Raw genomic sequence first — 101,459 nt, 5'->3', positions numbered from 1 at the left:
TGTGGAGTAAGACTGTCACTTGTAAAATGTTATCTATGCAACAAAAGATGGGGCTTTAAAGGGTAAACAGGCCTGTTGAAAAGCTTTACAATGCATTGTTGGGGAAATAAAAGAGTGTCACCCATTTGAAAATACACTGAGGAATAAAGGCTCAGTTCTGACCTGATGATATTTCCCAGAGCTTGCTTTACCAAATCATGCAGACTATTTCTATCAGGAAATTTACAACCAAGAACTCTGAAAAAGGAGGGTGTGGTGTTTTAATGTTCAGCTGTTGTGCCACTTGTCGGAAAGAAAATCCCCATATACAGTACTAGGTTCCACAAAGACAGTGCTTTGAGAAAAGAGAATAAACTTGCATATATTACATTTATCACATTCTAAGCATAAACAAATAAAACAGTGATGCCAATTATCTGAGCCCCCAAAGAACTGATATGGAGGGATGCAAGTATAGTAACTGCACATTCTTCAAGAACACACAAGCTATGTCCTTGCAAACCTGCCCATTTACACAACCCTTAAGCAGTACGAAGTTTCCTTTTACAAAGAAACAAAGGTGGACTTTTAAATTCAAAGATAACAAAGTTAACACAAATGCGAATGAGCTACATCTGATTTAACCTAAGCACGCCAGAGGTTTCTTTCTTTCTTTCTTTCACACACACACACACACACACACACACACACACACACACAGAGTATTTGGTGTTTCATGTTGGGTTTCCTGTCATTCTTTAAGGCAGTGGTTTCCACAGGTCGGTTCAGAAAATATTAAGCAGCAACATGGTCCATGGCAGTTCCTCTTGCACTTCCATCCCCTGAATTCTTAGTATGTTTTTTTGTTCAGTACTTCAGAGATTTGAAACTCTGTTTACCATCTTTGTTCTGGCACAGAAGTATAACTGGGCATGTTTCCGCCAGAACCTCCATCCTCAAACTAGGAGATAGGCAGACAGCATTCAAAAGTGTCATCTTCGTTCATGTTTTGAAGAAGTTTGTCACTCAAAAGTCATCAAGTTGGCAGGAACCTAAAAACATATGCAATGGTTTTGTTAGATTTCTAGGTTATAGCTCAGCTCTGGTGCAAAAAGGAAGCAATGGCTTCCTGCGAGGAATGGAGAAATCTGTCAATCTTGGTTTCGCTCAGTTTCTCATCTTTTAAAATCTTAATTCAGTTTGTCACATTTTCACATCAGTTTGTGGTGTTTAGTTTTAAAAGCTCTCATGAAAATTCACCAGCATTTTTAGTGTGCATTTCTCCTATTTTTTGCTAATATAATTTTTGTAAATTATTTTCACTAATAGATGCCTTTCAATCTATATTTTCCCCAATATATATATTTTAAAACACATTTTTCTTAGATAACGGCATCACAAAATTCAGAGAAGTACAAATTTCAAACTCCATGTATTGTTTTGGGGAAAGCAAATTAGGTAGGTTTGCATTAAAATGTGAATCAGTCTCGCCTCCATGCCTGCTTCCTGATGTAAAAAATAAACCTTAAAGTATCTTATATTTTGGGTATCATCTCCAAAGGCCTGTGAACTGGAGATTGCCCACTACTGTACAAGTTGGCTTGCATGTGAGGAAAAATATAAACAAATGTCTATTTTGTTTTCTTGCTTGCTAGTAGGATTTGTGGCCTGAATTAGGCAGAATATAAGGGGCTAGTCTTTCCCCCTGCTCAGTCAGGAGTTGGAGTCAATCCATGACTATTCCTGAAGAGCACCTATGACTCTTGAGAAGATAGCAACAATAAATGTTATTGGACTGGGTGTTGTTGTTTTGCAGTTAAATAGTGATCTTATTCAGAAGCCAATTTATTAGCCTTGATGAGACTATCACTCAGCCATTCATCGCACCATGAAAAATGAAAGGATGCTCCTCTTCATATTCCGAACTATAATTTACTATAAGAGCATAAATTCAATGATAGACAGTCCTGGACAAAGGAAGGAATAACAGATATTCTCTGGGCAATCAAAAAGTTGTTTTCTTTACCACTGGAGAGCTACACATTTCCATAAGGTCAAAAAAGAAGTGACTGTAAGAATCCATTATTAGATTGCTCTTCCTAGTGAGATCCAAAGCTGAGGCACAACCAGTTTCAACCTTCCTAATTTCTTTGAATTCGAATATTTTTCCACTCTGCAGAGAGTTTGAAGGCTGGTCTGAAGTTATAACAAGCCTCTCTGAAGGGGCGCACCCAGAGCCAATCAGCTGACTGGTACTGAATGCATGACTTCAAGGAGACTGCAGTAAATCAGTTGATTGGCAGTTATAGCAACCTCCTTTAAACTTTGACAGATGTCAATCGTTTAGCATCACTATGATAGCAGATGACTCATGTGGGTGGCCCCACCTACCAGTCAAAGCTGGCCTGAGGGGGATGGGGGTTTAGGAATCTGACTGGATCTAGTTCCCCACTCACAATGTAATCTAATGCCTAATATTTGTGTAGGTCTGATTATTTTTTGAAAGATTGTTTCTAAATTGAGCAGAGCCACTTCTTAGGTATTTTATACAGACACTGGGAAAAGATATGCATTTAACATGGCATAGTAACTTTCAAATTTCACAAAAGGGGCAGAAGGGTAAAGGTTATCCGCTCTGGATGTCTTGGCCTTGGTTTACAACTCATTCCTTTGAGTGCTGGATATGCATGTAGTAAGGAGTGATGTCTGCTAGCAAAAAATATTGATATTGTGCTCATGGAAAAGAACTATACTACTACATTTTTCAGCCGTACTAAGTCTAGAGATATGTTTGTCTGCAAGTGGAATAGACTTGTGCAAATGCAATGGGACCCCTTCCTCATTTCCTCCTCCCTGCAGCCTCAAAATCTGAAACAAGTGGGTTGGGGGTCCCAGGGTATAGTATGAAAGCACATGAGGCCAGTACCTTGCTGAAACTGAACAGGTCTGGGAATGGTTAGGGCTTGGATGGGGGACTGCCTTGAGTCAAAAGTTTGCTGCTTTGGTTACATGGTGGCAGAAAAGCACAATATAAATGTAAGAAAACTAAAATTAAATAACCATGTAAGTGGAGCACATTTTGAGGGAATAAAACAACATAAACATATATAAAGCAAAGCATGATTTCTAGAATTGTATGCTACAGAACGGAATCAGGATTCAATAGCACAATAGTTATATAATGGTTAGCTTTTAAATATAAATTGTGGAGGGCATTAAGAGTGGGTAGTAAGGCAGAGTTTCACATGGCATAAAATCTGAAAAAAGTTGAATATAGTAATCTGACAATTATGCACGATATATATTTATATACCTATCCATTCCTATGAATTACTTCTTAATTTTCCTTGGAAAATGGTGATTCATGTAAATCTTTAACTGTTTTCATAATCTTGCTCAAGGCCCTCAAAGCAGACTTTATTTTTTATTTTATTTTTTAAAAAACTCCTCTAATGCAATCAATGGGAGCCATTTATTTCTTGGACTGTATGAGGAAATGTGACACATTGCCCTAATGCTGCATTTTTGATTGCTTGTGTATTTAAATGTGTCCCAGGGGAAATAAATGCAGACCAGGAACTCATTTTTACATGCACTTAACATGCACTCATTGTTTTAAGCTGCTAATTAGAGATATATGAAGCTACCTATCTTCAGTAACGCCAGGAGCTATCAGAAGAGACCTTTATGAGAACTGAACAATGGTTATTCAGAGCAAGACTGAAGACTGACTTTTGTACAGAATTGTTTAATATTTAGCACTCATTGCTAGTTGCCAAAGCAGGCCAAAATTCCCTCACCTGTTGTCTGTTGCTTTGGCAGGCAGCACTCAGATGCTTAAACCACAGCATTGCATTCATTCTGTTACCAGCTTGAAACTTGTATGAGTTCCCTAAATTACAAAAAGAGGGAGAACTTTCTATCACGAATAACAGACTTCAAGTTAAGCCCTTAAAAATGAATAAAAGAATGCAAGAAATGGGAAATAGAAAAATGCATATTAATGTATAGTCGTAATATGAAAGATACCACATATTTAAACAGAATCCCACCAAATATGGCCCTGAGTGGTGTATGGTACTTGAAAGGCCGACAGACATTTTTATTTAAATTGATATGAACACAAAAATGAAAATATCTACCTGCCAAGTAAGGGGTGCTGTAATCACAGGTCTAATATCTCACTTCATGCAATAGAACCCTTGAAAATGTGAGATCTCTACTCAAAAGAGGAGGGAGAAGCTATCCACTGAGCAGTCAAGACTCTCCTGAGGATCAGATTCCTGGCATACAAACCAGGAGCTCTTGAGCTGATTAGGTAATTCCCGTCCAGTCTAGCTTTTCACATTCTGGATTCTGACAATATAGGGTTGAGAGCTTGATGGGCAAAGCAGTAACTGTTACATCTGCCCTGACTTGTCCTGCACGATGAAGAACTCAAACTCACAACCCCAGTTCTGTCCAAGGCTTTAATGCGTAAATCACATTGGTATATAAGGCAAGTTAAAGGTTGCAGGATTCAGCATTGAAACCACTAGTATGGAAGGCTCAAGAACTCTAGCTTTCAGATCACTTGCAGTCAGAATTTCGTCTGCTGCTTCTCAAAAGCAAGGGGAACAGATTTTTTTTTAAAAAAAAATAAGGTAATTCCTTGAGACATTCCTTGAGATAAAAAAGCCATGAATCGTTTTAGTAATTAGAATTTGAATTCTTTTCAGCTACAATGCTATCCTGAAGAAATACTTCATATAAAGTTTAATTTTAAAAATAGGAGTGCCAACAGGCTCTGGAAAGCAGAATGGAAAAGTCACACAAATATTTGGGAACAGTTCTGAGCTAATTTATTTAATGTGGTTGTTTCTGCTTCTATAGTATTTTTCCTGAATGGTTTAACTATCTGCAAGCCACCCTAAAATCCAATCTTGGACTGTAACGTTAGATATTACATTTTAAAATATGAAAAAAGTCCCTCAAAACATTTCAAAGTGTCCAAAAAGACAATAAAATATTTCTATAGTACACATTTTCTTTTGCTGTCCAGTGTTTGTATGCATTTTATTCTCCTGAGGTTCATTTGCTTCCATAAAGGTAAAGGTACCCCTGCCCGTACGGGCCAGTCTTGCCAGACTCTGGGGTTGTGCGCCCATCTCACTCAAGAGGCCGGGGGCCAGTGCTGTCCGAAGACACTTCCGGGTCACGTGGCCAGCATGACATCGCTGCTCTGGCAAGCCAGAGCCGCACACGGAAACACCGTTTACCTTCCCGCTAGAAAGTGGTCCCTATTTATCTACTTGCACCCGGGGGTGCTTTCGAACTGCTAGGTTGGCAGGCGCTGGGACCGAGCAACGGGAGCGCACCCCGCCACGGGGATTCAAACCGCCGACCTTTCGATCGGCAAGCGGGAATCTACCAAGGATATTCAGTCACTGACCTTTCTCAGAATCTGTGAGCAGGAAGAGATCTGGATGTTCTGGGTCATCAGCCATCATGACCATCCATCCCACAACAGATACAGTCTTACTTGGGGTAGATTTGAACTGGAGGAAAGCAGGAAGCAACGAACAAAACCACGTTAATGGAAAGAGGAAAAAACAAACAAACCACAAGATATGCATTAAATGCTGCAACACAGAACAAACAGCACTGGCTTTTTACATCATTAATGCAAAATAGATGTTAAAAGCTGAACAGAGATGTTACATGTTACATTTTAAAAGTCTGCCTCTCCAATCCAAACATAATGTAGAATTCTGATTTTGCATGAGTGAAAAACAGATGACAGAAAGGATGTATACAGCTAATACCAGAATTGGCAATAGGAATTGGCTTTTCAATTTGTCTGAAATCAATTGAAGACTTCTTTCTTACAATGCTCTGCTTCAAATAAAAGTTATTGGCCATTTGAAATCAGAGACGAACAGGACTCAATTTGAGGAAATCAGTTTGTGTACACATTTTGGGATGAGTGTGACTTTAGTACCCATGCTTTAGGGACCTGAAGAATTTAAATACCAAGAAAATGTACCGCTGCAGATTCATCAGACTGGAGATTATCACAATGGCTGCTTTACATTGTTTAGTAGCTACAGTATACATTGTGCATGGTATGCAAGCTTTGTATACTAAGACAGATCCAGCTGAACTCAGAAGGCTGCTTCCAGAGCATTTCAAGCAGGAAGATTTACAGAGTTTGGAATTGTTTTTCAAGACTGCTGTTGAGCTGAGTTGGCAGCAGAAAATCAAGATGGAGAGGCTAAGAGAGGGAACTAAGGGAGAAAAGCAGGCAGAGCAACAAGTATCCAGACAGCAGTAATGGTTAACCAGAAAGCAGCAGTGAAAACGTTTGCAGTTGCAGTGTTCCCAATGAAAGGAGAGAAGAAAAAATGTTAATCTGCTGTCGGGGGGGGGGGGGAAGGCAAAATACTGTCCTGGAAAAAGCAAGGTAGCTGAACTATCATCTCTAGCAGTGAATAAAGAGCAGGAAAAGGTAATTAAGAGAATGCATGTTGCATATTAGAATATCTATAATATCTGTTTGGTTCTATCTATCCCTCTGGATGAAGATCATAAATATCATTGGGAGATGTAGTACAATGCATTGCATACATGTTTTCTTTCTGTCGCCTTCAAGGACTTTGCGGCATAGTAGAAAAGCTGAGTTCCAGACAGCGCTGCCCAGTATTTTGTCCAAGATGCTACCTGCAAAAGCAAAGAGTCATCAGATTAATACCTTTAAGAGACTAAGGCAGTTTCATTTTCATTTTATTTCTTCAGATTTTTTCACCCCAGCCCATTTCAAAGGGGTCTTGAGCAGGCAATACTTTCAAAACAAAGACATTCCAAGAAATAAAACAAAATACAACAGTATCTTATAGATTCAACCAACGTTCTAGTTTTCAGCCTAGATCACTGAAGAAATGGGTCCGGCAAGTGTTGCAAAAACAAATGCTTCGTATAAATCGATCGCTTCCAAACTGTGCTGCAGTGAGCCTCCTCAAGGGCAAATCAGCATAGCAAGACAGACCCCTTGGCTTCGGCTGGGGAGGGCGGGATATAAATAAAATTTTATTATTATTATTATTATTGGTAGTAACCCGCATTTTGTGGTAATCCACATTTCTTCTCAGTCTAGGAACGAGAAAACTATGAGAAAATAGGGAGAGCAATGTGATGTGGGGCAAACACACAAAGAAGAGAACTTCCTTTCCAAAAGCTGGGTTTCCACACTAATGCCCGGCAGAAGCACCAAGATTTATGGAGGGAAACACAAGTCACCATGCTCTTTTTCAGCAAGTCCCCTCATGCTTCCTTTTTATCTTTATTGTCACGTTACAATCCATACAATGTTCTAATCAAGTATCACTGGCCTGGAGGCAAAATGTACTTATGCATTTCCTTAAAAAATTGTTACTTAATTTGAGAAGCACGGATGCAACCAAATACTGACCGCCCAAATTAAACAAGATAGCACCAACATGTTAGTAAAAAAAAAGGTAAAGGTATGCAAGAATCATTAAGCAAAAAAGAAACCTATTCTTTATCTAAATTTAGAGCAAGTATAGATATAAATGTTTTGGTGATTTCAAAGGTTGTCACAGTAGCCTCCATGGTAACAAGTTTGAAATTCTAAGAATTTTGCTTTTGCATCCCTATTTAAAATGACTAAACAGTTATATTTATTATTGCCAGCTTTGGTTTTCAGTAATGAGAGCTGATTCAACAAATGCGGAGATGTTTTTCTCCATAGTAGCGGCTTCTCCTAAGACCTGCAACAACTGGACCTGATGGAATGGAGGGTCTCTAGGGTGGTGGTAACTACTAGAAATGTAGCCTTATTGGAGTTCACCGATTGGGTCTGCGTTGCTCCTGGACGGGAGGAAGGAAGTCAAATGACACCGAGGCTGGTTCAAAGAAAGAGTTTATTCTGCTCTCCGGATAGCAGAAGGCACTTGCGTGATTAGTCCACAGCAAGTCCAAAGAAATGAGAAATTTCATACAGTATATATATCCTCCAGGCACCCTCTCCCTCCTTCCCTAGGAATCCAACCACATCAGCCTATGTACGCAGGTTGACATCACATATGTTCCTGCTCTGGTATTCTTAACCATAAAAGGGTATTCCTTCCTATACTTCTGACCATAAAAGGATCTTCCTTCCTGTACTTCTGACCATAAAAGGATCTTCCTGTTCCTACTCTTATCTTGGAGCAAGAGGTCACCATCTCCAAGAACACACTCTGGCGCTGTTCCCAGACTGGGTCTGTGGTCTTTGTGGTCAGGACATAAGAAAAGGCACAGACGTGTCTTCTCTGTTCTACTGGTACTGTCAGGGTCATCCCTTGCCATGACTGATAAAGGAGAGAGTTTGTTTATGCAGCTGTGTCCTTGTTATGCATTTGCTCAACAGCTCAAGTTTTAGCCATTTTAGAGTGCTCTCTTGGAGAAAGAAGAAAAAGGGGGGGGGGGGTTGAGTCAGTTTTAAACTGACTGCACAGAAACCCATTCCTTCACTACAACAGGGGTGGGCACCTCTCAGCTTAATATCAAAAGCTCTCCCCTCTGCAAGTGAACAGCTCAGGAGTCTTGCAAGAGGGATCCTCCCTATTAAGGCAGGGAGAAAGAGCAAGAGAATAAGAGAGGAAAAAAGAAAGAAGAGATAACATAACCTCACCCAGTTTTGACTCTGGCCATGTCCACATGTGATCCCTGACAGATTACCTCTAAATGAATGCAGCCCAAAACAAGAAAACGGGGTAAAGAGACCCTGTTCTGTGCTCAGTAACTCCTTGCCTAGACAAAGGATGTGTGCAAATGAGTTCATAACTGCTCATTATGGGTTGTCTACCCCTGCGCTACTTCAAGAATGCAGCAGTGGCAAGGGCAAGGCAGCATCCACAGGGGGGATCCAGGAATCATTTGACTTGGCTGGGAGTTGCGATGCCGCAAATTTATTTGATTTATTTCTATCCTGTCTTTCAACCAACTGACTGCTAAAAGGACCTGAGAAACATTTTAAACAATTCATTCAATGTCTTACTGTAGGTTTTTTGCCTTCTTTCAATACAGTCTTCCTTCTGAGAACGCCTTGAATAGTAACAGCTCCTGGATACAAATGAACAGCTAAATCCTCAGACTCTGCAGAACTATAAAGAAGAATGAGTAAAAGACGGGAATACACAAAATATCCCAATAGCAGTTCTCCAAGCATGATTTAACTTGAAATTATCATCTGTGTTAATGTTGCCATGTCATTTATTGGATTTCACTGTGGAAAAAGTCATTGGCTATGACTTTTGGCTGCTTCAATGGATGTTTCCCCCAGAAGCACAAGTAACATGCCCTCCAGTTCAGCAAATTAATCTTAAATAAAAATAACTTTCAACATTACGGATAGACATATTACAACTACAATAAATCCTAAACAGCAAAATGTTCAGATTCAATTTCATTAAAAAACACCAAACCCCACTCATCTTAAACGTGTGATTTTTAATTATTCAGACCTGGTAGAAAGGCGATTTGTTAAGATTTCGAGTTGCAGAAACTGAAAAAAGCAAGAGCTAAATACATGCACAATACCACATCAATGTGTTTGAAAACAGTGACAGAAGAAGCATGGAAGCAGCTTGACCCAGAGCAGTTAATTTAATCTGTTTCTACATGGCTTGTAGTGAACAGCTGACCAGCTTTCAAGAGGACAAATGTGAATGATGCAACTGTGTGTGTCTCAGTGCATGCCAAGCAGCTTATGTGGGCACAGCCATCGGCTCTCTAGAGACAGTCTGAGAATTTCTGAAGCATCTTGGAAAAATTCTTCCATTCACTCTTCATCTGTTTGTCAAGTGTAAACTTGACAGATCTAACAACCTGAACCTGTCAAGAGTCCACCAGTTTTGGCAAGGCATCCAATGCGTATCTTAACTCCAGGTGATGCTTGATTTTTATAGTTGTTTGAGCTAGGTTTCAGTGTTATAGAGAAAGAAGTTTAATTAGGAATGTAAAACAGCTGGACGTGTATGGAAGCTTCCAAGCAGTTTTGCATAAAATGCCATTCAGAATGGGTTGAAGCCAATAACTGATGTTCATGCAATTTATTAAAATATATGACTCAGACGGGGAAAGGGCACCAATGCAAAAAATTTAAGAAAGTATTTTGGATATTAAGGCGCTTAGGTACCAACATCATTCTTGCCACCCCAATTACTTTCATCATAATACTTTTAAAACACATCTAGGCTTTTCCAGGTAATAGTGCAATACTTTAAGAAATGAAATTTGCAGATCAGAACAAGCCAGCCACATTCTATAAAGATATGATTAAGACACAAAAGAGGGAAGACCTATTTTTAAAGGGAAAGTTCACTGACATGATTTGCCCAAGGAAGCCAGAAAGATCAGGTGTGTCAGATTGCACCCACTTCAATATCAACCAAGTCACCAACACCAGAGGAAAAAGTCTGACCCCTGAACACAAGGGGCTGGTACCTGCTGCCCTTCATGTGGCCTCGATAGCCATTTCGTGCCATTCTTGTCACCGGACCAAGAGAATGGTATAATCTGTTCCTGTTGAATTCCATTATAAATTGTATGTATTACACATTTTTAAATTCACAGTCATTATCATTTGTCAGAACACTGCAAACAGGCTTCCTTTCTGCCACATTGCTACTACATCTCGTTCTGTGACCAACAGCATACTTCATTGAGAAAAAATAACTGTCTTATTTGGACATGTGTTCTTAATATGAGCACCCACTGTATTCTGGCATTTTTCCTGGCATCTCCATGAACGGTTTGAGAATCAGAAAAGCTGCTTTAAAACTTATCTTTTAAAAAAGGCAGAACAGAACTCTACATTGCTAAACACTTAAAACATATTATGAGAAGCCATTACTACAATTTTGCAGGAAAATAACAGGAGAATAATACCTCAAGTTTTGCCTAGTTCTTGCAAGGAAAGTATGTGCTAACAGAGGGTTTTTGCGGGGAAACCTCGGGGGCAAAAACACACATACACACACCCTCAGACACAGAGCTTTTAAGCATGGACTTGTGCCTGGAAAGAGCAGGCAAAAGGCAAGTGTGGATAAGCCCTCCGGATAAATTAGCATTATTTTTATGTGTAATTGTTAGTTTATTTCCTAAATGTTTATACTTATTTACATAATTGCTTGTATCACAAGATGCAGTATTTTCAATGAATATCAAACGCAAGGCTGCGCTTACATCGTTTCAAGTAATGGCACCTTTTACTTTTAAACACTTCAGAGCTTAAAAGATAATAGTGCTTATCTTAAAAAGATAAGCACTATTTCCTATGAGCAATACAGCTGATTAAAATGGTAAAAATACAACCAGATCCATAAATTTCATTTGGATACAACTTCAATACTTACTATCTTAAATATTCACTAATTATTTTACAACCTTTGGTTAAGAAGCAGTATTTATCAACAACTGAAATGTTTGATGATTTAACACCAGCCAAGAGGGGCAGGTTCAACCACATCCATTTCTGTAATGTATAAATGGCTTAATATCCAAGTTTCCAAGTGGTGTACAATTGGGATACGGCATAAAATCATTTAAAAATCAGAAAAACTCACTTGAAATGCCTGCTTAAATGAATAAATAAAAAGTGTGAAGAGTTCAACAGGGAGGGGGCCTGAGTAACCTGAGTGGGAGAGAGTTCCACAGAATTGGACCCACAGTACTGAATGCCTGGTTCTTGATTGATATGAGCTATGCATCTATCTGAGCCATTGGGGAACTACTAATAGTGACTCCTCCAAATATTTTCAATGACTGGGCAAGTGTATTAGGAGTCAAGTGGACTCAAGTTGCTAAGGTTCTTGTAAATTAATACAAGAGTCTAGAGATGGTAGCATAAGGCAGCATATTTTATTAATAATATTTATATATCACTAGATCATAAAAACATCAAAGAAGTTTACAATAAAAACTATGTATAATAAAAACACATAAAAATAAAATAAAATTGGAGACCATCTACTAACAATTATGGAAAGATGTGTTCTTAATTGCCTGTATGCTAGAAGAGAAAGGTTTGCAGCAGTCATTTAAAGGTCGAAACAGAAGGCACCTTCTGAGTCTCTGCCAGTGGAGTATTCCATAGGACTGGGCCAATGACACTGAAAGCTCTATTTTTGTAAACCGCTTTGAGGTTTGTTTTTTTTACAATCAAGTGGTGTATACATTTTATGAAATAAAAAAAAATTTCTAAATTACACCAGCAGTTTTTGTAATAGCACTTTGCAAAGAAATATGAGCAGAATTGAATATACAAATTAGGGAGAAATTTTATCTAATAAGAGAGGAGAGGAGAGTATTCTGAGAGAAATTTTGTAACCCACATCGAGAGGATGCTAAATCCTCAGAAGTTAAAATGAAGTGATTACATTTGGAAAACTGGTGAGTAAAGTTCTTAACACTGAAACAATTTCTTTATTGTTTTGGCTAAAAATATATAGACTGTTTCACACAATTCAGAAGCCAGAGTCAATTGTTTATCCTCACAGGACCCCCTGACAAAAATAAATCTACCTTCAAGGACTCTTTCAATCTTGGAACACTGAAAATAAATGGGTCTATTCGGAGTAATATTTAATACCACCCTTAGCTAGCACAACTGCAACACCTCTTCATTTAGACATTCCCACAGCAGAATAATATGATCCAAATATGCAACAAGCATATTCAAAAGGACCCGCTTTTAACTCAGAATGATGGTCTGATCTACTTTGCTTAGAATTTGCTTAATAAATAATTTTATTAAGTTCTTGTAATAGTTTCTTTACCAAAACATCTGGGTTATTATTGTCCATTGTAGTGGAAAAGGAAGAAACATAAAAATTACTAATTAGCAAAACAAAATTTAGTCAAATTAAATAAAAATGCACATACACTTTCACGACCACACCATGATATGCCCTGCTCATTGGTTACTCTCAAAGCATTCAAAAAATTATTTATTAATTTTAATTAAAACGGGGGGGGGGGGAGAGGATGGGATGGGAGAGGACGACAATAATAGTTTTGTCACAGATATACTGTACTTCCAATGTCCTCCTCAAAGCAAAGAACCACACATAGTCTCACTCTTTAAGCAAAGAGCTACTATTGTGTGGTTCTTTAGTTCTTGCTAGATCTGTATACCAATACCAATACTCCAAGACTTTGGCCACCTCATGAGAAGAGAAGACTCCCTGGAAAAGACCCTGATGTTGGGAAAGATGGAGGGCACAAGGAGAAGGGGACGACAGAGGACGAGATGGTGGGACAGTGTTCTTGAAGCTACCAGCATGTGTTTGACCAAACTGCGAGAGGCAGTGGAAGACAGGAGTGCCTGGCGTGCTCTGGTCCATGGGGTCACAAAGAATCGGACACGACTAAACAACAAAGATCTGTAGTATTTTACAGGCTCTGCCCTTGGGTACCTGAAAGTCAAGGTACCTGATTTATATATACCTGGGTGTGGCAGAGCACAAGGCAAACTTCACACTTTTGCACATTTTAAAATATATGTTGAGTGCAAGGGAATGTCACTAAAATAAAGCAATGTGCCTTAGTCACACTGCAATTTCACAAATAATAACTGTTATGTGCTGTGTTTCAAATATTTTTAATTTCAATTATTCAATTCTAAATATTTTTTAAATATTTCAAATATTTTGTACTGCCTTTCAACAAAAATTTTGTGTTTCACTAGTTTCATGTGCACTTTCCAATGGGTCTCATAGGTCTCATAAAGCAGGTGTTCTCAATGGCTCCTAGCTCTCAGAAGAGATGTTGATGACCAGTGATATAAGAAGTCTGTTCCTCAAACCTTTTTTTGTTTTGCCAGGCTCTCAGTGGCTTCAGGGGGAAAGCCATCCTGGCCTAAGTGGGTTACACTAAGCATCAATCACAGGTTAGTGTCAAAAAAGAGGAAATGGCCTCTTTTCACCTTGGTAGATGCTATCAATTGCTCCTGTCTAAGATGTCACTTGGTGGGACTACAACACCATGATATACTTATAAATACTGTATCATTTTCATAGGCAAGGTAGAATTGTGCAAATAGAACATAACATTTTGGATAAATCACATTGACAAGACTTGCAGATACTTTTGAAGCACTTCCAACTTGGAAGCTGCTTTTGATAATAAAGGACTTAGTACAGGCCAATTCTTCAGTGCAACTTTCAGAACTGGTCAGAAAGTCCCTTAGCTGCAAGAATGGCCAGGCAACTGATAGATACATAGGGTATTACTTGGGCAAAAATGTTTCTCATGCAATAGAGAGTTTATTCCAATATGAGAAATGTGAAGGGCACAAAGCATCGTGATCTTATAGAATCATAGAGTTGGGTCATCTAGTCCACATCTCAACTAGACCATACATAACAGATGGCCATCCAACCTCTGCTTAAAAACCTCCAAGGAAAGAGACATCACACCTCTTGTGGGAGTCTGTTCCACTGTCAAATAGCTCTTACTGACAGAATGTTTTTCCTGATGTTTAGCTGGGATCTCATAAATCAACTGTTGCCTGTAAGTCACCATGCAGAAATATTAACTATCAAGGTTGGTGGCCTGAATGAAGTCACATGGTTCAGAGGAGAAAAGCAGTGTATGAACAGGCCACAGTTTTTGGGGGCCAGAAGTTATTGATTGGCTCCTTATGAATAGCACTACCACCTTCCGGACATCCACAATAGCAGTACTGCAGTACAGCTAAGACTAGTAAGAGCAGTTCCCTTAGGAGCTGCCACAGTGGCACATAGAATGAAAGTCTCCAGTTCAAGATCCTGGTGCCTGTTGGACCTTGTATTTTCCAACTTACTAGCTTCCTGACCATGATTGCACCACCCTCTCTGAACTCCCAAGTCTAAGTTATGTTGAAGCTATGCAATAAAATGTGAAGAGTTACAGAAGGTTCTTGTAGAAGAGGACAATGTACATCCAAGGGGCAGACAACACTCAATATGTGATATTGGGCTTGAAAGCCTATTTGCCATTCCAGGAAGCACTGCAGGGCTGCTAGCACTCTAGGGGACGACTCTAGGCTTCAGGCTATGAAGGAATTGAGAGCTGTCTCTCCTCAGTTCTGGATGTTGCTTTTGGCATGATCCAGCAATGATCTAGACACAGAATTGGAGGCTGCAGGGGCACCAGATGGGGAGCTGGGTCTGGGTGAGTGTTTAGAGCTGACTGCAGAAGTTAGGAAGAGCACTGCATCTGAGTTATTGGCCAAGAACTCATAGAGGAACCTCCCAGACTACCAGAGCCATTAGGACCAGAGTCAAGATCTCAACTGACACCCTTCCCTGAGCCAGAAGAACCAGATACCTGGCAGCATAAAAAGAAGGCTATGGAACAAAGGAGGAATGCCCACTTTCATGCCAGAGGGCTGGCCTTTTAAGGTTTTCTCAAAGGGGAGGGACCTGGAGGTGGCAGTCTGTAGATAGAGACATAAAAGGTCTTGGATAGGTTGCTCACTTGGAGCTGTCTGTGGTCTAGTAGCCTTCAACTAGCTTGCCTTGCCTCCAGCCTTGGGTTCCAGCACTGAACCATAACGCAATAGATGTTAACAGTTTTCCAACTGGGAGTGGCAGCTAGCCTGACCAGGCACAGATGTTAGACAGAATTCTCTTGAAGCAAAAGTCCAGTGACACCATACCACTGAAATATATTGCCATGTGATATAGTTAGGATTGCGTCACATGCTAGTCTGTTCTATTTCACGTAGGAAAAGCATGGAACCTCAAAAGAGCTCCCTGACTAAAAAACAACTACTTAGGGATGAGCACACATTCCATGCATATTTTGCACATATTCTTCTACATGGAAACACAGAAGAACTGTGATCTGTGAAGCATTTGAACAAAACAGAGATATAGTGGCTTCTCTTACCTTTCAAATGCTGGCCATGAAGTCTCTTCACTCAGCTCAGAACCATCACTGCTACCTAAAATCAGAATAAGAGTTTAAACTAAATAATCCTCTCATTCTATGATTTATTTGCCAATCATAACGGAATCGTCCATAATGCTATTAAATATATATATATGATTTGAGTCAATTTGTGTGTTAGAAGATAAAGATAAATAGTATAAATAGCTTTTATAAGAGGAAATGGAAGATGCAGGTTCCTAACACTTGGGAAAAGAAGTGCAGTTGTGTATTCTTGCTGCTGCAATTCTAATATAGTTCATTTTACAAAATGCTGCTGTCAATCTTGTTAGAAATTGAAGCACTAAAGGCAAAATAAAGTGAGTGTCCCTTGCTGGATTAATTCTGATTATGCTTTATTAAAATAAAACCTACCAAGCATTTTATTTGAAAATCAGCAATGGGGGAGGGGGGGCAAATATGACATATGGCTAAAGCTTCTTGCCCTTTCCCAGAGGAAAAAATTGGATGCTCGGCAGAACAAATGATATAATGGTTGTTATGTTATGGTATTATACAATTGTTAAAATTTGAAAATCAATAAAAATATATTTGAAAAAAGAGGAAAAATTTGGATTCTTTTAATTCTTGTACAAAGGAGGGAGGAGATAGTAGTAAAAAGAATAAAACGGCTTACTTGCAGGTACATGCATGTTGAAAATACATGCCCTATGGTTCCAATGCCAGGTGAATACCACAAAAGTTCAATTACAGAATTTTAATATGATTTTTAAACCAAGCCAAATTTCTATTGCACAGAAAGGAAAACATGTGTGTGTGTTTTAATAAATGTGTATCTTGCACTTTCACCACTCAGAACCCCACTAAGGGCTTTGAAGTCTTTTTGGATCCCAGTGAATTATGGCGCCAAAAATGTATGCAACAACTCATGTTTGTCCTGCACAGTGGCAAAAAAAAAAAAAGAAGTTTTAGATAGCAAAGCAACATTACTATGTGACCATCAAAGCCAAAGAGAAATAGGTTCTTCTTTTCAAACAAAAGGCCACAATTCCAAACACACTCACTGAAGAGATAGGTGTCTCTGAATTCAGAGGGTGTTAAATTTTATTCTTAAGCTGTGTAAGCCCACCCAGAAAAAAATATATTTTAAGGGTAGAAAATAAATGTATGAACATGTAACTGAAGGCCAAAACAGATATGCACTTTATTATTAGTGTGCATTGAACATCATGGAGTAACAAAAGGGCAAGTCCCTATGCTGAGATGTGGCTGACGCATTTGCAATCTTGTCGTTAAATGAACGGGTGAGACAACACAAGAAAACAGCATGAAGTGGCGGCAAGAGTGCTAAAAGCTAAGTTTAAGCAATGGGTAGGGATGAGGGGTTAAGGCTTTCCTAAAAAGATGGTATTGGTAAGCTTGGAGGAATTTGAAGGAAAAGGTGGTGATACACACAGGGCTAGAGTCAACTCACTGGTTGCACTAGTGGAAGTCCATGCAAAAGGGCTTCCCTCTCCCCTCCTCCTTCCAAATTGGCTGGGGGGGGGGTTGGGTGAACCCCAAGAACAGTCCATGGAGAAAGGAAAAGGAAGATTGTTCCATTGGGACAAGCAGATAAGCCTGCACTGATGGAATGTTTGCAACCACACAAGGTTGAATTGCTCCCATAAACCCTAAACTTAAAAGCAGGAAGGGAGAAAGTATAGACTTATTGAAAGGAGCAAGAGGCCCCTGTTTAGCTAAGGTGGAGGAGTGAAGCTCATTGGCATATGGGGATATGAAGGCAGAGAAATAAATGGTCACTGAAGGCTTTAAAGATTAAGACAATGGAGCCATGCTGAATATGGGAATGGAAATGAAGCCAGTTTAGGAACTGAATATAATTCTGAGCAATGAGAGAGGCAAATCATTATGGCACTGCAATTGTGGATTGAAGTGTTTCCCCTAAATCTGCCTGAATCATTCAACTTGCACTCAAAACAAGTTGTAAGTATCTTGCAGCCCAGACAGAACCTGCATTTTTCATGCAATTTCTAATACATCTCAGGGATTTGTGCATTCAAAAACTATAAATGAAGTCTTTGTTACAAAGGGGTAAAAATGGTGATTACATGCAGATTCTTACTCATGACGCTTCTAAAAAGCTTCAAGTTAGAGAGAACAAAAAAAATCAGATTATTTTTCTAAAAACATTGTGACCAGTAGAGTACATATGAGCGCAGATTGTGGTTTGGCCGTCAACTGGTCTGGGCAAGGTTACAACAGAAATAGAAATGCGATGCGATGACAGGCAGGATGTGAACAAAGGGTGAAATGGTTATGATAAATGATGGTTAACCCCCAATTAATTTAAGGCAACATAAATATTGTTTATGAATGTTTACAAGTACTGCATTTATTTAGTGCCAAACAACGTATGATTTCTGATAATAGAAAAAATGATGAAATAATTATATCCAAAGCAATTAAGCATAACATATTTCTGTGATATGTTCATGACGCCAAAATGAGCTACACTGTAGTGGAGCCTGAATTGCAAAGTTAAAATAAAAAGAAGGCCTCCTTAGGTTACAGCTGTGCTTTCCTCAAAGAGATATTACACAGAGGACTTCTTCTGAAACAGATAAGCAAGGGCTTGCCCACACTTCTGTTTGTTCCGTGCCTAGAAAGCATGAGTCCGAGTGGTCTTCTGCTTGACCTGTGTTTTCTAGGCACAGTTCCAAGTGGTTTTACCCTTGCCCTGCTCCTTTCTCAGGGAAAACCCAAATTACCATTTGCTCCAATTGAGCGCTAAAGAGCAGCTTTTCCTGGGGGGAAGCAGCAGGATGAGAGGACGTGTGAATAAGCCCCCAGTTGTATATAAAAAATAGTAACTAGCAGAGTGTCATTAGCAACCTGGAGCAGAATTCTGAAACAGCTGCCACATATTCTCTAAAACCAGAAGAGGTAAAATAAAAGATGGGGATAAAATGATTGAGGACCCGAAAGAAATTAGAAAAGTATTTCAGAGATTCTATAGAGATCTTTATAGGAAAGATAAAGAAGACAACAAGAGAATAGAAAAGTATATCCATGACCATAAATTGCATCAAATCTCAGAAGAAGAAAAAAGAATGCTTAACCAGGAGATAACAGAGCAAGAGGTCACAAAGGCAATAAAAAGAATGAAAATAGGGAAGGCCCCAGGACCGGACGGTATCTCGGCAAAGTATTATAAAACACTATCGCAATACCTGAGACCTGTTCTAAGTGAAGTAATGAATAAAGTCTTAAGAGAAGGAAGGATGCCAAACACCTGGAAAGAAGCCTATATTACACTGATCCTGAAGAAAGATGTGGATATATCAGATGTAAAAAAATGAAAATGATATACAGGTGGTACATGACTCCAGTCAAGCTTGCAAAAATCTATCATTTGCCTGATAATAAATGTTGGAAATGTAAAGAAAATGAAGGTACATTCTTTCATCTTTGGTGGACGTGCCCAAAGATTAAGGCTTTCTGTGAGATGATCTATAATGAAATGAAAAAGGTATTTAAATATACCTTCCTGAAGAAACCAGAGGCCTTTCTCCTGGGCATAGTCGGCCAATTGGTGCCAAAGAAGGATAGAACTTTCTTTATGTATGCTACAACAGCAGCAAGAATACTCATTGCAAAGTATTGGAAGACACAAGATTTACCCACCCTGGAAGAGTGGCAGATGAAGGTGATAGACTATATGGAACTGGCGGAAATGACTGGCAGAATCCGAGACCAGGGAGAAGAGTTGGTGGAAGAAGATTGGAAGAAATTTAAAGACTATTTGCGGAAACATTGTAAAATCAATGAATGTTAAAATGATGTTGGATTGAAACTAAGTGGTATTAGCAACAAGGTTAATAAGAATATGTAAAAATGGATTGATAACGGATGAAAATATATAGTTATAATATGTTGAGATATAGAGTTAAGATAAATGAAAGAGGGTAAGGATTTGCTGAACCAATCATGTGAAGGGGAATACAAAAAAGGGAGGTGTGAGGAGGTCAGGGAAACAAGCAAATGAAAATTAAGATAGAAAAACTAATTTTTTAAAATTTTTTTCTATTTATCTTTGTACGTTTTTTATATCTTTTTATATATGTTTTTATGTATTTTTTCTCTTTTTTTCTTTGTGTTTTCTTTTTATACTGTAACTTTGTTTTTTGTGAAAATTCAATAAATATCTTTAAAAAAAAAACAGATGTAAAAAAATTCAGACCAATTTCGTTATTGAATAACGACTATAAGCTATTTGCGGATATACTAGTGAATAGACTAAAAATGGTGTTAAATAAGGTGATACACAAAGACCAAACAGGCTTTCTGCCGGGGAGGCAACTAAGGTACAACGTAAGAAACCTGATCAATATAATTGAATACCTTGAAGTCAGAAATGAGAAACAGGCAGTACTAATGTTTATAGACGCGGAAAAAGCGTTCGACAATGTTTCTTGGCGTTTCATGAAAGAAAACTTAAAAGTATTAGGAATTGGTGAAAATTTTTTGAGAGGTATTGACACGATCTATTCGGACCAAAAAGCAAAGTTAATAATTAATAACAACATATCAGATAACCTTGAGATAACTAAAGTTACTAGGTAGGGATGTCCTTTGTCTCCCTTGCTATTTATTACAGTCCTAGAGGTATTGAATAAGAAGCTAAGAGAATCACCAGAAGTCAGAGGCATTAAGGTGGGACGAAAAGAATTTAAATTAAGAGCCTTCGCAGATGATCTAGTCTTAACGTTGGAAGAACCAAGACAAAGTGTGAAAGAGGCAATAAAAAGAATGGAAGAGTTTGGGAAGGTAGCAGGGTTTAAACTTAACAAAAACAAGATGAAAATGTTAGCAAAAAATCTGAAGAAAGAAGAGATGGAAGAATTACAAGTAGACTCAGGAATCGTGATAGCTAAAAAAATAAAATATTTAGGAATTTGGATGACAACAAAAAATATAAACCTGTACAAGGACAACTATGAGGTGGTATGGAAAGAAATTAAGAAAGATATGGATATATGGAGCAGACTAAAATTGTCATTGTTAGGCAGAATCTCTGATAAAAATGAATATACTACCTAGATTGTTATTTCTATTTCAAGCAATACCAGTGGTAAAAGGGATAAGACAATTTAAGGATTGGAAAAAAAAATTAGCGAAATTTGTCTGGCAGGGGAAAAGGCCAAGGATAAAAATGAAGCTACTAGTAGATAAGAAAGAGAGAGGAGGTTTTGATTTACCAGACCTGACTTTATATTATGAAGCTTCGTGCTTGGTATGGTTAAAAGATTGGCTGACTTTAGAAAACACTGACCTATTAGATCTAGAGGGCCACGACAATAGATACGGTTGGCATTCATACCTATAGTACAACAAAGTAAAGGTACATAAAGGTTTTCTAAACCATGTGATTAGGAAATCTTTATATGAAGTATCGGATCGGAATAAAAACCTCCTGGAAAGAAAGACACCGTGGTGGATATCACCAATTGAGGTGTTGACAACAAAAAAAGTAAACATGGAAGGGGAAAGAGTAACATATGAGGATATTACTAGGAAAACAGACCAAGGGATAAAGCTCAAACCATATGATCAAATTGAAAAAATGTTAACAGGGTGGCTGCAATACCACCAGATCAGTGACTTATTAAAGGAAGATAAAAAGAGAAATGGGTTCGAAGATAAAAAAATCGAAATTCCAAATCGAGTTAATAGACTGTAAAGATAAAATTTTATCAAGAATGTATAGTTTATTGCTAGAATGGTATACAAAAGACGAAGAAGGAATCAATGATAAAATGGGCAATTGATATTGGGCATAACATTGAATTGGATGCGTGGAAAAGATTATGGAAGGAGGGCTCGAGATTTACAGGATGCATGGCTCTAAAGGAAAACTTGCTAAAAATGATGGATAAATGGCATTTGACACCAGTAAAATTAGCTAAAATGTATAGGAAAAAAGAAAGAAAATGATGTAAAAAGGCAGATGGGGACTATTTCCATATGTGGTGGACCTGCAATAAGGTAAAAAAATTTTGGGAATCAATTTATAATGAACTCAAAAAAATATTTAGATATACTTTCCCCAAAAGACCGGAAGCGTGTCTATTAGACTTAATAGGAACAGAAATTAAAATGGAAGGTCAAAATTTGTTCATGTATGCTACAGCTGCTGCGAGAACCCTTCTGGCCCGAAGATGGAAAGTACAAGATATAGCAACTATTCAGGAGTGGCAGGCGAAGTTGACAGAATATGCAGAACTTGCCAAACTGTCAGGGAGGATCCGTGACCAGGAAGATCAAAGATACCAAAATAACTGGAGTAAATTTATTGAATATTTAAAGAAGAATTGTAAAGAGGTCAAGACACTAGCAGGATTGACATAATACCTCCAATGTAGAATAGTACTAATATGAGAATGATGTGCGTGATGGAAAGAGGATAAATATACCAGTTGTGGGGAGGGAGGGGGGTCGCAACTCGGCAGAGTCAAAGGGAATGTATGGTGTTATTACAATTTATTGGAAAAGAATATGTAAGGAAAACAATAAAAATTCACTTGGGGGGGGGGACCAGAAGAGGGAAGGTCCTTGGCAGAACAGCAGGTACTGGCTGGGTAGGGAGGCATTCAGGAGACGAGAAAGTTTTAAGTCTCTTATTCTATACTCTTCTTCAGTTCAGCAAGGAAGGATGAAGGCAACCATTTAGATCCTATTTTCTTTGGTTGGAGCCTAACATCCAGGGTCTTTCCTGATACTAATGGAACCCTGAGAACAGCATGCAACACCACAGGCACTGTCAAAGGTTCCTTTCGACCTGCTCTTTGGGGCTGGCGGGGGGAAGCCCACCACCAGCCCCAAAGAGCAGATCAGGGAGCAGTGGAAAGGCGCAGCGGAGAGGCTGCTGCCATAGTCACGCGTCACTTCTCCAGCTGGGAGAGGGTCGCGGGGCTATGGCTTCTTTAGCCCCGCGCGCGCTCTCCCGGCTGGAGAGGTGGCGCACGGCTATAGAGGCTCCTGCCATAGCCGCACGTCACCTCTCCAGCCGGGAGAGGGTCGTGGGGGGCTGCTTTAGCCCCGAGCGCGCTCTCCCGGCTGGAGAGGTGACACGCGGCTATAGAGGCTCCTGCCATAGCCGCACGTTACCTCTCCAGCCGGGAGAGGGTCGCGGGGCTATGGCGTCTTTGTTCCATAGGACGCACACACATTTCCCCTTCATTTTTGAAGGGGAAAAAGTGCGTCCTATAGAGCGAAAAATACGGTAATTACATTGACAGAACTGAAGAGACGCAAATTTGCAAAGCCTGTGACAGCAAGCATGGGGACCTCTGACTCATATGCAAAATCAAGCCCAACAGGGGTGTGAATTGGACCCACAATGCAGTTTTTCCCAAACCATGACCATTGGCTCCACAACTGACATCATATGTAACACCACATATGGGACAGGTAACAACTGGCTGCAAAGTAAAATTGGGAGTGCACTCATCAAGGGTCATCAAGCATGCCATCCACCCATAAGAGGAGCAGTCCAGAGAAGACCAAGACCAAACAGGATGCATGCGTGGCCAGAGCTGCTGCCTTGTGAGCAAAGCAAAATTCAGAAATCTCTCAGAAGCACTTTCACTTGGGTATTTCCATCTTTGGGCAGGAGGGAGTTGGTCACTAAGACCAGATACTGGCGAGTCAGTTGATGGCGGTTTCCGGAGAGCCATGAACTCAGGCTCCGGATTATAAAATTTATTAGTAAGAAATACATTATTAACATTTTATACTGAAGTTTTTTCAGAGTTTATCCTTTTCTTAGGGTAAAAAAGCCTTATGTGGAACTGTTCCAGTACCATAAAAAATGATCCCTCTAATACTTTTGGATACAAGCCTAGAAATACCTTTCACTGCTCAGTAGGCTTAACATCTTACCTATTGAAATTCCACTAGAAAGAGTGGAGCTCTCTGCCTGTCCCCTGGACGGGGCATGTGGTTCCATGACACTGTCATCTAACAGATGCCTTGGTCCTGCATTGGGGAATGTTGCACTTTTGAACTCTGCTGTGTTCGTTTTATGAATAAAACTACAAAAAGAACAAAGGAGATAAAAACAAAACGCACAACTACTTTAGGACATAACACGTTTTACGTATCAAGGTAATACATTTTCTAGTACTCATGTTCTAGTTCTCCACGATAACAATCCAACACAGCATGGCAGGTATATAAACAAAAGAGTACACCAAGTGTGTACAACAGGGATCTATTGCAGAGGGGATTCACGCATGGCACAAAAAGTATGAATGTTTAAGTGGCAAAATAACCACACAGTGATTATCACACTTTCTTTTTAAAATGACTGCTTTTCCCCTGCAATAACGCTAGCAATAAAGGATTGGCTCCCTGATACATGCACCATTCACAATTCATGGTGCTATGTGTAGATTTTGCCATTAACACTAGAAAATTTGGGAGCAGTTTCAAAAGTAAATGTAAAGCAACCCTTCCTGTGTTTTGAACTTTCTAATGGTGTCTTCATGAGTTTTTGAGGTGATTAATAGATAAGTGCTAATTTGCGTTAGATCAGCTCAGGAGGCACAAAGGGATATTTCAAATGGCAGCAGGATTCCTATAGAGAAGACTGCACAAACTGTGGTCCAACTGGCCAAGCACAGCCACCAGTTATGTACTGTGGCTGCCAGGAATCTGATACGACACCAGGCTTCTGCAGGCCCACACAGGTTGCAAAAGTGGGAGACTTTATGAATCCCTGGTAGCCTTCCATATGTGGCTGGTGGCGAGTTAGCTCCACCTTAATGAACCTAAAACAGGCCTGTGAGAAAAATTCAACTGCACACTGCTCATTCATGGTGTCCTGGCTTATTTTACACCATGGCTTTAATGATACATGCAAAACAGGCCCCTAGATGCTAAAACAAAACAACAAAAATGTACCAAGACAAATTATTCTTTAAGTAATAAGATTGGGGATCATGGGATAAAAGGGCTAACATATGGGGATTATGTCAACAACACACAGCATCTAAGCTGAATTTCAAATCAAATGCTAACTTGTATCCTAAACTGTGACATTTTCTATGCCCGTGTGGCATCAGATTCCTTGGGGATGGAGGAGTCGGTGGTAGCAATGCTCCTTCAGCTGTAGCATTTTTTCGAACACTTTGCGGCGAAACTCCCACTTCAGGACCTGGAAAAAAAGAGAGAGCAAATTTTAGGTGAACACGACAAATACTTATCACACTTATGACTCCCCAATTTCTATGCCCAAACTAGAGTTGATAATTTAAAAAAATACATGAATGGATTCTTATATAACAAGTATTTATTTAAGTATATATAAAAAATGTCCAGCAGCACCTTAGAGACCAACTAAGTTTGTTCTTGGTATGACCTTTCGTGTGCATGCACACTTCTTCAGATACACTGAAACAGAAGTCACCAGACCCTTATATATAGTGGGAGGGTGGGGTGGGGTTTTTCTCAGGAGGGTGGGAGGAGATGGGTAATTGATTTAATGGGTATAGTAAACCTGTGGGCGACTGTTAACGACTGCAATTAGTCCTACAGGAAACTACAGTCCTACAGATGACCAAAATAGCTTTAGCATATGTAATAAGACAAGAATCCAATATCTCTATTAAGATCAGGTCTCTCCATGTTTAGTGATAAGTTGTAATTCAGCAACTTCTCTTTCAAGTCTGTTTCTGAGATTCTTTTGTAATAAGACAGCTGCTTTGAGATCCTGTACTCAATGTCCTGGGAGACTGAAGTGTTCTCCTACTGGCTCCTACTGCTTTTCATTTATTTATTTTAAAAACACACTAAATGTTGTTGAAATATCAAAATAGACTTTTGGCCCTGGCATGAACATAGTAAGCCTTTGGTAACTAGTATCCTCAAACTGAAGTCAGACAAGGAAATAGGTTTGTGAAAACTAGAGAACTAGCGCATGTGAAAATTGGCATGCTTAACACATTCTTTTAGCTGATACTATGGAGATGTAAGAGATATTTCAGTAATTGGCCTATGTCATTTGTCTGTATGGTATGTGGACATCCTTAATAGTAATATTCGGAGATATTCCTGCAATCTGAAGATTCTCCAAATATGGAAAATGTCTCCTGAAATGTACTAAATGCCTTATTCTCCAGACACAGAAAATGCACACACTATTAGGTATGGATATTTTATGTTATTACTGACTCACTTCTAGAGAAAGAATATTCAGATGGAGGGATTTGTAAAATATGGAAATGAATTCCTAGAAAAATTCTCTCCTAAGCTCTAAACACAGCAGCTCTCTATCCCTAAATCTGTCTCCTGACTACCTCAACTCCATTTTTTAAAAAGAACACAGCAAGAGCTCCTCAGAATGCTCATTGCTTTTTACCAAATAATGGAAGTCCACAAGAACATCCTTCTCAAAATACACACAAATGTAAAGCAGCCACTGATGCCACCTTTAAAATAGATGTGTTCAAGTAATTTGTTGGCATTTGTTAAATGTTGAAAACCTGTTTTTAGTGTTTGGTTAGTATGTAGTTTTTAATCACAGTTCATAGTATACGCGGGTGGCGCTGTGGGTTAAACCACAGAGCCTAGGGCTTGCTGATCGGAAGGTCAGCGGTTCGAATCCCTGTGACAGGGTGAGCTCGTTGTTGCTCGGTCCCAGCTCCTGCCAACCTAGCAGTTCGAAAGCACATCAAGTGCAAGTAGGTAAATAGGTACCACTCTGGCGGGAAGGTAAACGGCATTTCTGTGTGCTGCTCTGGTTCGCCAGAAGCAGCTTAGTCATGCTGACCACATGACATGTATGCCAGCTCTCTCGGCCAGTAAAGCGAGATGAGCGCCGCAACCCCAGAGTCGTCCACGACTGGACCTAACGGTCAGGGGTCCCTTTACCTTTTACCATAGTATTATAGAGCTGGAAGGGACCATGATGGTCATCTAGTCCAACTCCCCGCACTGCAGGAATGTTTTACCCAACATGGGGCTCAAACCCACAACCTTGAGATTAAGAGTCTCATGCTCTACCAACTGAGCTATCCCAGGTAAGTTTCAATTTTAAGTTTTATTCTTATTAAGAAACAAGAAGTACCTCCAGTGTTTAAGTTATCACTGAACAGCTGAAATAATAGTTGCAAGACTTTAAAAGCACTGGGCCAGTGTATATTCTTCAGGACATCTTTGATACTGACTCTCTGTTTTTACACCTTCAACAGACAAGTTTAGAAACAAAGAAATGTTTAAAAATATTTAAACTTTTTTGTTGTCTGGTAAACATTTACCTACTAAATCTTCACGAGATGCAGCAGAACGTGGGGTACTTGTTCCGGGTTCTATCTTTAGTGAAAGCCTGCATTTAGAAACAACCACAAAAAGTTTTGCTTATAACACAATATAGGTGGGAACCGGTAGACAATGCTTTTTCATGTATTCATATGCTATACACCACCCTGGGGTCTATTTAGAGGGAAAATGGGTTAGAAATACTTTTATTAAACAATTGAAACATGTAAGTTAGTCAGGACTAACTTAAGTCATTTTCCCATGGATAATTATTTGAAGACTTTGGTTGCTACCTATGGCTTATCTTTAAATTACAATCAAGGGAGATGCAAGGCAGACTACAATTCAAGGAGCTCCCAAAAATTCCAGATGGTCATGAAACTAAGGGATTGCTCTTGCCTTCTGTCAGGGATCTGCCATCGCAGCCAGGAGTGGAGGAAGGGCTCCCAAGCGATGCCGGAGAAGGTCCCAGCAGGAAAGGAGGGGACTCAGCGACCGGGGAAGGAAATCAGCGTGACACCAGGGAGAAAGGCGGGCAGAGGCGGGCTTTGGAGAGATGGCTCCAGGACTCTTCGCCAGAGACTAGCGAGGAGAGCACGGGTCCTCCACTGCCCACACCCACCCTGCGCAGAAGACTTCCGTGCAGGGAGGCTAGGCGGAGACTATCCGTCAAGGAACTTTTATGTTGGAAGAAGTTCAGGAAGCGCCCACTGACGAATTCTGCCAGTGACTGAGACAGACGCGGAATCAGGACTGTCCAGCCAGGGAAAGGTTTATCCAGGCAACCTCGCCGAGAGTGGTGGCAACTTACGCACGAGCAACCCCAATTCCCATTGCACTTTCATTTCTTGTTCTTTATGAAATACCAAAAGCGGCTTGGTCATGCTGGCCACATGACCCGGGAAAACTGTCTGCGGACAAATGCTGGCTCCCTCAGCCTGTAAAGCGAGATGAGCACCGCAACCCCAGAGTCGTCTGCGACTGGACTTAACTGTCAGGGGTCCTTTACCTTTATGAAATATTACTTAGCTTTAAAAGCAAAAACAATTGTTATATTCTAATTTACTCGATTTTATACTTACTTATAATTGTCATCTTCCACAAACTTCTGAAGTTCTTCTATATACTGAACAGAATTCAAGTATTTTTGAACATGAGGCAACACAGGAATATCTAGACAGCAAGCAAAATGTAATCAGCATTTTGGTATCCTTCACCAAGAGCTGACTTTTGCACATGTATTTTTTTTTAATTGCTTATCCCATCCCATAGATGCACTACAACTTATTACTTCCTTAAAATACGCAATTAACACCTCATGCTTCTCACACCCCATTAATTTCTGGGCGACAAAATACGTTATGCCATCCTTCAAAAAGATAAAACGAATGCAAACAAAAGCAGGGAACTGTAGATTAACCACACTAATGTATGGAAAAACACACTATAATGGACAATGGATGTTATTCTGTTGTGGTCCTAGAGGGGTAGCCAGATTAGTCTACTGCAGCAAAACAAAGGGTGGAATTCAAACATTCTGTCCCAAAGGTCCGCATAAACAAACAGATTTTCAAACATCACTTAAGTATATAATAATATACTTGGTAAACTACTATTACAACTAAGGAAGCATGCCTAACGCCTGATCTGTGCTCTAGGTATCCTTTCACCTGCGTCTACTTTCCTCCACTACCATGGAAGCCCCTGCTCCACCCACAGAAGGCTCAGGTTACTTTGGAGGTACTGTGCCACCAGCAGTAAACAAGTGCAAGGCTTTGAAATGGGACATTGTGAGGGTGAGGTGGAGTGAGGTCAGTCAAGGATCCATTGGACAAGTGAGGGTCCTGATCTGGGTCCTTCTCCTGCACCACCCTAGAAATGCCATAGGAAAGGGGAAAAAAGACTATTCCTCTCTCCACATTCTGCTGTAATTAACCAGAGCCAGTAGGGCTTTGAAAGAGGTGTTGGCTCTGCCACTCGAAATGTCCCCAGAGTTGGGTAAAACTTGCCTTATGAGTGTTATACTCCGTTAGGAGGGAACTCTTGCATTTGATGGGTAGCCAGAACACAGGTGATTAGAATTAATGGATTTTATATTCAGAGAACCTTATTCAGTGATTAATTACAATGCTGTAGTGTGAATGCATAGCAACTTACCATATTCACATGACTGCTGTAAGTCTGAAATTATTCTGAGTATGTTATTCATTAAGTTTGATCTCTGCTCATTTTCCAAAATACTCCCTGTCGATGGGTATGCCGAGTCAATGTATGTCAAATCTGAGAGATAAATACCTAGACAACATAAGATCACACAGAAAAAAATATTTTTTTGGTCTTGGTCAACAAAATCCAAAACGTTTAGCATTGTATCCAATGTTGCTGTTTCAGAGGCACAGCCGATTTTCTGTTGCACAACGGAACTTTCCTCTTCTCCACCGCTTGTGCTGGGGGACCCTCCAGAGCAGATTTTAAGGGTGTGCAAGGAAAAGAGAGGGAAAGTCCCATTGCGTAAAGACAACTCTGTGTGTCCAGTGTTGGATATAATCCATAACCAGAAGCATATCCTTTCAGTTGTGCTTTAAGATGGAGAACAAGTGGCAAGGCACTGAAGATATGAGGAAGATGTAGCTTTGCCATATCTGAAAACTGAATGCTGTTACTAGGCTATAAGGTTTCACATATTTAAAAGCATGTTTACAAATCAACAAGTTAAAAGTATTTGGTTAATGGGCATTTCTTTTCCCTTCAACCTTATTTTTAAATCAATAGTATTTGCTACATCCAGGTTTTTTTATAACTTTCTAGATAAACCACAGTTACGTTTTTAGGTCTTGTTATGTAGTCATGGCGTAAAAATTAAAGTTGTCATATTTAGAGGAAGCTGAGTTCTTACAAATAATAGCACATGGTCAAGAAGTCACAGAACTGAATAAAATACTTTATATCTTAGTCTAAAATAACATTCTGAAATACAGTGGTGCCTCGCAAGACGGAATTAATTCGTTCCGTGAATTTTTTCGTCTAGTGAATTTTTCATCTTGCGAAGCACGAAATCCTATAGGAATGCATTGAAAATCAATTAATGCGTTCCTATGGTCAAAAAAAGTCCAAACAAAGCCAAATTTGGTACAACAAGAGTTTATTAAGTGCTCTTTAAAGTCACACATACTGTAAAGAGCATTTCAAAATTCAAACCCAGAATTTTTTTTAAAAAACAGCAGAGTGGCCCAATGGTCACAGAAAATCATAAAAATGCAGGGGGGAAAAACAAGCTTCCAGATTCTTGCAAACCCCTCCCCAACACCAAGTCCTTGAATTCCAAACACCCCAACCCAAAATCCAAACCCCCCAAAAAAGTTTTAAAAGCTTAACTTACCAAATGGCTGCAAAAGAAGTTTTGGAAAAGCTTCAAAAATCACCAAAGTCTTTAAAAACCTCAAAAAAGGCTACTACGTACACTGCGTTCTATGAGTTGCTCCTCGAAGTCAAGTTGCAACTGTATTAATGGTGTTAAGAAAATGGAAACAAACTTGCAAGACGTTTTCGTCTTGCGAAGCAAGCCCATAGGGAAATTCGTCTTGCGAAGCAGCTCATAAAACGGAAAACCCTTTCGTCTAGCGAGTTTTCCGTCTTGCGAGGCATTCGTCTTGCGGGGCACCGCTGTATTTTATAATATTCTGAAATTGCCATGAGCAATTGTACACGGACTTTAAAAATCCTATCTAAGACGTTTTTGAAGGACAATTTGGCAAAAACAGCCCTACTGTAGCACAGAGTTAATTCAATGAATTAGATAATGTTATTAAGTTTGTCTCTAAGCAAAAAAAGTGATGCCAGAGAAAGAGGAAAGAATGTCACATACTTAACAAGGGATGTCAGTAATATTCTGAATTTCAGAGAATGAGCTGAATACTTACTTCTTCCCTGATTACCAAGTAGCAAAGAACTGGGTTTGATGGGTGATCATGTGGGTCGGTTTGCATTTTAAAGCAAAGCTACCTAATTTGCACTTCTCTAAATTTTACAATGAAGTTCTCAAACAAACAAAAATGTGATGTGTATATTAGGGGAATGTAAATAAAATGCAAATTTTAGTGAAAATAACAAAAAAATGCATATTAGAAAAAATGTCTTTAAAACTATGTATATTAGGCAAAACTGCAAACAAAAATGTGCATAACTGTGCACTATATGCTTGAGAAGTTTTGTGAATACTTTAAAAAAATCACAAAGTGATGGAGAAATGTAATGAACTGATTGGAAAAATGAGAAAGGGAAAGAACCAAAACTGACAGATTTGAACGCCGCTTGATCTTGCCAGAAGTGATGATCTTGAACTGACCCTTTGCCCTGAAGTATTCTTCCAAGGCTTCAATGTTACAATAAGGTTCTTCCAAAGCGCTAACCTTATATCAAAAGGTCTGCTAGGAAAATTGCAAACTAGATTGGTTGGATAAACAAAGCGTCACCAGTCCTCACTGCCTGACTGACTACAATGCTGCAATTGTATACTGCCAGTCCAACATGAAGTCAGGCTTTAGTCTTACTCTCTGAATTAAAGTAATTATTCTTAGAAATGCATCTATGGTGACTTGGCGAGTTTGCTTACATCTAAGTTAAGTTGGGGAACTAAAGTACTTGAAAATAAGGTTTGCTCTGCTCTTCTACATTCTGAGAATTATTATGTGCCACACTGTAAAAATAAATGCTTGCTACAGATAATTAAAAACTGCTCTGATTTGCATTGATTCTAAATAACCACAATCTTCATACATTGTACTTGCAGAACTTTAAGCTTTTGAAGTACAGTGGTACCTCGGGTTACATACGCTTCAGGTTACATACGCTTCAGGTTACAGACTCCGCTAACCCAGAAATATTACCTCGGGTTAAGAACTTTGCTTCAGGATGAGAACAGAAATCGTGCAGTGGCAGCGGGAGGCCCCATTAGCTAAAGTGGTGCTTCAGGTTAAGAACAGTTTCAGGTTAAGAATGGACCTCTGGAAGGAATTAAGTATGTAACCAGAAGTACCACTGTATTTAAGTACTGTAGTTAAATAGAAAACGATGCAGAAGGGGGGCACCTTTCAGACATGGTGGGGTGCCTTGAATTTGTTCATTATCTTTGTCTGGTTGTTGAGTTTAAAGATTTAGAAGAATGATGGCAGCCAATGGTAAAATTAATTTAAATTACAAGTAAGATTTGCAGGTTTCTAGAATGAAGTTCATGCAATTGTTTACCTTGCCTACATAGATATTTAGAATAAAACACTAAGGTAGTTGATATTAATCAAAATTAAGTGTTTTATTTTCCTCTCAAAATACTGCAAAACTGTTAACTGGCATGTGACTCTTTCTTGTAGTACTAATGAAATTAAAGTCCAGCTCTCTCCCTGCCAACATATTTCTCCATGTATGCAACACTCACAAAAAGAATTAACATCATCTTCTATTTTATTGATTTACTGATTACTGCTGCAGTGAAGAACTGTTTCTTATTAAATAAACTTAAAGAATTGAAGGTGACATTCTGGACTGCATTCTTCAGGACTATAACTGCTTCATTTTACTGTTAAATTCACACAGCTTGTTTCTTTCATTTCTGGGAACACAAAAGTGAGTTTACTAGCATGACAATCTCCAGTCATAACTAAGCTTACTGCTGCAACAACTCAACAGGCATCTTTAGGCTGCACAGCAAAATATTTTGCAATTGCCTAAACTTTTCTTATTGTTTCTCCATCTGCTGCCCTCCCTTAAACTAGCAGACAATCTCTCCTTGTTCATACTGTGGTTCTCCCCCTCCTTCCCCCCTGCCAGTTTTCTCCTTTTTCCAAAGGTTGTGGGTAGGAAATCCTTCGGAGTCTTCCCCCGCCTCCTGTTCTCCAGTGACATCATATATGGGCTGACTGCTTAAAGTCTAGGCATGCGTTTGTTTAAGAAACATACCCAAGTGTGCAGTATATGGAAGCAAGGTCTACTGTTGCTGGCTAGGGCATTTCAGCATGCAAAGGCAAGGCAAAGCAGCTTCAAAATATCTCCATCTTTCCTGGAGCAGAAGAAAATGATTTTGATATGTGGTTCTCTTATTAAACCAAATGGGGTGATACGTACTCGGATGTAATATATGGCAAGAGAAAGCAGCCGTTCTCCCTAGAACGACGCAGACTGCCAGACAATTGTTCTGGCACCAGGAGGAGAATCTACACAAAAGGGGTCTGTGGATTTTTATGCTCCTTCAGAAGAAAAAGCCATTACAAGGTCGGTGTCTATACATTTTCTTTGTTGTCAATTGGCACACAACTTTTCTGTAGTTTTTTCAGATTGTAGATTACATATGGATGGGTCTGCTGCTACATTTTATGTGCCGCCAAAATTCATACATACTAAGGCACACAGTTTAGTTTTTTCTTTTATTGAATCCAATGAATTTTTAGGGTGCTCCATTACAAGTATAATGTGTAATGTTCTTGACTGCATTGTTTCATGTTTATACAAGAGGGAAGGAAATCCCCCACCCACCAACATTCAGAAAAGTTGGCTGATGGTGATCAGGAAAAACAATTGTACTGCTTGATCTGCACAACAAAAAGGATTTTCTTAGCATAGTCCTCCTAAAAGAAAATGAAACTAATCAAGAAGTACCCCTGAAATAGTGTCACAGGCTTCTCCCCAAATATATTACTAGGAGAATCTACAATTAAAGCCTTAACTTTTCCTATTGATAAATCACTATTCCTGCTGTACACCCAAATGGACATTTTGATCAGGGGCTCTCATTAAAACTTGGATTTTCCATTGCCATTTAACACTTTCTTATTCATAGAATAGCTTTTACTGTCTAATGACAGTGTTAACCTGAAGGAATTTACTGCTCGAAAAACTAAAAAATTGCATGACCAGTCCTGAATGGGAAAAAGTAAACCCAGCGTAAGTTGTTAGTGATCCAGCTACAAGTATTAATTTTGAAAGCGTATAGCTGAAGATTACCCAAAAGCTGTAATCTACACTGAACATCACAAAGAGCAACAGCTGACTATGAACCCTGGATTCACAGTAACAGTGATGTTCCATGTTACAGTGGAGTAGATTAATAACACGATTTGCAGATGAAAGTAACAGCCTGGCTTCAATAACTAGCTCTTAAAATGATTGCATTTTAGAATCTATCATAGTACATAAAACTAATACATGTAGTAGACAGTAGCTCAAATTATTATCAAATGTTTATTCAGACAAAAGCAGCATAGTTCCTAAATTCATTAGGACATCTAGCTGGGGAACAAGGTAGTCTCTGGGTCTAGGGTCACCAATATTCACACAGTCAGCACTGATGGTAATAAATGGACAACAGTTTATTTCCACATTTCGTGTATGAAAAGCAATTTTGGAGCCTTAAGCAACTACTAATGACTCCAAGAATTACTATGAAGTCATTTCAGGAGTTTTTTATTAGCCGTACTTTAAAATGTGGGTTCCTGTGTTATTTAAACTCCATAACATTTAAGTACTTTAATAGTGGTTTTAAAGGTGATTTAAAAGAATATATTCTTTAAAATATGCCGATTAAGTCTGGAATATGCTAATACAAGAGCACACATTTTTGCTGTTAGTAAAAATGAGCTTTCAACATTAGTTTCCTTGAAGCTACTGCTATTTAGTTGCAGCAGATGCTCATTTCAACTTTGACACTGGCTGTGATTCAGGGACTTTCCTCACTGTAATCTTTGAAAGATAAAGAAATCCAAGTACTGGCTATTTCATAGCTGACAATGGGAAACCTATGTTTGTACTTGCGGTAACTCATTTGTTGGATAGCTGCCATCATGTGGAAAGAAGCCCAGTTCATTTCAGCAGAATGTACTTTCGCATAACCAACACAAAACAACAAAACAAATAATCAATGTAGGACATAGACTGGGTCTTCCCAAACATTTCCTCTTGAACATGAAACTGCACCTAGCTATGAACAGCTTTCCTAAACTCCACCTGATAGTGTAGGATTAAGAACAGCAGTTGCTGGAAAAGGAATGCAAGAACAAAATGCATGTGTCCATGGATTGCAGCCTATGAATTTTAGGATCAATTTAGTTCCAGTACTCTGAAAGTGAGATGAACCATTTCTGCCCAAGAAGACTTAAAAATCAACACTCTTAACCAAGCTTTGATGTCAACACACATGTGATTAACACAATTTAACATGGCACTATTGAGATTAGGGTTCTGTACTTAAATGTCTGCAATTTACAGTTTATTTTGGACTACAATATTCTGGCAAGGATTGGGATGTTCAACATATTCAAAATGTTTGCCAGATTCAGTGGTGCATAAAGATATGAGAAATTGAAATGGTTCTGTGTATAGCAGACTGAATAAGAGACGTGCATTGAAACTTAGGGTCCACACCTAACATTTTTGTATGTTAATATGAAAACCACCATTCAAGTAACAAATGACCTTTTTGTACACATGTCAAAATATGCTAAAATAACATTCCCTTGCAACCCATTTATGAAAGGTACAGTTTCAACAAGACAGTACTGTGAAAATTAATCAATCTTGAGCAGATGCCTTTGTTCCACTATGTCAATTCAGCTAGGCTGACTTTGCTTTAAAAATAAAACTTTACTTGTTACTAATTAATGTATAGAAAGTTCAGTGAGAAAAAGCAAGTTTCCTCAATTGCCTTTAAAGAAGTAGTTATGTTGCTTTAAGTAAAGTGTTGCTCACAATACCCATCTGAACTCATCTAGAAAATTGAGAAAGTAATAAATATAAATACACTGGCTTGCTTTGTTTCCATAATAATACAATGTGTTACTGAACAATTCACATTCGGTAGGTTAACTTCAGGACATAAAGGCTCAGTTGCCTTGGTAGGTGCTGGAGGTTTTTAAGCAGAGGTTGGGTGATGCAGAAGAGGTTTTTTCTATATTGGAGCAGAGAACCTTTGGAGGACACACAATGATAACATACATTATACACTAATAAATTAAGCACACGGTAGAAAACAGGGTTACAGAATGGATTTCCTCACACTGACAAGGCACTTGAGGAAGGAAGCCACACAGCAGCGCTGTGTCCATTATATAAGCACTAAGAGAAATCTTAATTCTTTGAGTGCTAGTTGAACCAAAATGGTGCCAGTCATATATATGGAGGCATGGGTTTATAGAAGAATAAAAAATATTGAGGGGGAAATCCCACAGGACTCCCCTCCTCCAAGCAACTTTCCAATGAGGACTGATCATCTTTTATTGGCCACAGAATACTGATTGCCTGTTGGAAGGGAGACAAAAAATCTGTCAGGAGGGGAAATGGAACTGAGCATTCTGAACAGGAGCACTTCAACATTTTGCTGCAGGTTCCACTTATCTGAGAACGGAGAAGGGAAATAAACATAAGGAAAATTTCAGAGATTTTATGTGGGGGAAATGAGGGAGTTATCTTACGATGGAATGTTTAGGGGTTCATAAGCAATAGCTTCCTTGACCAATGCCTAAAGCCATGAAAAACATTAAGCACTGTCCCCATGGGTTCTTATTTGATGCATACATCAAAGTACTTTCATGTCTGAATACAGTATGTATAATGTACACCCATGGGCAAATGGACCTGTCCAATAGCTGCTACTGTAAGTGATGGGTTGTAGCCAAAACTGGTTTTTGCTTGACCCAGACCCTTAGTCTTCGAAGAGTCTAGAAATTATCTTCCAAGCACCCAGAAGGGAACATCTTAACAAATACCTATGGTAGCAGTATCTCATAAACCCATTAAGTATTGAAGACAGCCTCAGCTGGAAGGAAACTAGATATGTTTGTTGAAACACTCAAAGAACTCTAAGAATGCTTGCAGAAGCTATGCTGGTTCTGCTTTAGCAAGACTTCTTATTCTATTATATGCTTGGTCATTCTATCTTTAACAGTACTTTCCACTTTTCCCAGAATAGATGTTATGTTAACCAGCCTGTAATTACCAGGAAACTCCATGGATCCCTTTTTAAAAACTGGTGTTAAACTGACCACTTTGCAAACCTCAAGCATGGAGACTGGTCTGAGGCACTATTTATATATTTTTACTGGAAGACCAGCAATTCTACATTTCAGTTGTTTAAGGACTCTCAAGTGGATGTCATCTGGACCCAGTGAATTTGTCATTTTTAAAAGGTGTAATAAGGCCTAGAACTTTGTCTCTTGTCAGCACTATCTGTCTCAGTTCCTCAGGCTCTCTTCCTGTGATAATTAGTTCCAGCACATGGATCTGTTGTTAGCAATGTGCTCCTCAAATTCATTTTTTAGCATCCATTATGGTCCGCCTATATTTATTTGCCAAAGTTTGTGTTCAGTTTTGTTCTTCTCATTTCGACAAGGCTTTCATTTTTAAAGGAAACTGGTCTTTAATAGCTTCTTTTGACTCTGCTTGTTAATCATGAAATCATCCTCTTGGCAAGGTGGTACATTCTTGATCCATGGTATACATTCTTGCTGAGCTACTATTGTGGCTCTAAATAACTCCCAGTTATTCTACATTTTGATCCTCTTGCCGTTGCCTTTCCCCTTTCCCCTTGCCAATCTCACCATTTGGGAGAAGACTGTGAAAATTGAATTTGATAGCATTATAGCTATGGTTCCATGGCCAACTGTTCTTTTACACTTACACACACACACACACACACACACACACACACACACACACACACACACTTCTGCCATTACAATGAAAAACCTAATCTAAACAAGAAGTAGTAGAAGAGAAAAAGAGCTATCAGAATACAGAGTCTTCTCTCACAGATATATCCGAACTTTTATCCCATACAGAGAAGGCTGAACCCTCCCATCTCTCACCTGGCAGCATTTGCCTCTTCCTCCAAGCCTCCAATCCTGGAAGATCTCTGCTTCCCTGCTTGGAAGTGGCTAGTCATGCTGGGCTTGCAAACAGGTCCCCCAAAGTGATTAACCCACAAACAATTTATTATACTTTCCTGCCCATCTACACATACCTATGTTAGCCAGAACTACTTCAGTGCATTGACATCACATGCTGCAAATATGAAGCAAAATGGTTGGAAGCAATTGTCTTCGTCTATCCCACAGAAGTGCCTCAAGATCATGCTACTTGCCTGTTTGGCCCTGAAGTACTAGATTATTTGATGCTGAAGCAACTCCAATGCAACACTGCCAAATAGTGATGGAAATGGTCTTAGTGCTTTGAATAATGGGGGAAATCTACAGAACCACCATATAGCAACCATTAGACTGAAGGAGAGGCTGCTGAATCCAGGAAGGAATTATTGGAAGGTCGCCTTTAGATTCACTTTCATAGAATCCTAGAAGCCTATTGCTAGTATTATCTCTATATAGTTGTCAACCTATTAGAATTCTCCTGCATTTTAAAGCCATTCCAAGTCATGTTTTATAGCATTACTATTGCCCAATAACTCATATTTTAGCTGACTGATCTATTTGTGGTGTAAATATATAACATGATTTCCTTCCCCCCCTTATTTTTTTTTACTGGGAATACAGTATGACTAAGTTTGGAGGGGATAACACCCTACAGAAATCTTAGTAAATATCCTACAGAAATCTTAGTTCTCTATCCTTGGTGACTGATGGATTTGATAGCATTTTTAATAAAAGGACCTTAACAATAATTTTTTAATTTTGTTTTTTCCATTTAGCTTACTTGAAAATGAAGGCATTCTCATGGACTTTGAGTTTGCTGTTACTTCTGTTACTACCAAATGGACACTGCACAAAACAGCTGAAACTCAAAAACACTCTCAGACGAAACCCACGTTCTACAGAAGGGGGAGAGGAAGGGAAAAAGTGTGGCTATACATTTATTGTCCCTGAACAAAAAATAACCGGACCAATTTGTGTCAATACCAAAGGGCCAGGGCCAGAGAACAAAAAAGATGAAATTACTAGAATGGACATCGAGAATCTGAAGGATGTATTATCCAAACAAAAGAGAGAGATTGATCTCTTGCAGTTAGTGGTGGATGTGGATGGGAATATAGTAAATGAAGTAAAACTGTTGAGAAAAGAGAGCCGCAACATGAATTCCAGGGTTACTCAGCTGTACATGCAACTTCTGCACGAGATAATCCGCAAGCGGGACAATTCCCTTGAGCTTTCCCAGCTGGAAAACAAAATCCTCAATGTCACAACTGAAATGCTGAAAATGACTACAAGGTACAGAGAACTGGAAGTTAAATATGCAACACTAACTGATCTTGTAAATAATCAGTCAGTGGTCATCTCACTGTTGGAAGAGCAATGTCTGCGGATATTCTCTCGCCAGGACACACATGGCTCTCCTCCTTTAGTTCAAGTGGTGCCTCACCACATTCCTAACAGTCAACAATACACTCCTGGACTCCTGGGAAGTAATGAAATTCAAAGAGATCCAGGCTACCCTAGAGACAGAGATGTAAGGCCGCCCCCTGATCCTGCTACTTCTCCTACAAAAAGCCCTTTCAGGATCCCACCGTTAACTTTAATCAATGAAGGTAAGACATCTACTGCTATTTCTAGAACTATTAACTATGAACCTTTGGGGTGGGAGCTTCTCAGACAATCTGAAGACTTCTGGTTGGTGACTGTGAAGAAAACACAAACCAAAGCCAAAAATCATTGATCTTACACTCAGATGGCCAGTTTTCACCCGAAAGCCTTTGTCCCACAAACCTGCTTCTTTCAGCTAGGAATGACCAAATGAAACCTTTTCAAAAGGGTGCTGACCAACTTATGGAACTGTATCATAGCTGTCAAGTGTCCCTTATTTGAAGGGACGGGTCCCTTATTCCAACGCTATGTCCTGCTGCTGCCCCTTATTGATGGATGTCCCTTAAATTTCAAAGGAAGCAGCTCCTCTCCCTCCCTCCCTGCCGGCCAGGGAGGAGGGAGGCTCCAACTGTGTTGCTTGGCTGTGTTGCTCACCCAATAAGAAGTCTAAGAACGACTAGGGGGTGGAGCTTGCATGCCTTGTGTGTGGCTAGTTAATGCAAGCTGAGGGGGTTTTTGAATGCTGGATGCCATTTTGTTGCATGTGCTGCTGCAAACTTTGCAGTGCAAAGCCAGGCTGGGAAGCCATCTTAAGTTGAGGCTGCATAGGCCTTGTGGTGCATGTGATTCAGATTCTATTCAGTTGAACCTCTGGTTACAAAGTTGGTTGGACAGTGTTCTCTAAGCTACCAGCATGAGTTTGACCAGACTGCAGGAGGACAGGAGGACTGGAGTGCCTGGAACAGGTGAGGCTGCAGGTCCCTTATTTTGGGCGCTGGTCCCTTATTTTCAAGGCTGCTGGTCCCTTATTTTCAAATCTATAAGTTGACAGCTATGAACTGTATGAAGAGTGTTCTGACCTAAGAGACTGTAGTTTTGTCATGCTCTTTGTTAAAGAAAGTAGCATGAGCCATTTTCCCGCCGCCTTTACCTACTTCATATCTTCTAGCAGCTTTAAGCAGTTACATCCCAGCAGCACACTGTACGCAATGTAGGTCTCAGTCCAGTGTCTGAGACCATTTGTTGTTGTTGTTGTTGTTTAGTCGTTTAGTCGTGTCCGACTCTTCGTGACCCCATGGACCAGAGCACGCCAGGCACCTCTGTCCTCCACTACCTCCCGCAGTTTGGTAAAACTCATTCTGGTAACCTCGAAAACACTACCCAACCATCTCGTCCTCTGTTGCCCCCTTCTCCTTGTGCCCTCCATCTTTCCCAGCATCAGTGTCTTCTCCAGGGAGTCTTCTCTTCTCATGAGGTGGCCAAAGTACTGGAGCCTCAGCTTCATGATCTGTCCTTCCAGTGAGCACTCAGGGCTGATTTCCTTAAGAATGGATGCGTTTGATCTCCCTGCAGTCCATGGGACTCTCAAGAGTCTCCTCCAGCACCATAATTCAAAAGCATCAATTCTTTGGCGATCAGCCTTCTTTATGGTCCAGCTCTCACTTCCATACATCACTACTGGGAAGACCATGGCTTTAACCATCACTACTGGGACTGAGACCATTTACTCACAGCAAAAGCTTTGTTTGTATAACATGTTTCTGTATACAGGCAATGGCTCCAATGGCTGCAAGTTTCTACCCTGGTAAAATCTACAAAATATTGTTGAGGGTGTGCTATGTAATCAAGCTTTCAAGTTATTTTTTTCTAAAAACAAAAGGCTAAATTTATTTCAATGGTGACAAATTATTCAGACAATTGTAAGCTACAGGACTAAAACTATCATCCATTTGTAGAGGCCTGACATTTCTGCAACTGATATAGATTATATGGACAACAAAGTTAGGAGAGAATTTGAAAAAGAGATCAATATTACTGTCCTCTAAAGGTAACTATCTAGCTGCTATAATGTTTTAAGGAGTAATGGAAGATTATGGTTCAATATTTTTTAATATAATGACACCTGTTGATACTGATATATATATAAACTATTTATTTCTGGAAAGGGTAAAAGAAGAGAATATTGTAGCTAACAATCTGCTTCATTCAGCACATTCTTGATGATAATTTACTAGCTAACTGTGAAAAATCACCTGGGGATTACAAGAGCTGTAGAAAGTATCCATGAATGATATGATTTATGATACATCTGGAAGAAATTTCATTTCTGCAACAGCCAGGATTCAAAACTCTACATTTTAAAATTCTTCTATCTGTGAAATCATTTCTTCTTGCATATTATATTCTTCCACAGAGAAATGCCTAGCTTTGTCTTCTGTCACAGCTGGCCATTTTGACCAGCATTCAAAGAAAAACCACATACTGAATGAACAGCTGCTGATACAAAGAGGGATACAGTGCAAATGAAATACTAGATGTAAATAGTACTTAATTATTTGCATAATATGTAACACATTGGGAACAGAGCTAATTATTAATCAAGGTATAAGGCTGCCCAATCATACAGCAACAAAGCAACACTTTTGCCATGGTGTCGGAGGACACTTGCCCTTTCACATTTTAACATAGCAAACATCTTAGAATCTGACTGCTGTGTAAGTGTGAATATATGAAATTGGGTACAAAAAGGCAGATCTCAAAAACGAATCTGTGCACAGTGTCTTGTAAACAAGGCCCACTAAATTCTACATCGCTTACTTGCACCTTGGTGTGGGCAGAACTGTAACCAAAGTAACACAACTACCTATTTCTCTAGCATTGTTGGGAAAGGAAATCTAATAAACAATACCATTTTAGGTCTCCTAAAATGAACAGAGAGGGAAGAAATGGGACTCAGTGCAGGAATACCAAACATTTACTATATATACTTCAGTTAATAATGAATATTGTTAGAAAAGTGTGCCAGTGGTGCATGTGTATATCCATTTGCCCATTAGCAAAACTTGTTAGCACTCAGTATTTCCCTCAGAAAGGCAACCTTTGAGGCCTAAGCTGGCAAGAAAAGCCTATTTCAACTGACATACAGCACTGCTGGTGGGGTTCAGCATTAGGGCTAATTTAGGGTCCAAAACTACACCTGGAACCTCACCACCCTGAGACAAAATTCCTTAAAAGCTTAAGATAGATATTTACTTCTATCTGGAAACAGAAAAATGGAACGAGACCAGTGTGGCCACCGTAAATGATATATGTCACAATGAATTTGGCAAAGGCATTTATTTAAGGCTAGAAGGATATCTTTACAAGTTATGAATAGCTTTTGCAAAACTATTTATAACTTACTTCTCCATAAATTGATCAATAAAAAAATCCTTCAACAAGAGATGAATTTCCATACCCTCAGAGTTTTACCCACATGGAAAATTTACAATGAGGTGGAAGGCATTTGTGCAGAGCTGTTCACCCCAATGTTTTATGACGTTCTTCTTCTGAAACACGAAAAACTGGCTACAAAATAATCTGACATGGGCTAATAAGTCCTAAGAATTGAAAATAAGTTAAGTCTCACTTCCTTGTTTCTTTGTTTCCATTGCTTGAATCTGTTAATATAATAGTCTATAATTGAAATAATATATAGAATTATATTCATAAGATCTGGAAACTTCCTTCAAATGAACTGAGAGCTTAACAGGCAGGAGGCAACATGAAAATATTTTAGACATTGCTTAGCCCCCCCCCCCATATTTCCCATTGGAAAGGCATGTGCAGCAGGAGAGGGGAAATTTGAGGCTGAAACCACTAGTGAAACAATCTTCTTGTGCATTCGTTTGAGACATTCTCTTCCCTGGACTTTGAAAGATGGAAAATGTTCTACCTAAACTGGGAAACATTGGGGAAGGGGGCAGGGAGCTTGTCTATAGCTCAGTGGCAGGAGCACATGCTTTATTTTTCTTTATTAACTCCCAGGGTGGTTTCCAATAAAATTATAAAACTATAATAGAACATATCAAGATACACATAGGATAACATCCAATGTAAAATTATTACAAAAGAAGAGCAGTAAATCTAGTGACCCTACCACCAGATTGAAATCAAACAACTCAAATCACTCATAGGCCTAAAAGAAGAGGCATGTGTCCATCAAACATCAGAAGCTCATTAATGTTGTCGCAGCACGATAGAGAAGGTCCTGTCCCATGTCATTGCATAGTGAGCCCGGTTCGACAGTGCGACATTAAATAGACTTTCCTTCTAATCGCAGGCCCAGGCCACTCAGTAAAGGGAAAGGAAGAATAAGAGGTACCTTGGTCCTGGGTCATTCGGACTTTACAAACCAAACCATACTTTGGGCCTAGTAATATATAGGTAGCCAATGAAGATCCTTGGATCATCCAGTCCAGTACAACATCATCTGACATATATAGCATGTAGAGACAGAGATGGGTGTCGTTTGTATATTGGTGACATCAATCCCCACCGCAATGAGCACCTCCAACGGCTTCATAATTATCATTGGGGCAGAACTGAATCTTGCGGAATCCCACAGCACAACTGCCAAGGGATTAAGCAGGAGCCTCCCAATATCATTCTCTGCAGCTTGTCCGGCAGGAAGCAGCAGAATCATTGCATCACTGTGCCTCCAGCTTCCAACCCACTTCAGCAGTACGCCACGGGCAATGGTATCAAAAGTCGCTAAGAAATCTAAGAAACTCAATAGCGTTGCACTCCCCCTGTCTCTCTCCAATTAAAGGTCATCAACCAAACTGATCACCTCTGGGCCTGAAGCCAGACTGAAATCGTTCAAGAATTTGCATGCAGAAATTGAAGGTTCAACTCCTGGCAACACAAGCTGAAAAAGGAATAAAGTGCCAGGACTGAGAAAGACCGCTATTCTAGAACATGGAAACAATTACTGGTCAAAGTAGACACCACTGAACTTGATGGACTAGTGTGACTTTTCTCAGTACAAGTTAAAAATGTTTAAAAAATGATTTTCCACACCTGCAAGCCACTATGCTACAGCAACTTTTAGTATGCACTTCATCTCTACCTCTCTACCCTAGGCATGTGAAATAAATGATACCTTATGATTAGGAAAATCTGTAATGATTTAGAACAGTTTGCAAGTTTGGTCCTGCAACTGTTAGTTTTAGGCAAATGAGCATTAAGAAAAACAAGCCGTAGTTACTGTTGTCAAAGTGAAAGCATAACAATATCTTATGCTGGATCATTTTTATGCATGTCAGCTTAATAGCTTTTTACAAAATATTTTACTATTAATGTAAGTAAGCACCATTACAGAACTCTGACGTATTTTTAAACTCTCAAATTGTTTTCAAAAGGTCCATTCAAAGATTGTCAAGAAGCAAAACAAGCTGGCTACTCCAGCAGCGGGATTTATATGATCAAGCCTGAAAACAGCCATGGACCTGTGCAATTATGGTGTGAGAACAGCCTTGATCCTGGGGGCTGGACAGTTATACAAAAAAGAACAGATGGTTCTGTGAACTTCTTCACAAACTGGGACAATTACAAGGTAATCTTTTTGTGGCCAACAAGTTATGGTGCACTGTAAAACAGAAATTTGTGTGCATTGAAGGCATCTCTGTACCTGCTTCAGAATTCTTATGTCAAAGCTGTTAACAATGGCCCCCTCTACGTGCAATGTTAAGCCACACCATGGCTTAGTGCAAATGAACCAGCATTTGGGCTCCCAAAGGAGAGACTGTGGCCACTTTGCTCTGCCGGTAGTTTTGCTGTTGCGCTGAGAAAAATCTTGGTTTAGCCTAGCATGTCATCCAAACCCAGGGACGCTTGTGGCTGAACTCTCCTCAGACAAACTACAAGCTTTCACTAAGCTTTGTCCTGTGATTTACAGCTCATGGCTTGCCCAGGAGAGCTGAACTACAAGGTTTGGACACCAGGCTAAGCCAAACCATGGCTTAGCACAGTGCAACAGCAAAGTGACCAGGAAGGAGCAAAGAGTCTGCCTTTAGTGCAATCCTCTACATGTGTACTCATAATTAAGCCTCACTGAGTTCAGTGGGATGTACTCTGAGATAACCATGTATAGGTTTGCAGCCATAATCTCACTTTATGTCCATTCCTCTCCCTTCCATTTTGTCCTGTCAATATTTAAGATTATATTTTAATTCCTTATTAAGCATTTTAATGTTATACAAATATGATAGTCATCCAATTAAAAATCTCTTAGTCTGCAATCCTAGACATATTAAGAAGTTCCACTGAACAAACTTATTTCTAAATAAGTATGCATAGAATTGTGCTGTTAGTTAGCTGCTAGTCTTAGTTCATTAAAAAATTAAATCTGTATTAGCAAAAAGCAGAAATGCTGAATCAAAACACGTATTTTTAGATGATAAAGGAGGCATTTCATCCCTTAGTCTCTAAAAAAGTAAGAAATGACCCTTCTAAGATGGAATTTGCTATCTGCAGTTTTAAAAAACGCATGGATTCAAATAAATTGTTTAAAAGCTGCTTCCTGATTAACTGGAGTACCATTTAAGTTGATTAATAATAATGTATTAACCAAACTGCAGCCATAAATATTGCAGCCATATGAATAAGTAACAATCTTTACCATCACAAAAAAATAACTGAAAGCAGATAAGCAGTCTGAGAATGAAGATGCAGTGGGGCAATCCTCTACCCATATGACACCCCCATGGCTGGTTCAGAAGGAGTATCTTATATGGGTTCTGTTTTCATCCCTGCATAGAGAAGGAACCATTATGAACTCAGCCTAGAACCATGTGTGGTGTTCAGGAATTGGATGTACTGAATAAGCATAGCCAAAATCTATGGAGGTGGGTAGAATTCTGTGGCAGGTCTGCTCTAATGGCAGAACAAAGACCACCCTCTTCTGAAAATGGCAGTCCATGTTGAGCCACCTCTCCCCATAGTATTTGGTACAACATAATGTATGTTGTGAGCATCTTACCAGCCAAAGATGCTGGAGGTGGTACAAGAAAACATACAGCAGAACATGAGGTGGATTGTGCTAGATACTACATAGGAAAAGGGAAGAAGATGAACAATACACATCTTTCTTTGAACTCTCCCATCAATTAGGGTTCAGTATTGATTGGAAATTTCTCCCGGTGTTTAAATACACCAATTATAGTTATGTGATATATTTACTGTAAATAAATAACTTTCTAATTGAACTACAAGGCAATCTAATCAGAATTGTTTTGTTTTAACAGAAAGGATTTGGAAATGTTGCTGGAGAATACTGGCTGGGACTGGAAAATATTTACTTACTTTCCAATCAGGACAATTACAGACTTCTGATTGAGTTAGAAGACTGGAGTAATAAGAAAGTCTATGCAGAATACAGCAGTTTCCGACTGGAACCAGAAAACGAATTCTATCGATTGCGTCTAGGCACTTATCAAGGGAATGCTGGTGACTCCATGATATGGCACAATGGGAAACAATTTACAACACTGGACCGAGACAGAGATATGTACACAGGTAGGAAATACAGCAGTATATAACTCTACTGTTTCTTATTACAAGAAAGAATTGAGGAAATAATTCTGATCAAGTGAAGCAAAATTTAGAAAACAAACAAAACTATCCTCTAATGTTCAAGCTCATACACACAGCATCTTCATGTAAGATGACTCAAACATGCACAACTGGCACATTACTTTTGGCAATGGTAAAACCACGTTAATTTCACACAGCAAATGTTCAAATGCACCTTCATATCCTGAGAGCTACTATTTACCATGCCAGAATAAATATGGGGCCAGCAAGCCTTGCTCTGCCATCAGAAATTACCCATTCACACTATGTAAGGGCACATTCAAAGCTAGAAATACATAAAACTACATGCATTCAACATGTAGGGATTTGCCTTTGTCCAAATCTAGTGAAAGATTTGGGGCTTAAAGAAGACTGCAAAGTACAGGTTCATAGTAACGTCTAAAGAATGAATAGTGACAAGACACAGGATATAAGGAAGGTACTGTATTATAGGGGACACGGGTGGCGCTGTGGGTAAAACCTCAGTGCCTAGGGCTTGCTGATCGCATGGTCGGCGGTTCAAATCCCCACAGCGGGGTGAGCTCCCGTCTTTCGGTCCCAGCTCCTGCCCACCTAGCAGTTCGAAAGCACCCCTAAAGTGCAAGTAGATAAATAGGTACCGCTTTATAGCGGGAAGGTAAACGGCGTTTCCGTGTGCTGCGCTGGTGCTGGCTCGCCAGAGCAGCTTCGTCACGCTGGCCACGTGACCCGGAAGTGTCTGCGGACAGCGCTGGCCCCCGGCCTCTTAAGTGAGATGGGCGCACAACCCTAGAGTCGGACACGACTGGCCCGTACGGGCAGGGGTACCTTACCTTACCTTACTACTGTATTATACTCAATGTATCCAAAACAAATTACACCAGTGAATATGCAATGAAACCAAACAAAACACTGTTAATCAGAAAAAACAAATCAGACACTGGGTTTTGACAGCTTCTTCTTTTTCACTTCAGTCAATTTTTCAACTGTCCTTGGAAGGAGTGGTAACAGCCAAGCTCCATCCTTTCGTTGGTCACAAAAGCATAAGAAGAACTAAGGTAGCAAAAAACAGAGGATAAAGTAAAGATAAGAAGAAGGACTTCCCCAAGACTCAAACTAAAAATAAATAATAAATAAATAAAATAAATAAAAAAAGGTAAAGGACCCCTGACAGTTAAGTCCAGTCACAGGCGACTCTGGGGTTGCGGCGCTTATCTCGCTTTACGGGAGCCGGCGTTTGTCTGCAGACAGTTTTTCCTGGTCATGTGACCAGCATGACTAAGCTGCTTCTGGAGCAATGGAACACTGAAACCAGAGCAGCGCACGGAAACGCTGTTTACCTTCGTGCCGGAGCGGTACCTATTTATCTACTTGCACTTTTGGGTGTGCTTTCGAACTGCTAGGTTGACAGGAGCTGGGACCGAGCAACGGGAGCTTACCCTGTCGCAGGGATTTGAACTGCCGACCTTCTGATCGGCAAGCCCAAGTGGCCCAGTGGTTTAGACCACATCGCCACCCGCATCCCTTAAGACTCAAACTAGAGCTAAAATCCAGAGGGACAAAATGGGTGAATGAAACCTAACCCCCCCCCCCCGGTATCTTATCCTTTGAGCAGGAAAGCATGGCAGTGGTTAAGGCAGGATTCTATCCTCCTTACTGTTGCCCACCTAGCAGTTTGAAAGCACGTCAAAGTGCAAGTAAATAAATAGGTACCGCTCCGGCGGGAAGTAAATGGCATTTCCGTGTGCTGCTCTGGTTCGCCAGAAGTGGCTTAGTCATGCTGGCCACATGACCCGGAAGCTGTACACTGGCTACCTCGGCCAGTAAAGCGAGATGAGCACCGCAACCCCAGAGTCGTCTGCGACTGGACCTAACAGTCAGGGGTCCCTTTACCTTTACAGGATCAAAGAAACCTGTTGCAAGTAACTTTGTGAAATTTCCACTGAAGCAAAGGGGATAAAGGTAGAAAGGTATTCTCAAGACAAGAGTGGACCCTGTTTCAGAGTGAGATATAATTCCTTCTAGAGTAAGGAGCAATAGGCAAGTACAACACATCCCCATACACAAGATGCTTTTGGGCAAAAGCACAAATATTGTGACAGGGTTCTCAGTTCTGAAACACTCATAAATAATTGTAAGTAGGAAAAGCTCTATGAACACTAGACATGTTAGCAAGTACATACAGATCCTCACTTACTCCCCACAAAGAAGGAGCACACACATCATGGAGCTCTATTAGGGAAGCTTATACACAGCAGTACTATTTTCTTAGAAACTGAAGTGAGAATACTGAGTAGGAACACGTCTCCTAGGTCTTGAGAATGACTGCCAGAACAGTCAATTGTCTCTTGAACAAGGACAATGACCTTGTTCTAGAAGATCAACATGCAAAAGGCACAATTTCCTTAACAGAGACCTTTACATTCCTTAGCAAGACCCTTACATTTTATTTGCATGGTGAAGGACTTTTCAAGCAACATAGACCTGATTTGGGACACCTAGAAGTCTACAACTTCTTCAGAATGCCAAGACCTTAGGAAGGAGCACCACTCAACCACTATGTGGGCTCAAAGAACATTTGTAGGTTTGGCTAACACAGGACCCTATATCAGCAAGTCCTGTCCTGTTGTAAGTTGCAAAGTGAGAGCTATGGGCAGTGCCACCAGATCCATAGACTTTGCCGCTAAGGAAACCACACAAAATATCTCCACTTTCTCTTATCTTACTTTAGAGACTGAGAGGAGTGGGAGGGAAAGCTCAAAGTTGACCAATGAAGACAGAACCATTTCTTCACCAAAAGACATGGGACCATTTTTAAAATTAGCCCTGACTCTGATCTCCAATGGGAGAAGAAGCTACTTGCTCAGCGATGGGATGCCACACTCTACTAAATTGGGGGTGGGATCAGGGGAATGTTGCAAGATCACAGCTAAGAGAGAAATGTGCTTGCAAGCTTAAGCTTCCTATTGGTTCAAAATACAAAGACTATTAAAGTAAGTTATTTCTGCTGTGAAATTTCACTTAACGTTTCATTTCTTCACACAGGAAACTGTGCCCATTTTCACAAAGGAGGTTGGTGGTACAATGCTTGTGCTCATTCTAACCTCAATGGAGTTTGGTACAGAGGAGGACATTACAGAAGCAAGCACCAGGATGGGATTTTTTGGGCTGAGTACAGAGGCGGATCATACTCGCTAAAAGCCGTTCAGATGATGATCAGACCCATTGATTGAGATGCTCAAAAACATTTCCAAAATATTCTCTTGAACTTCAAACTGATGTTACATTTTGAGTTGTTTGCAAGCCCTACAAAGTATTATTTTAAACATTTCTTACTGTGATATTGTATATGATAATTATGCAAGTTCTAATTGCTCACAAAGGAAGCAGGATTCTGCATTTAAAATAAATTTATGTTAATACAAGGTGTATGGGATTTAGTGGCAGTAATTAAACCTAACAATTTTGCAGGCTACAAGAAAACATCACGGATGCAGAATAGTTGAACTTTGGAACCGAAGGACAAGATGCTGCTGCTGTGTGAAGCATGCAACTCAATTCATTTTCATAGATTTAAATCTATTTAAGTTTTATTTCAAGGATTACTTCCAGTGGAAATCTAATTTTGAGATGTGGGCACACAAGTCACAAAACAGACAATGAACTAGAGAGCAACTCTGGTTTTGCAGGCGCATTTTGCATCAATAAAAGTATTCTTATTTTAAAACAGTAATGGTAACTATCATTAAGTATAGCTTTTACAGGACATGTGAACTTTGCTGCCCTTCAGATAGGAGGGCATCATGCCTAAACCTTAATGCTAAATATGAATAAAATAATAATAAAACAAGTCTTTATATAGCATTTCCCCTAAGTGTTCAATATCCTTCACGTAGGTTCTGAGTAACCCATTCATGATACTGTGAGGCAGGCTAATATTATTATTAGGCCTGTGTTGCAGATTGGGATTCAGTCCGAAAGATAAGCCATGCAGTGAGTTTAAGGCTAAACTGACTGAGGGACTTTCCAACTATGGGTAATTTGTTCATGTTATTAACTCTATAGAGTGTACCAAACATGTTACTTGGAAATAACTTGGTGGTCCACCAGTACTTCTAACTGAGTAATGCATTTAGCACAGAGGTCGTCAAACTAAGGCCCGCGGGCTGGATATGGCCCACCGGGCTCGTTAATCTGGCCCGCAACCTTGCAGACCCTGCCGCCCACTCAGTCAGTCCCCATGCTAAACAGGCGCGGTGCAGAGGCCTCGCCACATGGAGATTGACTTCCGCGACATGGCACGGCTTCTGATTGGCTTCAGGAAGCTCCTGCAGCCAATCAGAAGCCACGGACGCCTCTGGGCGCTGCCCCTTCCCTCCCGCGGGAAGGAAGCGGCAGTGGCGCGGAGGCTGCCTCCGCTGCCCAGGCCAGCGGCCTGGGCTCTGTGCCCTGCCGAGACAGAGGACGCCGATGCTGCCGAAGACGAGGCAGCATTGGTGGCTGCGGTGCCTTTTGGGAGGGGGGGTGCTTTCGGGAGGCGGTGGGTCCGGCCCCCCACAAGATCTGAGGGGCAGTGGACCCGCCCCCTCCTGAAAAAAGTTTGCTGACCCCTGATTTAGCATCTTGGCATAACCTCTGGAACTGACTGGGAAGTGTGAGGAAGGAAGGGGAAGGGGAAGCTATTGTGTGTTTCTTGGTGTAACACTGGATCTCACCCAGTGAAATTCATGGAGCAGCAACTGTTTTATTTGTCAGGTTTCTTAAAATTCTGACATTTACCCAATTTAAACATCCTACTCTGTTTAAGCTATAACTGGTAACTGGACAGGCTACAGTGGGGACCTTCCTTCCTATAATCACTTAATAAATGCTCTGTCTGCCATAAAATAATTAGATAGTACTGGATTTGGTACTTTAGGGTTGCCAAAATGACTGGGAAGTGGTTCTTATTCATTTAATTCCTTCGTGTTAGGGAAACGCAACAGCTGCTTTTTCCCTCCACAACAGAGAGTAGACAAGAAGGCGCTGGACTGGAGAGAGGTCTGGAGATCACAGCCTATTAATCTGAATTTTTGAAGCTTGAACAGTTACAGGTTACTGAAAAGGCCAAAATGTATCTGAACTACATTTTTAAAACGTGGGTGTTCTCCCCTCATTAAACCTTACTTCCAGCAATCAGGAGCAGCAGAAAAGTATTTCAAGCAGCCAGATGAATGTGGATTTTGTTTTTGCATTATTTTGACAGTGCCACGTACCATTCTGAGTTTTTAGAAACTAGTTTTAAAAACAGCAGCTGGGTTGTCAAGAGCACAGTGTGAAATACCCTCAGTAATTTCCGCTTGGTTCAACTCTGAAAACCTCATTCTTTTTTAAAAACTTAAATCTCTTTTTAGAATACATTACTGTTAAACATTCGGCTAAAAGTTATTCCAATAAGCTCATGTGAGTGGTTGACAGATACTGCTCACATTCCTAAAACTGTATCCAGAAGCATGCAAAACGACTGTATATTATGATTTTTTAAGAACTGTTTTAATGAAACAGCACAAGACCCTAGCTATATTAAACTTCAAAACTTATGGTTCACTTCGAATTAAAGAAGAAGGAACGTACCCAAATGGCTTATTTAATGGGACTTTTCAACCATAGTACTCTCACCTCAGTTCCATAAAATAACTTGTTTGCTTACCAGAAATAAGAACCCCTGCCCTTCTGATATGACTAGCACAAAAAGTTCAGCACTACAAAGAGAAATATAGTTTCCACGGATAATTTGGGGGGAGGCAAAAAGGGGTGGTTTTTGTGTTTGTGCAAGGACATGAGCAAAAGAAACCCATCCAAGGAAGGGTCAGTGCTTATCAAAGACCTTGACACCCTAACAAGTGAAACCAAAATGGGTGGGCCAAGACCCCAGTAGCATCTCAAGTGGCATTCCATAAAGTATAATGGGCTGCCACCGGAAGGAGAAAGCCAGCATGAAAACATGCACGCTGCATGCACAGAGTAACTGTCCACATGCACACGGTCCCCCTCTTAAGATATTGACCAATGCAAGAAATATGAAAGTTGCCAGATTACTACAAAATTAACATTCAGTGGGCGACTATACAGCAAGATGATGTAAAAGTATGTAGGACTTTCATATAAAAATACTATTTGCCCCAGGAAAAAACCATGCACATTAAGCACTAAATAAAAATGCAGGATTTTAGAATTGAAATTATTTTTCTTCGTTATAACAGTGTCTTGATTTTCAGCTGTGCTGCCTTATGGTTTATGAGCAAAACAGGATGAGAAAGCAATACATGGAGTGGTTTTTGTTGGGTTCTAAATCAATGTTGTATTTTTCTCTGTTCTAAAGGATATGAATATGGAACAAAGCATATGGTGATAAAAAAATGGGTGCAATCCAATAATGACGACCTGTTCATGCACTTGAGTTCTCTTCCCTTTCCTCCCCTGCAATTACTTAAGCCCCCCCCCCCAAATCTGGGCATTGGGGACCTTCTCTGCACACAAAGCTGAGGGAAGGGAAGGGAACAAATCTTGTCTCATTTTGTGACACTGCATCTTACCCAGTATCAATAAGATTGGACAAACTTCCTGTATGCCGTAGCTTTGTAAGAGCATCTCATGCCACACTGAGGTAACTGTCAATGAATTTAAACATTAAAAAACTCCCCTCCTGCTCTGTTCTATGCTCTTAACAAACAGGAAGCCACAAATGTGGCTGCCAAGGTAAACTGGATGCAATTCCAACAAAATGAGGCACAGCCCCCAATCCAAAGAAATAATTGTATTCTGCATGGTTGTTTTTTTAAAAAACGGAAGAACCAGCATTTTCCCTATTCAGTAACATAGCAATGTGGACAGACAAGCCTTTGCTAGATCAATAATGCTGCCACAACCACAAATCTTTAAGATGAGAAGAGACTTTAAAATCCCTCAGTCATATTCACATCCCTCTCACATCTGTATATGCCTTCCTTGACAGCTGCATTTAGCCCCTCCACTGTGACCTCAGGAGGGTTCCTCTCTCTTCTCCTGGCTGTGCTCTTTGAAACAGAGGATACTTGAAAAGCCATTAAAAATGCTGCCCCCATCATTTACCCCCACCCTTTTCCCTATGGTCGGTGGAAGGAAGGAAGGAAGGAAGGAAGGAAGGAAGGAAGGAAGGAAGGAAGGAAGGAGTTGGCCTAATGTAGGGTCCATACAGGCAGGGGCATCCGAAGTGGGGGGCGGGCTGCCCCGGGTGCCACTCAGGGGTGTGTGTGAAAAGATGGCCCCTGCCTCCCCCCCCAGCTGTAGAGCGGCCGAGGGCACGTGCAGTCAGTATGGATGCCATACATGCGCACTCCGTACAGGATGCCGCACATGCACAGTCTGTACAGGATGCCGCTTGCGCAGCAGCCCGTATGCACGCCATGCGAAAGGCAGCCCGTACGGACTGCTAATGTGCGGCATCCCGTATGGAGTGCGCACGTGCGGAAGCCCATACGGTCGCCGCACACACGCAGTCCGTACAGACGTAGCGCGTGCATCACCGGGCGGTTCACCCCTTGGCATCCCGCCCCAGGTGCTGGAGAGGGTTCCTCCTCCACTGCAAACAGGTACTAATATTTTTATGATACCAGTAAACAAAGTTAAAACGTTCATCTTACCTAAATAAGGAATGCAAGGAGTCATCTTCAAGCTGTTTATATAGTTTCTAAGTCTCTTATAATTTTCTTCTTTACTCATTACATATTCCAGCTTCTCAAAAGTAGTTTTGTCCTTTCGGCTCAGTAGCTTTAGGGAGAGGGGAAGAACCAAAATATAGTTATTAGGAAACCAATGGCTTCTCTCCCCCCGCCCAAAAAGTTAATAATTATTTTGTACTATGCATAAGGAAATACTGTACTGAAAAGTTACAACTGTTTTGACAATACAGGGGTTCTTTTAAGTCTAAATAGTAGCCAGAGGTGGGGGGAAAGAATGTTTTGTGCCTTCAGCTAATTGAATTAATTAAAGGATTGATTATCAAGCCTCAATATGAATTGCTCTAAGCAGCTAACAATACAGTCAAAGCAGCATGAATTATAAAAAAATAATAATCATCAGAAAATAGATGCATTGGTAAATTGATATATTGTTGAGCTATCATAGCAGAACTTCATAGATGGCTAGTAAAAGCTAACACCACCACGTCCAGTCACAATTTGTGGGCCTATGGTAAAAAAATAATTTTTGGAACAACTATGCGGTTCAATTTAAAGAGTAGTATTAATGTCTGAGATTAGATGGGAAACTGTCTGCCGAACAAGGAAGGAAAAAGTATTTGACAACCCCCCCCCCCCGACAGCACTCATTCTCCAGAGGCTTGGGGGAACCCACCAGAGCAGATTTAGGAAGACATGGACCATGGATAGGCAAACTAAGGCCCGAGGGCCAGATCTGGCCCAATCGCCTTCTAAATCTGGCCAACAGATGGTCCGGGAATCAGCATGCTTTTACATGAGTAGAATGTGTGCTTTTCTTTAAAATGCATCTCTGGGTTATTTGTGGGGCATAGGAATTCGTTCACCCCCCCCCCAAAAAAAATAGTCTGGCCCCCCACAAGATCTGAGGGACAGTGGACCGGCCCCTTGCTGAAAACGTTTGCTGACCCCTGACATGGACGATGCTCAAAAGTGGAGATGGAAGATTGTCAAAAATGCTTTCCCTCTCCTGTCAGTAGGCAATACCACTGGGCGTCACCCAATAATATTGCCGTTTCAAACCATCCTGAAAGCACAAACTGCTGTAGCAAGGGGTAGACTCCATGAGAGTGAAAGAGTAACACACACACACCTCAAAAAGAATTCTTATGTCGTACACACAGCCACTGAGTCGGTTATAGTTCTCACCTGGGATGATAAATGAATGTTTACAGAAGGATGCCAAATTACAGAACGGTTGAATGAATATTAACAGAAGGGGCACTGAATCACTCTCTAGGAGTCTATTTAACAGAGAACCAAAATACACAAACACGAAGAAAGGGCGTTGATAATCTAAGCTTTCTGAGAGAGCAGAAGATCTGTGCTTTCAGATCAGACCGTCAGGAATAAGTGAAGAGGAACGGTCACTCATAAGGATAGACTTCAAAGGGAACTGAAGGGATTTAGGTAAGTTTATATTATGTGCAACACCAGGTCGCCAACTTGAATAAAATATTGTGGGGGCCCAGGTAAGCCCTGCCCCACATAATCGACCATATGATGCCGTGCGCGCACACACACACACACCATTTGAATGGGAATGTCCGCCAACTTTGTGGAGGCCCAGCCCCCTCAAATATTTTATTGTGGGGGAGGCCGAAGTCCCCACGGCCTCTAGGAGTTGGCTCCTATGGTGAAACAAGTACCCTATGTGAAATCAACTATAGGCAGGTTTACATTCCAAGGCCCCGGACATGTGTCTGTATAATTGGAAACCCCCTTAAAAAGCTACAGACACCCCATCCTGCTCTTTTAGTGACATTTCAGTGATGTCTTTATGACATTTCCAGGTCCCTTCCAGATTCGGTGCCATGCCCGTATACACAGTTGCACACATACTGGACACCTGTAAACGGGGAGCTGCTGGTAAACAGCCTCTCCTGGCATGCCCCACGGAGGACCTTACAGTCTGCAAATAACAACATCCTAAAGATTCCGGGCCCCAGAGAGATCAGACTGGCCTCGACCAGAGCCAGGGCCTTTTTGGCCGTGGCCCCGGCCTGGTGGAATGCTCTCTCACAAGAGACTAGGGCCCTGCGGGATTTGACATCTTTCTGCAGGGCCTGCAAGACGGAGCTGTTCCGCCAGGCCTTTGGTCTGAGTGCAGTCTGACTCATTTTCTCCTTGTATAACTACAAGCACAAAGGAGGTTCCCAGCCTGCTCACAGGTGCTTATAATATCAGTGGAAACAGTTGGTAACTGCCTTCAATTTTAACCTGAAGATTGCCACTTGTCCAGTTTTAATTTTAATTTGTTTGAATTAATTGTGGGGTGTATCTTAATTTATTGATCACTTGTTTTTATGCATTGTCTTACTTGTATGATGTTTGTTGCTCTGAACCCGGCTTTGGCCGAGGAGGGTGGGATATAAATAAATTATTATTATTATTATTATTATTATTATTATTATTATTAATCATTCTGCTTCCACTGCACAAAACCCTAACTCAGTGTTAACACCCAAGTTCACTCACCGCCCAAGTTTTGGTCAACCTGAAGATGGGGGCACTTTGTAATCCAGACACCACAGCCATAAGAGCATGTAGATTATTCAACTCATAGAGTTTCTGAGAACAAAACAAAACAGAAATTTAGTGTCTAGTACTGTAATGTATTGAGTTTGCCACAACTTAAATTATCAGCCTATTTTACAAAATAGCATCATGAACAAAAAACTGAAAAATGGAGGAAAATTATACCTCTCCAAATAATTATGATAAAGGTGTAATTGAAAAGCATACCTTCATGACTACGACCTAATAGATAAGCTTTGTGTGTGACCTTGGTCTGAAATAGACTAAACACTGGCCAATAAACGATAGTTAAGTCACCAATCTAAACACCCATGGGCAGTGATGTGGCATTCCTGACTTAGTCATATACTAGCCACTGGATAGAAAATAATCATTTATCTGCTTCATGTCCCAGAAAGTATTCTTGCCACACCATACCCCAAACAAATGTATTAGCAATATTACACTTAACACCTTTTGATTGCTCTTTCAAAGTATAATCAGGAATCATCATCATTGAATATTTTTTGAATATTCCAGGTTAGAGTTCATATAACTAACAAGGCCACACCTTTCCTCTAGTCACATGTAAATAGAGCCAAATATTTACTGAGAATACTTGTAAACCTAGGTCTCTATCAACCCTGATAAAGGCTCCAGAACAAAAGGTCCTTACCTTAGCTGTTTTAATATAGTGGCTCAGAACTTCAGCTCGTATTTTTAATGTCTGTGCGTGAAGAATCTCTCTAACTACCCAAAAACTTACCTAAAAAAAGAGAAAGAAGTAATAATACATATAAAAACAGAAAATAAGAAGTGGTATTGTTATAAGACTGGGGATTTTGGCATTCTCATGTGTTTTCACGTTATGAAAATTGATTTTCGTCAGCAGCCTAATTAGTTACCAGAAACATGCAAATTCATTCACTACTATGAGCATTTCTAAAGTTTTGCTGTTTAATCTAATTATATTAACATTTAACAAGAATTGCATAGTGAACCTACTAAGAAGATAAAATGTGTAACATGTATACATAGTACTAATACTTAAAAATATTAAATACTATAACTAATTCAAGCTTACTACTACCATACCATGAAATTGATACTGATATCAATTTCAACCCCAATACAAATTTCAGTTTCAGTAAATGCCTCCTCAAATGGCTGTCATCAACAATGGGAGGAAAGCTCCTCTTTGCATTCTGAAACAGCAGCTGTGTTGGGTGTGACCGATTCTGCTCAGGACTGCGGCAGGAGCAAAGGGCTATCCCCTCTCTGCTGTGCTGCCTACAACGGACAGATGGCCTGTCCTTATTCACCATACATAACCTAGCTACATATAATAGATTAAATAAAGTAGTAAGTATTATTAATCAGTAGGCTATATTATATAAATCAGTAGGCTGACAAGGCTACACTGAATGTACAGGTAATATACCTCTGTAAACTGAAAATGATCCTGAGCTGTGAATACTGATCCATTCCTCTGCTCTTTCCCTTGTTTTGTTTTACTTTGCTTTTTATTGTTAGCTATATAAACACAACACCCCCAATTGAATAAAGCAGTGCTTTTTTCGGGGGGCCAGGGGTACGCATACCCCTAAACATTTTGTGAATCTGTTTGGTCTCATTGGGGGGCAGTATTTCAATATGAGTACCCCTAAACATTTTTTTTATGAAAAAAGCACTGCAACGAAGTATTGCTATTAATAATAAAAATGGCACAAAGGCAAACTATATGGTGAGAATCACATGTAATTTGGCATTGACTTTTAGCCTTTACTGCAGGCACTGTGAATTTAAGGGAGAAAGAGGAATCAAGAAGTCTGCATCTTTTAGAGAATTGTAAAGTTTAGTTTCCAATAAAAGTAGGAATGTGTTTCTTGAGAAATTTAGCTGGATTTGTCACTCCAATCAAGTGTTTACCTAGTTTATCTCATAATGAAGTTGCAGAGCCCCACATTTGTTTATATATAATACAGCCATGGAATTCACCTCTCTTTAGTTCTGCATTGCTGTTGATGCCACAGAGACTCTGGAATTCCAAACCAAAACCCCAAGATTACCACTAAAATAATTTAAAGTTGGAAAGCTTTTCCAAAGCGTAAAAATTTATATAAGGGAGGCGTTTGTGCTTTAATGTACTGTTGAAAAGGAAAAAATGACAAGGGAGAAATATGTCTCTTATGGCTTTAGAACAGCGGCTAGACTCCAGTGACTAATGTAACAAGCACACATGCACAATGGGACTCTGAACTTGCAATCATGCAATAACTGCTGCCTTCTTGCACACCTGTCACCTCAAGTGATTTGAAGGGCCTTTCTGAATAAATTGGTGATGTGTCATTGTTCTGGGTGGGTGGGAGTCATCCTGGGTGCGCACAGGCTCTTGAGAATGCCTAGAGGAAATCTCAATGTCCAGGCCAATACAGTGGCAGTACTAAGCAGGGCTGATTTTTACGCTTAATGAATAAGTCCTTTTGAGCACTGGAATCCCTGAACAAACAGACACTCCTGCTCACACATATTTTCTCAGCAGATATGTTCTATGTATTCTACAATTTTGGTTTTGGATTTAATATAAAGTCAAGAATTCCAGAATTGTGCATTAATTCCTGAAAAAAAATGAGATTCAGGGTGTTGTGAGAAGTCAGGCAATGGTACTTACATACAGAGCAACCCTGCTCAATTTCTGTCAGCAGAATCATAGGGGGCATCACAGCCCACCCTAAGCAGCCCACACTTATTTAATTAGTAAAAAAATTGCATCTCCCTGCTACTCAAGCAGAAATATGGTCTGCACTTGGGACACTCTGCCCTGTTTAGGTATTGACCATCACCTTTTCCCCCTAGGACTGTCCAATCAGTCTGTGACAGGAAACTTGTATTTTTTTAATGTGCAGTGACAACCACACATAAAACTATTATTTTGGAGTACTCCTTCCATCCAGTCTAATCCTCAGTCCAATCACCTTTCATCTCAGGTATCCCCTACACTGGAAACCAAATATTTAATTATCTTCCACCATGAAACAACACTGTTCTGTCTTCCTCAATCCAGCTGTTCCACCCAGCCAGCCAATAGTTCAGCCTGCTGCTAGACCTCCATGGGATACTTCAAGACAGGCTGCTCCACCTTTAAATAGCCTGTTTCCATGCTTTCTTCCCCTTGTGTCATTATGTATTTCCTGTGTTTGTTATTTTCCACAGCTGGAATTAGGAATCTTGAGGGAATACAATCCCTTAAGAAAAATTCTCTATTCCAGCAACATATGAGTTGAGTTCTATGGAACCCAGGTTACTTGTTTGGGAACCACAAAGCATCGACCTCAATTGTGACAAATGAAGCTTGGTGGGCCTTTGGGGCTCCCACTACATTGCTGGGCTATCTATGAATATCCTGGAAAATATTTTGTTACCGCCCCTTCGCTCTGCTGATTCCGGATTCCTAATATCACTCCCCTGGAATAACACCCTCCAGCCCTGTAATGCTCCGACTCATTAAGTACAGTGGTGCCCCGCAAGACGAACGCCTCGCAAGACGGAAAACCTGCTAGACGAAAGGGTTTTCCGTTTTGGAGGCGCTTCGCAAAACGAATTTTCCTATGGGCTTGCTTTGCAAGACGAAAAAGTCTTGCGAGTTCCTTGGGGTTTTTTCCCTCCCCCCCCCTTTTCCTAAGCCGCTAAGCCGCTTATCAGCTGATCCGCTGATAAGCCGCTTAACAGCTGATTGCTAAAAGCCGCTAAACCGCTAATAGCGCTAATCCGCTAAGCTGTCAATGGGCTTGCTTCGCAAGACGAAAAAACCGCTATACGAAGAGCCTCACGGAATGAATTAATTTCGTCTTGCGAGGCACCACTGTATAAGCAAACAAGTTAAGTATATGCCATTGGTCCAGGAAACATATGTAGCCTGTACAAATGAGCTAACTCACTGCATTGGGCAATTTTACGCTGCAAAGCCTTTTTACTTTCTGACTGCCATTTTGACTTTGTACCTAAATGGACCATTTTTATTGACACCAAAATTGGGATTTGGTAGCTCTTGCTATTCACCTTGTTAGTTAAGTACAGTGCAATATCCTCCATAGTATGCTATCACCCTAGAGCAAAGATTTTAAAAAAATATATCATGCCCCTGTAAGTTATATGCATCCTACATTTATTTGAAAACTTAACTGTGCAATATGGCATGAAAACTGAGAGGAACCAAATAAATGCTGTTGCCCATAATGCCAAATAGTAGTTATACGACAGAATTCAAATTGTATACACAAATCAAACGGCACCTAGCACAGCTGCTATAAGCAAGACCTGCTGCCTCCCTCCCTTGGAAACGACTTGCTTGCCCTGTTATATGTTAGTCCCCACTAATACGTATTACTTATTATCATTATCATTTATTAAATTTGTATACCACCCTTCATCCACAGATCTCAATTCGCAACATAAAAATTCAAGATAAAAAACACAAAATACAGAATAATAACAAGAACGAAAGCAAACCAATTACCCCCACACCCCGTCAAAACTTCCTCTGTGTGCACCTGATTTTCAGAGGTAAGGTATACTCTGCTTCAGTGCCTGTACATCATGAAAACATTCTGTAATAAAAAGTTTAATCTGTTCGTCTCTGAAACTTCCTCATATAGTCACTGCATGCAGCCCCTCAGGAGCCACGCAGGAAGGCAGGAGCCCCCTCTTGAGGGTGCAGGTGGACAGATCTCCAGAACACTAGTCCATCTCTCCAAAGTTTTAAAACAATGTCTATGCGGCCACAGAATCCAGCCACAGCTGTTAAGTAAGCAACCTGTTCTTTCTGTAAAAAGGTGTGAATACCACTTGAATATACAGCAATTGCTAATGCGTAAAATCATTTATTTTCTACTTTTTGTTCACTTTTTTCTACTGGAATCACTCTCCTTCAAGACTATTTCTGAATATAAACAGTACAATGAATACCATCTTCCAATTTTCTTCCACTCTTCCGAAAAGTGTAATAGTATTCACATTTGGCAAGGATGGTAGTAGTAAATGGCTTACAGATGGCTTTTAGTAAGAGCATTCTGAATTTTAAAACTAGCAGGGGTATTGTGCAGTAGACTGTAGTATGTCAAGAGGGTTCTAGTATTTCCATGGCTAATTAGTTAACTACTTTCACATCTGTAGAAGCTGTGCTAAAGTGCATGAGTAACTCAGATTTTGAAGTAGGGGAAGTAGGTGATGCAAATTGCAGTTTCTACATATATTGTACCTTTCACCTCCAGTTTGTGAAGAAAAGCCCCATTGTCTGGAATTAACTATGTTGTGCGAGAACTGCTGCCACACTGGTGTCCATTATTTGTCTGAAAATCTATGTCTCATGGAATGTGCATATTCCAGTACCTGACCTTGACTGTCTTTGCAGTGAGATGTAGCTATGAGAAGCTGTTCATACCATTTTATTTTTAATAGATATTAAGAATAGAATGCATTTAGAATGAAGGCACTAATTCATCAGCCCTAATAGACATAAAAAAGTCAGACCACTCTTGCAATAGATATGTTAACAATGAGCAACACATAATATGTCTGAATGGCTTTAATTAATGAATACACACACACACACACACACACACAGCTTCTGCGGCAGATATTTTTCTAATTTGGTATTGTCTGCTAAGTCAGCATCTTAATTGTAGTATTTTATTGTAAATCAGCAAAATTAGGAACACTTCTGGCTCCTAATCCTCTCTCCACCTCTTTCAAGTTGCTTCCTCCTGTCACTTCCACCCCAGAACAGTCACTGCTGCCATTGTTCACAACCCCTGCTCCTGTTCTTAAAAGACAGACCACCTGAAATAAGGTTGCAGGCCACTGTTAAAGGTAAAGGGACCCCTGACCATTAGGTCCAGTCGTGGCTGACTCTGGGGTTGCGGCGCTCATCTCGCTTTATTGGCCGAGGGAGCTGGCGTACAGCTTCCGGGTCATGTGGCCAGCATGACTAAGCCGCTTCTGGCGAACCAGAGCAGCGCACAGAAACGCCATTTACCTTCCCGCTGGAGCGGTACCTATTTATCCTCTTGAACTTTGACGTGCTTTCGAACTGCTAGGTTGGCAGGAGCAGGGACTGAGCAACGGGAGCTCACCTCGTCACGGGGATTCAAACCGCCGACCTTCTGATCGGCAAGTCCTAGGCTCTGTGGTTTAGTCCACAGCGCCACCCGAGTCCCTCGCAGGCCACTGTTAGGGAACCCTTATTAAGTAGTGGCCCTCTGAGCCCTCCATGCAAGGAGGAGAATGCAGTTCCTTATGGGACTGGCTACAGAGGGATACAGTCCTTGCTTCTCTGGCTATACCTTGGGAAGAGGCCCTGTCCACAAGGCCCCCTTTGATGTATTCGTCATAGTATATGCTGCCAATAGCTCCTTGACTGGGTTTGAAACCACAGCAATTTTAGCAAAGATCCCGGCCCTGCCTCGAGCCGTAGAGGGAAACTTTGTATGAAGTTCCATATATTCTCTGCAAAATGTCTTGTGTTTGTAGTCACCATGGTACACCTTGGTGAGTCCAGCATCACTAGCATGACGTCCATAGCATACACTACTATGAAGGTGTGGCTGTGTGCAGCACAAACATGTGCCATGCAAACTGTCACTGAAGATGTAGTTAGCACATAGAGCGTTTATATTCTAGATAGTGTTGTGCTGTAATTGGATGCTGAGACTTGCTATATCCCAGAGACTCCTGTGCCACCAAAGCATGGCCAGTGAAGCACGGGATAAACCAAACTGTGGATGAGCCCTTTGTTAGTTACGGCACCATATTTTTCGCTCTTTAAGACGCACCAGACCACAAGACGCACCTAGTTTTTGGAGGAGGAAAACAAGAAAAAAACTATTCTGAATCTCAGAAGCCAGGACAGCAAGAGGGATCGCTGCGCAGTGAAAGCAGCAATCCCTCTTGCTGTTCTGGCTTCTGGGATAGCTGTGCAGCCTGCATTCACGCCATAAGATGCAGACACATTTCCCCTTACTTTTTAGGAGGGAAAAAGTGAGTCTTATAGAGCAAAAAATACGGTAATTAAAACATCAGCCTAGAGTAATAAAGGCACCATGTGCTAGTAGCTAAATCCTGTAATGACTTATAGATCAGGTGCTAAAACCTAGGGGTGGTAAACTTGTAGAACTTCGTTCTCAGCTCTACCTAATAGGGAAGCTTGAGAGGCCATGGTAAATGAAAAAAACTAGACTAAACCCCAACTTTGGGAAAGTGTTAAAAATAAAAGCCCACTATTCTACCCCAGGAAGGTAACCCCCAGTTAACTCACCATCCTTTGCCCACTTCCCATTTAATCAACACCCTGGGCGTATAATGGGCATGCAGACCAAATGGTGAATTGCTTGCCTGGTGCAAAGGTTGCAGGTGTCACCTGTCATCTAGACAGCCTAGCAGAAGGGTCAGTGGTCATGATGCACGTTGACATGAATGACATGGGGAAATGTAGGTTTTGGAAATGAAACTTAGGTTGCTAGGTAGGATGCTGAAAGCAAAGACCTTCAATGTAGCTTTCTCCAAAATGCTACCAATTCCATGCACAAGGTCAGCTTGACAGGCAAAGCTGTGTAGTCTCAATGCATGGATGAGACAGCGGAGCAGGGAGGAGGGGTTTGGCACTGCAGAACATTTTGGAACAATCTGGGCTTATAGAAAAGGGACAGAACCAGACTGGAACCAGACTGTTGGCACTGAAAATTAAAAAAGGTAGCAGAGCAGCTTCTAAACTAATTTTAAGGGTAGGGACACAGGAGCTGAAGAGGGTCTGTTTTGGAACAAAGCTACCACTGGAGATGAAGATGAAAAAATAATAATGATAATTTAAATGGGTGGGTTAAAGAACCTCGCAATGGGAGTGCAGGGATACAGGACAGTATTTTGGAGAGCTCAAAACACAGTAGGCTGAAAAGCTATGGCGCTCCATGAACCATACAGTGAGGTGACCTGCATATACAAGTCCCTATCTACACCCGAGACTACTGTTCAGGAATCCTAACAGTCTAGTTTAAAGAAATGAAATGAAAAGGCCTTCATGTTTCTGGTATTGTCAAACAGTCAGGAGTCAGAAATTCTTGCTGATCTAATATAAAATACTAGATCCCAATGCATATTCTGCCCATTCCTTCAGCGCACTCTCCAAACACAGTCAATTCTGGGATGAAAATAACAAGCTAGCTTAATAAGAATAAAGGTTCAAAACAGTTTTAAAACAGCTAATTATCATACATGCAGCCAGAGAGGAAATCCAAAACACTATTCAGTCAAATACACAGCAACATTTAACAAAAGAAATAAGTTGCGTCTTTTAAAGCTTCATGTAAATGGAATGATTTGACGTACACAGCAAAGGTGCCACATGTAAACTGAAAACTTACATGGTTGAATCTTCTTGTAAAGGCAACTGCATTTGGTGCAGAACTGTATTTTTCTTTTTTATTCCAACCGCAGCTTGACAGTTCCTGGATTAACAAGGAGAAATAGTTTAAGGCTGATGTAACTGTTTACCCACATTTTGAAACAAGGTAGGAATTTCTTATTTTATCATCAGTGCAGTTAACACAGTGCATCAAATAAAACACAAGACAACACTCTTCCTAATGGTTGCCAATAAGACTGCAATTCTGATATATAAATATGAGTTCTTTGCTTTTAATTCTATGAGCTCCAACTGAACTTTTTAATAAGTTACAACTGCAGTAAAAGACTCTTCAAGCTTGTAAGGCAAAATAACATGGAGCAAGATTTGGCTTGACACATTCTCCTACAATTTTTTAATGGACTATTTAATGGGAAAATGCACCATTAAGTGCAGAACTGACCACCTGGGACAGGAATAGCTACTGAGCTGTCACCTGGTCATGAATATTTAAATTTGTCCAACTGTGCCCTTCAGCACTGTCCACTGATTTTTCCAGCTGTGAAATGCCAGAATTGATAACTGCATCTATTATGTCCAGTTGATGCATAAAAGGAAAGCAGTATTGTCAGCAGCTTGATTCATACAAAACGGCGAAGTTTTGTTTGCGCTGAAACCTCAGAATCACACACCCCTCCCTCACTTCTTGATTTGATCAAACAATACTTTTCAGTTGCATCTACTGTAGATTGTGCCAACTATGGTCTTTGCAAGCTGTCTACAGACCATAACTAGAAACCCACTTCAAACAAGTAAATGAAGGAGAGGATCCAAGCATGCAAAAGTGGGAGGGGGAGGAATTCAAGCCCAAAGCTTCGGTAGAAGTGGCCAAAGTATGGGGAGCTGTTATATGTGAATTGAGCCAATGAGCTACAACCTACCAAGGAAATGATGCCATTGTGATCAAGTGTCCTGTCTTGGACTACCAAGACAGGACACTTGATCACAATGGCATCATTTACACTTCCTTGCTATCTATCCCCCGGAAGAGATATGTGTTTAAAAAAAAAAAAGCTGTGGGGGGGGGAGAGTAATTTTTTTCTATAACACAAAGTATGTCTAAAACACTTACACTATGAGAAAAGCCAAGAAAACTGATCACAATACATTTTTGCCTTCCAGGCTGTGAAATGATCTAAAGAACACTGTGAAGATGGATCTAGCACACAACAAGACTTAGTGGCCAGTACTGTGAATAATCACACCCACTTTTACTCTCAACTGCATATTCCATATTTGTTATCCACAGCAGGGTATCAAACCAGTCAAACTGACTGGTCAAATATTGTTAAATAATTAAGCATTTCAATAATTAAAAAGGCTAATGCTAATCACCGAAGTGTTTATTATGAAACAAAACATTTAAATTACAAGTAAGGTTTTTCTTTTAGTTTTTCACAGGGATGGTCAACTTGCTGCATTATTGCCACTGGGAGTCTGTGGAAGTCCTGGACAGTTGTAGGAGAGCTTGTTGTCCTTGCTATGGCATTAAATCAAGCCTGCTTTTCTGTTTCCCTCCAGCACCATACTCAGTTTTAAAAACCAGCAAGAAGTTAATTGCAAATTACTTTAGAACAACACCCAGACATTGCTTTTTCAGCAGTGAACAGAATATGGCTGAAGTCCCTTCAGTCAAAAGATCCAATCAATTTAATAAAGGATGCCCCATGAATTTAGCAATGCTTAGCATGGTTGGGAATGAATGCTACATTAACAGAAGCTGAAATATGGCTGCTGATTCTTGGTATTTGTTGGTACTTGACAATATTTTCTTAATGTGTCAGATTTTCAACAAATGGGCAGCTAACCCAAAACACAAAAAGTGCTTAAAAGAAAATTGTCATATGGGCCATGTTTTCAATCACAATTAAAATAAAACTTGCCTAGACCCACCCAATTCACTGATGTTGTAAACCCAAAGCTACCTACCAGACTGGATATTGGCATGCACTGTTACTGTGAAGCTGATTGAATTATATTCCATCCCAAGATATTAACGGGGACATGAAGTGCTTGCACATTAAGTTAATAATCTCTTTCATATCTTACACTTCTAACATTTATTTTTAAAAATCCTTCTAAGCTTTGAACGTGATTCAAAACCAGCATCAAGTTAATAACTTTCAACATGCTAGCTATAGCAGGCTTAAATTCCTTCAACACCTTATTATGGCTTACAAGTCAAAGATGCAACATGTCCCCACAGAATAGAGGGTGTGGACTTCACCTGTAAAGACATCTCAAGAGTATAGGCTTGGTCTGACTCAGGAGCGCCTAAGTATCAAAAAATACTTGCTAGGGAAGCGAAGCACTCTCCTTACCACTGGACTAGCCAAGGCATAGGCAACCTTCGGCCCTCCAGATGTTTTGGACTACAATTCCCATCATCCCTGACCACTGGTCCTGTTAGCTAGTGATCATGGGAGGTGTAGGCCAAAACATCTGGAGGGCCAAAGGCTGCCTATGCCTGGTCTAGTCCAGTGCAAGTTCTGCACCAAGATCTAATTGATGGCACTACCTGCAAGGAATCTACCAGCTTGGGGAGATGGGGGGTTTCTATATGGAAGCTCCCTTGGGACAGCAGTCAAGATGTTCAGACAAGATACACTCTTTTTCTGGTTACTGCAAGTGCACTCTGCTTCCCTCCAGGTCCTACCTGCTGTTCCACATTTCCTGCTCTATATCCCTACAACTGCTTTTTAACACTATCCATTCTCTGGTCATTTTTTGTGTCTGCAATGCCAGACTGAACACAGGATTGCAGCACCTCACAGATTGTCCAGTGTTAGTTGGAAGATAATGTTAATGCATATGTATGTTGTTATGTACTGAAGTTCTCACCCTGAGCCAGCAGGGGGATACTGTAGATAGTTATGCAAATGAAGGATCGAAAGTGACGTTCAGTGATTGGATAGTTTGTATGCAAATGAAGGATCGGAAGCGACGTTCAGTGATTGGATAGTTTTAGAAAGTTGCAACAATTACGTTGTTCTGGAGCTCTATATAAGCAGGCTGACCAAGCCCTTCAGTTCAGTTCTGTTCTGTTCTCAGAATAAAGAAGAGCTGTTTGGAGAACCGCTGTGTCGTCTGATATGTTCACCCACAACTTAACATATGTAAAGTTTATTTCTCAAAAGCAGATTTTATTAGTAAAAATGCTCTGGATGCCAAATTCTGCTGATTTGATAGGTATGTTCTAAAATTAGGAAGTGATTAAGTATTTAGACAGTGCAACAATAATTCCAAGATAAACAATTTTGCTCAGGACTAATTTTGTTAAAGGAGCAGTGTTCATTAATTTCAATGATAAAACATTAGCAATTATTTTAAACCACCTCTATGATGTATTTTATATCTGCCAGGCTGTTACAATAACCCTTCTGTAATCTAGTGTGAAAGCAGTATTTACCAAACTGAGGTACAGTGTTAGTTCCTATAAGAAACTCCTTTTGGATGATGTTAATTTGATTTGGAGTGTGCTTAAAAAGGTACACACAATTAAGTATACCACAAATATTGCAAATCCTTAAAGTAAGGCAAGTTAAGGACATATTCAGGGAAAACAAAACAGCCTAGGCTGGATTTGTTATGTTAAGCAACTGCTCATTTCACAGCAGCTTGAAGGCCATCATTAAAGGATGCTTACGAAAGAACTGCATTTTCATCTTTAAACAGAATAGTTATTCATGCAGGACTAGCTTTATCAAACTGGACACCCCAAAACAAAACACATTTATTTAACCCACTTGTGCATGATTTCATTTGAGAAAGAGAGCAGAAGTCATTTTAAAATAAAACATGCATGCTAGTGAATGCAGTTTTTTAAAAAAATAGTTTATAATTTTAGGAAATGCAACAAAATGGTTTAGAAATTTTTGCAAGACAACTGTACTTTGCTCTGATCCACAATTATTTCTCATTTAGAAACAACTACCTTCATGTCAGCGCTACTTTGCAGTCAGGACAGAAAATGTGCCTGTAAAAACAGTCCACAGAAAATGGAAGATGAAACTTGAGTGGAGTTCCACAAAGTGAATATATGCCTTTCTTCTCAATGAAAATGTGTGTGATTGTGGGTCTGACCATACCTACATTTGTTTGAGCACCACCTGCTAATGGAGTGTGGCCGCTGAGAAGTTTTCCACCAGGATAATGCAGCCATCAGCCCAAAAAAGTTCCCCACTCCATCATAATCAAAAGTTCGGCCAAATATCCAATACTTTCCTACCCTGCTCCAAGCTTTCTTGAAAGCAGAGATGACTTGGGGGAGCATAATAATTAGTGGTCACCCCAAATTATGGCTGGCTAATAACTTCAATGTCCTTGTATCTGTAATCTTCCACGTTGTTATCACGGAATGTTTGGAACATGAATTAAATATTTCCTCAACATTCAAACTCACTCAGGAAAACTACAGAAACGAAAAAAAAAATTCTACCTGTCTCCGTAGAGGTTCAGTTCCATACAATCTATAAGAAGAATAACTGAATAGCAAAAGTATACTTCAATGTATCGTTTTCTTCCTTTGCCTACCAACCACTGGTCAACCAAATTACTTCAAATGACACCAATAGGTACCATTTAAAAATTATGTAACATGAAACACAAATTATTTGTACATGCATACACACACTGGCACACATATTTAGTTCCAGAATACATGCATGGGTTGACATAATAAGGAAATCTGGCTTGGATTTACAGTATTTAAAATCAAAAGGTTGTATAAGAAAAACTTACCTCGGGCTGAATAGCTTTAAATACAGGAATATCCATTAGTGTTATCTGGCCCTTTGAAAAAAAGTGATAAGGAAAGTAAGTGTTGGGGGCCGCTAGGGGGCGCCTTGGAAGATGGCGGATATTAACATCTATCCAGCTTGCACAAGAGGCTGATTATGGGGAGTATATCAGTCTCCCTTCATCTCTCCAGGGGGGAGAGATGCCGTTTTCACCCGCTGTTGCCATAAATCACCCCCCAGTTCGGAAGAAGGAGGTGGTGAGGCACTGGGTGCATAACCCTCGGCGGGTCTCGGAACTCCTCCGAAGCTGCTTCCAGGAGCGAAACTAGTTGCGTTACTTAAAAGGAAAAAAATTGGGAAAGATAACGCACATGCTTCAAGAGAGGCAGGAGGTTTTTATCTGCTAACAATTTTACCACTGAAAGGAAGAAGACTGAGACGGACTGAGAAGGAAGATTACATCAAAGTACTACAAATATGGTATGTGGATTGGAATGCCGGAACTAAGGGGGGGAAACGACTTTTTATTTCTTTTGCTCTATGTGATTATTAATAACCCTCCCTCTGAAGATCGGTCACAGAAATAAATTGCAAATGGGACTAAAAATGAATTGTGTGGGAATAATTATGAACTTAAAGTTTTTACTCTGTGAAGGAGTTGGAAAGAAGAAGGGCTCTCTCTTGTGACGCAGTAAGAATGGAAACTTGATAAGAGACCTGTGTTGCTGGAGTTGGTCTTGGGGAGGGCGAGCCGAGGATATATTATTTTCGAGGAGATTGCGAACTGGAAGGGGCAGCCCTCCTGGAAAAAGAGTAATTTACGATGCAACAGGTCGGAAAAGCTAAAGAGCGAGTCTCTAGACTGTATTTCATCGGAACGACAAAAATGGCGATTACTCGCTCGAGCGGAAAGGACTGTTGGAGGAGAGTGATTTACGAGAGAGCAGCACAAAGCCCACACAGAAATACAAATAAGATTGTCTTTTTCAACCCACTTGCGGAGCATATCAGAGGAAAATGGAAAGGAAAATGAGTAATGACAAGTATTGAGAAGAGGAGACTGGAAACATCATTCTTAATATGGAAGCAGAACAAATATTCGAGGATTGGACTCCTGCCAATCAAGAAGCATGGGTACCCCCCACAAAAATTTACAATTTGGAAAACAATTGGATTATATGATATGTATTGTTATAATTTGGACTAATTGATTTGATGTGTCTAATTTGGAAATATGAAATTTAATAAAAATTATTTTTTTTAAAAAAGGAAAGTAAGTGTTGTGTCCTTTTGAAATGAATGTTTCAAGATTGGGCCAGCCTTTTATTATTAAATACTAGAAAAATGGCCATCATAAAATGGTGTGCCCTCCCATTGTTCCTCGACCCTACAATGAGCCATCTCTGCTTCCTGTAAAAGAGAAAATCTACCATGGCAGAGGCTTAGATCATGGGTAGGCAAACTAAGGCCCTCGGGCTGGATCAGGCCCAATTGCCTTCTAAATCTGTAGTCCCAAAACATCTGGAGGGCCAAGTTTGCCCATGCCTGATCTAGGAGAAGGTATCATCCCTATCAGGCGTGTCCTCCAGCAGAATCTGGCAAATAATGTGATCATGCTATTTATCAAGAAAAGAGGTGCCGGAACTGAGTTCAGGTAAGTTCCGGCTAAAAAAAAAAGCCCTGAACGTAATAAACATTAGGAGAGGAGAAGGTAGGTGTAGACAGGCGGAGAGAAAATTAAATAAGGCTGGACTCTTCTACAGTTACCTGGGAGTGACTCCTACTAAGCTTAATGGGGCTTCTGAGGAAACATGTAAAGGACTGGACTGCAAGACTATTAAACTAGCAAAACATTTACTTATTAATTACTTACCGCATATTCCTCGGGTGTAACCTTCAGAACATCAAATACCACTGCATCAAAACTTTTCTTCAGTTCAGCAGAACCTTTGTCACTTAATGACTCCGAGCTGCTACTCTTCTGAGAAAACAAAAATACAAAATTGAAAATGTGAATGCATACCTGCTCAAAAGCCGAAAGAGAGGCCTTGGTAAATAAAAACATCTCAGCCTGGCGACTAAAGACTGACAGTGATGGCGCCAGGCATTTTTTCCTGGGGAGAGCATTCCACAAAGGGGGAGCACCACTAAAACATCCCATTTACCTAGACTGTACCAAATTTCAGAGGCACCCTTTCCAAGTTTTAAAATTTTCATGATCCCTGCTTAAAATACTCCAGCAAAGAACAGGAACTTATTGCGTACCAAAATACATTCTTCTTTCAAGCTGCACTGTTGTATACATGTACTATGCTTCTGCATTTTTTTGAGTTGACTGTTGCTGACTCCTTACCTCTGAAGCAGTAGCTGCAATATTAACATTGCTGGGCTGCCCATTCATTAGGTCCATACTGTCCACACCATTGATTTACTGCCCTACATTTGCAGCGATGGCTTTACTGATTCATCTTCAGAGTCATTACTCCTGAAAGAAAATTTAAAAAGCAGCTTATGGTTCCATAAATAAATCAAGAAAGTCAGGCAGATCATCCAAAGTGTAACATGGGACAGGAATGTTTGGCCAACTATGGGATTACAGAAGACTTCAATCAAGTAAATATACCATATTATGCAACTGATATTGTGATTCCCTTGCAATCCAGTTGACCCTTCAGAAGATTGTGGCAAGATATATGGATGATACACAACAGCAAATTAGAACTAATTGGTTATTTCATGAGACAAAGTTCAATTCTGAGTGCACTATCAAATAGTGAAGTATTTGTGCCAAAATAGTCGAGGACCTGAATTCCATCTGTATAAATACTACATGTGCTTTTAATTTAAGACAGAAAATCTTAAAAGTCTCTGATGGTTCAGAAGAATTGCTACAGAGAAAGGGATAAGGGGGTAAGATCTTGTTCCTGCTTCTTGGTCTTTCTGCTCCCCTTCCTGCCTCATCCATGGAAAAGAGAGATTCTCTGCCCAATGATAGCATGCAGCTGCCAGAGGGTTGGCCAAGAGGGAATGCAGCCTTTAGGCCTAAAAAAGGTTCCTCACCCCTGAATTAAATTAAACAAAACCTGGAGGTTCAATAACATATATATGCTTATGAAATTGGTTTGATAAAAGTTGTTATTCTTAAATTTCTTTGGGATGTTTTATGGAAAGAGATTCAAAAATAATTCTTGCAACTCTAATGTCATTCCAGCTGTGAATGAATAGTTAACCCGTGGACTGGTTGGCTTTTGTCTTATTTTTTCCAGTTTTATATTAAATGCACCTAGTCTCCAGTTTACATTCTGAAAAAAGGGGTTGTGAACCAGTGGAGATGGCCAATCCTCGGTGGATCACTTTGATAGGTGGACAGAGCCAGCCACCTAACAGTCTTGATACCAGGTGACTGCAATTTCAAAGAAAAAAAATCAGCCAACTGCACTCCTGATTCTTCCTTTGACTTTTCAAAGATTATTCCATTGCAGCACCAGCTTTAATATGGAAGCAGTACTACACCAAATCCAAACAGTGGCAAATTTAACTTGTGGCTGCAAAAACCAACAACATCCCTTTGCAACTATAGCTTGAATCTGGCACTTGAAGCCACAATTATACTTATCCCATATGTCATACGACATCACGTGTTGAACAAGGTGTGTTTTCCACCAAATAGTCTCATGGCCCAAATGGGGAGGTCTGGCATGCCTAACTAGCTGTGGTGACCGCAGGTTTCCCACCACTGATGAAAATAATCATTTTAATGCACACACAATCAGCATTCTCCCATAATACAGCTCTTGCTAGCCTACCATTTTAGTCTGAAGATGTGGGAAGATCTGACTGCTCCCCATATAACAAAATTTCTGATGAGGAACACCATCATCCAAGGGGAGGCCTTATTTTATTATTTAACAAAATTTATATACTGCTTCATTTATATACTGCTTCACCTCGACCTAACAGACTGTGGTTAATTTTAACTATGGTTTGTTTGAAATAACAAAACTTGGGAGCCCACAGGTGTTCATAAGATTCTATCTTAAATTATGTATGTTTTGTTGCTGCTTGAAAGAGTGTATCTTAGGCTGCAATGCTACAATTATGGCATGACCCTGCCCAAAAAATGGCTGCCAAACTTCTTCTGTTCTGAACTGTGGAAATTAGTAAAATAAATAAATAAATCATATATTCCGACAGACATTTGGCAGCTGCTGACTCTCATTTTATGTGCACAATTAAACTGTATTTAAGCACATGTATGATATATTATGTTGTAGTCTCATTACAATGCTAGTTGCTGCTTTGAACAGGATTATCTTTGGCAGGAAAGCAGTTTGTGATGTAAATAAATAGCTTTAAAGAGATTGAAATAAAGGAATACATTAGCTTGATTATCACCAATTGCTTAGCTAATCGGAGACTATTAATGCATTAAGCTGTTTATTTTATGAGTGCTGCTTGTTTTCATCAGTTTACAGAATGCATATTCATGCTGCTGTTTAGCTAACATCATTTTAAAATGAGAATGTAAGCCTTTGATAACTGCAGATATACAAAAATATTTGGTCTGCCTTCTACTTGATGCATTGCTGCCACCTTGTGCTGAGAACAAATCCCAACAAACTTTTATTGGTCCTATTTCATAGTGATTTCCAGTGTAATTATTTTTAATCAGATATTGGTCACATTCATAATATTAAATTTGATCTTATTAAGCTGAGATTTGTATGCAGCCCTTTGTTTCTTCCTTCATGGAATGAAGCAATCAAAGCAAGTAATCTCTAATTAAACAGCTTCCCATTTCATTCAAACTAGGAAACTATGGCTGCCACATTCAGAACAAGGATATTTAACTACCTTCAGACTCTATGGTTTAATATACTGACTTGTTCCAAAACCAATAAGTTTCCTTGTTTAGAGGAATTGGGGGGGGGGAATATGCCTCATTCTAAGCATGTTTAAAGAGATTCACATTAGGGCAAACAAACAAAACTCACTTCACTTATATTGGTGGGGTCTGAACTGACAACGGCAGTGACAGACCAAGAAGGAGATCCTGTGGACATTGTTCTCCAAACCCTCTGGAGCAGATTTTGAGGCTGTGCGGGGGGCTGCAGGGAGCAGGGTGGAAAGTTACGCTGTGCAAGGGCAAGACTCTTGGGCACACAGAACAGCAGTATTCTGGGCCAGAGGAGCTAGGACAGCAGTCGCCAACCTCAGAAGACACCAAGGTGGCTGTGAAAGGTACAGTACACAGAATGATTCCTGCCATTCCCCAGAGGAGAAAGAGACAGGAGGTGATGGACTTGGAGGAGTCTTTTCCCGTTCTTGACCTAACCCCTTCAGATCCAAGGCTACTGAGCCTGGATAAGTATGCTGATAACCCACTTGCTACCTTCCATGGAGATGATATAAGAGAAAGGGAATGCACTCTGGAGAAGGCAAGCTGAAAGGAAGGAGGAGGATGTATTCAAGCCATAAGTTTCCTGCCTTTGTAACCTATCCCAACAATATCCAGATAGGCTCCAATACGCAAGGGGGAGATTGCAAGAGGCTTTGGAAGGGACAGTGGATAGAAAGATTCCTGCCACGTCCCAGAGGAAGAGGCATGTGGTGGTAGTAGGTGACTCTCTGCTGAATGGGACAGAGGCAGTAGTGAGCAGAGGAAACAGAATGTCCCGGGTGGTGTACTGTCTTTTCCTATATTATACTATATTACACTACACAGAAATGTTTAAATGTTTCTTTGACTGTCCTTGAATCTTCCCACCACACTTGCTATCCTCTCCTGTCACATCAGTGTGGTGTGCCCTTTGAGAACCTCTGATCTAGAGTGGGGTGTCCTACTTTCACAACTTCCTGAAAGCAGGCCATATGCCCAGTGATGATATTCCTTCCTGAATGCCTCATTTGTGATGTGCTTTAATAAAAACAAAATTTCCCTCTTAGGGTGGATCTACACACTGGAAAACCCCCGCTATAAATAAGTCAGAAATTAAATTGTTGTAACAAAAGAAAGATTGCTTCGCTAGGATAATGACAACTCCTCCTGATTCATCAATGTACCATTTGCTGTTTAGTGCTTCCTGTATTGGGGATGTTTAACTACCTTTCATCTGATTTTTTTATGACATGCCAACTGCAAAATAATTAAAAATAGTCTTACTTGATTTAATTCTCTGAAATCCTACACAGCTGGACTTCAAAAACCCTCAACATTTGCAAATATGAGAACTCTGTGACCCTCCAGGTGCTGTTGGATGCCAACTCCTGTGAGCCCTAGCCAGTATGGCCAATGGTGAGGGATAATCTCAATAAACTAGGAATACCGTATTTCTCGCACCATAGGACGCTCCGTCCCATAGGACACACCTAGTTTTTTTTGGGGGGGGAAATAAAGGAAAAAAATTTCCCTTTATTTCCCCCCCAAAAGCAGGTCAGGGAAACCGAACCAGGTCGAGGAACAGCGGGATGGTGGCGCTGCGCCTCCCTGCTGTCCCCCGAGCTTGTGGGGCTGGCTGATGTCTGCCCGGCACGAGGGGCGCTCTGATTCAGGGCGCCCCGCCCGCCAGGCGGCAGGCTGCTATCCGCAGCGTGGGGAGCCCTGCGGGGAACTCCTGCAGGGCTCCCCACGCTGCGGATGTCTGCCCGGCGCGAGGGGCGCTCTGCTTCAGGGCGCCCCACCCGCCGGGCGGCAGGCTGCTATCCACAGCGTGGGGAGCCCTGCGGGGACCTCCCGCAGGGCTGCCTAGGCTGCGGATGTGTTCCCGAAGCGCCGGGCGCTCTGCTTTCAGGGCGCCCGACGCTCCGGGAAGCAGGCTACTATCTGCAGCCTAGACACGGCTAGCGGAGCGCTGCGCTAAACCCGAAGCTTGGGGCGTGCGGAGCTCAGCGCGCCCCAAGCTTCTGGGTGCGACTTCGCGCAGCACTCCCACGGCTTGTGGACAGCTTCCTGAAGCCTGGAGAGCAAGAGGGGTCGGTGCGCACCGACCCTTCTCGCTCTCCAGCCTTCAGCGAAAGCCTGCATTCGCCCCATAGGATGCACACACGCTTCCCCTTCATTTTTGGAGGGGAAAAAGTGCGTCCTATAGGGCGAAAAATACGGTAACTATAATTAAGGACAATACCATATATTACACTTTAGCCCACAATGTTTCCAGCCTAAAAGTTCGCTTTTCACTTTCAATCATAGCACTTCTCAAACTTAAAATTTATAAACACTGTACTCGCAAAGCCTTTCAAGTTATACATATAGATTCACTTTACGCCATCTCATATTGCACTCTCAGTCACACTTTAATCTGGGGGAAGGTAGTTGCACAAGTATTTTCTCCAAGGGCTCTCATATCATTTAAACCAGGTACAGGTGGCAGTTTAACCCTTCTACTCTTAATTATTGGCTCCGTCTAAATCTAAATCCTCCTGGTCTACTGCCCTTAGACCCCCTTAAAAGTGCGTGGTCCAAAATTCCTCTCCTGTGGACTCCACCCACATCAGCTTCTCACGATGGGCTTTTGTTGTTGTTGTTTAGTCGTTTAGTCATGTCCGACTCTTCGTGACCCCATGGACCAGAGCACGCCAGGCACTTCTGTCTTCCACTGCCTCCCACAGTTTGGTCAGACTCATGTTTGTAGCTTCAAAGACACTATCCAACCATCTCGTCCTCTGTCGTCCCCTTCTCCTTGTGCCCTCCATCTTTCCCAACATCAGAGTCTTTTCCAGGGAGTCTTCTCTTCTCATGAGGTAGCCAAAGTATTGGAACCTCAGCTTCAGGATCTGTCCTTCCAGTGAGCACTCAGGGCTGATTTCCTTAAGAATGGATAGGTTTGATCTTCTTGCAGTCCATGGGACTCTCAAGAGTCTCCTCCAGCACCATAATTCAAAAGCATCAATTCTTCGACGATCAGCCTTCTTGATGGTCCAGCTCTCACTTCCATACATCACTACTGGGAAAACCATAGCTTTTACTATACGGACCTTTGTTGGCAAGGTGATGTCTCTACTTTTTAAGATGCTGTCTAGGTTGATCATTGCTTTCCTCCCAAGAAGCAGGCGTCTCTTAATTTCGTGGCTGCTGTCACCATCTGCAGTGATCATGGAGCCCAAGAAAGTAAAATCTCTCACGATGGGCTTTATTAAAGCAAAAAGGCTAACTGGACAGCGTCTGAAGGACTTAGAGCAACAGAACAATCTGGCCATTATAAAGAAACTCTGTCCTTGGTATGCCTTTTTTTCCTCCTCTCGGTTTGATTCCCTGGCACCATATTTGTATAAATTGACTATCCCAAAATACAGACGTTCCTTCACACTGGCCATATTGGATGTAATGCCCTCCACCGTACTTGAGGGCAGGTACCAAAAGATTCCAACTGAGAAACGACTCTGCCCCTGTGGAGATAGTAATCTGGAAGCAGTGGCTCATGTTCCCCTGTCCTGTCCCCTTTATAAAGATCTGAGGAATAAGATCATCACCCCCACCCTTACTTACTGTCCCAGGCCGCTCATCTGCGGCCACATTGTTCTTTCTGTTATCAGGTCAAAATGATCAGACAACAGCAAAGGTTGCCAGGTTTATCAAGGGTGCAATGAGATTAAGGGCCACTATCTGAATGATAAACTTGATCATTTGATTGTCCTTTTTACCCATTGTTGTCTTTTTAATTGCATATATTGCTTGTTTTATGTTGCTATGGCCATTGGCTAATGCAAATAAAGTTTATCTATCTATCTTCTGCTCTGAGCCATTTGCACAATAAAAAAAAGCTGTCAGTACCTTCTCTCAAATGCATTTTCGTTTACCTAAAATTCAGTATTTTGTCACTCTTAACTCCCTTTCCTTCCACTTTGTACACTTTGATGACCACAGGTCAATGATCAACAAGACATGACATCAGTCACTGCAAGATCTTAAAATGGAGGGGAACCACAAATCTCCCTTCAGAACAAAAGAAGCAATAGGACAGCTCATGTTGTTGTTAGCAGCTAAGCTTAAATACCTGCATCAGAAACCAGATTTTCACATCAGCCTCCAAACATGTTTAAACAGCACCAAACCTGAGTTAGTATTTTCAAAAACATTCTGCAGGGTCAGTCATTCTTCAGAGATTACATGATTCAGAAACTCCGTAGCAGGGCAGTTTACAATAAGTAACTCAAAACCTCAGGTGGGCATTTTTCAACACCAATGAGAACTCTGGAACTCTTCACAATACTAATCACCATTTGCTTACTCTATAAATACATGCACCAGACTTGCACAGTTTGAATTGTTCAACATGATTGTTTTTGTGCTCAGCAGCCAAAAGTTCTCTAACATTTAAATAATGCAAGCACAGTATCAACTGGCCAGTGATGTTCAGCACTACGTACACAAATGTGGCTATATACTGGACAATGAACTATCTACAAATCCAAAATTTATGCCTAAATAAACTGTGGCACTTCAAGTACAAACACTTGCACCGTCCCTTAATGTGTAGGTGGGTTTTGTCTAGAAGTGTCTTGGATTTAATCATCAAAAATTTGAGGCTTCTTCACAAAACACCACACCTGATATTTTTCAAGTACAGCTGGCAGTGAAAAAGTCTGTCATCTAACGCAGGAACAAAAAAACCCTATGATAATTCATATCGAATGCCAATGGTTGCCAACTAAATCATGAACATGTCTGGCAGAAAGAGGGGTCAGAGTGGTGAACCCGTAAGTCAAAGGACAGCACTCTCTATAGAAAAACGCCTGGTTTCTTATTCCCAGATCCTATATTCCCATCATCAAATTGTACAACATAAATGAAGTAAGCAAATTTGCACAACAGGTAAAAAGTTAAACAGCATGCCTAGAAAGTATCTGAAATTTCGTTGTCCCCGAGAGGGGGCAATGACAATAAAGATATTATTATTATTATTATTATTATTATTATTATTATTATTAAATGCCCAAGCACATGTTAAGTTGGTGACTTTACAGGGCTTGATTGGTAATATTCTGCAGGTGAAGAAATGTACATTTCACCAGCTGCGGGTCCCACCGGGTCACCTCAAATTCATCTATCGAGTAGCGGTCCCAAAAGAGTCTTCTTGCACCTGCTCGTCCAGAGCCACAGCAGGTGCCTCAGCCCCACACTACCAGCAGGATTTGAGGGTGTGACTTACCTTCCTAGCTACATTATAGTACCATTATCAGCCTGCATCCATCACACATCCTCATTGTCTGCAGGGACCCCCAGAAAAGCCCACACAAAGGTGGCCAGACTGCATAATGGGCACCCAGAACACGGGCTGACCAAAATCAGTAAGCTCCCCTATGCCATGCCAAACCTTGGGATAGCTGCATCCAATAAAGTTAGCACCATTTTCAACCCAGACCTGGACTGTTTCATTTCAAGGGGGGGCTCCTGAACAGCATCCCAGGAGGCAAGTGGGCAACATACCTATTCTCTTCAGTCCTTTGAGACTGGGAGAGAGCATAAGAGAATGCTAACTGGGCTGTCACAGTTTTAACACCCTTAATATGACCAGCTTCTCCACTATTTCTAGTAGGAAAAGTAATTAAATATCTCATTTCACACAGAAACTCATGCTTCCAAAACAGCCAAATTAAGCTGTGCTGTAACTTATTTCCAAGACAAACTGAACACTTTGTTTCAGAGGTGCATGTATTTCTAGATTTCTCCTACATTTAAAAAAAGTTGTTATAAATTACACTCTCAAAAATAGCAAAGAACCTGTGATTAAGCTATTTTGAGTGGGGGCGGCTCCAATGGGTATCAAGAATCAGAAATGGAGTAATACCACTAAGAAAGCATAAAGCAGTTTACGGCATGAGAAATGAGACTGACTTAATCCTGGATGTAAAATAGCCAGTACTTTATGTTTATATATTGTATAAACATAAAATTATGCTGGTGTTTCAAAAGAAAAGTCACATTATGCTTGAGTAACAAAACACCTAGTAAAATAAATAAAACCACAAAGAAAGAGAAATTTATGTGTATGTACTTTACATTTAATCTCTTCATAATTGGTAACATGGAAACACAAGCTGTTCTGTGCCACAAAGTGATGGTCTAGCAGAGAAGCTTTCACAGTTCTGAAATAGAGACAGCAATCCATCAAGGAAGCATAAGTAGTGCAAAAGCCAATAGGGTGGATCCAATCTATTTCCTAATGTGAGTGGTTCAATTTAATATCCACATCCCAGTTTGGCAGAGAAACCTCAGTTCTGGAAGATAAAAACCACATACAATTGTTATCTTTAGCAAAGATAACAAATACCAACTCATAAATAACAAATCCAAAACAGAAATGTGAAATCAAATTGCGTGTTTGCACAATGTTGCACAAAAATGTTGTACATTTAAAAACACAATACAAAGAGATTTCTCAAGTTCTATGAATATATTTTCTGGTTAAAATCCAGAAAAGCCGATGAGTGTGCTATCCCCTTGCACTTCAGAAAATGCTGTTCCAGAAGACATTTGTGGGGCAGCAGCCAGAAGAGGAAACCATGAAGTGTCCCAATATGCATGCAGACATCATGCATAGCACGGTTGGGTCTTTCCTCAGACCACATCCTTCATCAGCCTTACATCACATTTTTCTTTTGGGGGGGGGTGAAGGGAACTCTGATAAGGACTTTAGTTGGCATGGATGGGGGTTAAAGACGAGTGCAATTGGGGGTAGAAGTCAAGCCTGCTATACAAAAGTAAAATTTACATTGTCTACGCCTACCGCTTTTGACTCTGGCCCCGTCCACTACTGGCGTGCGGCCCCTGGAAGGTTGCCTATGTGATCACGAGGCTGGAAAAGGTTCTTGACCTTTTTACAACCAAAGCCTGAACCAGACACAACAAAATTTAACATAGTCTCAACCCTGCACAGCAAAAGCTGAACAAACTGAAAATCTAGTATACTGTATATTTAAATGCAAGAGGAAGGCTATGGAAATATTTTATGCTAAGGCCATGTTAAATAATTTGTTTGCAAACAGCAGCCTAAAATCAGCCAAAATTCATTACAACTGGTGAATTTAATGCTTCTTGCAAGAGACTTTAGGTGTATTTCTTTGATAAGGCAGAGAACAGGCGGGAACTGTTCCAGCTTAGAGAATAAAAGATGAATTTTACAGTCAAGAGTGTTTAAAAACAAAAAACAAAAGACAATAACACTACTACCTCAACATACAATTTTATACTGAACACATGTATCTATGAGTAGGGATGTGTAGTATTACACTGTTAGGCAGCAATCCAATACTTAATTATCTGGGAGCAAGTCCCACTCAATGAGACATATAAAGTAGACATGTAAGGGATTGCAGTGAATTCTGTATTTTCTGAAGTCATTCTATCTTACCAGATAGACGTGCAAGGATATCACTTCCTGATAATTGACAATCTACCTCAAGTATGAAACTTTTGTTGTTGTTCAGAAATGTAGCCAGATGTTTTGATTGGGCTTTTAAGTTCTTATATAAAAAGCAGGATGGTAAGGTCATTGAGGCTGCAATTCCAACACTACTCACTTGCGAGTAAGCCCCACTGAATTCAATAGGACTTACTTCTGGTTCTGCTGTATGATGCCTGACAGTAGATTTTCCTGCATTAAAACGCTACCATAAACAAATGCTTTCAGCTCTTTTTCTTACTGATGTCTTTTTATCCATATGTTTGAGAGGTTGAATAGTTCGTAAATATGCCTAAAGAAACAGGCCTACCGTCTCCAAATAAAACATAGGTCCAACATAATAAAAATGTAAAGACAAGGGAAAGCTGGCAGTAAAAACATTTTAAACCTACCCTTCATCAACAAAAAATCCCAGGTTGGGGTACAGTAAAACCCATAAAAACACATCATAGTTTCATCAAGACCAAATTCACAGGGCAAGCACAGACAAACCACCCTGAACAGATAAAACAGTAATTAAAACAGAATCAAACAATAGCCACCTAATTGACAAATGCCTGAGCAAACAAATATATTTTGAGCTGGCAATGAAAACTCAGAGGGAAGGGAATTCTACAACCAGGGCACCAACCGAGAGAAAACCCTTTCCCTAGTGGCTATGTAGCAGAGCTCATTCAACTGCAGTAGGCTCAACAGGTCTTCCCTCTAAGTTCTTAACTCAAGGGCAGGTTGATAGTTTTAAAGTAACTGATATTCAACAGAGAGGTTCAGTCATCTATGTTTATCCATCTCCTATAGTGCACACTAGTTGCTCTAGCAACTGCAAAAAATATTGTTCCTCATTCTGATCAACTTAAGATTTTATAGTAAATTTCTGCTTTTTAATTAGCACAGCTCCCAGTGTTGATGAAACTCCTTCTTATACGTACATGACACAAAACATGGATGTGTATACACGCAGGTCCTGCTTACAATTGTCAGGTGAGTGTTTGCATAACGAGTCCACAATTTCCACTGTTTCCTATGGAAACATTTCTACTGTAGGATTGTCTGCTCCCTTTCACCCTTCTCTCAATGGTTTCTTCCTGAAATTGTTGCAGCCAATCAGCAAAAGAGAGGCAAAGGGGAGTGGGGGCTGAAAAGCTAAAGTTTGTGTCTGGGGCCTCTAAATGCTTGTTCTGATATTACATTTAAGGAGGGAAAGAAGTGAAAGGCATTTGCAACTCCTTTTCCATCTCTGCTCTAATGTGTAGAGTCACCACAGAGGTCACGATAATAAAAATCCAAGAGCCCCCTTTTCACAAGGATTCTCATACTTTTGCTTTTCCCAGTTCTGTGTAGTATGAGTTGGCCCTTTGAACTTAATAACTTGAATACCAAAGAAATACGACTTCCTAATGCCAGCATCTGATGTTGTTGAAAGAGATCTTTTCACTGAACTTTTAAAGCATATGAATTGCTACTGGGGAAGTTAGAGAATTTGATTCACTGGAGTTTTTATCCTGTGCTATGCTGTTATTTTATTGCTTTATTATACAATTATTATTTTTTCTCTCTTTCACAAACAATTCTCGGAATGCCAAAGGCAAATATGAACTACCCCATCCCCAAAGGTTACTGTTATTAAATGAACCCAGGAACATTTTTACCTGAAACTTTATAATACAAATTCAGAAATACTTCAGGATACAGGGTAAACCTTTAAAAATCAGAATGAGTGGGGGGGTTACCTACAAAAAGCTAAGATATGATTTCACACAATATCTAATTCTCCAAAGATCTATCATATTTAGGAATTAGGATATATTATAATGTAAACTACATGGTCAAAATTAACCACGGCAGTTTATATGAAAAGACAAAGATATTGATAGATGACTACCAGTTTTACAGCTGAATGTTCTTCCAAAGGTTTTGTTTGTATTCATTCCACTGCTGATATCTTTCCAAATTTTTAACAACTGGCAAAACTTATTTAATTTCTTTTGGTCTGGGAAAAGACCAAGGATAGCACCAAAAACACTTTACAAACCAAAAAAAGCAGAAGGCTTAGGATTTCAAAAGCATAAATTCAATTATCTAGCTGCAAAGCTAAATCATATGACAACCTGGTTTATGCATAATGAAGCTTCAGTAATGAAACAAGGAATAATCAGCACATTTAAAATGCTGTGTGATTCTGTATAAAAAGAGACAGTGACATTTTAAAAAAAACAATGCAACAGAAAATCAATCTAAAACAAGGACAGGGTTGAGGAACCTCAGCAAAACTATCCTAGAGTGTTTTTGCCTTGCTGGAATGTGTCCTTGAACTTTGATAATGTATTTTGCTTGCCTGGATAGAGGATAGATAGATAGTGAGTGAGTGAGCGAGTGAGTGAGCGAGTGAGTGAGTGAGTGTGTCTGTGCAGAAACTAGCTTACTGTGCAAAGAAAAATGTACGTTCATAATAACAATAATATTTTATTATTTATACCCCGCCCATCTGTCTGGTTTTCCCCAGCCACTCTGGGTGGCTTACAACATATCTAAAAACATAATAAAAACATCAAGCCTTAAAAACCTCCTGATACTCTGTCCTCTTTTGTCTCCAACCCCTTCCACCACTGGCATGCAGCCCTCAAAGGCTGAAAAGGGTTCCCCATCTCTGGTCTAGTATAAAGAAAACCTAGCTCTGGACTATTTCCTAACTCAGAGTCGTAACTAAATATGGAGTAGTACAGTGGACGCTCGGGTTGCGAACGTGATCTGTGCGGGAGGCACGTTCGCAACCCGCAGTGCCGTGTCTGCGCACGCGCGGGTCGCAATTCAGCACTTCTGAACATGCGCGAGCACCGAAACCCAGAAGTAACCTGTTCCGGTACTTCCGGGTTTGGCGCGGTGCGCAACCCGAAAACACGCAACCTGAAGCGTCTGTAACCCAAGGTATGACTGTATTAATATGAAGCAGAGAAGCAAAATGCCTCCCAAAGAAAATGTTCAAAATAGTAATAAAATTAAAGTAACTAGATATAGTTGGTAAGTTCTTATCAAGGTGAATGAAAATAGAATTTTGCAACATCAGACTATGGCAATCACTCTACCCTAAGCCAATTTAATGAGGTGTTGTGGCTGTGGGGAGTAAAAAGCCCTGCTGCATAAGCAGAAGTCCTTCTACACAGCAGATGGGTCGCTTTAGGTCAGAGGTGTCCAAACTTTTTTTCAAAGAGGGCCAGATTTGATGAAGTGAAGGGCCAAATTACCCCGGGAAATAAACTGCCGCAGGGGCTGGATTAAACCAACCAGCAGGCCGGATTAGGCCCCCGAAACGGACTTTTGACATGGCTGCTTTAGGTGAATTCTACTCTGGTTGAATTTACACCAGTAATCTTTTAGCCTAATCTACTTCACAAAGTTGTTTATGAGGATAAAATGGGTAGGGAGCATGCACACCATCTTCAGCTTCTTGGAGGAAATGCTGGATATAAATGTAATAAAGATGGAAATAGACGTGGGCTATAGCTTCAATGGCACTGTGGTCTAAACCACCGAGCCTTGGGCTCGCCAATCGGAAGGTCGGCAGTTCGAATCCCCACGACGGGGTGAGCTCCCGTTGCTCGGTCCCTGCTCCTGCCAACCTAGCAGTTTGAAAGCACATCAAAGTGCAAGTAGATAAATAGGTACCACTCCGGCGGGAAGGTAAACGGTGTTTCCGTGCGCTGGTCTGGTTTTGCCAGAAGCGGCTTAGTCATGCTGGCCACATGACCCGGAAAAACTGTCTGCAGACAAACGGCTCCCTCGGCCTGTAAAGCGAGACGAGCGCCGCAACCCCAGAGTCGTTCGTGACTGGACTTAACTGTGAGGGGTCCTTTACCTTTTATAGCTCCAATAGAAAACTTGGGCAATAACCAACATCATGTGAATGGACCTCTACTCCCAAAATGAGACTTCCCCTTCCTGTTCTCTTTCTCCTTGCTGTACCCACTCCCAATCTGATCCAGAGTCCCCAGACCTAAGGTGGTATTTAACACCCAGATTAATCCAAATATACCCAGGTGATGGTGTAGGAGAGGCATAAACACAAGAGGAGATATTGCACATATTCTGGGGACTGTGTGAAAAATCAAAGAGGTACTGGGAAGTAATTTTAGAGTATTAGAGAAATGATAGGATACAGTGGCATCTGGCACAATAGTTGTGTGATCTGGCAATATAATACATGGGATGCTGAAGGATGATTAGCCATCAACAAGCAACAGCTAAAATGCCAATTAGCTACTAAACAGAGAGTTTCATCATGGAAGTTTAGATGTTTATGATGTGGGACTAGTACTGTACCTGGGAGGCCAGAGTTTGAATCCACACACAGTGAGGAAGCTCACTGGGTCACTTGAGCCAGTCACTGCCTCACAGCCTAACCTTGTTGTGGCAATTAAATGAAGAGGGAGATAACTGCATGACACCATGAGTTCCTTGGAGAAAAGTTAGGATATAAATGCAATAAATAAATAATCTGGAATGAGGTGCATATACTTAAGCTTATAGATATTGTTAAGAAAAGAGAGAGCAGATGGAGTATTAAAAGCTATATTGCATAATAGTATATGTTCATTATATACTGGAATGATAAAGAACAGAATCATGCTCAGTCCTACAGTTTATTAGTTTTGTAAAATTAAGAACATTGCCTATATTCTTATTTTTCTCAAATAATAATAATAATAATAATAATAATACCTTTATTGTCATTGCCCCCTCTCGAGGACAACGAAATTACTTGACTGCTCCATAAAAACACTAATTAAAACAATACAGTATAGTACAGCAAGGAAGATTAGATGACTTTCAAAGTCCAGGCTTCCCATTCAGGGCCGAGATCGCTCTGGAGAAGAAGCTGTTCTTAAGACGGCTCATTCTTGTCTTCATCGTCCTGTATCTCCGTCCCGACGGCAGGAGCTCGAAGAGACAGTGACCAGGATGCGATGGATCTTTTACTATGTCCAGTGCCTTCCTATGGCACCTTGTGGCATAAATGTGCTCTAAGGTGGAGAGTGGGCAGCCAACAATGCTCTCTGCTGCCTTAACAACTCTGCACAACCCCATCCTGTCCTGGGTAGTACAGCTTCCGTACCACACACATAAGCCATAAGTGAGCACGCTCTCAATGGCACAGTGATAGAAGGCAAGCAGCAGTTTCTGCGGAAGATGGTTTTTCCTTAGAATTCTCAAAAAGTACAGTCTCTGCTGCGCCTTCTTCACAAGCCCCCTTGTGTTGACACTCCAGGACAGATCCTCTTGTAATTCAACGCCCAAAAATCTGAACGTTGTTACCCTCTCCACACAGACCCCATCAATCAAAAGTGGCTGGACATTGCTCTTCTGTCTCCTGAAGTCCACCACAAGCTTCTTTGTCTTCCTTGTATTTATGAGCTGTTAGCTCTGCACCACTCTGTCAGCCGCTCCACCTCATCTCTATAATCCGTTTCACCCTCCCTTTCAGGGATGAGCCCAATCATGGTTGTGTCATCTGCAAATTTGACAACCCTATTACTAGAGTGAGTAGCGACACAATCGTACGTGTAGAGAATATAAAGGAGCGGACTGAGTACGCATCCCTGTGGTGTTCCTGTGTTAGTCTTAAGCATATTAGAGGTATAAGGGCCCAACCGAACCCTCTGGGGGCGGTCTGACAAAAAGTCCAATATCCACCCACAAAGTGATAACGGAAGCCCCAGATCTTCCAGTTTAGACATCAGACGTTGTGGTAGAATGGTATTAAATGCCGAGCTGAAATCTAAAAAAAGCAGTCTGGCATAACCCCCCCGCTGCTCCAAATGTGCAAGGACGGCATGGAGGGCAATCGCCACAGCGTCCTCTGTCGATCTTTTCGTTTTATAAGCAAATTGGAATGTACTATATCAAATGGTATTTATTGTTTTATTTGCTTAATGGATTATTTGTGGATCATTTTTCTGTGGTTCAATTCATCCTTTTCCATAACAATAAAAAAATTCTGAGAAATGAACTAATCCACAACATCTTTGGAGATCCACCTCACTTTTGTTTTTCTGTCTAGAACTGTCACTGCACCCTGGTGAGTCAAAGAAAAAGACACGTTGACAGATCAGGTGGAGCAAAACACTTCTTACAGAGCCAATAATCCATTCCAACTTGAATCAAGATGTATATACAAAGCAAACACTAACTCCCACCTGGATACAAGCTAATGGTGAATTTGCACATGCACTTGGACTGCCTCAACTGTGTTTGAAGAGAAGTGCATAAACACATACATCAACATACATTGCTGGATAAAAACAGCAAGCCACCAGAACACAGGGTGATTTCTGATGCCATGTTGTCACGCAACAATATGCAGTTATGTTGGGATAGCATTCTTGGACTCCATCTTCATTTTCTCTTTAAGCATTTCCCATTTAGACCAGTAATTTACTTCTCAATTAGAAGTAAATTACTGGTCTAAATCTTTGCTTTAGGGGTATACCAGGGTATTGGGACAGCTTCATACCTACATACTGGCTACTTGATTCAGGGCAAAAATAGGACAGTTCCCCCTTTAGGTTAGCAAGGCTAGAATCTTAGATCTAATGAGTACTTCTATAATCTCTCGATTCTTATGAGGCACTGACAGATTCTAATTAATTTCCTGCACAATCATGATAAAGAAATCATTACTTTCATAAAGTCTGTGGAAAAACAATGCTTCCCAATGAGGTGAAGAACTAAGAAAACAAATAAGAACTAAGAAAAAAAAATACTCCAAAGGAATAAAGATTATAGAAACCACACAGGACAAGGCAGAAGAGGAAAAGATGTGAGCGTTCAAACACTTATTGCCTTTTCTATGTCAGGAAATGCATTGTGGTAACAAAGACTAGGTTGCAAAGGGGACCTACTACATTCCGTCTTACAACCAGCAAGAAATTAAATGGGGAAGAAAAAAAATCCTCCCTCTGCCTCTGAAAACTATGGAGGCAGTTGAAATCTTATAGTCTGCACTGGTATCTATGAAAACAAAGATTAGCTTATGTACTATCTCCATCTTTCACCTTTGGCATCACAGAAATGTCTCCTTCCAAAAAGTACACAGACACGAATACTCATCTCCTCAGATTCTCTCCAACTTTTTTTCTGGATTTGTTGTCTTGGAAGTGAAACAATAAAAAGCAGTCAATGACATTATAGGAAGTTATTAATTTCAATTACTGTATCATAGCTCCGTGAGCACTCAAGGCTTGACATACTTTCCCTTAGAAAATCAACTTACTATCTCAGACCAATAAGAAGTGTTTAGAAAGTGAAAGTACACGTTACAAAAGGCTCCTCTATGGAAACATTGCCCTACAGCAACTTATCAGCTATTAAATTAACACAGCATTTATTTCTTATGGTCTGGATATTTGTTAACCCTGACTTTGTACTTTCACTTTAAGTGGAAATTAAATCCCCTGATATTCTGATTAGAATGGGCTAAATCAAGGACATTGTCTGTTCAAATGTAACTCCTATCTCCCAAAAGCAAACCTTATTTACATGTAGAATGGCAATTTTAAACTTTAAAGAGCAAAGGTTGTAACCAAGTGTCAATCACCACTTTGTCCTAGAAAGCAGTGCCCCCCAGAGGTAAATGTTTATCATCATTTAGCCCTATTAGGTTTCTACAGATTGTAAACCTCTTCGCTTCCTGTCCAATTCAATGTGCTGTGTGCTGGCTGAGGCTTATGGAAGTTCTAGTCCAAAACATCTGAATGGCACCAGGTCGACTCATGCCATAAAACACTGTTTAAATTGGGGGTATAAATAACTTTCCCCCCAACATTGCTAACACCTTAAATTGTCAGGCTAGCTTACACTGACAATTTATATTTGATGGAGTAACCATACAAACCAAATACCGTATTTTTTGCTCTATAAGACTCACTTTTCCCCTCCTAAAAAGTAAGGGGAAATGTGTGTGCGTCTTATGGAGCAAATGCAGGCTGCGCAGCTATCCCAGAAGCCAGAACAGCAAGAGGGATTGCTGCTTTCACTGCGCAGTGATCCCTCTTGCTGTTCTGGCTTCTGAGATTCAGAATATTTTTTTTCTTGTTTTCCTCCTCCAAAAACTGGGTGCATCTTGTGGTCTGGTGTGTCTTATAGAGCGAAAAATACGGTATATATTTTGAACCATAATCCTACTTTAGGGCAGGAGTGGGAAACCTGTGGCTCTCAATATGTTGCGGGTCTCCCAAGTCCCATCATCCCTGACCCAGACTGGCTTGGGATTATGGGAGTCCAGTGCCTTAGGAGGCCATGCCTCTTGATAATCCATTCTTGTGTTGACACAACTTTATACAATCACATACACACATACTCTCAGAGCTCACCCCTTCTGTACAAACTTTTCAGAGCTACGTTAAGAACAATGTAAATCCTATCGATCCCTTTCCAACGGTGGTTGGTTATTGCAACCAAACTAGAATACTCTACTATTATGGTGTAGCATCAATCAGTTGCATACTGTACAGTCCTCTTTCAACATCATATTCTCCAAATAGTCACATCTTATTTATACCTCCCAATTTGAACCATGAAACCCCCTTCAGAATCAAGGGTGAAGTTCTGTTAACTGGTTTTTTTAAAGCTGCTAATAGGAGAATGGGGAGAAACTCATTTCCGTATTTATTATATTGGAACTGGAACTGCAGATTTAGTACCAAAATGTTAAGAATTCAAATACCCCAGTTCAGCTTAATATTTACACACACTCCACCACCCTGCTAGTTCTTAAAATGCACCATTCTCAGCCTCCTGTGATCTGTGGGGTTTGCAAGACTGGCTGGTTGTGCTGGTGTAGACAGACTAAGAGTTAGGAGACAACAGGAAGACTGAACCAAAACAAAAGGGGAATGTAGACCAAGAGGCCATGGAAGAGAGCATGGGAGGAGAGTTTTGAAGCAGTAGTGATCATGGGAAGCACTGGCGCAATGATGCCATTACGTAGCATTGTCAGTGAAGACAATTCAACATGAGCAGCAGCACTCCTGCCATGGTGGTCACTTTCTGTGGAAACTGATGCCCTTTGCAGAAGAATGCCTTTCCTGAGACAGCAGCAATGAATGGCAGATTTGGGGGTCATGCCCAAAGGCACTACTCCAATGAATGTTTCTTTGCCCACTATGCAAGCTGCTTGCTGCTTCTAGTGGAAACACAGTGATCCAAATTCCCCAGTAGTAGCCTTCAAAGTAGCCTTTCCCCCTTTTGATATTGCACAGGCATTTGCACAACTTCAATTCTCTCCAACCTGGCTGACCTCTGCTTTTCAAAAGCACTAGGTAACAGCTCCTCAGCATCTTTTCCTAGTCCCAGCATGGGAAGGGGTGGATGATGACACTGAAACTGGTGCCGAGCTCCAGTTTCCATTCTCATTCATGCTTTCATCTTTGCTGTCAGAACTGTAACCCCGGTGCACCTGCTTCATGACCCAGAAAGCTGTCTGCGGACAAATGCCGGCTCCCTTGGTCCAAAAGCGAGATGAGCACCGCAACCCCATAGCCGCCTTTGACAGGACTTAACAGTCCAGGGGTCCTTTACCTTACCAGTCTGAACAGAAAGAGAAGGTTCTGTTGTCTACCTGTGCCAATATGAGGGGTGGCAATTCCTGGTGCCCTTCCCACAGAGGGAGCTGCACCAGGTTCTCAAATAAGGATACTTTAATCCAAACCCAGATATATTTTGCATGTGCCTCATGATCCAGTCACAAAAGCACAAGCCCCAATAATCCCACACAAAGATGCAAGTTCCACTGATGCAAGTTTCAATTGATGCAGTTTTCCCTATAGTGATATGTTCAAACCTGTTCATTTACCTCAGGCACCCAATACATACATATAAACATCATTGAAAGCACACATCACCAGTTCTCATCCATGCTGAATTTTGCTTTCTATCCTGTAAGTACAGTAATGTATTTCTCACTCTATACTGGGAGAAGGAGTTCTGTTAAAAACACTTCCACTGCTGTGGGTAGATTTTTTACACCCTTGCCGCTATTCACACACAATAACACAATCCCCAAGTGAGAAAGAAGAAAATATAAACGGCACCTACACAGAACCACATTCCATTATTCTGTATTATTTAATATGGAATAACTATTATTTTATGTTCTGTATTCAATCACTAAAAGTAATGTCACTCTGGGAATATTTTACTGAAAGGAGTACAGCATATATTTTTTTAAAACGACGCTCTGTCCTAACACATGCACTGAAATTCAGGAAATTCAAGCTTATCACTCTGGTGCATTAAAGAGCACATGCTTGAGGAGAAGCCACTGTCCTCCCATACTTCACACATCCTGCTTATTGTGTGAAAGATAGAGGTCTAGAGGGCTAATCTTCAGCCTCCAGAACAACTACTGCTAATGTCTCAAGAGCCTCCATTATCTCCATTGCTCTCTGTAGCTGCTCAGCGCCACTACATTTCATTTATTAGACTTATTAGTTCCTTGTCACCCAGAGGTCTCCAAGCATCTGACAGAAAAAGAAAATATATATATACAATACCAGGGGAGGGGGGAATCATATAATACATTAATATTTCATATAAATTCCATTAAAAAATACCAAAATAATAAAGCAATACTCATGGGAACTGGGTGTGCAAAAACCCACTAATAGTTAGTTGCCCTGTATTTTGAGAGTGCTCATTTTCATGCTGTGCTGCCTGTATAACCAACCAGACAACCCACACACCAAAAGCGCAGAACCAAACATGGCTTCTGTTCCAACAGGCCCTCTTGCTCTTTTACTGTGCAGTTATGCAGAGAAAAAACAAAATGGTGATACTTTTGTTGGCGAAGCAAGGTGTTCTACGAGGTATTCTGGGATCTCTCCAGTACCAGTTAAGGACAACTGACCTAAAAAGCTGTTTGGTAGCCAGAGTGAAAAAGGCTCCACCTGGTAATCTATATGGCAAAACGAGGTGAATCAAAATTAAGTGGAGGCAATTTCTTCAGGATAGGTATGTGCCAAATCAAGTGCAACATATTGTTTTCACCTGGTGTTTTGTGTCCTGCACTTCAAAAGCGAGGTGTTAAGGCACCAAATCAAGGTCATAGGAAGCTCCTGTGGGAAATTCGTTTAGAATTCCCTATTGCAAAACATAACTCCAAAGCTTATTAAACAACCAGAAGCTAGTTCAAAAAATATATAATTGTTCTCTCTTTTCTATTTACCTGAGACTACAGCTACAGCTGTCTCTGACGTATTAGCAAATTGTGGTCCCTGCAACAAATCCAACCCTCGGTAATACAACGAAGACCCCACAGTTGCCAAAATAGAAGCAGAAGGAGCACTTGAAGGGAAGTGCACCGAATGTACTACAAGTGCACTCTGACAAGACAGCAACTGAGCAGGGATTGACCATTCGCCACTTCTTATTCAAAATTATCCTCTAGTAAAAATAGCTACCGCACAGCAAATAGCTTAGAGAAATTGGAATGGCTTCTAAATCCCACTAGTTACTCTGCCTTTGAAAGGCATGGCAATACTCTTTTGGTCCATTTTTCCATGGCGGGTTGGATGGAGGCTGCACTCCTATCAAGACATATCCAAACCCCTCACCTCCTACATAGTTAACACGGATGATAGAGTTGTGACTCACCTCAAGCTCAGAAATAGGAATGACAATGTCTCATGGTAAGGAGAGGGGAGAACTAGCAAGCCTGCTAGTCCATGCAGAATAGAGAAAGCTCCAGGCATGCACATGTATGCTTTAATTAAGCACAAATTAAGGGAAGGCAAGTTCTAACCCTGCTCCAAAACAGAGCAAGGAAAACAGCAACAGAGTACGGGTAAGAGATTCCTCTGGCATCTTAAAGGCGAATCAATTCATTCTGGCCTAAGATTTCATAGGCCAGAGTCCAGTTTAACAGATGCATGACAAGGCACCTAAGTGAGTGGGTGGGTGAGTAGGTAGAATGCACAAGTGTGTTTATTTTATACATGCATCAGAAAAGAAGAATGTTGGTTGCATTAGATTTTTGGCCAAACTCAGCAAGGCCAACAACCCACCCAACGTGACGGTACATAGAGTAGAAAAGCACACAGAACTGAACCAATAATTTGTCAGTATAACCCTAAATTGGAGTTTACCGAGTCCCAAGCCCTAGGCAGCCTCTTTGCTGTGACCATTTTAGCTTGATCAGGCTTCACTTGATAGGCGTGCAAGGTAAGCGACTCAACACTCGCTCCGGACTTGGATCTGTGCACCTTGGCTCCCCTTTGCAGCTGATGGGAGAGAGAGCTCGAATAAACTTGGCAATGTGCTCAAGTCAGGTACGAAACACAAGATGCCAAGCAAGGCGTGGAAAGTTCCTCAAAGACCCCCAAGCACCCTCTTCTTCGCCGCCCCCGCCCCCCGAGGCGTTGCAAGAAGAGCATGCGCTCGCCGGGCAAATAATGGGTGGGTGGGTGACAGACAGAGAGGCGTTCAATGGAGCCGGAGGGGGGGGCGCGACACGGGAAAGGGAGTTGAATGGAACCCAATGGAGGAGTTCAATGGAGGCGCGGCGAGGAAGGAAGGCTTCCCGGGCTCGGCGGGAAGGAGACCCCCGCCCGGCGTGGAGGCGAAAGGGGACGGAGAGGAGGAGGGAGGACGCCGCCGGAGCCGTGGGCGTCGGCAGCAGCAGCAGCCGCCGCCGCCTGGCCATCCCTGCGGGCCTGGTTGAGGCGCCCCCGGGGCCGGCTGAGGGAAGGCGCTGCTCGCCCACACGCCGCCGGTGCCCCAGCCGCCGCCGCCGCCGCCTCCGCCGCCCTCGACTCACCTGCTGACGAGACGCGAGAGGAGCGGGCAGAGCGAACGCGGAACGCGGCGAGGAAGCCGAGCTGCCCGGCCCGAGCTTAGCCGCCTCCCTCCCTTCCTCGCCCGCCCGCCTCAGCCCGCTCGCTTCAGCCGCTCTCATTCAGCACCGGCGGCCGCTTATCCTCTGAGGGGGAGGAGGAGGGGGAGGCGTCTCCCCGCGCACGCACGCACGCACGCGCACGCTCCCCCCCCCGCGGGAGGGAAAGAGGGGGACGCATGCGCGCGCGCGCGTCTTTCCCTCCTGGAATTCTGCTGGATGGGAAAGCGGGAGGGAGGGAGGGAGAAGGGAAGGAAGCGCGCAGGCGCGATCCGTCCGGCCCGTGTTGTTGTTAAGGCCCCTTTAAGAGGCTTGTGAGCGCGAGCGGCCCGGCGGCGTTAGGGAAAAGCGGGCTCCGATTGGTCGCTCCCGCGAGAGAGCTCCCTCCCACCGCGAGGAGTTAACTGTCACAATGGCGGCCGCCAACGGCCCCGGAGAGAGAGAAGCGGCGGAGGCCGGGCGCCCGCTTCGGATGGCCGTGCCGCTTCTCCCGGAGGGCTGAGGAGGAGGAGGATGGAGAAAGGTGGGTGAGATGGGGGCGGAGGGGGCCCCCAATGTGTCCGGGTTTATAAGCTCCCTTTGTATAAATGACAAGTACAGTGGCACCTCAGGTTAAGTACTTAATTTGTTCCGGAGGTCCGTTCTTAACCTGAAACTGTTCTTAACCTGAAGCACCACTTTAGCTAATGGGGCCTCCTGCTTTTGCCGGGCCGCTGGGGGACAATTTCTGAAGCAAAGTTCTTAACCTGAAGCACTATTTCTGGGTTAGCGGAGTCTGTAACCTGAAGCGTATGTAACCCGAGGTACCACTGTACTTATGACAAGACAGAAGCACTGTTTTTGGGGGACAGGAGGCGGGCAGGTGTGGAGGATTCACTGGTCCTGAATGGGGTAACTGTGCCCCTGAAGGACCAGGTGCGCAGCCTGGGAGTCATTTTGGACTCGCAGCTGTCCATGGAGGCACAGGTCAAATCTGTGTCCAGGGCAGCTGTTTACCAGCTCCATCTGGTACGCAGGCTGAGACCCTACCTGCCCGCGGACTGTCTCGCCAGATTGGTGCATGCTCTGGTTATCTCCTGCTTGGACTACTGCAATGCGCTCTACGTGGGGCTACCTTTGAAGGTGACCCGGAAACTACAACTAATCCAGATTGCGGCAGCTAGACTGGTGACTGGGGGCGGCCGCCGAGACCTACACTGGCTCTCAGTATGTTTCCGGGCACAATTCAAAGTGTTGGTGCTGACCTTTAAAGCCCTAAACAGCCTTGGTCCAGAATACCTGAAGGAGCGTCTCCACCCCCATCATTCTGCCCAGACGCTGAGGTCCAGCTCCGAGGGCCTTCTGGCGGTTCTCTCATTGCGAGAAACAAAGCTACAGGGAACCAGGCAGAGGGCCTTCTCGGTGGTGGCACCCGCCCTGTGGAACGCCCTCCCACCAGATGTCAAAGAGAAAAACAACTACCAGACTTTTAGAAGACATCTGAAGGCAGCCCTGTTTAGGGAAGCTTTTAATGTTTAATAGGTTATTGTATTTTAGTATTTTGTTGGAAGCTGCCCAGAGTGGCTGGGGAAACCCAGCCAGATGGGCGGGGTATAAATAATAAGTAATTATTTTTATTATTATAGTATAAAAACCGTTTATTTTAATTTTTGTGCGTGTTCCAGACCTTGTCGGGGTCTTTCTCAGCTAAGCTGCAAGCTCACCCTTCGCCTTGTTTCTTACATCTTTCTTTGAAACTGAGCTTCACTTTTCTCCCTGCAGATGTTGGGCTCACATTTAAGGAAGCTGCGGAGAGAAACAGGAGGAGGAGGCCCCGAGTTTCGTCTTGTGGGAAGGATGCTAAGCGAGCCTTGATCCGGATGGATGGACCTGTCTTCCCTTTACTGGGCGTGGGTGGGGTGCTGATGGGGTACCTTGGCTCTGCCAGTGCTCTGAAGAATGTGCACTAAAGCACAGGCCATCTCCTATTTGTTCCGGACACTGATGACTGGCTCCAGAACAGAGAATAGCATTGTGTGGTTGTTGGTCACAAATTCAGCAAATTCTTTGTACTGCTCCATGGGGAGGATGGAAATAGTCTGGTAACGGCATTTTATCCATATGGATGGACCTGTCTTCCCTTTATTGGGTGTGGGAGTGCTGATGGGATACCACTTCTCCATGAACTGCCGACCAGTCACAGCAGCTATGGGGATGTTGACCAGACCCACATAGTTGTTCTTGTTCTTTTTCTTCTTCTTTTTGACATCTTTATAGATGTGGGCGGTGATGCTGTGGGCAGGTGGAAGGCCAGAGAACTCAAAGTGCTCTCCCCAGAAGATATTATCGTTTTTCATTTTGCTGGTTGTGTGGGCAAATGGGGTATCGTTCACGCACAACAGCCCCGGGTGTCATCGCTGAGAGGGGTGACATTCGGCCGGGCCAGCCTTCCAAAGAATGTCATCCCTGGGTGTGCCACCTGCCCGCGACTCCCAAGCCTCCCCCGAGCTGTCAAAAACGAAGGGGGAAGGCTGCCAGCAAAGAGGTGCCGGAGTGTGGTGCAGCTTTGCCGGCAGCCTTCCTCTTTCATTTCAACAGCTCGGGGGAGGCTTGGGAGTGGGGGCAGGTGGCACACCCAGGGGTGACATTCTTTGGAAGGCTGGCACGGCCTTCCAGAAGGCAGCACCTGGCTTGCAGCGCCCAGAGTGCAGCTCCACTTCTCCCAATGTTCCCGGAGGGCTATGGAGGAGGATGACTGAAGAATGGTAGGTTAGATGGGAGTGGGGTGAGCGAGGAAGTATTGGTGGCAGGGAGGGGGCAGGAGGCAGAGATGTGGGATGGTGGGTAGGGGTGCCCCGAATGTGTCCGGGTTTTTCTAACCCTAAACTGCATTTACTTCGCATTACCCTCAAGATAACAAGTTGTTTTAAATTGTGCCTCATGATTCACTGCTCCCCTTGTGAAGTGCTAATAAAATTAGCAGGCTCAGCTTACATTGTATTTTGTGTCTCTCTGTGTGTGTACAGTCCATAAATAGTGTTTTCCTAGAACCTTTAATAAAGTTTAAAAATAATGAGGCTAAAATACAGAACTATATACTTTTCTTGTTTTTAAGATATAGAAATCACAATAGTGTGTGATGAGACTGAAACACTTTCCTTGTTTTAATGAAATGTCTGAGTAGATTCTACTTATTAAAAAATGACAGGCATTTTGGACAGACTTGTTAGCAGTAATTATATCCATGGCATGCTATTAGGAAAATATACTGCCCCACCAGTGTTTTGGCTTTTAAAAAAATACAGAATATTGCCATAATCAGTTTTTTAAAAATATATTGAGGTGAGGGATAATTGTAACAATTCAAAACAGGTTTATTTAGAAGTGGTCTGTGTTTACTTCCATTTGGATTTAGTCTGCCTTTTAGCCCAAGAAGGCTGAGTACCCTGCACAGATTAGAATGCTAAAATTTTATCTCATGTTGCCCCTCTTTAATTTTAAAATACCTAAGGTGTTTCCCTTTTTTGAGTCTCTCCTTGTATTACCATATGTTTTGTATGTATTGTGACATTAAAACACTTAATAAAAGCAATGCAGGGATGCGGGTGGGGCTGTGGGTTAAACCACAGAGCCTAGGACTTGCCGATCAGAAGGTCGGTTCGAATCCCTGCAACGGGGTGAGCTCCCGTTGCTCAGTCCCTGCTCCTGCCAACCTAGCAGTACAAAAGCACGTCAAAGTGCAAGTAGATAAATAGGTACTGCTCCGGTGGGAAGGTAAACGGCGTGTCCGTGCGCTGCTCTGGTTTGCCAGAAGCGGCTTAGTCATGCTGGCCACATGACCTGGAAGCTGTATACCGGCTCCCTCGGCCAATAAATCGAGATGAGCGCCGCAACCCCAGAGTCGGTCATGACTGGACCTAATGGTCAGGGGTCCCTTTACTAAAAGCAATGCAATATTGTAACTGGATGGAAATTTTCTCAATGCCTGGTAAAAAAGACTTTGGAAACTACAAAGATTGGCCAAATAAAAATTGGCACATTCTGTGTCAAAAATATGTACATAGCCATCTCAAATGTAGATGTATTTTCACTGAGGTGGGGAAATTGTAGTTAAGCATCTCACTTTGGGCACATTTTAGCCAAATTTCAGCCTGGCCTGTCTCCTGCTGAAATCAGTGTTTCATTTTGCTTGGAAGTAAATCCTGCTGATTCTATTCCCAACATACGGACACAATGTTTCCCCAGATTAGCATCTCAGCTCTGAGCTCTTTCAATTGCTCATCCAATAGTTGCCAGATTATACCAACAATCAGTGAGGTGTTCAACAGTGTCTTTTTCATATTGGGTTCTTTTTGTCTCCCCCTTAACACTGCCTTGAAAACTTGTGTCTGTCTCTTTAAGTAAACCGTGCATTCTGTTCCCACACCAATGGATTCAGTTTCACTTTTATAACTAGCACCACACAGATAGAAAGTTAAAAGTAATATAAGATGAAGGTATTTGACAAACCAGAGCATCCTTATCCATTTGTAAACTTTCTTAATCACCAGTAATTAAGCTAAGCTTTTTGCTTTGTTTTTCAGCCTGTTAATGCCTCTTATTATGCCAGCAGCCAAATTGCCTTCTGGGTAATAATTAATTGGCAGATAGATCACCCAAGTCGTAATTGCTTCCAGTCTCAAAGACAGTTAAAATAAGGAAGGTTTTTGCTGATCTGATGCCCTGAAAGCTAACACTATTGTGTGGTGTCTGGGTACAATGGGCGTTCCTCGCTCTAATACCCTCCTCCGCATCTGAAAACTTATTGTCTCAGGTGTGATGAATGGCTTCCATCAGGTCATGTAAGGTTATCCCTTATCTCCCTATCTTCAAAGTGGGAGTGGGACACCAAGATCTTCATCTTGGCTATCATAATTTTTTCTGCTGACAGAAAAAAAAAGTGCTGACAGCCGAAAACTAGTCAGCCATCTCTGCTCCCCAAAAGTCAACTCCATACTCCTAATATATGTGTAATATTTGCACACTTTTTGTTTGAGAACTGCACTGCAAAATCTGGAGAATACAAATTTCGGACAAAAGTTGTTTTTAGTTTCCCATATGGCTTGGGGGAATGCAAATTAGGCTTGAATTAAAAGGTGGACTGAGTCAGATTTCTCCCCCATCCTTATCTGCAATTGATGAATACACATGCATGAATCAGCTATCAGCTCAGTAATGAGTTCATTGCCATCAAGTGTATGTCTAACCAACATATTTTCACATGACACCCATGAGGGCTGTTTGTGCCCAGAATAAGTAACATACTGGCCTTGTGTTACTTTTGTGAATAATGCCCCACAGAAAAATAGTTGTCAAACAAACTTGCATGTTGAAAACTACCATTATTATGTTGATCCTTTCATGAAACTTGCAGAGAGAGGCATCTCTGAAGACATACGCTGTATACATAATGGACTAACAGAATTATGTATAATAGGATTTATGAACTATCTGTAAAGGCAAGATTCCAAAGACAACCGCTCTTGCCAGTTGTACATAGCAATGGATCTCCATTTTAAGTAAACAAAGTAAAGATTGTGTCTGCCACAAGAATTCTAGAGATTTATCCTGCAAGCTCTTCAATATAAATGCATCTGTCCTTTTGCTT

At 41.1% G+C, this 101,459-nt stretch overlaps 2 protein-coding genes and 1 non-coding gene across 4 annotated transcripts; 1 reads left to right on the top strand and 2 right to left on the bottom strand.

Moving 5' to 3' along the window:
- Positions 1–660: 660 nt before the first annotated feature.
- Positions 661–95,933, bottom strand: RALGPS2 (Ral GEF with PH domain and SH3 binding motif 2). Of its 2 annotated transcripts, XM_053391261.1 has the most exons (20): positions 95,759–95,933; positions 72,903–73,034; positions 72,423–72,530; positions 70,551–70,601; positions 65,770–65,853; positions 58,032–58,121; positions 57,317–57,409; positions 54,764–54,890; positions 29,374–29,511; positions 28,299–28,389; positions 27,216–27,283; positions 24,979–25,114; positions 23,839–23,990; positions 15,895–15,949; positions 10,465–10,542; positions 9,017–9,122; positions 6,586–6,678; positions 5,411–5,516; positions 3,780–3,871; positions 661–1,031 (listed from the first exon to the last, which is right to left on the bottom strand). In XM_053391261.1, exons 2-20 carry the CDS (start codon positions 72,957–72,959, stop codon positions 1,002–1,004), a joined length of 1,755 nt encoding a protein of 584 aa, XP_053247236.1. In that variant the 5' UTR covers positions 72,960–73,034; positions 95,759–95,933; the 3' UTR covers positions 661–1,001. The 2 variants fall into 2 exon arrangements, with proteins under 2 accessions (XP_053247236.1, XP_053247237.1); XM_053391262.1 differs by lacking the exon at positions 10,465–10,542 and having other exon boundaries at positions 95,759–95,932.
- TRNAK-CUU (transfer RNA lysine (anticodon CUU)) lies at positions 26,907–26,980 on the bottom strand. The gene has a single exon. It is a non-coding gene; the product is annotated as a tRNA-Lys (tRNA).
- On the top strand, positions 33,089–50,527 carry ANGPTL1 (angiopoietin like 1). The gene is made up of 5 exons (XM_053391264.1): positions 33,089–33,480; positions 38,900–39,733; positions 44,912–45,105; positions 46,796–47,066; positions 50,148–50,527. The coding sequence occupies exons 1-5, from the start codon at positions 33,450–33,452 to the stop codon at positions 50,333–50,335; spliced, it is 1,518 nt and encodes a 505-aa protein (XP_053247239.1). The 5' UTR covers positions 33,089–33,449; the 3' UTR covers positions 50,336–50,527.
- Positions 95,934–101,459: the final 5,526 nt, after the last annotated feature.

Source organism: Podarcis raffonei, chromosome 6 (assembly GCF_027172205.1).
Source record: "Podarcis raffonei isolate rPodRaf1 chromosome 6, rPodRaf1.pri, whole genome shotgun sequence".
Classification (NCBI taxonomy): Eukaryota; Metazoa; Chordata; class Lepidosauria; order Squamata; family Lacertidae; genus Podarcis; species Podarcis raffonei.
This window is presented reverse-complemented; position numbering and strand designations above follow the sequence as displayed.

Bases quoted from the DNA above. Each gene is read 5' to 3' on its own strand.
- ANGPTL1 (XM_053391264.1), top strand. From the start codon at position 33,450: ATGCTCCTTCAGAAGAAAAAGCCATTACAAG. The intron at 33,481-38,899 runs GTCGGTGTCTAT...TTTTCCATTTAG, and splicing joins GAAGAAAAAGCCATTACAAG to CTTACTTGAAAATGAAGGCA. The intron at 47,067-50,147 runs GTAGGAAATACA...TTCTTCACACAG, and splicing joins AGACAGAGATATGTACACAG to GAAACTGTGCCCATTTTCAC.
- RALGPS2 (XM_053391261.1), bottom strand. From the start codon at position 72,959: ATGGACCTAATGAATGGGCAGCCCAGCAATGTTAATATTGCAGCTACT. The intron at 58,122-65,769 runs GTAAGTTTTCAG...CTCTTTTTTTAG, and splicing joins TTACAAGAAGATTCAACCAT to GTAAGTTTTTGGGTAGTTAG. The intron at 3,872-5,410 runs GTCAGTGACTGA...TTTGTAATTTAG, and splicing joins GCTCACAGATTCTGAGAAAG to GGAACTCATACAAGTTTCAA.